Raw genomic sequence first — 144179 nt, 5'->3', positions numbered from 1 at the left:
CAAAACCCACAAGTACATATAAACACACACACACAGAGACATATACACACACAAAGACACAGACACACAGACACAGACACATACAGACACACACACACACACACACACACACACACACACACACACACACACACACACACACACTTTACTGTGGGGCTCCTAAATTTGAAAGACACTATTTTCTACTTGATCATTCAAAAGTATTCCAACAGGGCCAAGCAATACAGTCATTTTTCCTGCTCAGAGACAACTCTACATCTCTGCGGACCTTGGACCTTAGTCAGTGAGAAGATCCAGCAGCCACCTCGCATCACATCCCAGCTAGGCTTTGTCTGGACATCAAAGTAACAGTAATTTCCTTAAAAGGCCACAGAGGTCATGTGAGATATTTGGTTTTTGCTTCATAGCCTCATATTGAGTAAGACATATATGAAGGCAAACAAGGAAAATAAAAACTCCACAAGGCTGTAGCACACCCCACAAAAAGCCTACTATCCTAGTATCAGTGAGCCTGGCCACAGACCTATCTCAGAGATCCATCTTCCTTCCAGATCTAGTAGCAAAGACTTGTTTTCACTTGAGCCTACTCTCAGAAGTGTATGTATTATTGACAGTGGCAGAATTCACACTATTGACAGACTCTTTCAAGGCCTGGTCATCTTTCTGGAATAGGGGGGATAAGGACGAAGAGAAGGAGGAAAGGGAGAAGAGTGACAGATGTGAGTCGGCTCTACTGTTCTCCTCCCCTTCCTAGCCTCTGGCACATAGACCCCCTGTGGACTGTAGCTCAGCTTCCTTCGTAGCACAGGTATGCTTCTGAAAGGTCTCCCCTAAGTTGGTTTGGGATGCAAGAATGAAATGCTGAAACTGCTCACTCATGCCCATTTTTTGGTTGGTATAGGGCTTAGAAAGTGTGCTCAACTAAGAGTTAGAATGATTTCAACTATGGAGCTAAGTCACATTCTGGGTAGGACCCAATAAATGCTCTATAGAGTTTCCAGTGCTGTAGTTCAAGGTGGATTTCACCCACACCTAATGATGCATTATCAAGTAACTGCCTGCACATTGCATTATAACATACAGTAACTGCCTGCACGTAGCATTATAACATAATCCAGCCTAGATAGAAGCTAGTGAGATGGCCTCAGCCATACCAGATGTTACGTCAGGTCAAGAATTCTATACCATATGGGGCACAATTTCCCTACAAAGTGGCATCACCAGTAAGAGGTCCAATCACTGCTAAGTATGATTCTTGTTGCTGGACAAGTGTGCACTTGCTGGCCTATATAGTACATGACAAATGCCTTCAAATCCCTGAAAGTGGCACAACTAGGAAGGTCTCTTTTCACCACAACACAGGTATGAACTATTAGGACTGTTTCTAAGGAGGCCCAGACCCCCTGCCAGCCTCTGCATGAGCTTCTGCAGACTTTATGAAACACCTTGACATCACTTTATCAGAACAACTTGTTCTAAACTGCTCCAAACTGGGAGATGGCCAAAGAAACAGAAAACCCAAAGAACAATGTAATAAAGTTGAATTTCAGTCTAAATTCTTTTTTATACTTTTTAAAATTAGTGTACAATAAATACTTGTTCTAAAACAAAATAATAAAAGCAAACAAACAGAAATTCAACTATGTATAAAGTTAAACTTGCTATTTGCTTTTCTCCTCCTCTTCCCATCAGTCTCCCCCACCTTGGAACTAGCTATTATTTATTTGGTTCTTCTCCTTTCAATATGCTCCATGCATTCGTCAAACATGACACTCCATGCATATGAGTCTGTTTTTACACATCCAAGACTGATCTTCTGAAATGCACAAAGCTTTCTTCTTTTGATATAATGTGGCCACCTCTCCACACTCATATAGATGCATTTGCTTCAGTATCTTTGATTAATGCACATTATTCCATAACAAGAGGCACTATCACTTTCATAAGCAGTCTTCTGTTACTGGCATTTAGATCATTTTCACTTTTCACCACTATGAAAAACATTGCAATTAACATCTTTCCCATTTTTATAATATTGCAAAATTACTCTCTAAACAGATTGTAACAATTTACATTTCTTCATGACAAACAGTAGAAATCTTCCCCTTGCTTCTGGAAAGCCATCAATTGACTCCACTTGAAAAAATCCAAGAAGGGAAAGGTTGCCAAGGCAAGCTGCCCTGCCTCAGCTCTCCGTTCAGAAGGAGAGTGCCTTGGCTGAGAATGGGGCTCCTGGGCAAAGTCAAGCATTTATAAAGCCCTGGGTTGGATTGCTAGCCCTGCAAAAGCTGGATGCTGTGGTGCTCTCACACCTCCCCGTTCTGTTCTGGAACCTCAGAATCATGTCATCTTTTAAAGCAGGTCTGGACTTGACTACTCAGACTTATCATAGCCACCTGTGAAACTCTTGCTCTGCAGAGGAAGAAGCAGGCCCTACAGTACTATATGGAAGGTTGTGGTCCCCCCAGAAAGAGGGGAAGGAGTGGATCTGAATCCCCTCCCTATCTAACACTGCTTCTCCAGGAAGAAATGCTGATTGTTGCTGGCTATGCAATTTAGTTGGTAAATTGTTGGAGAGATTTAAGCCATTTATAAAAAAATGATTCTTTTCATCCAAAACAGGTGAATATGCATCAAATTGGCAGGTCCTGAATAATGGAGTTCTGGGTTGATAGCTCGACCCTCACATTGATAACAAAAACATTAAGCTTCTTAGGTCACCTATTTCTAGGCTAACATTGTGAACAGTGGGAGCTAAGGTGAGCTAATCTGTTCTTGTCACAGAAACTGTCCTATTAACAAGGAAAGTCACATTCCATTTCCATGTGCACTCTCCAGATGTCCAATACAGTCAGTGTTCCTCTGTAATAACATCAATCTTCTCTCGATCACCAGCTCCAGGGCACAACCACCTTGTAAGCTAGAGGACGAATGTCCTCTGTCATGCTGCTTCTGTGTCCTGGAATACATACAGCCCAGGCTTAAAGAGCATCATCAAACAAACCACTAACAGAATTGAAACAGGACAAGATTGAAAGCAACAAGTGTGGCTGGCTCCATGTAAAGGCCTAGAAACCTAGTAGATTCAGCCCTGCTTCTTAGAAACTGTACATGATGGTTCATCTTCATTGTTGACTGGACTAGATTCAGAATGACCTGGGAGACAAAGTCTGGGTGTGTCTGTGAAGGTGTTTCCAGGAAGGTATAACTAAGGATTGAAAGCTTACCATGAATGTGGACAGCACCATCCATATAGCTCACAATGAATAAAAAGGGGATGTGAGCTGAGCATCAGTGTCCTGCCCAGATTCCTGACAACGGCTGCAATGTGACCACCTGGCTCACAGCTCTGCCTTCCTACCCTGATAGCCTGTGTCCCTTCTTAAGCCAGGAACCAAGATAAGCCTTTCTTCCCTTAAGCCACTTCTGCCAGGTATTTGGTCACAGCAATGAGAAAACTGTATGGTACAACTGCAGATGCATACTTTTAGCTTTTTAAATACAATTTCTTCATCTTTAAAATGGCTTAGTGGGTAAGGAGATGGCTACTCAATATGAGACTGTAAGACTGAACTCCAACAACCACCTTCAAAGCCTGGTGTGGCTGTGCATGTTTGTAATGTCAACATTGGGGGTTTGGGAGGGAGGGTGGAGACAGGGGTTTGGTGGCTGCCAGCTTAGCTCCAAGTTTAGTCAGAGACCCTGTCTCAAGTGAATAGGGTGGAGCATGATATAGCATTAATTAATCTAATGAAAGGCTTATGCATTACAAGTGTAAGGATTAAAGAAAAGTGTGGTTGAGAGAGTATACAGTTCAATAGCTAATAAATAATAGAAGATTATATTTACTTTTAAGCAAAAATGTATGGAAAATAATTTTCCTCCCACGAAAGCTAGAATGTTGTAATTTGTTCTTTTCCTTGTTCCTGTAAAAATAAGGAAATCTGTGGGTATTACTAGAGCCTATCTCTGTTCTCATGCTGCCACCTGCTGGATGGCTATTTTAAGGGCCCCCCACTAAAATACGTGGGGCATTTCACTTCCTTGTTAATCCTCAGGACACTTGTACCTGTACCTTTCAGAAATGAACCCAAGGCACCCCCAGGCCTACCTTTAGCATTAGGACATGAAAATAGACATGGACTGTGCAACACTATATCTTAAAAGCTAAATGCATCCTATGTTGGCTCTTGCCCTATTGAATAAATCCTAATTGTTCACCAGTGTTAAACATCACATTTCACATAAAAAATACATTGAAAATATCTACAGACATGTTAACACATGACCAACATTCCTTTGTGACAACAATTGTCCAAAGCTGAGTGGCCAATACCCTTTAATGTGAGAGAGTGCCCCAGTTTTACACTCACTCAAAAGCACTGTATACAAACCTGTTCAAGAAACCATGTTGGGGTTTAGTAATCCACGTCATCCTCCAAATACCATAGAAAATCCATACCAGTGCAGAGTCTGTGTACACAGTAGGACAGCCAAATATAGTAAACTACATAAACTAAGGAGTAGTTATACACATTTGGGACTCTCAACTGCCTTTAAAGTATTCACCTTTATTTTACAGTGTGTGGATTACTTCTGGAGCTAATATTCATTATGAATTGGATGTGTTAGTCATTATATCTTGGTGACACAAAGGACAAAACAAATTATTGAACTGAAAATGTGGAAGCTGCACAAAAAGGGAACAAAAATATCTTTGAGGTCAAAATTTATGGTCAAAATACTTTTCTTTGTGCCGGGTACAAGCTAAGTGCTAGGTAATTACTCATTGTTATTATTACTTGAAGAGTTAACTGCCCAAAAATGACCTTTAAAATCCCATCTTTTAAGCAATATTGGAAATAGCAAAATTGGAACTTTTAAAATTTTTATGCTAATGACTAGAACCTTCTTTACAAAACCTTGGTCTAATGATTTCACCCAGGAGAATCCAGGCCTGAAAATAACAGTCAAAGTGAAACCTCACAATAGCAAAGGTCAGGCTAAAAATGAAAAAAATACTACTCATTGAATTTTTCAAAAATATTCACAGAAAAAATTACCTCACAAAAAATTGCACTTTAGTAATACAAAATCTTAAACTGGGAAAAATAAGATCATTTAAAGACATAACAGAAATTTGTTCAAGAAATTGTATCAGGTTTACTAATTAGCCCTTTGCTTCCAATATCACAGGAAATTTGCATCCCTTTCTGGCATGTGTCGTAGCAGATGTTTCTCCATACTTAGTATCCTACCTCATGTGCTTATATGCACATTGAGAAAGGCTTTTCTTTGTCTTGTAAATTTTTCACTGGGTGGGGGGCATCCACAAAGTGCTTGTCTCGGATGCTTGAGGACCTGAATTCATTTCCTGGTAACCTACATAAAAAGCCAGGCACAGTCGCATGCACCTGGAATCCCAGCAGTGGCAAAATCAGAGACAGGCAGAGCTCTGAAAGCTCACCGGCCAACTGGCTTCTTAGCTAGCGTTCCATGCCAGTGAGGGGAGCTGTCTCTAACAAAAGGTGGAAATGATACCCGAGGTTGTCCTCCATACACATGTGCACACACTACCAAATATGCACAAATACACATATGAAACCTAAGCGAATCATTTATAGTTCCTGACATCTTGTCTTTCTCACAGAACATCTCATAGAACCTCTGAACAAGAATGAATTCATTTGTATACCAGAAAGTCCACGAGGGGGGTTGCTGGGTTGAAGTAATCTTTCCATATCATCCATTTCTGTAAAATCTGGGCATGTGGAATCCTAAATTATCTTAAGAGTTTTAGATTTAGTTTTGCATCCATATTTAATTTTTTTGAGTGCATTCTTTTCCCACTGAACTAAACTACCAATTTTCTAATCTCCAATCTGATACTTAGCTAGAGTAATTCTGATATATTGTAACAGTCTTCTATAATATTTTTCCAGACTATCATTTGGGTGCTTAAAGTTCATTTTTTTAGAAACAATCATTTTACATATCAATCTCCTGTTCCCTCTCCCTCCCATCCTCCCATGACCCCTACCAAGGCTCCCAACCCACCCCCCAACCACTCCCCAAGGAAGGTGAGGCCTTCCATGCGGAATCATCAAAGTCTGTCACATCATTTGGGGGAGGGCCTAGGCCCTCCTCCGTGTATCTGGGCTGAAATAGTATTCCTCCACAGGGAATGTGCTCCCAAAGTCCATTTGTGCAGTAGGGATAAATACTGGTTCCACTGTTAGAGGTTCCATAGACTGCCCAGGCCTCCTAACTGGCAACCTCATTCAGAGGGTTTGGTTCGGTCCAATGCTGGTGCCCCAGCTTTATGACTGGGGTCTGTGTGCTCTCACTAGGTCAGGTCAGCTGGTTCTATAGGTTTCTCCAGCATGGTCTTGACTCTTTTGCTCATCCCAACTCCCTCTCTACAACTGGATTCCAAAGTTCATTTTATCAAATCACAAAGCCAGTGAGATTCTAGTAAGAATTGTATGAAATTTATATATTAATTTTCAAATATCTGTATCGGTATTAAAAGGTACAGTCACTCAATGGCAGGGAAGCCATAGCACAGTTCATGGTAGTAATGTATGTAGCTGGGACTTGTTCTGTGGTGTGGACCAGAAGACAGAAAGTTTGGTTGAAATGAAGGCTATCTATAGCTTATGAGGCTCACTCTCCTGAAACCTGAGACCTAATTCCTCCAGCTAGGTCTTACTCCCTAAAAGCTCCATAACCTTCCAAAGTGGCACCACCAGTAGGGACCAAATTTTCAAACACATGAGCAAAGAAATATCTTATATCCAAGCCAAAACATGACCCCAAAACATAGCATTGCAATTTGTTTATATCTTGTTTATACGTCCTTTGAAAAGACATAAGGCTGGAGAGATGGTCTGGTGTTTAAATGCCCAGCACCTGAGTGTGCTCGAAGAGAAGAACCCACTAGGCCTATAGAGACATACATGTAAGCAAAACACTCATACACATAAAATAAAATATATATTTTTTAAGAAGAATAACTTTGTCTTGAAAAATACATGAACATTTAATGCATTATTTGTAATACCTCTGTTGTCAAATTTCTTCTGATTTTGTTTGCTGCTGCTAAATGAATGCTCATTAATATCTCCATTTTCAGCTATTTGCTTTTCTAATAGATTTTTAAATTGCTAATTTTCATTCATTTACCCTCCATCTAGACACACAACCAAATTCTCTTACAACTCTAAAAGTTTCAGATACTCTCTCTCCCTCCCTCCATCCTTGAATTCATGATTCTCCTGATAGTCTCCCCATTGTGGGGGCTGATTACAGGCATACACCACCACACCCAAATAGGAGGTGTTGACCATAGATTCCCAGATTGTCTCTATACCTCTGTGTGTGTGTGTGTGTGTGTGTGTGTGTGTGTGTGTGTGTGTGTGTGTGTGTGGTGTTGAGATGGTTAGAAGTGATTATTTTTCTTAAAATTTTTTATTTATTTTACAGACCAACCAGTTTACCCTCCCTCCTCTCCTCCAGTTCCCTCCCCCCACCTCCCTTCTACACCCCATCCATTCCTCAGAAAGTGTAAGGCCTCTCGTGGGAAGTCAATAACACATGGCATATTAAGTTGAGGCAGGACCAAGCTCCTCCCCCCTGCAACAAAGCTAAGCAAGGCATCCCACGGGTCCCATGCAGGCTTCCCAGCTGTTGGTCTAGAGTCCATGAGCTCCCATGAGCTCTTCTCAGCTGTATCTGTGGTTTCCCTGTCATTACCTTAACCCACTTTGCTCATATAATCCCTCCTCCCTCTCTTTGACTGGACTCCAGGAGCTAGGCCCAGTGCTTGGCAGTAGATCTCTGCATCTGCCTCCATCAGTTACTGGATCTAGGTTCTATGATGACAATTAGGGTAGTTACCAGTCTGACTACAGGAGAAGGCCAGTTCAGGCACCCTCTCCACTACTGCTAGGAGTCTTAGCTGGGGTCATCCTTGTTGATACCTGGGAATTTCTCTGGCACTAGGTTTCTCCCTAACCCCATAATGGCCCCCTCTCAGGATATTTCTTTCATTGCTCTCACTCTCTATCCCTCCCCCAACCTGACCATACCAATCTCTCATGTTGGAATCCCCCAAACCCTCCCATCTACCACATGACCCCCAGTTTACCAAGGAGATCTTACCTATTTCCCCTTCCCAGGGTGATAGCATGCATCCCTCATAGGGTCCTCCTTGTTACCTAGCTTCTCTGGGGCTGTGGATTGTAGTCTGGTTATCCTTTGCCTCCTTACCGCTAATATACACTTATTAGTGAGAACATACCATGTTTATCTTTCTGGGTCTGAGTTACCTCACTCAGGATGATTTTTTTCTAGTTCTATTCACTTACCTGCAACTTTCATGATGTGGTTGTTTTTTTTTTACCACAGAGTAATACTCCATTGTGTAAATATACCACATTTTCTTTATCCATTCTTCAATTGAGGGGCATCTAGGTTGTTTCCAGTTTCTGGCTATCACAAATAATGTGGCTATGAACACAAATGAGCAAGTGTCCTTGTGGTATGTATAATTGAACATTCTTTGTGTATATGCCCTAGAGTAGTATCACTGGGTCTTGAGGTAGATTGATTCACAATTTTCTCAGAAACTGCCAAAGTGGCTATACAAGTTTGCACTCCCACCAGCAGTGGAAAACTGTTCCCCTTATTCCACACCGTCTCCCAAATAAGCTGTAATCAGTGTCTTTTATATTAGCCATTCTGAATGGTGTAAGGTGGTATCTCAGAATTGTTTTGAGTTGCATTTGCCTGATGACTACAGATGTTAAGCAATTCCTTAAATGTCTTTGGCCATTTAAGATTTCTCTATTTAGAACTGTACCCCATTTTTAATTGGATTATTTGGTATTTTGACATCTAGTTTGTTGAGTTCTTTTTATATTTTGGAGCTCAGCCCTCTTGGATGTGGGTTCAGTGAAAATCTCTTCCCATTCTGTAGGCTGCTATTTTGTCTTATTTACCATGCTGTTTGCCTTACAGAAACTTTTCACTTTAAAGAGATCCCATTTATCAACTTTTGATCTCAGTGTCTATGCTACTGGTGTTATATTTAGGAAGTGGTCTCCTGTGACAAAGAGTACAAGGCTACTTCCCACTTTCTCCTCTATCAGGTTCAGTATAACTGAATTTATTTTGAGGTCTTTGATCCACTTGGGCTTGAGTTTTGTGCATGACAATAGGTATGGATCTATTTGCATTCTTCTACATGTGGACATCCAGTTATACCAGCACCATTTGTTGAAGATGCTTTCTTTTTTTCCATTGTACAGTTTTGGCTTCCTTGTCAAAAATCACATGTTCATAGGTGTGTAGATTAATGCCAGGGTCTTCAATTTGATTCTGTTGATCCATGTGTCTGTTTTTATGCTAATACCGAGCTGTTTTTATTACTATAGCTCTGTAGTAGAGGCTGAAGTCAGGGATGGTGATGCCTCCAGAAGTTCCTTTATTATACAGGAGTGTTTTAGCTATCCTGGGTTTCTGTTTTTCCATATGAAGTTGAGTATTGTACTTTCAAGGTCTATGAAGATTTATGTTGGGATTTTAATGGGGATTGCATTAAATTTATAGATTGCTATTTGTTAAGATTACCATTTTTACTATGTTAATCCTACCTATCCATTAGCATGGGAGATCTTAATATTTTCTGATATCTTCTTCAAGTTCCTTCTTTAAAAACTTAAAAGTTCTTGTCACACAGGCCTTTCACTTGTTTAGTCAGAGTTACCCCAAGATATCTAATATTATTTGTGGCTATTGTAAAGGGTGTTATTTCTCTTATTTCTTTCTCAGCCTGTTTATCATTTGTATATAGAAGGGCTACTGGTTTTTTTACTTAATTTTGTATCCTGTCACATTACTGAAGGTATTTATCAGCTGTAGATGCTCCCTAGTAGAATTTTTGGGGTCACTTATGTATACTATCATATCACCTGAAAATAAAGTAAGTTTGACTTCTTCCTTTCCAATTTATATCCCCTTGATCTCCTTTTGTCATCTTATTGCTCTATCTAGAACTTCAAGTACCAGATTGAATAGATATGGAGATAGTGGTCAGCCTTATCTTGTGGTCAGCCTTATCGCTTTGAGGTTCTTCCATTTAATTTGATGTTGGCTGCCAGATTTCTGTATATTTCTATTATTATGTTTATGTATGTTCCTTGTATAACTGATCTCTCCAAGACCTTTATCATGAAAAGGTGATGGATTTTGTTGAAGGTTTTTCAGCATCTAATCAGATGATCATGTGGGTTTTTTCTTCCTGTTTGTTTATAAGATGGATTGCATTGGCAGATTTTCGTATGTTGAATCATTCCTGCATTTCTGGGATGAAGCCTATGTGATCATGGTAGATCATTCTTTTGATGTGTTCTTGGATTTGGTTTGCAAGTATTTTATTGAGCATTTTTTTCCATCAATGTTCATGAAGGAGACTGGTCTGTAATTCTCTTTCTTTATTGCATCTTTGTGTGGTTTGGGTATTGAGATAACTGTAGCCTCATAAAAAGAGTTTGGCAATGTTCCTTCTGCTTCTATTGTGTGGAACAATTTAAGGAGCATTGGAATTAACTCTTCTTTGAAATTCTGGTAGAATTTGGTGTTGAAACCATCTGGCCCTGGACATTTTTTTTTTTTTTTTTTTGGGATTGGGAGACTTTTAATGACTGCTTCTATTTCCTTGGGTGTTGTAGATCTATTTAAATTGTTTATCTGTGGGCTGAAGAGATGGTTCAGCAGTTAAGAGCACTGACTGGTTTTCCAGAGAACCAGGGTTCAGTTCCCAGAACCCGCATGGAAGCTTGCTGCCGTCTATAACTCCAGTTCCAGTTCCACTTTCACAGGGACATACATTCAGGCAAAACACCAATGCACATAAAATAAATTTTAAAAACTGTTTTTCTGGACTTGATTTAATTTTGGTATGTGATACCAATCCAGAAAATTGTCCATTTCTTTTATATTTTCCAATTTTGTGGAGTACAGATTTTGGAATGATTCTCTGGATTTCTTCAGTGTCTGTTGTTATGTCCCCCTTTTTGTTTCTGACTTTGTTAATTTGCATATCTCTCTCTTTCTCTCTCTCTCTCTCTCTCGGTATTTCTCTCTCTCTCTCTTTTGGTTAGTTTGGATAAAGGTTTGTCTATCCTGTTGATTTTTCTCAAAGAACCAACTATTTGTTTCACTGATTCTTTGTATTGTTTTCTTTGTTTCTATTTTATTAATTTCAGCCCTCAGTTTGACTTTTTCCTGTTGTCTACTCCTTCTGGGTGAGTTTGCTTCTTTTTGTTCTAGAGCTTTTAGGTGTGCTGTTAAGTTGCTACTGTGAGATTTCTCCAAATTCTTTATGTAGTGACTTCTAGCTTTAAGACATGGTGATTCCAATAAGATACAGGGGGTTATTCCAATGTTTTCATATCTATTGAGATTTGCTTTGTGACCAAGTATGTGGTCAATTTTAGAAAAGGTTACATGAGGTGCTGAGAAGTAGGTACATTCTTTCGTGTTTGGCTTTGTCATGGAATATCTTGTTTTCTCCATCTATGGTGATTTAAAGTTTTGTTGGGTATAATAGTCTGGGCTGGCACCCATGGTCTCTTAGTGTCTGCAAAATGTCTGTCCAGGATCTTCTGGCTTTAAGAGTCTCCATTAAGAAGTCAGGTGTTATTCTAATAGGTCTGCCTTTATATGTTAATTGGCCTTTTTTCCTTTGCAGCTCTTAATATTCTTTCTTTATTCTGTATACTTAGTGTTTTGATTACTATGTGGGGAGGAGACCTTCTTTTGGTTCAGCCTATTTCATGTTCTGTAAGCTTCTTGTATCTTCATAGGCATGTCCTTCTTTAAGTTAGGAAAGTTTTTTTCTATGATTTGTTGAATATATTTTCTGTGCATTTGAGCTGGTATTGTTCTCCCTTTTTTATCCCTATTATTCTTAGGTTTGGTCTTTTCATGGTGTCTCAGATTTTCTGAATGTTTTGTATTAAGAATTTGTTGGATTTAACATTTTCTTTGACTGATGAAACTATTTCTCTATCCTATCTTCAATGCCTGAAATTCTCTCTTCCATCTTTTGCATTCTGTTGGTGATGCTTGCAACTGTAGCTCCTGTTCATTTACCCAAATATTCCATTTTCAGAATTCTTTTGGTTTGTGTTTTCTTTGTTGACACTATTTCAATTTTCAAGTCTTGAACTGTTTGGGGTTTTTTTCCCCCTTGGCCTTCTTTAAGGGATTTATTGATTTCTTCTGGTTTTTGTCTTTTCCTTGATTACTTTAAAGGAATTTTCATTTCCTTGTTAAGGGACTCTATCATCTTCATAAAGTTATTTTTGAAAGGCTCTATATTTTTATTACTAGACAAACCATTCCCAACTTAAATATGACCAAGTTTCCAGGTTAAAAATGTTGAACTCCATCTGGTAGCATAGATTGCATTGACCATGATTCAGTATAAACTCTCAAGTCTTGCCATTGATTGTGCGAATCCTTACAGGCCCAGCTTGGTTCTCCTCCAGTGTCTTCTCTTGGAGTTGTACCTGATTTTGTTACCAGTTTTCATCTGAATCCACTGAGGAATAGGACCACTTTGCTTTTGTTTCTTGGCCAGGAATCATTTGATACTGAAAGTATTGTGAGAAGACATGGTGAGAAGCCAACTCAGGGGTATGATGCACGATGGCAGATGAAAGGAGAAGAGCTCATGAAGTTATTTTTAAGGTTGCTTTCTTCTGCTTCACCTGCATTGAGATGTGCAGGTCTTGCTACTGTAAAATGACTAGGGTCTCTTGGTGCCATATTGCTCTTTATATTGTTGTATTCTTATACTGCTATCTACCCATCTGGGTTTGGGATAATTATAGACACAGGTGTTGATTCTTGTGATGTGTTTGTTGAATGGGTCTTGTTCCTTTATTGTCTGCTTCCTTTATTGTCTTTTGGCCTAAATAGCCAAGGGTTCTTGTGATTGGCTGGTTGTGAGGTTGAGTAGGGTTGTCTCAGCTGAAGTTTGTGGAAGTTTGGGTGCCTAGATCCAGGGTATCTTCTAGTTCTTCTGTCTGGTGTTGACATTACTTGTGCTTATGGGGTCTGTTCTTCCAACTGGTGTGGGTTGTGCCTGTGCCTATAGAGTCTGTTATTCCTCCTGGTGTAAGATTTCCTGTGCCTTTTCTTCCAACTGGTATGGATGGTGTTTGTGCCTATAGGGTCTTTTGATGTTGCTGAAGAAGCCTGTTCACGGTAATGCTCTTCTTACCGTGCACGGTGTTTGTGCCTCTATGGGATGCTCTTTTTCCAATTGGTACAGGTGGTGCTTGTACCTATAGGGAATCTTCCTCCAATTGGTGCAGATGGTGTCTGTGCCTCCAAAAGCCACTGTTGACCACCTGCAGGGGCTCTGATTTCAATCGGTGCAAGTGGTACTTGTGCCACTAGGGACTCCTGATCTTGTGGGGGATGGTTGGCCAAGAGGTTCAATGAGTTTGGGGGGCAGACTGGGTCTTGTCTTGTAGGTTACAGAGATCCATGGGTGGTGGTGGTGGTGGTGGTGGTGGAATGGCCTGCCAGCAAGAGTCGTATCTGCTAAGTGGCTACTGGGTCTGAGATCTATTTTTCTTCTCTTTTATGAAACTTTTTATCAGTTTATTTCTTTTATTTGCATGACAATATAAATAGCAATGGCAAGAGTCAGCATTCCTGTCTAGTCTTGGTTTAAACTGAAATAGGTTTACTACATTACCATTTGAGATAATATGTGCTATTCACTTTGTCTTGTTGTTTCATTAGGAATAACCACTAAGTTTAATCAAATGTCTTTTTGATTTATATGTTTTCTCCTTCAGTGCATAGATTAATGACAGATTCCCACTATTAGCTTATATGAGCATCCATAGAAAGGCTACCCTTGTTTACCTACTTCCACAATGCACTGCTACAATCATCTGTTAGCATTGTGTTTAGGGAGTCTTCATCTATGTTCACATCTACTGTGTACTAGACTATTTTATGAACATTGGGACTGCTATTCTTAAACACAAATCTCCCTGGCCCTGTTGTCTCTTTAATCACAGCTTTGTAATCACATTTTAACATCCCAAAGTGCAACTGGTCCATTCACAGCTTCCACTTCAGCTTATCCTTTTAAGAGGGTTACAGTTTGCTAGGAAACCAACTGTTTTCCAATGTTTTTCCATAGAAATTTGATTAATGTTCCTTAAAATTGCTTTAACCTCTATCATTTCTGGAGTCACAGACTTTATTCTCATTTATCCTTTAATCCCAGAAGCAAAATTTGAACTTCAGTCTTTCCAGTTCCCAGTCTAGCTCTCATGCTGCTCCCATACTATAACCTCTGAGTGATTAAAGCTAAATTTGTAAATTATTTAGCTTGTGAATTTGGCTTGATTTAAAAAATTGATCAATTGAGGAAAATTAATTTTCATGTAATTAAAAGTATTCTAACTTTTATTTTAAAATAGCTGTCTTGGCATAAGTAGGATCAGCAATAATATATTCATGCTGAGCAAATCTTGAGGGAATTTGGACTGTCTTCATTTAACAGATAGATTTATTGCTCCCCTCATTCTAAAACTGTTTTTGACCAGCACCAATAACTTCTGAGAGAAAGAAAGAAAATCCTCTTTATTTGAGACTCTGAGCATTATTTAATTCTTGAAAATGGTATTCAAACTAGCATGAGATTTCACTGGGTTTAATAAAATACTACCTAATTAGGAAGAAGCGCTCCTAGTATCTCCAGAGATGTATTAATATCATTAAAAAGAACATATGCTTGGAAGTTGCATGTGCATTTATAATTTTGGTCCCTGCTGAATGTGAAACACTGTTTAATTAAGATTATTACTATCTTTAAACCATTTTCTCAAAGGAAATGTTCTTCATTCTAAGCTACGTATCTTCTCTGAAAAAAAAATACTTTAAAAGAAATCTTCAGACTGCACAAGTATATAGGTTCTGATTGTGTCCTAAGGAAGACTTCCTTTACTTCTTATTATACCTCTATGCTATGATATTGCACATATTCCCTTTTCTTTGTGAAAATTCTTTAACAATACTTCTTCACAAGTGAATTGGGTAAATACACCAATTTCCCAATAATTCAGACATTTAAAAAAAAAGAGGTGCTGGGGAGATGGTCTATCTGGTAAAGTGCTTACTGTTCAGGCATGAGGACCCCTAGTACACACATAAAAGCATGGTAGGTAACGTGTACTTGTGACCCCAGAAATGGGGTAAGAAGAGTGAGGGAAGGGACAGAGACATGAGGATTGCTGGAACTCACTGGCAAGGAAGCCTAGCCCAACTGATAAGTGCCAGATTCAATGAAAACTCTGTTTCAAAAACAGAAGGTGGAAAGCAATTGAGGAAGATACTCAGTGTTAACCTGGGTCCCTTGGCATGTGACCTCATTTAGAAATAGACAAGTTTCAGTTATAATTACTGAAGATACTGAGGATGAAGTCATATTGGAATAGGACTGGTGACCTTGTAAAAAGAAAAATTTGTGCCGACATGTGCATGAGGGAAATGTCAAATGACTGGTGTCACATACCAAGATGATGCAGCCAGATGCCAAAGATTGCCAGAGATGAGCAGCAGACCCTCACAAGAAAAGATAATGGCATGGAGAAGATGCTGTCTCCTTCAAATTTGAGGGACACTTTAAATCTAGATTTCTAGCTCCCAGAACTTCAGAACAATCAATTTTCATTACATTAGTCCAGCTTGTGGTACCCTGTTACCTGCCAAGCCAGCTGATATACTCACATCACAAAGTTAAAGGAATCTCCTCTAACCTTGGCTAATGTGGGAAATTACCAATATGGAGCCAGGTAAAAATACAAGGGAATTTAATAGGGAAAAGCCTTACTTACAGAGTAACCTAGCCAGCCAGCAGGCAGCAGTAAGTACACCAAGCTGAACATGAAAGCAGGCATGGCTACAACATCCCCTACACTTGGCCACATGGGCTGCTTAGCACAAAAGACAACAGGAGCTACCTGGACCCCACTGCTGCAACACCACATTCCAGCAGCCTCTTCCAGTGCTTCCTCCTGCCATCCTTCACTCCTCTTCCTCCATGTCATGAAAAGGTCAGTGCCTCAATGTTTACATTTAACGTTTTTTCCATTACTAGTAGTAACATTCTGAATAACTAGTTTTTATGAAGCACTTATAGACCCAACATCCTTTAAATAGCACCTGATTTAACATTCACAATCCCCTTGGAACAAAATGTTATTTTGTTACCCCATCTTACAGATGATAAAACTGTGGCTTAGCATGGTTAAGTAACTTGTGCACACAAAAAGGAAATAGCAAAGCCAGGAATCAAACTGGACCATTGGGTTCCAAGCACGAACTCACTTTTGTATTGCCTCTTACTATTTCTCCACAGACAATACACTCCCTTTGCCCCTCTGAAGTCTTACCAAGTTCCATTACTTTTCTCCTCAGTCCAAATGATACTGCAGACTCTGCCTCACAGCTATTTCCCCCCATAGCTCAACTCTGAACTTCTTCCCAAACATGGTGTTCGTCTGTCCAAAATGGAACTTCTTCCAAATATGCTTTGCCTCTGTGCTCCCAAGTGATTCCTCAGGCTACCTAGCCACCCATGCTTGGAAACTTCACACATTTATTCATTTCTGTCCCTTGTCCCTTTCTATGATCATTCATATTAATTCTATTCCAAGACATTTCTCTAGGTTTCCTTCTTGCCATTCTTCTTGGCTAAATGGTACTGATAGATACTGAGCATCCTGTCCTCCCTCTCATCCACTCTCAAAGTCCCCCCCCCAACACTATCTTCTCAGCTTGCTCAGGTTGGGTCCAGGGCCTTAGGGAGATAGCTATCATGAAGACCTGAACTTGATCCCCAGAACCCATGTGAAAAAGCAAAGTACATGCCATGTGCTTGTAATCCTAATGCTGGAAGGAAACAGGCAGATCCCTGGGGCTTTCTGGCCAACTAGATTAGCCTATTTGGTGAGCTTCAGACCAGTGAAAGATCCTTTCTCAATCTCCAACGTGTATGGCACTTGAGAAACAACACCTGAGGTGATTGTCTAGCCTCCATCCACATCTAGTCTCCTACACACACACACACACACACACACACACACACACACACACACACACACACACACACACACAGAAATAAAGACTTCAGTTCAAATTCCTTATACAGACAAAGATCTACCCCAGTCCATATATCAAACAAAACTTCCAGAAGTTCCGCATACAACAAGGCTTTCTCACTAACAGTTCCCAGGCCATACCTCCTGCATCTCTAATCCTTTCAAGCTTTGTTCAAAAGTTTCCCTCTAAAACTTTACCTCAGGTGTTGAGTGAATTATGGGTATCTCTCCACCCTGTGAACTTACTGCACATGATGGTCATGTGAGTCAGTGTGGTTCTTTGCACTGATTCAGTTGTTTGTCTGTATGTTTTATAATTCCCATGATTTGTCGAGGTCCTGCAACACTATGATTCACCTTGGCATTTACCAAAGCACTTAACACAGAATCTAGTGTGGGGCAGCTACTTCTGAGCTTAATTTTTAAAGGCTCTATTAATGTATTAGCCAATCTGACTGTCAAACTACTCAAAATTTACAGAGGTCAGAGCAACTAAACCTTTAAAGTACATTTGAATAACCAAACGGACCAGGTGACCTGGCTCACCCAGGTACCTTGAAGGTCTAGCCAAAGGTAGTCATTATACACTGCAATCCTGTGGGGAGAACTCTAGGCTAGGCCATCCCACTGGCACCAAACCCCATTTCTCATCTTTCCCACCACACCCTGGAAGATAAGGACATGCCATTATACTTCTTTATCGTACAGGCTACAAGATGCTAGCTAGGTAGAGGCCTGAACCTCTCTAGCATGATAAAAAGATAACTGGTGCCAAATTACTCCAAACTTGTCAGATTACATTTGCCTCGCTTGCTTGAGCTACTACTGTGCCCAGAGGCCACCATCAGGAGGCTCCAGTGTGTCCCTGAAATCTGGGTTCAGGGAAAGTTCAGAATCCTGTGAAAGACTTGAGGAAAACTCCAAAGTCTTAAATCATGAGAATATTGGCAATCCCCACTGATCCTTCATACAGAGAACAGCCAGAGGGGGGTCTGGGAACAAGTTGCTATCTTATCCCTGTATATTTGAGAGTCCTGGGGTAAGGATGGTGCCATTCTCAAGGCTTCTAGATGGCACAGAGAATAAACTAAAACAGAAGAACAAATGATTGAAAGCTGGAAGTTTGACTTTTTAACCCAATCTTTTTTTCCATTTTTTTATTTGAATTAGAAACAAGATTGTTTTACATGTCAATCCCGGTTCCCTCTCCCTCCCCTCCTCCCCTACCACCCCCACCCCACCCCTCCACCCCTGCAACTAAAACCCTACCACCTATCACATACCCTTTCTGCTCCCCAGGGAAGGTGAAACCTTCCATAGTGGGTCTTCATAGTCTGTCATATCCTTTGGGATAGGGCCTAGGCCCACCCCACCCCGCCCCCCCGTGTGTCTTGGCTCAGGGAGTATCCCTTTATGTGGAATGGGCTCCCAAAGTCCACACCTATGCTAGGGATAAGTACTGATCTACTACAGGAGGCCCCATGGATTTCTGAGGTCTCCTCACTGACACCCACGTTCCTGGGTCTGGATCAGTTCCATGCTGGTTTCCCAGCTATCATCAGTCTGGGGCCCAAGAACTCCCCATTGTTCAGGTCATCTGTTTCTGTGGGTTTCACCAGTCTGTTAACCTGATCTTCTTACTTCCCATTAAATAAAGCAAGTCTAGAAAGCAAGTCTAGAAATACATTATCTCCACCATCTACTACACAATGATAGTGCTATAGGCATTAAAATTGCTGGCAAAGTAGGTAGAATTTGTTAGGCACATGTATATACCTGTAAATATGTATATGAAGTATTTGACCTTCAAGCTGCCCAGTGATGAATTATGATTATTAGGAAACAAAGGTTCAGAAGAAATAGTAATATCCAAAGGCCACACAGCTTTGAAATGTCCGTCATTCTAAGACAACAAGGAGAGTAAGAGAATAGACAGTTTCAAGGGAAATGAGGTATTTATAGAGGCCCACGGGCAGCTGCACATTCCTGGATAATGAGACAAGAAACCAGTGGAGAAGCAAGCTGTACTGGGAGCCATATTAGGTGACTGACTCTATCTCATAAATGACTGGGAACTTTTTAAATATTTTAAGCAAGAGGTGTCACACAACACTTGTGTTTTAGAAATGGAAATATGATCTAGAGAGGGCACGGTCAAAAGTAGAGATGAGTCAGGAAACCGAGGAAGTTATGGAAGTGATGACAACGACCCTGTGCCATCTCATCTCTCTGATGAAAGAGAGAAAGTCGTGCAATACAGAGATACTCAGGAAATACTGAGCTGATAAAATCACCAGGTTCTATACAGTATAAGGCTTTTGCTGACCACATCTCCAGTCTCCTCCCATGCCTCAGCCTCCCATATACAATTGTTATGTTGGTGATTACATAGGTATGTCAAATAGTGCACAAAATGCAAGATGAACAAAGGCCTTCTAGTTTAGAAGTTTATCAAATAAATAAGAAAATGGAAAGCTAAGTGTTACTGACAATTAAAAGAAGGTGATGTAGCCAGAGTTTGGAATCGTGTAGAACTCAGTGATCTGGGAAGCTCTCTAGGGAGATGCCATTTGGACTTGTTGAAGCCACATAAAAAACAGGGACAGAAATAGCTCATTGAATTAGAATAACCCAAAGCTGACCAGAGAAGCCAGAACAAAAGAGCAAGGGAGAAAAAGTAAGGTCAGATAGAAGCAATGGACAGATCATTTATAATTTGTAAAGGTTAGAAATCTAGATTTTTCTGGGCAGCTGGTGGAAGAAGGAAGTGATTTCATCTGATTGATGTTGCTAAACATTTACTCAGCTGCTTCATGGGAAATACAGGCAAAACACATACGGAAGTCAGGAATTTTTTGTAGGTCTTCCATTAGGAAAAGGTAGCAGGGACTGGAAAGATGGCTTAGAGACTACGGGCACTTGCTGTTCTTTCAGAGGACTTAAATTTAATTCCTAACACCCACATCAGGCAGCTCATCTGTAATTCTAGCTCCTGGGGATCCAATGCCATCTTCTGGCCTCTGTAGGAACCAGCATACACATGGCATTCAATAACATAGACACACACATATACTCATAAATAAAAAACTACATATTTTAAAATTTTAAGTAGTAGCTTTGAGAAAAGGAACAGATTGGAGACCATTTTGCTAGAGTAAATGCAGAGGGTAAGCCAGAAAAGAATTAAGGGGTGACTACAATTGGAACTTGAATGATGAGGATGGGGAAGACAAAGGAATCAATAACTTTATTATAATGTCTCTTATCACACAAACCCAAGGCCTCAAAAGCTTCACAGCACTATGTTCAGACAAAGAGAGAACTCAGTGGACTCTCGGGGAGTTTGGATATTGTATTACTCATGCAATCCTTGGCAGTAGTCAGCCAGGAGAGTGGGTGCCAGCTGGTGCCTACAAGCAGCAGCAGCAGCAGCAGTATGTGTGCATATGCAGAACACAGTGCAATAGGCCCAGCGCTCAAGACTACTAACTCACTTCTAACAGGCATATGCCACTTGTCTGCCAGACTTTATCATCTTTGTCTCACTGTCTTCAAAGGAGAGACCCCATCACACATCAGCATTTACTCTTCCAACCTGCAGATTTCTGCAAGGACAAGGTTGCTATGACCACCTCAGGCATTGGAATATTTCCCTTGCTCCAGTTTCTGGTGCATATCCCTTAAGATGAGACACCAAACACATTGCAACCAGATATTGCAGGACCATATGACCCACAGCATAAGTAAAGCAAGGATAAGAGGTTATAGGGAGGGGTTGGGGAGATCGCTCAATTAGTAGAGTGCTTACCACTTAGAGTTTGATACTCAGCATCCACATGAAAAGCCAGGTATGGTGGCACATACTTGTAATTACAGGGAAAGCAAAGGCAGAAGGGTCCTTAAGACTCACCAGCCAGCTAGCCTACCTAAACCAGATAGCCCTCCATCCTATTGAGAGACCTAGCTCAAAAAAAACAAAACAAAACAAAACAAAACAAAACACCCACAAGGTGGAGCCAGCAGCATATCCCTTTAATCCCAGCATTTAGAGAGGAGAAGCAACTGGATTTCTATGAATCTGAGGACACCTTGGCCTATATAAGTGAGTTCTAGGCCAGCCAGGGCTACATACTGAGACCTTGTCTTACAAATAAATAAATAAAACCCCAGGGCCACAGTTTCTGAAGAAGAATGCCATTTCATCATATTGGCTGGATAAGTCACATCAGCAGCCCTTACAATCCCATTGTGGAATTCAGAATCTGGCAATCACTGACACTAACCATCTTCTAGAAGATAGAAGTTAACAGAATATCATCAATGTAATGGAATGTCTGAACAACCGTGGGTTTCATCCATTGTGCTAGGTCGGAAAACACTATAGTGGGGCTGTTCAAATACCCCTGAGCTAACATAGTAATAGTTCTCTGAGGCCTTCCCAAGTAGAGGGATTTTTGTTGTTGTTTTGGTTTTGGGGGGATTTGTTTTGTTTTTTAGCTGTTATATTAATGCTGAATAAAGCATGGATCAAATCCTGCACACAACAGTAATGCCCAGCTGTGTTCCTAAACCTTGAAACACCACAGCAATATCATGCACAGCCTGTTCATAGAAGGCACCACCTTATTTATTTCCCTATAATTCACTGTCATGCGTTAGGTCCCATCAGGTTGGTGGGCAGGCCATATAGTAAGAGGACTCTACAGCAACCTGACGAAGTTCACCTTGCCTACCTCATGGGCTCATGGGCTGTTTCAGTGATTTCTGAGTGCCTTTGTCTCAAAATGGACTGTGGCCACACATCTACCTTCAGGGGTGACAGTGCTACTTGAGGGTGTTTGGCATGACCCCCCAAGATATGTTTCCTAGCTGTAACATTTGGTTCACTAGTGTCTTAACTGAAATGTTGCCACAGTCCTTTATGAACACTCCCCAAAACAGGTGTCTAGCCCTGATATATTAGAGGAATAAGGCAACGCACTCCAGGTAGACTTTTGAGGGAAGATGTCACAGTCCAAAAAATGAGCACTCACCCTCTCATCTGGATGATTTGTCCACCATGGCCATCTGTTACTATTTAAAGGCCCTAACATGTCTGTGTCCCCATGTATAATTATATCTTCAGCCTCAGTGTCTACCAGCACAGCAACTGGGTGGACGCTATGGAGAACTATTCATATAGCCATCTGTACATAAGATCTCTGGTCCAGAAATGTGGCCTGAACCCCCAAATTTTGACCAGTTCCCTGTTCCTTGTTTCCCCAAAGCCAGGTGCCTATCAGACTGTCTATGTCAGTCTGCACGGGTGGCCTATAGGAAGCATTTTTTCTGTGGTATCCATCTGTAAGCTGGGCCTAGGTGTCTTTACTGAAACACACTAGGTGTCTGTTTCAGACTTTTAATAGCGGGCTTACCCCCTCCTTTGCTTTCCCTAGGATATGGCTTCCAAACTTTCATCAGTAAAGCATTTGGCTGGCTGGCTTTAGGGTACCTGCTCCTGTCTTTACTAATCAGTCCACATCTGCTTTGGGGGCCTTTCAACTGACTGTCTTTTATTGAATTCTGAGTTTAATGCACCTTGCCTTTGTCTCATTCTTTCTGTCTCCCCCAGATGTGCTACCATTTGACCTATTCTTTGTATTGTTATCCCCCTACAAGGGACACTGTGGAAGCCAGTGCTCCATAATAGGGGAGCTCTGGAGGAGCTGTAGACAAGACTGTGTCACTCATACACATCCCAAAGTCACTATCCAGGCCAGGAAAAGGCTGAATTAATAAGCATGTTTCATACCAAGTTCCCTCAAATATAACAGAAACTCCTCAATGATGTCCACACTCCCCTGGTTATAAGAGTATCTCCAGACCTGGACCAAGTAATCACCCATACTAGAAATGACAACTCATTTTGTCTGCAGCAGCCAAGTACAGCTGCTGCCATAGCATAGGATAAATTCTGATTGAAAGCTTTGCTTACTCTATCCCCCAATAACAGAATGTCATTGGCCTTGCATACCACAGTCTAAGTAGCCAGGAAGGCACACTCTCTGCTTCTGCCAGAACTTGTCTCTTATATACACACACTGCAGAAATGGGGGCATCCTGAAGTATGCCTGGTGCCACCATATTGTTCTGATCCACCTCTCTAGGTATTCTGGATCTTTCGCTTTCACACCATAATGGGCTGAGTCCAATGATTTCTCCCTCACCCCTTATCTAAATCTCGAATCACTCCAGCTCCCACACAGGGTTCCCACACCTGGAGAATCCCACTTCCCACTAGAAAACATAGTGTAGATCCTTAAATTTGGTGCTCTATGTCCTTGTAGTTTGGTGTAGTGACCAGCCTTAACCTTCAGGTGTGCATCTACTAGATGTAATTCTGTCTCAGCATCCTTCTTGTCAGACTGTGACAACCTGACATCCATTTCTGACTTTTGATGTTATCTGTTGGCTCATGAGTGAGAAGCTACTTCCTTGTCTGCACCCTCTCTGAGCCAGGACAACAGGGCTTTGCAACAGAGGCAGGTCCGTTTATAATTTCCCATCACTCATTTGTTTGCTATCTTCAATACACATCATAGGCTGGCCCAGGATTTGCCCCATGAACTCATGAACCCATGAACCCATGTCCACATGCAGTCCACTCACTGCAATCCTCTGTTACACTAGTCATCACACAAACCCAATGCCTCAAAAATCTCTGAGTATTCTTTTGAAATAAGAGCTCAATGGATAAGAACTTAAGAAAAACTCAAAGGACTGCCAGAAGCAGCAGTTTATACTGATGCAGAATAAAGAAACACATTGGTCTCCGTGCTCAGGGCTGTACTAACTGCCTGCTGCTGGGTACACGCAGCTCATCTACCTTATCTTCTGTCTCTGTTTCACCATCTACAAAGGAGGAAAATGGACAGGAACCTCCTCCCACATCAACACTCACTCTTCCAAACTGCTGACTCCCTGCAAGAACATGGGCACTCTGAAATGTTCCCCACACCTGTACAAGGGACTTTACCAACCAAACATGAGAATACAATTGTAGGATGTGGGAGTGACACTAAGGATAGAGAGGAGCATTTCACAATGTCCAGCCTATAGGTGGGATTCACAGCCAAAGAACCAGATAAGACTCTGTACATAAGAGAACTAATGACAGAGTTCTGAGACACACATTTGAAAGTCAGGAACAAAAAGAAACAAAACAGGAGAAGCTAGAGAAGGACTTTGACTTAGAGCTTCCATTTGGCAGAAGATGCAAGTCTGTGTGGCAAAATATCAGGTTCAGAGATCAATTGTGACAGATACATCTGACAGCTAACATCATAAAAGGGCAGATAATTGGCCACTGGGTTTCACAATGTGAAGGCCATTGACACATTTGATCTCAGGGCAATCAAGGGGACAAAGTTCAGTTACAGTAAGTTGAAGAGAGAAGTGAGATAAGGAAATGGCCAGTGTTAGACTCCCATTGCTGACAAAATACAACTTAAACAGTTGAAAGGGAGAAAAATACTTATTTTGTTCAATGTTTCAAAGCTTTTTTATCCATGGTCACTTAGTCCTTCTGCTTCTGAACCCATAGTAAAGCACAACATCATGGAAAAAGTACATAGCAGAAGAAACCTGCTCACAACATGCTCACATCATCAGGGAAACAGAGCAAGGAAAGTCCCTATATACTCTTCAAGGACATGCCCTCCCAGTGACCCAACTTCCCTCTACTAGGCCCCACCTCCTTACACTTCTACCATTCCCCAATAGCACCACAGGATTGTTACCAGACTTTTAACACAGAGACTTCTGGGGACACTCTAGATTCAACTATAGCAAGGCCTCAATATCCATAGGAAGAAAGTTCACATGCTAAAGATAAACACAAAGATACTTCCCCAACAATCAAGAAACCTCTCTCTAGGATCATCTTGTGTGTGTGTGTGTGTGTGTGTGTGTGTGTGTGTGTGTGTGTGTGTGTGTGTGTGCTCATATGCATACTCTCATGCAACTACGCATGTCTGTGTGTGAATGTGTATGTGTGTGCATGTGAGCAATACGCAAGACCACATCTCAAAAAAAAAAATGAAATAAAAGAGCTAGACTCACAGAAGCAGACAGTAAAATGGTGACTTCTAGGGGCTGGAGGAAGGTGACAAATTTTAAGTTTAGTTAATCTTGTATGATTAGTACACATTTTTCCTCTATCTGGTATCATGCAGGAATGGGAATCATCATATAAAGTCTCCATTATTGTCCTCTGTAAGACTCACAGTCTCTGAATTACTTTCAGAAGTGATGTGAGGTCCATTGCCAGCATCCAGCATGTTTCAAAATACATGCTCAGCCCCTTTAGCCATGACCTACTTTTTTCTTAAGATTTTATTTATTTATTTTGTATACAGTCTTTTGCCTGCATGCCAGGAGAGGGCACCAGATCTTATTCAAGGTGGTTGTGAGCCACCATGTGGTTGCCAGAAATTGAATTCAGGACCTCTGGAAGAATAGACAGTGCTCTTAACCACTGAGTCATCTTTCCAGCCCATGACCTACTTTTTCTAGGCAAACTTATACCCACTGGCTAATCATCCAAGCTTTCACAGCTTTCACATCCAAGCTTTGTACATGCTTTCTGTCTGTCTGACAGGTGTGTGTGTGTGTGTGTGTGTGTGTGTGTGTGTAAGAGGTAGCAGCAGTAGCTGGAGAACTAGAGAGATCTTATCTAGCTTCTTGGTTGCCTGGATGCCTGCATGCCTTAAGACTTTGTTGGAGGATCTAAAGTAGCTCTGAAAAAGATAGCTATATTCTTGAATCATTTGAGGATCTCTTTCCAACATCTGAAAACTTGCAGAAACAGGACTTCTCCACTTTCAACCCTGATGTGTTTAGAAATAGCTAGAAACAGAAAATTGTAAAATATAAAACAAGCTTTGACCTCTTTTCTTTCTTTATTTTTTCTTTTTCTTTTTTTGCTTCTGAGTTAAAAAAAAAAAAAAACTCTCATGATGATACTCAAATCTGCTGCCTACTTTTTCAGGCACTCACTGGACCTTAAGAAGCATTCCCCTCTCTAAGGCTCAGCACCCAAAACTCGTCTTGTGAGTTACATGTTTTCAATCTGAGCACTGATGGATGGAATGACAAAGGCAGCTCTTTCTGAGGACAGCTGTTTGTTCCCGGGACAGAAACTTCTAATATAAGGCTAACAATGGTCTCCTTGTGTATCCTTTCCTGATTCTGCAAGCTGCTGGGATCCCACCACCAGAGCTGTAGGCAGCAGTTTCCAGATCTCTTCTGCAATTATCCCTGAAGACACTGACTACCTGGCATGTCCTGTCTTCATCCACACAGATAAGCATCTATAAACACTCACATTGCTCCTTTGGCTTTAATTGGGTTTCACTTTTCTTGAAAGAAATAGGAAATGGGATTCCTGTAAAACATTGTGTGTGTCAGGGGTGGGAGTGGGTGATTACTGAGGACCAAAGCCAGGGTCTCCTGCATGCCAGGCATGCACTCTAACCAATGAACTACATCTCCAACACCTGTGAAATCTTTTATAATTTTGTCTGACAATGAATCTTGATGAAACTCAATGTGTTTCTCTTCTTTCCTTCCTTCTCATAATGGACAAAAACAAAGATAAAAGAAAAATAATAGGCCCAGATAAATACAATCTTTGTTGGTTTTGATTTTTTGTAGATCCTTTCTGTGGCTTTTAGTGTGTTTTAGAAATTTTATTGCTTTAATAAGACAAGAGATAGAAGAAAACCTTCAGATATTTTATAGAAATATGGGGTTTTCTAAATATATCACGTCTTCATGTTTTCCTATATAACTACAGCTATCTGTTGGTCATGTGGTTTTCTGGCTTTAGCCTTTCCTTTGTTGATGGCTTGCTCATGATTTTCTTTTGTTACCTATGTATTGTGGAAGATTGTTTTAGGATGTGTTACATTTGTTTATGCTGTGGAACATTTGTTTAATGATGCAAAGATGTGTTGTATTCTTTCATGGTGCATTTGTTTAACCCTGTGAAGCTGTTACTGTGCCTGTCTAAAACACCTAATTGGTCTAATAAAGATCTGAATGGCCAATAGCAAGGCAGGAGAAAGAACAGGTGGGGCTGGCAGGCAGAGAAAATAAATTGGAGAAATATGGGAAAAGAAGATCAGGATACAAGAAAATATCGAGGAGCAAGAAAAGATGGGGCCAGCCACACAGCCACAGAGCCAGACACAGAATAAGAAGAAAAGAAAAGATATACAGAAATAGAGAAAGGTAAAAGCCCAAAAGCAAAAGGTAGACAGGATAATTTAAGTTAGAAAAGCTGGCTATCCAGTTGCAGAGAAGAACAAGTGATGGGCAAAGGGGTCCAGACCAGGCTGGTGAAACCCACAGAAACAACTGACCTGAACAACAGGGAGCTCTTGGTCCCCAGACTGATAGCTGGGATACCAGCATGGGACTGATCCAGACCCCAGGAACGTGGGTTTCAGTGAGGAGACCTTGGAAATCTACAGAACCTCCTGTAGTAGTTCAGTACTTATCCCTAGCATAGGTGTGGACTTTGGGAGCCCAATCCACATAAAGGGATACTCCCCGAGCCAAGACACACTGGGGTGGGCCTAGGCCCTATCCCAAAGGATATGATAGACTCTGTTGACCCCCCCATGGAAGGCCTCACCCTCCCTGGGAAGCAAAAAGGATGTGTGATAGGTAGGGTACTAGTTGGGGGCTAGGAGTGGTAGGGGAGGAGGGAAGAGAGTGGGAACTGGGATTGTCATGTAAAACAATCTTGTTTCTAATTCAAATAAAAAAATAAAGAAAAAAAAGCTGGCCAGAAACAAGCCAAGCTAAGACTGGGCATTTATAAGTAAGAATACACCTCTATGTGTATTATTTGGGAGCTGGGTGGTGGACCCCACAAAAGGCAAAAGAATAAAGAGCCAAAAAGAAAAAAACCAACTATATCTATGGTCAGATCTTAAGGAATTCAATTGGAAAAAAATAGCTATACAGATCCTTGAAAAAAAATAAAGTACTACATAAGTAAGCATAGAATTAGGTCAGACCTGATAATTACATCTAAATGTAAACTTGTAATAATGTGTGTTGCTGTGTGTATATGATGTTTGTGAAAAGAGATAGGCATGTGGAGACCAAAGGACAGCTTTGCAGAGTCAGTTCTCTCCTTCCACCATGGGTTCTGAGGATGAAATTCAGGTCACCAGGCTTATATGGCAAGCTGCTTTTACCCACTGAACCATCTTGCTGGCCCAAATATTCTTTTCAGTAGGATTACACACAGGACAGTAATTTGGCTGCTGTGCAAGAAGACTGTTCCCCACATCCCTGTGTGTGAGAGTCCAGCGGTTACAGCAGTGGCCTGTGTGCTTTAGAAATGTCTCTTCTCTTAAGTTCCTGCTCCTCAAAGCACAGACTGACGTTTTATCTTTAAACAGAACACAAAATAGTTTGTTTTCAAAAAGTTAGTAACACTTTTAAGAAAAGATTATTTCTGTTATATAGATTTGATTAAGGTGCCATGTCATGTTTTAAGTAGGAAAACAGAAAAACCAAAGATGAATCTTCATCTGGGACCATGTACTAAGAAAGAAGAACTTTATTAAAACTACAGGTGCATCAAACCACCAAAAACTAGAGGTGCCATTTTACAATGGCAGCTATAGCCATCTAATTATGTACCATAAAAACCAACAAAACCCAGATCTGCTGGTAACTTACCAGCAAATAGCTACATAAGCTTTCCCTAAGAACTGTGTATTACCCATAGCAACAATTTACATTTGTATAGTTTTGTTTTTTATTTCAAAATGCTTTCACACACACCCATTGCAATAAGCAAAATGGGGTGTTATACAGTCTGCCAGATGTGGCTATAATGTAAATTGAGGTGAGGGAGGGAATGTCTGGCCCATTAGGCAGAGGATGTAGTCAGGATAACTCCATCTTTGGCACATTTCATTATATGAAGAGAAAGCCCAGACTATGCAGCAGGACTCCAATCAAAACAAAATCAAATGAAGCTGACAAAATCAATTAAAGGCAAGGCAGGAGAAACATATCAGGCATTTGAATCAAACTTTCTACCACTGGCCTCAACCGGGAAGGAATAAAAATAGAACTTCAGTCTGGATTCCACTGTTTAATTTCAACTGCTTTTCATTTTATCTTCTAATCTGGCACTCAGACTCATCACAGCTGGCACTATATACACTGAGCAAGACATGCAGAAAGGACATAGTAGAAAGAAGAGATAGAAAAGCCTTACCAGCAGAGCCACTGAGACATCTAGAACTTCTCCTTGCAAAGGTAAACAGAACTATCCCAGAAAAACAAACTGACCAATGGACCAACAGATCTGGAAAGTGAAGGAGCTAAACCAGCCTTCTTTTTTAGGTTCTTCCTTACTGCCTGCAACTTCTTACATTAGATGATTGTTTTTGCTGCTCTGAGAAGATGCCCAGCAGAAACAACCTAAGGCAGGAAGGATTTATTTTGGCTCATAGCTACAAAGCTGTCAGTCCATCATTTTGGGGAGGGCATGTTGGAGCCGACAGGAAGCATAGAAAGAGACCGGGACATGTGGGCAAAGGGGACAGGACATGAAATTCACAAGCCCTCCTCTAGGTAGGTCTTCTTAAAATTCTCACAACCTCTTTAAAGAACATGGTCAGCCAATAAAAACAAATGAACGCATTAAAGGAACACTTAACATCCTAATCACACTCACCCTAGTCCCCCTTATCCATTCACACTCCCCACCCCTCATTCATAGGCATTATAGATGCATAAGATCCTCAGTGTGAGCCAGTTGGAAGTCAGAATTTAATGCATAGAATTAGATGTCTGGATGTGACCTTAGAAATTTCCTACTAATTTTCCACTTTCTGCATCAATTATCCTACGATAACCCCCCTCCCCCCGCCACCTTGTGTGTACTCAAAGGAGATAGAAACTCTGACTCAACACCTCTGCTGATTATAAATCAAGCCCTCCCTCCTGGGCAGCTTCCTCCATTTCTGGATTGTTCTAATTATTAAAATGTTCTGTCATGCTAGCCAAAATTAGCCCCCTGTAGCTTCTCCTCTTGTGAGAAATATCAAACAAGCCTTTCTCCTGGCAGCCTTTCACTTTGTTTGAAGCCAGCTGTCGCCTCCCTACAGAGTACTATGTCCTTGCATTAAATATGCCCAACTGCTCAGATGACATGATTTATAGGCTCCTTGGTCATCCCCTCTTGAACACACTGCAGTCCCTCTTCAAAGGTGTCATCTAGACAAATGGACTAAAATGCTGCAGGAGCAGCCTAAACACAGAACGGAGGCCTCTGTCTACTGCAAAAAGAATCAAAGGAACCAAGAGCCACATCCACAAGAAAGACAGCCCTGTTGTTATCAAAGTGATGTTCTCCCCTGAAGAGGCAGAGAGAAGACCCATGCTTTCATTCTGTTATTCTGGAATTAAATTTCAAACACACTTGTGAGTATGCACGCATGTGCATGCACACATGAATGCACAGACACACACACAACACAGGCACATGGGAAGGTAGTGGAGGGAGTTGGCAAAGTGTACTTTTAAGAGAAAAATTAATAATATATATCCCTGAAAATGTCCACATGCAGGCTAGGGTGATCACTTAGTCATAAAGTACTTGCCTTGGCAATGAGGGCCTAAGTTTTATGCTCAGAGACCATGTAAAAGCTGGGTATAGTGGCTCATGCTTAGGATCCAGGGCTGGGGAAGACAGTAACAAGTAGATCTCTGGGGCTTGCTGGCCTGCCAGCCTTGCTGAATCAGAAAATCCCAGGTCCCAGTGAGAGGTCCTATCTCAAAAACAAGATGGATATCTCCCTAAGGAATAGCAACAGAGGTTAATCTGTGGCCTCCACATGAACACATGTGCCTACATGCCCACAGATTGGTGCACCTGCATACTCTCTCTCTCTCTCTCTCTCTCTCTCTCTCTCTCTCTTCATACGTACCAAGTCCACATACTATTTTTAACCCTTTGGCATAATAGGCCGATATCAGCCATTCATTTTAAAGGACCCCACTGGACACAAACTATTCTTGGGAAAGAGTATTAGGTACTTAATTACTTTCATTGCTATGATAAAACAAAAAACAAAATTGCCTTATAAAAACGAACAGCTTGTTTTGACTTACAGTTCCAGAGGGAGAGCCCATAATGGTGGTGGAGGACGCATGGCAGCTGATGTACAGAACAGGAAGCTGAGAGATCACATCTCAACCATACATGTGAAGCAGAGAGTGAGCTCAAAGTGGGGCAAAGCTATAAGTTCTCAAAACTCACCCTCACTGATATACTTACTCTGGCAAGACCATGCCGCCTAAAGATTCCATAACCTCCCCAATAGCACTTCCAACAGGGGACCAGCAATTCAAATATCTGAACCTATGGGGGACATTTCCTGTTCTAACTACCCATTCATTGTCCATGGTCATTTTATGATGTAAAATGCATTTAGTCAAACTTTTTAAGTCCTATTAACAGTCTCAACAGTGTTCAAAACGCCTAAGCCCAAGCAGGGAGATAGTGGCACACACCTTTAATCCCAGAGGTTGGGAAGTAGATGCAGATTGATCTCTGAGTTTGAGGCCAGCCTGGTCTACAGAGTGAGTTCCAGGACAGCCAAGGCTACATAGAAAAATGCTGTATCGAAAAACCAAAAAGTCCTAAGTACAAAGTCTCTTCTAAGACTTGAGGTAATCTATCTATCTATCTATCTATCTATCTATCTATCTATCTATCTATCTATCTATATCTATATCTATATCTATATCTATATCTATATCAAATATATCTATCTATATTTTTTCTATACAGCAACAAAACCCACTTCTCTGGTACCAATTTCTGTATTAGCTACTTTTTGTTTCTGTAATAAACAAAAGTGATTTAAGAAATAGTTTATGGGGACTGTAAAGATAGCTCAGTGGTTAAGAATGCTGGTTTCTCTTCCAGAGGTCCTAAGTTCAATTCCCAGCCACCAACCACATGGTGGATCACAACCATCTGTAATGAGATCTGCTGTCCTCTTCTGTCTTGCAGGCATACATGCAGGCAGAACACTATATACATAATAAGTAAATCTAAAAAAGAAACAGTTTATTTTGACTTACAGTTCCAAAGGGAGAATCTATGATGACAGAGAAGGTATGGCAACAAGCAGCCAGAGCAGGCAGCTGAGAGATCACATCTCAACCTCACACAGGAAGCAGAGAGCAAACAGGAAGTGAGGTGAGCCTATAAACCCTCAAAGCCCATCCTACAAGTGAGTACTTCCTCCAGCAAGGCTACATCTCCTAAAAGTTCTACAGTGTCCCCAAATGATGCTGCGCACTGGGGACCAAGTGTTCAAATACCTGAGCCTGTGGGGACATTGTTCATTCAAACAATTTTAGAAAGTGAGTCTAACCTAGCTCCAAACAGCTCAGCAACTCTATTCCCTGGGGGCCACAAGAACATTTCATACTCCAGCACTTCTATGTCCAGTAACCCCCCCCCCCATATTTCTTACCATGGTTCTCAAATCCCCATCCCATTTCCCTAGTCTGAAAGTTCTTCCAATTTCTCAGATCTACAGCTAACCCCTTTTGTGCCCAAGAATCCACTTTTACATACCCAGAATTCCTTCTTTTGATTTCTTCTTTCCAGCTCCCCAACAGGTCCTAGAGTAGACGATCTGGTCTACCAGAGAATCTCCAACATCTTGCATTAATTCACCTTGCCTCTATAACTCTTCTAGAGGACTAGCAGGTCTGTAGTCACCACCCTGTGACTGAGGATATACACACCAAGGCTGAGGATATAGCTCAGAACACTTGCTTACCATACACAAGGCCCTGTGTCCAATCCTATCACAAACAGGGATGATGAGATACACAGAGGCTGTTCATCTCCACCAGTAAGCCTTTCTTTCAATCTCAGAATCCAAGTTTTATAAGTCAGTGCTTTTTAGGTGACTGAGTGGAGGACTACAGGAAGCAAACTGATCCTGAGGTTATAGAAGAAATGTGGTGCCGGAAGGTATACCATCTGGATTCCTGGATCAGTGTCTTTAATGCCCAAACTGTCTATGCATAGTGTGTTAGTTAATTTTCTCACCACTGTGACAAAACCACTTAAGGAAGGAAGTATTCATTTTGTCTCAAAGCTTCAGAGGGTTTGGTCCATGGTATCGTAGCACCATTTTGCTTGAACAGATCATGGTGATCTGAGAATTTTTTACTCCACATCATACAGGAAACTGAGAAAAAAATATACAGGAAGGAGCCAGGAAAGGATACAGTCCTAAGATATGCCTACTGTTGTGGAATATTTGTTTACACTGTGTGAAGGTGTGTTATTGTGATTGGTTTAATAAAGAACTGACTGGCCAATAGCCAGGCAGGAGAGAATAGGTGGGACTTCCAGGGAAGAAAGGAACTTGGGAAAAATCTACACATGCAAGAGACACTACTAGCAAGATATAGAGCAAGTTGGAGGTATAGAATGGGAAAGCCATGTGGCAGGATGTAGATTAATAGAAATAGGTTAATTCAAGTTGTAAGAGCTAGTTGGAAACAAGCCTAAGTTAAAGCTCAAGCTTTCATAATTAATAATAGGTCTCCATGTCATTATTTGTGGGCTGGCAGTCCAAAGAAAGTCCAACGAGAAAGCCTACTATATTTGGCACCCAATATGGGGTACATAAATCCACGCAGGGCCTGAGAAAGCTGGAAAAAACATTTCTGAGCACAGAATCAGACACAGCTTCCTGGAAACCTGGGTCTTTGGGGTAGGCATCCTGTTCATGGCATAGAGAGAAACAGCTACTTTAAAAGGCCCTCCTGTGCATCCCAGCATTTGAGCAGCCAGTGCACTAGCATTCAGTGCCAGGCCCTAAGTGGCAGGTGGTCTAGCTGTTTAAGGCTTGGCTCACACAGTCAAAGAACACTGCAGGCATTTAGTAAAGCCAGGTCCAAACCAAACCAAACAAAACAAAACAAAAACACCTCTATACAGATACAATATGCTTTAAAATGTGCTTGGGTGGGTATAGACAGTCATAAAAATAAATAGCTTAAAAATAATAAAGTCTTTAAAGAAAGAGTAAAGTAATATAAGAAGAAGAAGCCACATATGCATAGGAAATACACATGACCATGCCTGATCCTGTATATTGCCTTGATGACTTTGAATTTTTCAAATGCTAATGAACTAAGAACAAATGCTGAGAGACACTGCACTTAAAAAAACTGAATTAAACCAGCCTATATATCTTAAAGATGTCTTAACTTTAAAATAGAGAAAGTCAAAAAATATGCTGCACTGGGGGAGAAGTTATGCTTTTGTTTCCACAGAAAACAAAAAAAGATACGGATTACTTCAAAATTAATAAAGACCAGATTTGGTCAGGGGAGAATTCCTAAAATCTTGGCTACAAGATGAGCAGTGGTGGTGCCCAACTTTAATCCCAGCACTCAGGAGGCAGAGGCAGGTGGATCTCTATGAGTTTGAGACCAACTTGGTCTCAAAAAGCTAGTTCCAGGATAGGCTCCAAAGCTATACAGAGAAATTCTGTCTCAAAAAAGACAAACAAATAAACAAAAAAACAAAAAAACAAAAAAAGAAATCTTGGCTACAGACATGAAGGAAAGAAGCCAAGAAAAACTACAAGACAGATGATGTGTGTGCTGATCCCTCTGCTATGGGAACAGCTCTGAGACTAGATGAGACATGATAAATCTTGTTAGTTACAGAATCCTCATGACTTATCATTACATGTCATCCTTTTATATGACATGGATGGAGATTTATATTACAGTTTGGTTATGCAGTCCAAATGAACTTATAAAGTTGACAGATATCTTTTATCTACTCAAACAGAAAACCATCTTTAGCTAATTTGTGCATATCACACATTCCATACTTGTGTTAATACAGATATGTATGCTACCTTTAAAAGTTTGTGTGTTTTCAGAAAAAAAAAAAAGGATCAGACACCAATGAAAACAACAAGTAGCCCAGGTGATCCAGTCTCACAGAGTGCCTCTGTTATAGTTCCTCAAATATCTACATCCAGGACAACTTCAAAGCTGCTAGCTGAGAGGGTCCAGCCTCACAGATTACTCTTGCTAGTACTGATGGGGGATGTCCTTCTGTATGCTGTGAATATGTGTTTCTCTTATTGATTGATGAATAAAGCTGTTCTGGCCAATGGACAGGCAGGATTTAGCCAGGCAGAAAATCCAACAGGGATAGAGAAAGGTAGGAGGTGGAGAAAAGGAGATGCCATAATTACAGATGTTTATAATCATTTAGGAGTTTGGTTGCAAGTTGTCATTGGTCATAGTCAGGGAGGAAACTAAGGAAAGGAGATTAGATTTAAGGAGGTCATTCTAAAAACACAAAAGGCAGGAATATAGGGATGACAGAAAAAAGGGCAGATTGTTTAATCTATTTTTAAACTAAAAAAGGCAACTACTAGTCTCAAATATTTTAAATTGGTACATTTTTGATACAAATTTGATACAAATTTAGGGTCATTTCGTTAGGATATAATATGTGTGTATACATGTTTCTACTCTTGTTTAAGGTATTTTTGTATATTGATACAAATTTATGGCTATTTTTGTTAGAACATACTGTATATATGTTTCTACTCTGGTTTAAGGTATTGTTTGCAGCTCATTTAAAAATATAATGTAAAGTTCTGGTCTTTAAAAGCTATTTAGGATAATAAGTAAATGCAGGTTAGTAGTTAGTCATCTATAACAATCAAACTCATAATTATGTTAGGTATGTTTTCAAGTTTATACAGAGATATATTTAGATAGATGGTCTTCAAACACTTCAGAGACCTATAGAATATGACATTTAAATACTTTAATAACATAAGGCCTTTCATGACAATGAGATATGTCTGCTTCTGGAAACACCAATCTACTTAAGAGAAGATGATATGCATCAAAGAACCTCCATATGGAGTTTGCTTTCATTATGCTAAATTTAGCCACCGGATAGGAAACTGCCTTTGCCTCAACTGCTGACAGTATGCTGTTCAAACTGGACAAGCAGGACACACACACACACACACAAAAAAAAAAAAAAAAAGGAAAACAACTGCTGAACTTTGCCAAGACAAGATAAGATAGCCCTTCAAAAATTACTACTTCACAAAAAATGTCTGTCAGACATTTTAGACCCTTAGACCAAAAGATGAATTCTCCACCTCCTAAAGGTTCCATAATCTCAAACAGTGCCACCAGCTGGGAACCAAGTGTTTAAATACAGGAGCCTATGGAAGATATGACACATTAAGGCTACAACAGTAGTTATTAACAACATGAAACAAAAAAACAAAACAAAAAAAACAGAATATTTTGCTGATTTGTGATTTTACAATTTGTAGCGTTCAAATTATTTCCAAAACTCATTCAATAGGGTTGGTTTAAATGAAAATACTTTAAAATATCTGTAATAGTGAGTAATAGCTCACAGAAGGGTTTATGATACTCTATTCCATACATGGATCCTTTGAGACACAGGCTTGAGGCCTTAGAAGTGGGGACAGCCATGGGACAGTTACCTTTTGCAGGGTAGAGTTTCTGGAGCTAGTTTGCACTCAGATGATGAAGTGTGCTGTGTTATTTGGGGAAGCTGACGTGCCATACACACATTCCAGATTTCATGCTCTGGCCTGGTGGACCTGAGTCATAGTGACTGATGGAAGAGAATGCTGACCTCAAGTTAAGGGCTATTAGGCTGAGTAACAGCTGTTATGTAGGCTTTGAGCATCTAACAGACACATCATTAGCTCCCAGCAAACATCCAACCTTTGGAGGTCATGGTTATGATTATAGATACTAAATAAATAAATACCATAAAACAGAGCAAATGGCCTTTCTATGGTCTATGGAAACATATTCTGTTAGTAGCTTAAGATTCTACTGAGCTTTTAGAAGCAAGTGCAGAAACCATTAGCTGTGGTGTTTCTAGTGCTGTGACAAAACACCATGACCATAAAACAGGTTTGTTTGACTTACACTTCCATGTTGCTGCTCATATTTAAGGAAGTCAGGACAGAAACTCAAACAGGGCAGGATCCTGGAGTCAGGAGCTCATGAAGAAGACATGGAAGGGTGCTGCTTACTGACTTGCTTTCCCTGGCTTACTCAGCATGCTTTCTTAAAGACCCAGAACCGCCAGCCCAGGGGTAACACTACACACCATGGACTTGGCCCTCCTCTATTGAATACTAATTGGAAAAATGCCTTACAACTGGATCTCGTGGAGGCATTTCCTCAACTGAGGCTCCTTCATAGCTGATGACTCTAGCTTTCATTAAACCCCCACACAAAACCAACCAGTACATTCAGCACACCTTACCATCAATTTTGCATTAAAATTTAACCACTCAGTCATGTTTAGGAGAAATTTTCATTATAATCCAGTATTTTCAGGCCCTCACAATTTAACTTGGTTCAACATTATCTTTTGGCAAATTAATTATTTTCACTTCAATCTCTTACTTGGGGAATATTTTAAAAACTCAGTCTTTAAAATTATTTAAATGTTAGGAAAGATAAAACTATCACTCACACGGCACTCTTTCTTATATGGAGAATACATTCAGTCTCTTATAGGAAAGCAACATTTTGGGTCAGTTTCCTGGTTCCTAAGTACCATGAGGTCCAGTGAAAATCATTCTAGACTTACAATATGTGAAAATGCTCCCAAAGTGGGTAACTTCCAGAATTGTTTTTTTTTTTTAATTTCTACTTTAGCTCTTATCCAGGTTGAGAGGAAAGGAGGAAGAGAGGAGAGAAATGTCAGAGAAGAGTTGACTGGCCAAATCAGGCAAGTACAGTAATAACAATTGAGGGGAAATGCAGGTTACAGCTATTTCCAAGCTCATTAGAAAATGGACCTGTGATGGCTTGAACTGAGGGAATGTAAGCCTGTGTTGTTTAAGTCACTCAGTCTGGGGTATTTGGCTAGCAGCATACACATCACACCAATATATTTGGACAAAACCTAGGTAGTCACAGCCAGGGGTTGGTGGCACATGCATCTAATCCCAGCACTCGGGAGGTAGAGACAGGCGGGATCTCTGTGAGTTCGAAGTCAGCATGGTCTACAGAGTAATACAGAGTAAGTTCCAGGACAGGCTCCAAAGCAATACAGAGAGACCCTGTCTCGGGGTAAAAAAAAAAAAAAAGAAAACAACACCTATGCAGTCACTTTTAATGCATGAGGGCTTAGAGTATAATTAATTATCAGGAAAACTGTGATGACATCAGCTTTCCATTTCCTTCCAAGTCTTCTCAACAGTAGAATCTAACTACTTGTACATATGTTTTCTTTTTGTTTTGTTTTAATTTTGGTTTTTTGTAGCTATGGTTTGGGGACAGAGTCTCACTATGTAGTCCTGGTTGGCTTGAGCACATTATGTAGATCAAGCTGGCCCCGAACTCAAAGAGATCTACTTGCCTCTGTGACGAATATTGGAATTAAAGGTATGCACCACCATTCCTGGCTTGCACATGTCTTCTAAGCCCCAAATAATAAAAATAAATAAGACTTTCAATATCACGCAATAAAGTCAAGTTTTCTTTAATAAATAGTATTTGAATCTAAATGTGCAACAATAGGAGACTAATAAATGTTGATGTTTTGTCTACATAACCATGAATTATTGTTTAGGGAAACCACAAAAAGTATTTGTGTTTTCTCAAATAACAAATTAAAGTGACAAAATGTAAAGAGTGATGTAAATTGGAAATCACTATAATAGATGGCCAGAATATGAAACACTTTCCTGATATTTTGTGAATGTTGTAAGATATTCTTCTTATAAATTTTTAAAATAAATTCAAAGCACCTTTGGATATCCTTAGTAGAGAGCTGTCTTTCACCAGATAACTGTATCTTTTATTTGTTATTAAAGATTCCAATTTGTATTAAAGTGTCATTTAACTTCTAGTACTGTCATTTTAAATATTCAAAGTCAAAAATGACTACATCAAACAAATGAAATGTTTCAATTTTGATTAAATCTGAAAGTTCTAATTTAACACATAACTACATATTGTTCACAAAGAGTATTGTGGCACCTGGGTATACTCATCTGTCTATAAACATCAAGGTTTGTATCAGAGGCTAGAGACGGCTCAGCAGTTAAGAGAGCTTGCTGCTCTAGCAGAGGGCCCTTCTTCAGATCCCAGCACCCATGTCACGTGGCTCACAATCCACCTGTAGCTACACTTCCAGAAGATCTAACCTCTCTGGGCTCCACCGGCACCTGCACTCACCCATGTGCACATACCCATTATTAAGAATGTTATAATACAGCTTTTTAAAAGTTAATATTATCTAATGTTTCAGGTGAAAATCAAATGATATCCTTAGAAAAAGAAAGATATTTGCCCCTCACCAAAGTTGGGTCTAGATGGTTAAGTGTGAGTGGGTAACATAGGCCTCGAGATGTTTATCACTCCCTTAAACTCTCAGCATTCACAAATCACTTCTAAGGTAGAGTTAAGGCATGGGCTTTTCATCCCAACTGTCCAAATTCGAATCTTTACGCCATCCCTACTAGCTTTCTGACCCTGTGTGTTAACTAAGAAGAGTTAGAATGCTATGGCAATACTGAAGCATGCAGGTTATATCCTATTCATGCTCATTTCCATCATGATGGGAGATGGAATTTTACTCCACATAGTTATTCAGGAATCCAGGGTGAGGGAGACTCTAGCATGTGGTGGCCATAGATACACTTCATCTGTTTTAAGCATCAGAGAAGCTCATAGTAGCAGTTAAATACTCCAGCAGAGAAGTGACCCACCACATAGAAATGGTCACATAAATCACTTCTACTCATACCTCGTTGTCCATCGATAATCACGAGGCCACCTCACCTAACTGTGAGAGGGTAGGAAAGTGAATCCCCCAGCATACCTGTGAGGAAGAGACACAGGGAAAGATGAGCAGCCTGAAGACATCTCAGAATCATGACTTCATCCTTGTGGCTCCATTGCTCTACCGGTAGAATGAAGATAATCATCGAAATTGTTTGCTGAAGTACCTATAAGTACCTGTTATTATGCAGGGAATATTTTGAACTCTACCAAGCAGTGGGCACAAAAAGGAAATGGCTCTCTCCACCCTAGAAGTCCACAAATAAGTATATAACATACATGGTTATGTATGTGATAATTCATCTGGAATATGAGTAATCTAACTTTGGGAAATGGTGCACATACTTTCTACTCAGTAATGTAGAGGGATAGCAGCATAGGAGCACAGAATCGGCTACGGGGGTGGTGGTTACTGGTTTGGCTCTACCACTTATTTGCTGTTACTTGGTGACTTAAGCCCTCCTAAGCCTTAGGTTATCACTTGCTGTAAGTCATGGAATTTAAAAACATCCACCTGGGATTAGTTCGATGAGAAACAGCATAACATGCAATGTCCAGTTCTACCAGTTGGAGCTATTATTTTAAATACATTCTTAAACATTCTAGACAGAAACATCACACTGACGAATATGCATGGAGATCCTGTAAGCCTCCCCATGATTAATGAGAAATAGAATTTAGCTAGCTTATCCCTATGGGGTTATTTCAGTTTAAAATGGAAAATAAAGAATAAAAACATGGCTGAAGAGATGGTTCAGTGTTTAAGAGCACTGCCCTTCCAGAGGACCTGTGTGTTGATTTCAGCACCCATGTTGGGTGGCTCACAACTGCCTGTAACTCTACATACAAGGGACCCAACACTTCTATACTCAAAAATACACACATACATGCAAACAAATAAAAAACTAAGTTATTAAGTAGGAAAAAAGAAAAGAAAATCTACATGGCCCAGAAAGATATATTTCTTGATCTAGTCTTCTTCTTTTTGTACAAGCTGTCTCACTAAAATCTTTACAATTTGCAACACCCCAACGGATATCTCCTTTTGACTTATCCTTACTCTAGTCCACTTCCATCTTCTTCCACCTTCCTGTACTGAGCCCCTAGGGAGGGCTTATCAGTCTGCTCCTAGCAGCTCCACACCTTGCTGCCTCCACACACCACATGGAATCTATAAAATGATCAAAAGAAGAGAATAAAAATGTTCAGTGTAAATCAATTGCTTGGTCTTTTAATTCACACTCTGAGTTTTCAAGCCACCTATCCCAATCCTTTGAATATTTGTCTTTGGTCAAGCATCTTTTGTGTTATCCATCTTTTCTTGTATGTGATTATTCAGAAGTGCAGCAGCATCAGGATGAGCTCCGACTTCTGCTGCAGGTTTGGAAGAAATTAAGGCCACAATATGATAGAGAGTTGGTATCTTCTTAAATGTGGATTTGTAATGGTCGTCCATATGCTTTTGTACTGTGTAATCTCTAATATCCTCTAGGCAATCCATTTTGATATATAGTGAAAACTTACAACATAGTAATAAGTTAACAGATTAACCGTTCAGTTGTACTTCCCAAGCCACCACCCTGCGTGTGGCATTGTAAACACCAGGAACCTAAGAGTATGAGAAGTTTGCTCCTAGGCCTTTTCCATCCAACCAGCTACTTGGTGAGCTACACAGAACTCAAGAAACAGGACTCATTCACTCCCTTGCTCTATCCCCAGATACCAAACACCACAGCATTCTATGTGTTGTTCTCATTGCAGTCCATGGACCCTGTCCTCCATGGCACAGTGCTGCCAACTCTGCCTCCAGAAGCTCATCTTTCCTTTTTCTATCCCATGCATGCCCACAGTCTCTCTTACTCCTCTCTCCCTGGCAGGCAATGTAGAGGACCCCACAAGCAAGCCCGTGTTCCTGACTGCGATGAAGCTGTGTCTTCTTCACTTGATAGCTAGGCCCCTCAAGCGCCCCAATTATCTTTTCTAAAGTATCTCTGCTTCCTTTCCTCCTATTATTGCAGCTGCACATTTCTTCTCTCTTTCTGTGAGAAGTAAAACTAAATGGTGTGTTGTGTGTGTGTGTGTGTGTGTGTGTGTGTGTGTGTGTGTGTGTGTGTGTGTGTGTTATATGGTAGCAATATCTAGTCCTGTTTCACACTATATCTTATGTGAACCCCAATTATTCCTTTTCATGAATTAATACTTCTTTGTGTAACATATTTTTATTTTAAAATTATTCTTTTTATTTATTTTACTTAAAATTAATATATGTTTGTATCTACCTCTGCGTGGTTATGTAGATGTGAGTGCAGTGCTCCGGGAAGCCAAGAGAAGGTATGAGAGCCCTTGGAGTTACAGATTGTTGTGAGCCACCAAAAATGAATGCTAGGATGTGAACCATGAAGCCATCACTTCAACCCCTAAAAATTATTCTTTGGACACAGTGAGATTGCTCAGTGGGTAAAGGAGCTTGGTGCAAGCCAGATGACCTAAGGTGGATTTTCATGTGCCTTTACTGTAGAAGCAGAAAACCAGCTTTCACAAACCGCCCCAGTCTGCCCTCCACATGTGCACTACAGCACTCATGAATGCACACAGGAGTGCGGAAACACACATACACACATAAGGAAGGAAGGGAGGGAGGAAGGGAGGGAGGGAGGGAGGGAGGGACGGAGGGAGGGAGGGAGGGAGGGAGGGACAAAGTGTATTCTTTCTTACGTGCTCATTCAACAGGTTTTTTTTTTTCCTGCTAATGCAGCAAAGGGGATGAATAAGGTCTTTCTCATATAATTTTCATTCTGTTGGGGCAAACAAACATTGAACAACAAATAGCATAGTTACTTGATTACAGTTGTGTTATGTGCTTAGAAGGAGAAAAACAGGTTCATAAGAGAGTATGCAACAAGTCATTTGACCTCATCTAAAGTGGGAGAAAGGCCTGCTTGAGGACACACAGACTGAGCTGAGAAGAAATCTGCTGGGAGGATGAGAACCAATATGTAGGAAGGAGTGGGGACCAGAGATGATAATGAGGGGTGGAAGTGGTGGAGGTGGTGATGAAAACAATCAAACTATAACTTCGGCATTTCTAAAAATGTCCTAATAGAACAATTATTCTGTAATTATTGTACTATAGTTCATATATACTATTTTAAAATAAAGAAAACTGTGGAAAGGAGATGGGTGGAGCAGGCCATTATTTTGTAATTACTGTACTATAGTTCATATATACTATTTTTTCTTTTTATTTTTTTAAATTTTTTATTAGTTTAAATTATGAACAAGCTTGCTTCACATGTCAATCCCTTCTCCCTCTCCCTCCCCTCCCCACCCCTCCCCCACCTACTCCCCACCTCACCCACCCTCCACTCCCCAAGGAGAGATCTGGCACTAGGGAGATTTCCAGAGACCTACAAGGATGACACGAACTGACAATCTAGGCAATGGTGGAGAGGATAACCTAAATGCCCTTCCCCTATAATGAGACTGATGACTACTTTATATGCCATATATACTATTTTAAAATAAAGAAAACTATGGAAAGGAGATGGGTGGAGCAGGGGCAAGTGCCATAGAAGAAACATCCCAGAAACAGAAACAACACGTGTAGAAGCTCTGGTGAAGGCAAAAGCTAGCTTCTCTGCAGAACTAAAGAATGGAGCTGTAATGTAAATATGAAGGAGATGGGTACCCTCAAGGAAGCCAAGAAACAGGGAGGGAACAGGTCACGCAAGACTTGTTGGCCATGCTAGAGGCTTTGCTCTTTAGCAGATGAGGCATAGAAATTTTTGAAAGCTGGTGATATAAGATGACTTATTGGAATTTAAAAGGCCCCCACCAGCTCAACTGTTCCAACATTTGGTCCCCAGGTGGTAGCACTGTTTTTGGGAGGTTGTGTAACTTTATGAGCGAGATTGGTGGAGGAAGTGGGTTGTTAGGGGCAAGCTTTGGGGTTGTATAGGGCAGCTCTGTTTCCTGTGCTCTGGCTACTTCCTGAGTGTAGATGTGACCATCTGCCTCATCCTCTGCTGCCATGTCTTTCCCATCATGGCAGATTGTATTCCTTCAAACTGTAAGCCCAAATAAGCCCTTCTCCCCCTTAAGAATTTATCACAGAATTAAGAAAGGTAACTAATACATGATTTTTCTGTATTTCCTTCCTTCTTTTTTTATACCTAAAAAAATGTATGTGTGTATGTCTTTATGAGGTTATTGCAGGTGCCTGAAGAGACCAGAGGTGTTGGGTTCCCAGGAGCTGGAATTACAAGTGTTTGTGAGCCACCCACTGTGGGTGCTGGACTCCAAAATTCAGCTTCTCTACAAGAATAGTAGGCACTCCAGTGGCTGAGCCATCTGTACAGCCCCAAATATTTTTCCTTATATAAAAAAAGGCATTTTAACTGCTATGTGGATAGTTATTAGAAGACAGGAAACCACTTAATCTTAATGAGAGATGATAGTAGGCTGGCCTAGCTTGTGCTGATAAAGCTGGAAAAAGTGGACTGTTCTAAGGTAAGTTTAGTAGGACAGATTGCCAAACTAAAGCTTGAAAAGTCAGTGTTATTTATATATGAATTTAAGGCTAAAAGGTGGAAATAACTGGTTAAACTCAAGAAATTCTCTAATTTAAATAAGTGACAGGATTATTTTCTTTGAAACAATGATATTTATGCAGAGACTAAACAGAATTGGGGAAAGGCCCATTTTATGTATAACTGTAACTATAGAATTCTAAGTTCTTGAAGCCTCACATTTTATATAAAATGCAACAATTGAGAAAATATACATTCACTTCATGCATATTTACATTGAACTTGAATACATGTCCTACATGTATTTATTATGATTATTCAAAGCATGCACTTCAGAACTATGGCATCTAACAGTGGTAGCAGAGGCATCTAATACCAGTTACTCAGGAGGCTGAGGCAAGAGTTAGAGGCTCACATGGGCTACAGAGCAAATTCAAGGTTAGTTTGGGCAATTTTAGAGAGATTCTGCCTCAAAATAAAAATAAATAACAGAGACAGAGCTGTAACTCAGCAATAGAGTGCACAAGGCACTGAGTTTAATCCTCATCCTCAGCAGCCCAAAAAGAGGGGGAGAGGGATGAAAAGGAAGGGAGGGAGGAAGGGAGGGAGGGAGAGAGGGAGGGAGGGAGGGAGAAAGGGAGAAAGGGAGAAAGGGAGAGAAAAAGAAAGACTATGATAAACTTGAGATCTTCAGGTCACATTTCTGTTAAATGCTGTGCCTGAAACTGGGCTATTCTCATCCTAGCTGGTTTGCTTGAGAAGTGAAGTGGTTAGAGCTTGTGTTTATATTATGTAAGCTTTGTGGCACCTGAGGATAAAATGTTGCTTTGTTCTTCCTCACTCCAAAAAAAAAGGGGAACTCAGAGCAACTGGACCCACTGGTTTCAAGTGAAGCCAACCACAGCACAGACAGCAGTTGGACTGAAAAATCCCTAGCTGTCTTCATTTCCTGCAGCCTTCTGGAGTCAGATTTGTTTCTGGCTCTGGAGAAGGTCTGAATATCGAGGATGGACTGTGGCCATCTGGTATTTTTGAGGAGGTGCCATTGGATCATGACGACAGCACTGGGCTAAGAGTCAGAAAACAGAGGAGTCCCACTGCAGTTCTAGCCTGGATTCCTGACTGTCTCCAGTTGGTTACTTGGTCTCTCTGGAATTGGCACTAGATTAAGTTCAGTGTCACCATAATGCTCACTCTGACTCAAAAGGAAAATATAGACTCCCACCTAATATTACACATGCAGTCTCTTTAATCAGTATGTGTTAAGAAATGAGAACTCACTATGTATCAATTATTATTGTAGGCATCAGGCACATGGCAGTAAACAAGAACATACAAAAATCCTCATGAAACTTACATATTCATGTCTGCAGTGGCCCCGTTTATATTTATAATATCTTAACAAGCATTTCAAGACTTTTGTTTATTTACCATTCAACTAAGCAAACAATTTTTCTTTTCAATACTACTCCCAAGTATTACCTTCTTCGTCCAGGAAGTCTTTCCTCTGAAGACTTCTGTATTTGGAGTAATAGCACTTATGTATGAATTGTATGTATATTTACATATTTACAGTATAAAAATAATTTTGATTGAGTGAATCTGTTGGTGTTGGACATTGCTATCAGAACATTAACTCCTTCAACAAATGACCATTTAGTGCTAGCATCTTTAGCACAGTGCTGGGTAGAGTAGTGGTCAGTAAATACATCCTTGCCAAGTGGATCTGTACTTCTGGAACACACTGTATCTGAAACTCAGGCCCTCACTGATTCGTGTAGGAAGAGCCCTCACAGCAAGATTCTGCCTACAGCTATCTGCCTCTTGGGATTTGGCCAGGTTTCCTTTGCTCTGATTGCCCTTTTCCTGTCCCTATGTTTCTCTCTTACCCAAGGCTCAGGCAGATTTCACCAATAGATTTCTGAGCACAGGGGCCTCCAAAGAGATCAAGTACATCAGCCAGGTGTTCTGGCACACACATTCAAGTAATTCCAGTACTTGAAGTCAGAAACAGGTGCATCTCTGCAACAGGCCAGCCAAGACTACATGGTGAAACTGTGTCACAAAACAGAAGTGACTGAGCACATCACAAGAAATACAGAAAATCCATTAAGGGGTAAGAAGATATTAGTGTACTTGGATTCTACTATACATACATACATACACACATATATACATACATACATATATACATACATAATTTATATATACATACTCACAAAACTTGTGCATGTTTATGTATATACAATACATAGATGCACCAGTATATACATGTATACAAATAAATACATATGTACCTATACACAGATCTGGATTCATTAAAATCTATGCATGCACATACTCTTAGACAAATGGGCATATATGCAAAAACACATACTTTCCTGTTTATAAATGTATGTGCATGTTCATATGTGTATACCTACATATGCATGCATACTTACATATACAAACATACATATGCACATACATACATATGCTCATATACTTATGTGTATTTGAATGCATACATATACACAAATATGCACACATACATATTTACTTTTTGTAAAAAAGAAGAAGCATTAAGAATTGCTGGCATGGATCAACACACTCACTTGGCACACCTATCTGGTGGCCTCTTGGCATGAACTGTACCCAGGTCCCGTGAGGAAAATAGAAAATGACTCTTCTTCAGCAAAAGAGTCACTGAGAGTTCAGTGAGGTAGATTTACAGATTACATTATCTGCTTTTTAACTAGTCTGCCCTCACAAATAAGAAAGCAAATTTTAAAGATTCTTACCTGGAGAACCAATTTGGACATAATTCCACCAGTGTCAAGGACTTATGTAGTGCTCAGTGGATGCCAGGCACTAAGTGCCCATCTCTCCCAGTTCACCATCATGAACACCACACTTTGATTCCTACTTAGCCTTGAGAAAAATGGAAAGCAATTTAAGTTAGTAGCAGAGCAGTGATTGCACTGCAATGGTCTGTCCTCACTCAGTGCCTGTCACCAACACACTCTGCTGCCTGTGAACAAGGAAACCAAAAAAATTATAACAAAATATTTCTCTTTCTTGGTTCACTGTCTTTCTCAGACATCTTAGGAAGCTAAGAAGCCAAAACTTGCGACATGTACTGAGTTAACAAACAAACCAACATTTATGGATATTTTCCCAAATACTCAACAGGTCAAATAAATTTGGAGACTGCTTCCCAAGACATGAACAGATAATTAATTTTCTGTGAAGGCTCAGCAATCTTATGCTCCAAAATTTTGTTGTCATTTCTTCCTGGGAAATGAGGGTCGGTGTGGTTAACAGTTTTATGATAAAATTGTCACTTTCCACTTGTAAACAATGTTAGAATTTCCTAAACTACTATGAAATATTTTTAAAACTACTCAAATAACCTATTCTAATCACCAAAAAGTGCCTAAGACTTCAACATGGCAGTGAAGACTTTGGATAACGTTTATGATCTACTTCTGAGGCTCTTCCAAGCAGCTCCCACCTCCAGGAATGGCTCTCATTGCCTATTTATAGGAGCTGTCAGCATTCAGGTTAATCTTGACCACTGCATCACACACATGACCTAGACTGAGTTACAGGTAAAGGAGCCCCCTTCTTTCATTAAAAAGTTCTACCGATCATTTGGGCCATGATCTGACAGATCCTGTTTCCCTATTCTCAGGATTCCATGTTCACACCCCACAACTATACCTTTTCATCTTGGTGATTTGTTTTAGTTACAAGTAGGGTTGTTGTTATGTGGCCATGTTAGTTATGCTCTGTCTGTGGAGGTTTGGCTATGAGGCTATGGTCTGTCTGTGGAAGCCTACAGACCAGGCTCTTCTCATCAAGTTGTGAGCCCTGATGCAGTTTTCCAGATTTACACATTGTCTAGTGCTAAGCCAGTGTGAGCTGCCTGAGTGTGGAGAACATTTTTAGTCACTAATCTCCCACAGACCTTGGTGGCATCCTCATCAGAAAACTATCAAAAGCCAAGCATGGTGGCACACACCTTTATCCCAGCACTCTGGAGCAGAGGCAGGTGGATCTCTGTGAGTTTGAGGCCAGCCTTGTCTACAAATCTACATAGAGAAATCCTGTCTCAAAAAAGAAAAAAAAAAGAAAAAGAAAAAGAAAAAAAAAAGAGAAAATTCTCAACAAATATCTGTTGAACTTTAGACACACAATTCTGATATCATTATTTTTCATCTTCTTTATTCAGTAATGCAGAAAAATACCAGTTCTCTACCTTTACACTTAAGCCTATATCAGAATGACCAATGCATGCCTTAATGCCTTAGAGATACTTAGTAGGAACCGACCATAATAAATGAATTGTGTTCCTTTCTCTCTCTCTCTCTCTCTCTCTCTCTCTCTCTCTCTCTCTCTCTCTCTCTCTGTGTGTGTGTGTGTGTGTGTGTCTGTCCCTCCCTCCTTCCCTCCCTCCCTCCATCTCTCCCTCTCTCTCTCTCCCTCTGATAGTGCCTCCTGTAAGCCTCATGGCTTCAAACTCACTCTCCAAGATTACAGGTGTGCACTGCAGTGCTGGGATTCATTCATGCTTGGTAGGCACTCTGCCTAGTGAACACTCAAGACACTCTACATTGCCTGAACTACTTTAAGATTAACCTTCCTTCAGAGACTGCAGAAGCCTCAGCCCTAAATAGGACATTGACATCTCACCTGCTCCCATGGCCTTTTGAAACTTCAAAGCTTAATCCCAGTGACACATCATCTAACAAGGTCACACCTCCTAATTCTTCCCAAACATTTCCACCAACTGGAAATCAAGTATTCATATACATGAGCCTATGGAGCCATTCTCATTCAAACTATTGTATTCCACTCCCTATCCCCATGGGCTCTTGGCTATATCATAATTCAAAATGTACTGAGTCCAACTTCAAAAGTCTCCATTGTCTTTCACAGTCTAAATACAATTTAAAAGTCCAGTCTTTCCTGAGACTCAAGGCAATCTCTTTGACTGTAACCCCCAGTAAAATCAAAAAGCAGGTGTAGAGCATGCTGTCCCAACTGTTCTGGGTTGTTATGTGCAGCTGCTGTGCTGTGTCCAGAAGCACTTTTTCCTTATAGCTCTCCACTGCCTGTGTCTCTTGTGACGCTCTACTCAGCCTTAGCTTAGGCTTGTCCCATTAATTCTTATAGCTTAAATTTACCCATTTATATTAATCTATGTTTTGTCTCATGTTTTGTTTTTCCTTTCATCTTGCACCTCCTGTTTCCTCTATGTCTACTGATGACTCTGTCTTTCTTCCTTGAGTACTCTCTGTCCCTGGAATTCCCATCCAACCCCTTCCTAACTATTGGCCATTCAGCTTTTTATTATACCAATCACTGAAATACATTTTCAGATAGTGTTTAAATACTCCACAGCAGTGCATCCCTGACTAAGAAACTCATTATATTATTATTTCATTAAATCAACTCTTATCAAGATGAAAGAATACAGAAAGGATTTCAAGAAAGAGGTCATTACTTGGAGATAACAGTGTAATCGTGAATGAAATAGAGGGCTATCTAGCCGGCACCACACTTCTAACATGGCTTCTACAGAAGCCAGCTCAGTAAAGTAATAGGAGTGGCATGCTTGAAACCGATTTGGAAACACATCCAGTTTGTCATTTGGTCCAAAATGATGTATGCACTAGCCAAGGAGACTATGGAGAGGCAAGTTGAGTTATTTGCCTTTAGAACAAGTTTACACTGGTATCAACATTTCAATAGTCAAGAGAATCTTTTTGTTTGGTTAGTTGGTTTTAGTTTTTTGAGACAGGATTTTTCTGTGTAACCCTAGCTGTCGTGGAACACACACACACTCTCTCTTTCTCTCTCTCTCTCTCTCTCTCCTCTCTCTCTCTCTCTCTCTCTCTCTCTCTCTCTCTCTCTCTCTCTCTCTCTCTCCAGACCAGGCTGTCAAAGAGAATCTTAATGAAGTATTTCTTAAAATTCCAAGATGAATGAATGTCTCAAAAGTTTAAATTTGGGGGCTGAGGAGATGGTTAAGAGCACTCACTACTCTTGCAGAGGACTCTGGTAACTCACAACTGTCCATAACACCAAGTTCCAGAGGGTCCAGTACCTCTTCCAACCTCTGTAAGCTGCACGAAGGCGGTGACCATATACTCAGATACACATAAAATAAAACATACTTTTAAAAACTGTTTAAACACTCTTCCCAAACTCATCATATGTACACTTAAACATGAAGACAGATTTTTTTCAACCTTTTTAGAAATCTGAGCAGTATATTTAATGTATTTTTAGCCTATCTGGATTTTTTGTTTTTAATTTTGTTGCATGTTTTAGGAGTAGGTATTTGACTGTTTTGGAAAAAGGTAGTTGACATTGAATCCACAACCCCCTGAATGCTAGGAAAGTTCTTTACCACTAAGTTATGACCACAGCCCAAGCCTGTTAAAACATAAAAATTCTGGTTGACATTAGGAAAGATGGAAAACTAGTAACTGAACTTCAACAAAACCCTTTGTGTGGCTGGAGGTTGGAGCAAATAAACGTGAGTATTGTATTAGTAAGAATAGTTGAAAATGTACTTCTTTAATTTAGGATCAAAATCTTTGTGCATTAGCTTTTCCAGCTTTCGACAGCTATTAAAACCAACTACAGAAATATCCTGAACACTGAATCAGATATTTTAATAAGTGTATCTTAAAGAATTAAAGCTTTTAAAACTATGAAATCTAGTCAGTCATAGTGAGGTCACTAAATATTTTCAGTGGAATTAATGGATTTTTTTATACCATTACTATTTAAAAACTCATTTATTTTAAATGTCTTTGCTATACTTTTTACATTTTACAGATATCTTACAATGCCATAACTATCAGAATTATAATAAAGCTTACATAATGTATGGAGAGCTTTTCAGGAAGTGGGGTATAATAGAAACAAGTTTGGAGAGCCAAGAACACAGGTAAGGGAGTTGGCGCTGTGGGTGTTGGTAACATGGCAGGATGGAATTAGCCCAGCAGGCAGGAAAATCGTGAGTTTGCTGGAAGTCTTCATGAATGACGCCTCGCTGGGTCTTCATAATGGAAGGAGTGGGATTATGGAAAATGACTAATGCAAAATTTGTTTAGTTTAACACATTGGTACTTACTGTCAGAAGAGATTAAAATTCTCAAAAAAGCATGTTCAAGAAAACTGCACAGGTTGAAACCCATTTCAGCTCTGCTCTCAGAGGCTCCCTCAGACTGACCCTGTAGGATGATGATAGCAAGTTACCCAAAAGGGTGCAGAGGAGGGCACCTCTCAGTGTGATGAGTCCTCTTTAGGGGACTGGGGGAGGGGGGCAGCTACTGACAGGCACCCTAAGGAGAGTGGGGCAGTAGGAGCTGAGTGGCTAGGGGCCAAGAAAACAGCCCTGACAAGAAGGGCTGGAGCCCTGAGGGCTAAGAACAGAAAGGTGACTTCTCTACAAGGCGCGTATCTACCAATAAGAGGTCAAAGGTACCTGACCAGGGCTGCAGTACCCGCGCTTGGGAAGAGGAAGAGTCGGACTCTCGGGTCAGAAAGGGGACTTTGAACTGGAGCCCGTCCATGACTCTGGGGCCTGGTCCCTCCATCTGCCAACAGAGGGAGCCGGAGGATGGAAGGACCGGACTCCCGGTTATGAAAAAGTGTTTGCACTGGCCCTCAACCAGCGTTGCGTACCCTAGGGCCGAGAAAGAGGTGAGAAGATTGCCAAGCTCGCGACGGCCGCCCGCGCACCTCAGGCGCCAGGCGCCCGGCTGCGCGCCCACCGCGCCGAATTCTCGCGAGAGCGGCAGCCGCCATTTTTCCATTGATTGCCGCGGGCCGGGGGAGGGGCGGCGGCGGCGGCGCCCTGGGTCGGTGTCTGCGCGCTGGTGTCTAAGGCCTGAGCTGAGGCCTCCGCGGTTGCCGGAGCTCAGGCGGCTGGGAGGATGACTGCCGCTGCCATTCTCTCCTGAGACACAGAGCCGCCGCCACCTCCATCCGTCCCCCGCAGGCAGGGCGGAGACGAGCGAGCGGTCGGAGTCTGAGCGATGGTGCCCGGCGAGGAGAACCAACTGGTCCCGAAGGAGGTGAGGGGCCGGCGGGCCAGTAGGCCCGAAGCCTGCGGACCTCTCGGAGTCGCGCAGGCCCAGGGCGGGAGGCTGGCAGGGAAGAGCAGGCGTGCGGCCCGGTGAACGGTGGGCGCGGCGGGCAGTTGAAGACCACGGGCTTCCCGGGCCACGTAGCTGGGGGAGACCCCAGACTGCGAACGCATCGAAGACTGAACCGGAGGAGTCGAGTCCTGCTCCGGGCGGGGGTTGGGGAGAGAAAGTGGCCTTTGGAGTCCAGACTTCACACGTCGACCGAGAGTTAGGGATCAATTCAAAGAAAACATTCTGGAACAGTTGCCCATGGGCAGGACGGGGTGACCGTGCTGCTTCTGGGGTTTGACAGTGTATAGCTTACAGGGCTTTTGAAATCTACACCCAAGTTGAGATCTGTGGAAGGAAGATTTAACTGTTAGAGAGTTTTGTTTTGTTTTTTTCAACTCCTGTTACTTCGTAGTACACTATTGGCCTGCCTAAATGGGCCTACCCAGGATCGTTGAAAAAGTATTGAAGGGAGGAGATAGCCGAGTTAATGTTACCATATGGAGAGATGAAATGTTGTTTTATTTGATTTTTTGATCGTTTTCTGGTGTTGCCAGTTTGGGTGACTTAAATTCTTAAAAGCGAGTGACATGAGACTCCCGGACTTCTTGGCTTCTCTTAAACAGTAAGTAGTAGAAGATTAAAGGTGGAATCATGCACTGGCCAGTGGATTTCGACATATTAATAGTCAGTTGGCTTTATAAATATCCCCAGCATTTTCAAACATGTATTTTTAACTGCTGATCGTCAGGCTTAATGCTTTGGATTTTTATGTCTCATATACCTTAAATAGATGCCAAGTGTTAAGTTGAAATTAGCAAGGTAGGATCTTGATATTTGTGTGTGATGGTTTCAGATTCCTAAATTTGTAGAGCTTTTTTGTATTGTAGCAATTCATTGCTACACAGACAACCCCTGGCACAATGCAAAAGTGACTTTATGTTTTGTACCTACCTAGTTAAATTTCCTGCTTTCATCAGATGGACAGTAAGTTGATTTGTAGGGTTTTGTTTTGTTCTTTGAGGTAGGATCTTACTATGAGCCTTGGCTGGGTTGGAACTCACCTTATATATAGGCAAGGCTGTCCTGAAACTCAGATTTGCCTGCCTCTGCCTCCTTAGTGCTAGGATTAAAGGTGTGTGCTACCAAGATCCGTGTTTTGTTGTTGTTTAAGGCTGAGTTATGTGTCAGTATTTATCTATCAAGTATCACTAACTCTGTATTGAAAGTAAATGTGAATTAGAGATCTTGCCTCAGAAACAGTTTCAATTACTAAGGGGTGGGAGGTGGGGGAACATGAGCCCTCCTTGAGTTTATTCAGGGGCTTTGTACTAAATAACAAGGAAGGAAGTAATGGGTTTTAAGAGAAAGGTAACCTTTGTTTCGTTTAGTGCTGGTTTCCATTATAAGAGACAAAATTAATCCTTGATTTCCAACTGTTAGAAAATAGAACATAGGTGAAACCCTGCATAAGATTATTTGGTTTGTATAACTTTTTGTTTTGTTTTGTTTTGTTTGTTTTTTCGAGACAGGGTTTTTCTGTGTAGCTTTGGAGCCTATCCTGGCACTCCTCTGGAGACCAGGCTGGCCTCGAACTCACAGAGATTCGCCTGCCTCTGCCTCCCGAGTGCTGGGATTAAAGGCATGTGCCACCAAAGCCTGGTTTGTATAACTCTTGATAGAGATACACACATATCCTACTTTGTCTTAAAAAACTGATATTGCAATGCTTGTTTTACCTCTTGGAAGTTTGAAATCTCCCTAATCTGATAAGCCTAACTTGTTTTCCTTCTGGATTTTATGCTTTATTTCCTGTTCCTTAGTTTTCAGTATTTTATCCATGATTCCTGCTTCCTGGGATCATGCACAGTTCTGCTCTTGAGATGCAAACTTTTGCTAGCCAGATAGTGTATTCTTATTTGAATGCTATACTCATTCTTCATCCGAGAGGTTGTTTCAACTTCTGTATTTGCTTCTGAATTACCATGACTGTGTTCCAAAAGGAAGCCAGTGGTCTCTTAATCCAAATACATGGGCTTTCTCCCTTTCTCTTCCTTGAATTTTTTGTATTATTAGATACTTTAAACAAAACAAACACCCTGTTTGCCCACCTTGCTCCTATTCATGCTTTTAACAATCAGTTTTATTGTCTTTGTTATTCAAATAGTAGTAGAATCATACAATGCTATAAATCTGAGGGAAAATCATGGTGATCGGCTCGAAATTTAAACTTCGATTTCCACAGGGGTGGAGAAGTACAGCTATCAGGTTGAAAGTGACTTATTCAAATAAGGACTCAATGGCAGGTAGAAGACTAGAGCTTGGGTCTTCTATCATTTCTTGCTTGTCCTCTTAAGTTTACTCCATGTTACCTTGGGGCAATAAGAGTTGTTTATCATTTTTCAGGTACTTGTATTTAGTGAGAAGAAATTGCAGAACTAAAAGCCTTCCTGCATCTATTCCAGTGGGCTATATTAACAATCCTAAAAGAATTTGTTTTGCTTCAGAGAAGTTCTGACCCTTATGAATGTGGCTTTTGAGTCCATGTGTGAATTCATACAGTTGTTAAGTGAGTTAAGATTATTTTGGTCTCTGAAACTCTGGGACAAATGTCCCTTAGAGAACTACTGGAGACGGCATCTTAGTGTACAGTGATTGACAAACTGTATCCTAGCTCCCATCCTGTTTTTGTTTGAGTTATTAGTGATTTTTAAATTGTTGAATTAAAAAAAATCAAAAGAATAGTTTTCTGTGATACATGAACATGGTTGGCATGGGGATTTCATTATGAGGACACAGCTTTCAGTAGTGGCAGCAGTGTTGAGTGGTTGCTGTATATGTAGGCTGTGTGCAGCTTGATATTCAAGGCTCAGTACACTTGCTTCTGGCCACAACCTGCCTTTTCCGAGCTTATCTCTCTTCCCATGGAACAAGTTTTTAATGTAGACAAACAGGTTTCTCTTCAGCTTGCTTTTTATTTCTATTTGTGCTGTCTCTCTTTCTTACTGACTTCACCTATTCAAAACCTCTGTACACAATCCATAAACTTCCTTTATTCTGAAAAGTCTTGAGCATTTTAATCTTAGGAATTTCTCCTTAGTAGGCTTCTGCACATGAGTAGAGATCACTTAGCAGTTCATAAAGAGTGCTTTGGAACATCTATTGTTGTCCCCACATTTTATGTTGTTCAGTGGAATTCCTTGACAGCAGAGGCAGCATATTTCTCCCTTTTTTTTAATTTTTTTTATTTATTTTATTTTATTTTTGTGTGTGTGTGTGTGTGTGTTACAAGTCTAGGGGAGTGTCTTTGCTGGAGTATAGATTAGTAAATATTCATTTGTATGGTTATAAGGATGTAAGGAGGCTTCAAATTCTAACTGGCTATCCTCCACTTGGAGGTTTTCCACAGTGTAATTGGCAAACTGTTTGCACATCCATGACTTATCTCCATAACATCTTTTTCTTAAAAGAGCTCTGTTATTTTAAGTTTTTGCATTGAGAGGAATCTGTATCTCCAGTGTCATCTTTTGCTAGTGGCCACTGGTCAACATTTCCATAGGAAGGTTTTTCTCATGGCTGAAATGAAGGAGGGGCAGAAGAACTCACCCCTTCTATCTGGAGTCTACATTCCTCAGCTCTTCCACTGCTTCTTGCTTGTTCATTTGAACATGATCCAGCATTTTAGTACCCTGAAAAGAGCAAAAGGAGAGGGTGGTGTTCATTGAGGAGAACTTCCCTGTTTTACTCTGCCATGTGTCTTAATTGTGGACTATTGATTTTGGTGTTGAGATTGCTTGCTTTTAGTATCTCTAGTTTTAATTATTGCCTGATGGTTGTTTCATTCCTTAAAAGGGGTTGGGACATAGCATGTATGAGTACTCTGCCATGTGGGAGAAAGTTAGAATAGACACCTCTAGTATCATACAGTATTAACAGTAAGGTACATATTTATTAATGTTTTGATGGATTTTGTGTTTTGAGACAGGGTCTCTAAATAGTCGTGACTGGCCTTTAGCTTACTACATAGACCAGGCTGGCCTTGAACTCATAGAACTCCTCCTGCCTCTGCCTCTGCCTCTGAGTGCTTGGATTAAAGGTGCCTATCAATACACCCTGCAGTAAAGTTTTAAAAATGATACTTTTAGCACATGGAACATATAAATATAGGGAAGAAGTGAAAAAATATGAGTAAATGTAAGTTGCATGCTTCAGTGATTTTTGTTGTTGTTGTTGTTTTCCGTGCTGTCACTATTCCTTACATTTAGTAATAACCAACGTTTATTGAGATACCAAATACTGTCATATATGCTTTGTGTATATTAATTCATTTAAGGGCAGCAGCTTCACAACTTATAGGAGAGATCTTCAATGACTGTTTCTCTGTTGTCTTATTTCTTGTAGAATAAATCTTTTCATCTCTATCTATTAAAGGCCATATCAAATGAATAGTCTTTTAATTTTATCTCTCTTGGTTAAACTACTTGGAATTGTTGCAGTGCCACATTCATTATTTTGTTGATTTTTTTTTTTTTTTAAATGGGGTTTGTCCGTGTAGCCCTGGCTGTCCTGCAACTCACTCTATAGACCAGGTTGGCCTCAAAGACTGGCCTGCCTCTGCCTTTTGAGTGGGGGAATTAAAGGTGTGTGCCACCACCCGGCTATTTTATTCATTCTTACAAAACATCGATTCTTGTCTGTGGGAGGCTTCTCAGAGAGTAACCATCACTGTCTTAACAGAAATATTAATAGAGATCTGGCACTTCCTGAAAATTATCATTTAGTGCAGTGAAAGGAAACCAAATGCAAACTATGTATAATTCCAATTCTGTTGAGAAAACAGTGGCATCTAGGTTCTATCCAGTGTAGGAGCAGGAGGGTTTTCTTCTGCATTGGTGGTTAGTAGTTTTGTATGTCTGAATGATTGAGCTGTCTGACTATAGCTTTGCATGTTTGTTATTTTTAGGTAGTTTTTTTATGTCATACTGATCATTGTTATTTATGTATCCTTGTTTTTATTTCTTCTGCCTTCCCGCTTGTATTTGAGTATTTGTCTTGAGTATGACTTCAGCTTTTGGTTGTGATTTACACATGTGTAGGCATCTCATCTAGTTTCTCTACTTGCAATTTATCTATTTATTTGCTCAAGCTAGAACATGGTTTTGATTTCCCCTTTCCCTTTTTTTCTCATGTGTAACTTTTCACTTAGACATTACAAAATGTCTCTTGTACCTTTACCATTTTGCATCTCTGAGTCTAATTATTTTATCACTCAAATGTCCTTCTGAGTGGTTGCTCTGCTTCCAGGCTGGCTAGCCCTAGCCATCCTCAGGATACCTTATTAAGCATCTGCTTACCTTTGGTAAGCAGATGACAGTTTACCTTAGTGCTTTAAAGTTTTACTTGCTACCTCTGATGGCATACAGATACTCAACTACATATTTTGAACTCGAGTTTTTAGTTTAGTTGTAGAGCCCCTCCTTTGCCTCCCAAGTGTTGACATTAAAGGTGTCCTCCACCGCAACCAGCTTGAGTCCCTATTTTTCAAATTTTTCTTATTTTTCTACATTATTAGTTTAGCCAAGTGGTCTTTAATGGATGCCAGGGGATGTGTTTGACAGTATTGGGTCATATAGAAAAGAGCAGGGATGTGATACTGGCACATAGTGGGTAGAAACCAAGTATTCTGCCAGAGGTCTTTCTAAGGCAGACTCCTTAACAAAGAACTGTAAATCAGGCAAGGTAGCACACTCCTTTAATCCCAGCACTCTGGGAAGCAGAATCAGGTGGATTTCTTTGAGTTCAAGGCCAGCTTGATCTATATAAAGGGTTCTAGAACAGCCAGGGGTACATGGAGAGACCTTGTCTTTGGGGGGGTAGGCCTGGGGCGCAGGGGTCAGAACGACACTGACTTGACTCCTTGTAGCTGTCAATAGGGCCACTGTTGAGAAGCCATATATTGTAAAGTTCCCTTGAGCGTAAACACTTCCTCTTATGTTCAAACCTATCATCTTTTGTTATTGTAAGAAGCTGTGCCTAGGGCCTTCTTACCTGCTCCAGATGAACCTGTTTATGATGCAGCTTCTCTGAGCTGGAGGCCAGCCTGGATTTACATAGACAACAAATTCCAAGTCAGCTTTGGAGACCCTTCCTCAAAAACAAACAAACTTTAGTAGAAGAAAGTTTCTCTAAGAAAGAAGAAGAAGAAAAAAAAATAGAAAGTAGTTGAAAGCAACTCCTCTCCACCACCACTCCACACACACACACACACACACACACACGCACGCACGCACGCACGCACGCACGCACGCACGCACGCACGCACGCACGCACGCACGCACTCTCTTAATTAGACCCAGGGCCTGCATAGTTAGAACTCAAGAGAGAACAGAAAAAATAAAGGAAATCAAAGAAATTAAAAGTTACTTAAGCAAAGTTAGCAGAACAGTGAGATAAATTACAAAGTAAGCAGGATAGCCAGAACCTAGCACTGCAGATAAAATAGACCTAAACTAAAGAGTGTAATATAGAAGAAGCTGTTATGTTCAATAGCATCACAAAAGTAAAGGAATGCCTTCTTCAAACTTCAGAAAAAAAGATTTTTTTCTGGTTCTGTCTCTGTAGAAATGCTGGTAGTTTTCTTATTTACATATTTATTTTTCTCTGAATTCATTTCTGTTTGCTTGTGTTGGATTTTCTTTTTCATTTAGATGTTGTCCTTTGAAGATCCTTGGGGGTCTATGCTAACATAAGAGTGGTCCTTAAGGAAGAATGGAAACACTGCCAGCTGGTGTTGATGCTTTCCCTTATGTTTTCCCTGTATGATGACTTGTGTGGATGATTTCCTAACAAAGTCCCATAAGCTGAGTGGTTTGTAAATAACAGAAATTTGCTTCTCAAAGTTTCAAGGGCAAGGAAGTCCATGATCAAGATTTTCCTTGTTCAAAACCAGGATCTCTTCCTGTGTCTTCCAGTGGAAGAGAGCGAGGCAAGTCTCTGGGACATCTTTTATAGAGATATTTTCTCTTTAACAAGGTCTGTGCCCCTGTGAGCTAATAAACTCCCAAAGGCCTCACCTCCAAACATACTGAGAATTAGGGCTTAGAGTATGCATTGGTAATTTGTGAGGGTGTGGGTGGAGTTCCATAGCATCTAGGAACACTGATATCAGTTTCTTTTGGGATAGGTGAGTTTGCCAAGAGGGGGCAAGTTTATGAATAGGTAATAGGGAGGTCACCGAAGTCTTACCACATAGTATACAGATGATATTTCATTCAGTTTCCCACTTTTTCAAAATGGTGCACACATCCTTTATATGTACTTGGTTATGCTTTTCAAGAGGTGTTCAGTCTTTGTCAGGAGGAGTTGAAAAGGAAAGGAACCTAGGGTTCAAATTGCTTCTTAGATGTCAGTCAGTTCTCATAGGGTATCTGAAATGGCCAGTTCCCAAGGCTCCTCTTTTTTAAAAAATGTCGTTATGGAAGAATTGTGGAAAGAATACAAAGTTCATGTGTACCTTTCCTCTAGCTTTTTAATCTTAGCATTTCCATGACTGTAAAACAGTTCTCAAGTCAGCCTTATTACAAATAAGTAACCACTGTATAGAAGTTACTCAGATTTTTTTTATATTTATTTGTTTGTTTATCTGTCTGTCTGTCTGTTTGTTTATTGAGGCAGGGTTTCTCTTTGTAGCCCTGGCTGTCCTGGAGCTTGATTTGTAAACCAGGCTGAACTCACTCTGCCTTTTGAGTGCTGGAATTAAAGGCATGAGCCCTCACTGCCCCACTAAGAAATTCAGATTTTTACTAACAGTTGTTTGTTTTGCTTACTAAACTGTTGCAGTTTGGACCAAGGGACTCTCTTTCTATTCGGTGTCCTTACTCTCTAAGTACTTTCTAATTCTCTGGTACCATACAATGCTGTTCCTGTTCATCTTACATCACCCCCACCCCCTACTCCCCCACCCGACCCCTGCCCCAGCCTTGGACTTCACCACTTCTTGAAGGACCTTACTTTGCTAAAATATAAATTAGCATGTATCCTAGATACCTGGCTTGCTGCTAAGCAGGTGTGCAGCAGTTTCTCAGTTGCCTGCCGTAGTCACTACCACTTGCCTTGCTTTCTAACTCCTAAACTTATGTTTCTGTTTCTTGTGGGTTTATGCTCTTGAATTTTTTTCTTTTCTCTTGTTTTAAATATAGTTGGAGAGACATGAAGTAATTGAATGCATCCAGTTTATACTCTTTAATCAGAAGTTCCTAACTTAGTGTTTGGTCCTTCAGACTATGTAGTTTTGTTTGAATCCCTTCCACTGTTCCCAGGTTCCCCGTGCATTTGTGTTACTCTGTGCCCAGTCCTGAGTGAATATTATGAAGCATTTCTTTTTGTTAGTCAGTTTTAAGGAACTTTAAATGGGTGAAATTGGATGTTTCACAAAAGTCAGTATTTTAAGTGTTTTCTGAGAATTCCTGATTCTTTTTTGTTTTAATTTTATTTTTTCCTCTTGGATTAGTGATGTAGTCTTGTGTCTAGATACTCTAATTAGGGGAGAAGACCGGATGGGAGGGGAGGGAGTTCAGATATTTCCAGATCAGTAGAGCTACATGGTTGCCACATTAGAAAGACAGATTCTGTTGAAAATAATTGCCAAAACCAACAAACAAAAAACAACATTAATATGGTTAGATACTAAGAAAAAACTAAATTTCCAAAAACTATCTTCCACTTAAAAAATTCCTTATTATTAAGGCTTTTCAGTCAGCGACCTAGGTGTCATGAAAAGAGGCATAGTTCTTCTATGAGGTTCATTACACAGTGGAGTGTTTGTGGGTTTTGGTGGATTAAACTCTGAGGCAGTTCTCTGTTGTAAAAAAAAAAAAAAAAATTACCATATCATTGATTAAATGATGTGATCGTTCTCATCAAGATTCTTTGGGGGGGAGGAGCGAGTATTTCTCTGTGTAGCCTTGACTGTCCTGGAACTCTGTCTGTAGACCAGGCTGGCCTCAAACTCATAGAGAGCCATCCACTGGCCTCTGCCTCCCAAGTGCCAGGATTAAAGGTGTATACCACCACCGCCCCTCATCAAGATTCTTAGATACTCCCTACCCCACCTGGCTGCCTGGTTTTCTATTGGCATAGTATAGAAGGGATGGCAAGTCCTACTCAACCAGCAAGATGGACTCTTCTTAATTACTGTATCTCAATATGATTGTGTTTTCCAACTCTAAAAGTCCCAGCATTGTATCTTTAAAATTTGAAATTGTGTACCTTTAGTGTAAATTGTTATTTGTGTTCATCCTTTTGTCCTCAGACAAAATTCTAAGACAGAATTCTAGTTCAAAATACCAATGACAAAATACCTTGGGCAAGTTACTTAAACTTCCGTAAGGACAAGAGTAATGACTGTTATCACCTCCATTCTTCCTTCCATGTACCAGCATCCTGTGCTGTGCATTGTGCAATAAATGTTTGTTGATTAGATTTAAAGGTAGAATTCTGATTACAACCCATCAGCTGCATATCTTTGTATCCATAGTGCTAATTTTACATAATTTTTAAATTTGACAGATTCTCTTATAAGATCAATTAAGACCTGTTTTATTGCTTCAGTTGAGAGTTGGAATGTGAAACAGAGTACAAATAGTGAAAATTAAAGAAAAGGTTTACTAAACTCTGAAATCCTGATATAATGTTGTCTGATATATTTAAGTAGTTGTTAAAATAATTTACATGATTAGCAGGTGCCTTAGTAACTTTTTTTATTGCCATGATAAAACACCATGTCCAAAACAACTTATAATAGAAGACATTTAATTTTGAGGCTCAGGGTTCAAGAGGGTAAAGAGTCCATATCCATCATGGTGAGAAGCATGGTAGCTGGAGCAGTAACTGAGAGCTTACATCTGATCCACAAGCAAGAAGCAGAGAGAGCTAACTAGGAATGGCGTGAGTTTTTTGAAACCTCAAAGCCCACTCCCAGTGACATACTTCCAGCAAGGTCACACTTCCTAATCCTTCCCAAACAATTCCACCAACTGGAGACCAGGTATTCAGACACATGAGCTTATAGAGGCCTTTTTCATTTAAACCACCACACAGGTTGTTTGCTTGTAAGGATTTGGTATGGAATGTCATTGCCAATCACAAACTGTGTTGAGAACTTCATGTTGATGCTCTGATCTTCTTTAACTCTGGGGTAGAGTTATTGACATGGACAGAAGACTATCAGTTGTGTTAGGTTTTAGATTTAGACTGGATACTTTTTCCTGATTGCTGTAAGGCCTATAGCCTCTCAGTTAGGGAACTGTGCCTTCTCTATTACATATAGTGTTTATTATAGAGAAAAATTAAATAAGGCTAGGTAATGTAACTTTCAAAAAAAGGCCAAGTGATATAATTAAGAAAAGATTTTAAGACTTTTTAGGAGAAACCTTTCTAAAGACAGTGACTCTGATAACCTTTGGTAAGATGATAGGTTTCCCTTTAGGAAAACCATGATTTCCCCCAGCTTCCATTGCTGAAACAGTATACCTGGTATAACAAAAGGAGGAAACATTTATTTTGGTTTATGGTCCCAGTTCATGGTTATCAGTGCCCATTGCTGTAGAGTCCTGTAGTGAGGAAGTGAAGAGCAGAGCCATTAATCTCATGACAACTGATAAGCAGAGAAAGTGAGAGAGTAACTAAGATTGGTTCTTCTAGAGCAGCAGGTCTCAGCCTATGGGTCACCTAAGACCATTGGAAAACACAGATATTTATGATTCATAACAGTAGCAAAATTACAGTTATGAAGTAGCAACGAAAACGATTTTACTGTTGGGGATGATCACAGCATGAACTGTATAAAAGGGTTGCAGCATTAGGAAGGTTGAGAACCACTGTTATAGAGTGTGTCTACATGATGGCATGCTGGGGTATGGCAGAAAATTGCACTGTGGTCAAGGCTTGAGCCAATTCAGTGTAGGTGCATAGTTAATCCTGGGCTGTGTCTAAAAGTTCCAGAGGCTTTGTATATCTAGAAAAATTTTACATTTTTATTGTGTAGATATCAGGGGTCAAGAAATGTTTGTTTTTGTTTATTTTCTAGAAGTTTACAAAATGCCTTGATTTTTTTTCTACAGTTTAGTTAGTGAAACTTGCTTATGGGATCAATTTTTACCTAAATATTTTGTATGTCAATCACAACAATGTTAAAATTTGCACATAAATGAAAATGAGAGGATACTTATTGATAATGTCTCACCTGTTTTCGTTTTCATTTGAAATAAGTTAGATACTTTTTTGTTTCTTAATGAAATGTTTCCCAAAATAGTGCATTTTAGTATATTTCTACATGTGAGTTTATTTGCTAGAATGTCCTTGGACATAATTACTTGATGACTATAGATAATACACACTTTTTAGCATCTTGAGTAGGCTCCCCAGGTAGGTCTCCCTTGTCTCTAGAAAATGCTACCAGCTGCAGTCTGGTGGTGGGGATATGTCCAGATCTGTTTGTGAAATCGTCAGCAATTTCTCACCTACTGCTGTAAGGAAGTTTTGTCGTGTCCTAAAAATAGCTTCTGATTTTCACTGTGAGCCACATACAGACCAGGATGGTATGGTTCTTTCTTAACCTTCTGTGTTGGAACGTGATGGTGAATGTTTCTGTGTTTCTGTTTCCTGGGTGCTCTCCTTGAATCTCTTTGTGAGCCTTGGGCTTAATAAGAGCCCTGATAAATAAGATAGGGAGTTTGGGGCTGGAGATGTGGCTCAGAGTTAGGAGCAGGTACTGTTCTTTCAGAGGATTTGAGTTCTGTTCCTAGCACCCATACACTTCCAGCTCCAAGAGATCCAACACCCCAATATAGAGTACTCCCTATTAATTCTGTTATTCACTTCTTTCTGGACTAGAGAGTGACTTTAGTGTGGCAACAGCAGGGTGATTACTGGGAACCCTCACAGGAATGTTTTTAATTGGGGATGGATGAATTATTCCTAAGGATGTCTCAGAAAACATTAGAACCTTAGGAAAGTTCTCTCCTATTTAGGCTGCTGTCTCAGCCGGACACTAGCTAGCTGCCTCCAATCTGGTTGCTTCTCATAGGCTTTGCTGTTTGGAATCACACAATATGTGAAGCTTTGGAGGGTGATCTGTTGTTGCTTGTCTCAGTTTGTTGTTGCTGTTGTTGTTCCCAAATACTACAGTTTGTTTATCTTTTTACCAGCTAATAGACATTTGGGTTATTTCTGTGTTGTCATGGTTGTTTTGTTTTGGCTTTTTGAGACAAGATCTCACTTTATAGCCTTTGCTGACCTGGAACTTATTATGTAGACCATGCTGGCCTTGAATTTACAGAGATCTGCCTTCCTTGCCTCCCCCAGAGTACTGGGATTATGGATGTGCACCACCATACCAGCCAAGCAGTTACGGTTTTGACGATTTGGAATAAAACTTCCACATTGTGATCTAGGGGATGGGGAAATGAGGTTGACTAGGACATATTTTTTGTATGGAAAGTTTCTGTTAACTTTGTAAGAAACTGCCAAACCCATCTGAAATGCATGTACCATATTGCTAGTCAAGGAAGTACAAGAGTCCCAGATACTCAGCCTACTTTTGCTAATTGGCCTTGTTGTTTGTTGCTTGTTTTGTTAAGTTCATACTTTAACTCTTAGTATGAAGTAGTGTCTGTATGATTTGATTTTTATCTCTCTAATGGTGAATGACACAATGCAACTTTGCCTGAGCTTGATTTGGTTTCCTAGTAAACCTAATTCTACATACTTTGTGTAGGCAATGTGCTTGATAATAACAGGAGAGAGGGGAACAAGAGAATATTCTTAAGAAGTCAGTGTAATTTGTTGATGGCACTAGTATAATTTTACTAGGAAGTCAGTGGGGGTGGAGGCATTTTTGTTCTTTGGTGATTGGCTGTGGTTGTGTGGACATTAAAAATTTCCTCTTTAGCCGGGCGTTGGTGTTGCAAGCCTTTAATCCCAGCACTCAGGAGGCAGAGGCAGGCAGATCTCTGTGAGTTCTAGGCCAGCCTGGTCTCCAGAGCGAGTGCCAGGATAGGCTCCAAAGCTACACAAGAGAAACCCTGTCTCAAAAAAACAAAAAAACAAAACAAAAAAAAAATTTCCTCTTTAGTGGAGACTGCTCCTTTCTAGATCTGTTGTGAGTTTTTAGTCTGCACTCACACAGGATAACTGAGCCATAATCCCAGGGATTGTACCACCATCGTTCCTCTATACTCCCTCCCTGCCTGCCTGCCTGCCTTTTTTCTTTTCTTTTCTCTTCTCTTTTTTTTTTTTTTTTTTGTTTTGGTTTATGTGTAAAATTTTTACTTGTTTGATTTGAAAGTATCAAATATTTTAAAGATTAGAGTATTGTGTGTGGCTTGAATGCTGTCTTTAGCCACTCTTTAAATAAATGGTGTTTTATTTTGTTTTTACTTGAAGAGGCTTCTTTTGAGCAATTTCTTTTAGTAAAGTATATCTAGGCATCTTAGAAGCTGGGGTTTTTCATAAACCTCCATTAGGGTGTCCTTGGTTCCTTCCTGTATTTTCCTACATACCAGCTACAAATTGCTTGTATTCCCAGTGTTAATATCTGTTAATATTCTATGATCTTATTTGTGTTAGCTTCTTTTGATTTCCTTTTTTGCTTCTTGCATGTATTTTCTGTAGGTATATTGTTCTTTTTGCTTGCTCACACTAAAAATCTTTTTTGTTTGTTTGTTTATTTTTTGAGACAAGTATTCTCTGTGTAACAGCTCAGGCTGTCCTGGAACTAGCTCTAGACCAGACTGACCTCGAACTACAGCGATCCACCTGCCTCTGCCTCCCAAGTGCTGGGATTAAAGGCATATACCACCACCAGACAAAATACATATTTCTACACATTTTCCTAGATCATTTTCATGGGCTCTGATCCCTAAGAAAATTGCTTTTGTTCCCTTATCTTTATTTTTTTTAATCTCATGGCTGAGAAATTTCCAGATCTATAGACAGGTTTGTTTTTGTTTTATTTTATGTTTGTCAGTTATATTTGCCGAGATTTTTTTTTCTTAAGATTTAAATTATAAAATAAATACATTTACAGTGCCGAAAATACATAGCTTGGTTTCATATTTTAATGGTACCTACTCCTAATTAGTTTATCCATCTAATCACATTTGGGATGTCCAATGTTTTTGCTGTTTTAAGCAAATAGCAAAATAGCAAATAGCATTTCTTTGTGAGCTATCCTTTTCTAAGGAGCTGTTCTTGTCCTCTGCTGGGTACTTGCTGGCTATAGCTCAGGAAGCAGGCTTTTTAGTTTCACTTTTGTGAACATTCTTTCCCAAGTCTTCCTAACTTTTTGCCCTTTCTGATTTATTAACTCTACACATCTTCAATTTTAATTAACTTAATGTTCATTTTTGAAATTTAACGTAAGTAAAATTCTTCCAAGCTTAAGATTTTAAAGATATTCTGTAAAATTTCTTAAAGGATGTATAACTTTGGCATTGCTATTTAGGTCTTTAATGTACCTGGAATGGGTTTGTTTTCATGTAGAACATAAGATAGTCTTTAAATTTTGATATATTTTCCCCTTCTATGAACAACTACTTATATTGGAACCATTTACTAAAAAGGCCGTGGTTGGTCTGAAACTCTATGTAGACCAATGGCTTAGAATTTAGGGATCAACCTGCCTCAGCTTCCCCCAGGTATTAGGATTAAAGGCATGTACACACATGGCTAAAAAGTTTATCTTTTACCTACCAAATTCCCAGGTATATTTGGTTCTAGAGAGGCTGTAGAATCAGCTCTTATACTTGGGTCTCCCATCTATTGAGTAAATTTAAAATTTAAAAAATAATTTTTTTTGAGTCAGGCTGGCCTGGAACTCATTATGTAAATTAGACTTGCTTTGAACTTGCTATCATTTGCATCGGTTAAATTTACTTGATTTTGTATTTCATTCCTTATAAAGAACTTTCTGGCCAAGATTAAGTAGTAACAATTCTAATGAAACATTAGGGGCTTTTTTGTTGTTGTTGCTAAGTATGTGTGTGTGTGGGGGGTCTTGTCTATTTTGTCTTGTCTCAAAGTAGATTATTAGAAATGAAGATAGTAGGGGGAAGTATTCACTGCTGATCAGGTGGCTACAAAACTGTGGAGAAGTTTGAGAGGAAAGAGGAGGGATAGCAAGATTATAATGGTAAAATGGTGAGAGATGAGCTGTTCTGAGGATCTTTAGCTGTGTAACCACTGTCCTCAAACTAGTTCTCACAGAGTAACAGCCCAGGCAAGAGAGGTGGCACTAACTTACTTTTCTGCTGTGTGGCATCAGCCAGGGAAGGATAGGGCTGGAAACATCTGGAGGAGTTCTCGGACTGTGTGATATATTGATGCTGGTTCTCAGCTGAGATCTCACTGGGGCTGTGAGTAAGTAGTATGTCTATACATGGCCTTTCCATGTGACTGCTTAGCTTCCTTCCATCCTGAAAGCTGCTTTATAAGGGCATGTATCTGAGATGGAGCAGGTCCTTTCTAACCCAGCCTTGGAAGTCATGCTGTTTAGCATGGGAGTCACCAAGGCCCACCTCAAAAGGATGTGACATTAGATTCCTACTTTTTGCTAAGAGTGATGTCAAAGAATTGGGTGCACATGTTTTGAAACTGCCATAATGAAACTTGAGCCAAAGAGGTAAGGCTAACTAGGAAAAAGCATTCTGGGTACCATGAACAGAAATGATAAGACTGGGAGTGTCAGATACATGACTGCTTAGGTTTGTTAATGGCCTGCTTCTCATTGAATAATAAATCCTCCAGGGGATAAGAGCTTTGTTCACAGTTACATCCTAGGCAACTAAAGCAGCTGTAACAGTTGATTGTAGGGTAGTATTATTTTGTGAACGATATAGCCAACATTCTGTGCCAAACTAGTTTTTAAACTTACTGTTCTGGCACAGGAAAGTAAAGACAAGAAGCAGGATTCAAACTGTGCCAAACAGAATGATACTTTTGGTTAGAAACTCAGTCACTGTAAAATAGAATAGGTTTTGGTAGGACATATATTGAATTGTTAATGATTGCTATTTTAGAATTGCTATTTTTCTTTTTAAACTTTGTCTCCAGTAGCCCAGGCTGCCCTTGAACACATTATGTAGCTAAGGAGACTATGAACTTCTGATCCTCTGCTGCACCCCCAACCCTGGAGTCACTGTTTGAAAAATAATTACTGCTATTAGAATTATATTTTTATTGTAAAGGCAAAATGACCTTTAATTCAGTATGTTCTCCTTACTAAGGAAAGGACGGGGCAAGAGATAAATGTGTATAGAAGAAGCATGGGTAATGTAGACTCAGGGTTTCCAGAAATTGCTTATTGATAATTGGTAACTTTTATTTCTTTTTTCATACAAATATGTATCTATTTTCTTAGTTGTTAAAAAATAGTTAACTATAGTAAGAAGCTTATCTTAAATGTGCCAGTTTCCATGTCAGCCTTTTAGAAAGACTGATATCAGCATTAAAATTGCAATATCAATTATGAATGAATCCTAGATGGTATATAATATTTTAATTATATGTATTTTACCATAGAATATCTTTTGCTTTCATTTCACTCATGCCTTTATTTTATGGAAATAATTCATTTTGTTCTTATATGCCATAGGATGTGTTTTGGAGATGCAGACAAAGTATCTTTGATGAAATGAAGAAGAAATTTTTACAGGTAGCCTGCTGGTGTCACTGATTTAGTGTGATTGTCAGCAGAGCAGTAACAGCATGCTTGTGTTTTATTTCATTTTGTTTTTTTTTTTAAATAACAAAGCATGTCTTAAATTTTCTGCTTGTTTGGCTATTTTATTCCTTTCCAGTTTTAGTAGCAGAGAAGTCATCTTAAATGAATTTCATTTCTGGGCAGTCCTTTGTAACCAGTGAATAAGGAAGGAAGGACTGAAAGAAAACACTAGAGTCTTTCATTTCACATTTGGATGTAGAATTTGCTTGTTGTTACAGATATATTTATTTTCTGCACTATTAGTAGTATGAGGGATTGAATAACTTGCAAAGTTACTGCCTAGAAATTTTTGATAACATTTATTTGTTTGGGAGGGGAGCGCTTGCTACACCTGCATGCAAAGGTCAAAGGACAACTTGTCAGGGAAGTCCATTCTCTGCTTCCATCATGTGGATTCCAGGAATTAATTTCAGGTCTTTAGCTTGACAGCAAGTGTCTTTACACACTGAGCCATCTTGCAGGCCCTCTACCTAAAAATCTTTTTGAAAAATTAGATACAAATGTTAGCTTCTTGAGCGCCTGTGTTCCTAATAAGCCCAGACTTCCCTGTGCATACCACTCCAACCTTTCTTTCATACTTCACTTTCCTCAGATTCTTCTAGATATTCCTTGAGTTTCTTCTTAATGTTTTCCATGTGTCTCAAGTGTTGCAAGAGACTACTTAGAAAAAGATGACACAGATAAGTTGAGTAGGTTAGAGCTTTGGATAGAATGTAAAGAGAATCTTAAAAAGAATATCATCTTTTAAATGTAACTTAGGATTTCCATCAGTCGGCAGACCAAGAATTATTACTTAAAATTGAACAATATAAACGGGGCTGAGAAATTACATAGATTTCAGTTAGCAAAAATATTTAGACTCAATTCTCTTTTATAATCTGTAACAATGTAGTTGTTATCAACAGTGAGTAGCCACAGAAAAGACCCAACACTGTATTTCTTACCTCATAGTAGCTTCTATACCCAGAAGTAGAGAAATGGACTGTGCATGCCAGCCTGAAGAGAAAATGGGTTGACTATTGAATGTGGAAGTAAAGAAGATCCTTCACAATGTTTTAATTCTTTTATTTCTCCAGAAAAATCAAAATTTTAATTTTATTATTACATTTAAGGACTGAACATAAGTATTCAACTAAATACCTTTGTGTTTTTAAATACGAAGTATCTAAGAACTTTTGTTGATTGTGTTTTGTATTATTTTTGAGGTACTGGGGATTGAATCTAGGGCCTCGTGTCTCACACCTACCTGGCAAGCCTGCTACTAAGCTGTGTCCCCGCCTAGCCCCTTTTTAAATTTTTTATTCTGAGTCAGTCTGTCTAAGTTGCCTGACAGGCCTTGAACTTAGAATCTTTGCACCTTGGCCTCTTGAGTTGCTGGAATTAAGAACTATAGGCCCTAGCCCAGCTTAGGAACTATTTTTTTGTTGTTATTGTTGTTTTTACAAGGTTTACACCTGTAACCTTGAAGTTCTATTGTTAAGAATGTCAAAAAAAGGGATGAGATGAGATTATTTGAGAGAATTATACACTCAGAGTGTACTTAGGATTGCCCATGTCAGCCACTTCTATATTCTCTTAGTAGCGGAGCTGTCTTTGGAAGAAATTGCTATTTCCTCTGCAATTATCCTAACTTACTTTTTGCCCCAATATTCTATCCTGATTTTTACTTTTTGAGGGTTTCTTTCCAGATGTGCTGGGAAATCTGTGCAGTGAGTTTAGATACAAGCAACAGGCTTCCAATGCACTTCTTAGGATGACTAAGTATGTGTGTAAAATAAGTAAATTTGATTGTGACTGTACCTTCCTTGTTCTTGGGTAGGCTTTCTATGTAAGGAACTTTGTCCTTTCAAAACCTCATTCTAAGTGCATTTGTCTTCCTAAATGGAACCTTCTGTAGGCTTTTAAACTGTAGCTTTTTCTCACCGTAAATTCTTAGAACTCTTTGGACTAAAGATTTTAGCTCCCTCCCTTAAAGCATAATCTATGCTCAGGTGTTCTCCCACTCCCACCCCACTCCATCCACCATCTTTCTATACTAGTTTGCATGTGCCTGACATCTTACCTTGTTCTTGTTATCTGTTGCTGGTAGCAGCCTACCTTAACATTTGGTGGCTTAAACAGAACAGTTCGTTTATTTACTCAGGATTCTGTGGGATGAAGTTTGAGCAAGGGCTCAGCTATTGAGCTCTGTTCTTTGAAGCATCGTGACTTGGCTCCATTCATCTGGTAGTTGGCTTTGGATGGAATGTCCAAGAATGTTTTCGTATATCACACACCCAGCTCAGTGCTTCCACTCAGAGACTGCTTTTGCCTGTGTAGACTGCTAGGGCTTCCACACAGTGTGCTGATGCCAGGGTAATTGGATCTCTTACATTGGGACTGGTTTATAAAAGGAGAAGTTCTAAGATGCATAGTGGAGGCTGCTGGTTTCTTACAGCCCAGCTTTAAATGGCACAAGTGGCACACATTCTGGTGGTCCTAAACATGGTTACATAGCCAACTCAAATTCATGAGAAAGGGGGAAAATGGAAAAAGAATAGCAAAGAGTTAGCATTTTGTAATTCACCTGAAGATAATACTAATTTTTTCCTTTGGACATAAGTACCACCATTCTAAAGTAGCTATTCCAATTGTCTCAAATCTATATATTTTTACATTTAAATGTTTTAAGAAACAAATTTATGTTGTAGAGGGGTTTTGCTCTTAAAGCTATTTATTATAAAATTGCAATATCTTGTTTATGATACCTTCCAATGCAGAATTTTTTTTTTTACCAGTTCTCAAATTTGAGGTGAGGAAAGGAAAACATTTCTACAGAAATTCCAGAATTAGATGAAATGTATGGTAGATAGCCGGCTACATGTTAGAACTATTATAAGGGAAATAAAGAACAAACCAGATAATTAGGCGTAAATAAAGTAATGGTTTACAAAGGGCTAGTCTAGACTTTTAAAGAACATTGTATTTGCTTAAACTATACTAGAATTGAATTCGAGAGTAAAATATGATGGGTCTAGGAATTGTAGAAAACAGAATGGTACAAAACTTTATCACATAGCTGTTTTTAAGTTTGTGGGCTGGGGTTGTAGCTCAGTAGTCTTGCCTAGTATGCCCCAGTGCTCTGGCTCAATCCTCAAAACTTATACCTCACCCCCCCCCCAAAAAAAAAAGCATAGTCAAGTCTGGACTAGGAATTAGTAAAATGGATAAATTTTATTTCTAAAATAAAGTTAATAATCCATGCATTAAATAATACTTTTTAGATGGAAATATAAAAAGAAAAAGAATTGCATGATGTATTTATAAATCAAAATAGCATGTCTACTCTGATTTAGTATCTTTGTCTGAGAAGCTGCGTGTGTGCATAGGAAAAATATTTATTTATTTATTTATTCATCTATTTATTTTATTTAAAGACGGAGTTCAGCTCTGGCTGGTATGGAACTCACTGTGTAGACCAGGCTGGCCTTAGACTCAAAGAGATCTGCCTGCCTCTTTCTATTGATTTGCTAGGATTAAAGGCATGCATCATCATGCCCAGCCTCTTACTGTTTTTTAAAGGGCAGCTAATTGTGTGGATTAAAAAACCTTGGGAATCTGTGAGGTCTCTTGTAGTGGATCAGTACTTACGCTGCCATAGGAATGGACTTTAGGAGCCCATCCCACATGGAGGGATACTCCCTGAGCCTAGACACAAGGGGGTTGGCCTAGGCCCTATCCCAAAGAATATACAGACTTTGAAGACCCCCCTATGGAAAGCCTCACCCTCCCTGGGGAGCAGAAAGGGAGGGTATGGGGTAGGTAGGCCCTTAGTTGGGGGGGCAGGGGAGGAGAGGAGGGAGAAGGACCTGGGATTGACATGTAAAATAATTTTTTTCTAATAAAAAAAGGAGAAAAAAATAATTATCACCATTAAAGGAAGTAAAAGGAACATACAGTATTAAATTTTGTGTTTACTATAGCACAGTGCTCTTCACATAGGTTCTATTGTGGTAACTTCCCTGTGTGTTCCGGTGGGAGGAAAAGAATCTAGAGTTCTTGTACTTTACTCTCACTCATTTTGAGGAAGTTGGCAGCTGGGGATACATAGCACTGTGATATTGCCATAATTGTCGTATATTACTTTGCAGCATTTTTCATATCCAGATTCTTCTAAGGTGTGTTAAAATTATTAAAGCAAATATTTGCTGGGCGTGGTGGGACATGCCTTTAATACCAACACGTGGAAGGATGACTCAGGAAAGTTCAAGGCCAGCCTGGTCTGAGATATGCTTCCAGACCCTGTCTCAAACCAAATAAAAAATGTAAACCAAGCCCCCTCCCAAAAAAAGATGTTTAGTAGTTGAATTTGAGTCTACCTTTTACTGCAGATCAGATTTTTATTTATTTATTTTTATTTTCTGTGCTTTGGTGTTTTGCCTCCATGTATGTCTGTGTTAAGTTGTTGGATCCCCTGGATTGTCACAAACAGTTGTGAGCTGCCATGTGGGTGCTAGGAATTGAACCTGGGTCCTCCGGAAGAGCAGTCAGTGCTCTTAACCACTGAGCTATTTCTCCAGCCCCCCCCACCCCCTTTTAAGGTCTGGTTTATGATTCTTAATTTTGATTTCAAGTGTATAATATAATCTATTCTGTGTGTTAATGTCTACCTTAAATACACAGTTGAAGGCTTTTCTTCCTTTTCAGGGGTACATTAATAATGCCCTCTTTTACAGTTAGTTTTTATAGAGAGGGTATTTCTCATTTTCATTTTTAAGTATGTTTTTAGTAATTAAATTTTTTATTTGTCTGAAATGTAGTGCTAGCTGATCTGTTTTAAATGTTGCACTTTTATAGGAATGTGTTTCTGTTCCAAACTAATAGTTTCAGCCTTAGTTTACACAATCCCTTACAAGTCCAAAATTGACATTGCAGAAACAAATTACAATGATTTTACTTCACATCACCTGATAAAAACCTGTGGCTGTCCTGTTGTCAGTATTAGTTGGTGATACTAATTCTTATTTTAAAGTGGGTGATATGGACATAAAGGTTGAAGTTGATCCTGTTAAAGATGAAGAAGAAATTCTTGAAACTAGGACTATAACTAAGTAGTAGAATATTGACTAGCATATAAGACTCTAAATTCAATTCCCAGTACCAAAAAGTAGGGAGAGGTGAGAAAGGGAAAAGAGAGGATGGGACAAGAAGGGGAGAGGAGGAGACAAGATAATGGGTAGAGCACCAGAGTGTGAAGATTACATTTCTGAATATCCTTTCATGGGATGACCAAAGGTCCTCCGGGGAAAGCAAGTGTGTCCTTGCCAGAGCTAGTATTAAAAATACTGTTTTGGATTGAAGGAATATGAGATAGGAAGATATAAACTACTCAGGAAGCTGTCGCCCTAATTTTGATTGGAAAGGAACAGATCAACAAGGGATACCTAAAAGTAGACTAGATACAGTTTGGTACTAGTGACAGGTAAAGAGGAGAGCTGAAACTGGAAGACTGTTAGCGTGGCTCTGGTTTCAAAAGCTTGGTAGGTGTAGGTGGCTCTTGTTGAGGTGGCTATTGGGTGAGGAAGAGAAAGGAATTTCTTCCACTCAAGCACCCAGTGTGTTCAGATACAATTGATGGGACTGCTAACTCCATGGGGAATGGAAGAGAAAAACCAGTATTTTCAAGAGCATAAGGGAGATAGGGCATATTTTTGGTTTTGTTTTATCTTGAGAAAGATATTTTTTTTAAAAATTTTGTCTTGACAATTACTGGTAGAAGGAAAGAAAACTTATAATAAAAGGAAGGAGAATTTATAGTCCAATTTCCAGATTGATAGTTGAAAAGACTTGGTAATGACACATTTTTAAAGATCAAACTTGGTAATTTAAAAAATTATGTTTTTCCTGCATGTATGTTTATGCACTTGCCTGGTGCACAGGGAGGCCAGAAAAGAGCACTGGGTCTCCCGGAGTTGAGTTTCAGGTGTTTGTGAACTGCTCTTCCACAGGATCCCAAACTTGAGTCCTGTAGAACAGTAAACTTTCTTAATTTCTGAGCCATTGCTCCAGCCCTAAACTTTGTCATTTTTAATGTAAGTTTTTTCATGGCTTCTTGACTTAATTGCTTTATAACCATAAAAGGTAAAAGCAGATATCTACGAGAATAACTACTTTTCCAAAGCAAGCATGGTACTTATGTTTGACGTGATCTATTAGGGTATGTTTCATACAGAGTAAAACAGAACAGAGGATATACTGTCTTATGGTTTTTGTTTTTTTTTTTTTTTTTTTTTTACAGTGGTCATAATATTTTATAGTTAACTATAGTTGTGTTTTCCTTTAAGAATAATAATTGAAAATAATATTTTTTTTAAATTTCAGATAGAAAATGCTGCTGAAGAACCAAGAGTCTTATGTATAATACAAGATACTACTAACTCAAAGACAGTGAATGAACGGATCACTTTAAATTTACCAGCATCTACCCCAGTCAGAAAGCTCTTTGAAGATGTGGCCAACAAAGTAGGCTACGTAAATGGAACCTTTGATTTGGCATGGGGAAATGGAGTCAATACTGCTGATACGGTAAACCCTCAGATTTAAAACATCTGCTTAAGCTGCTAATAATAATGTCATAGTTATGATTACTACAGTTGTTAGTGGTGATTAAGTGAAAGCCTGGACATTACATTGCCATTTATATGGTTATCAAAAGTATAGTGGCTGAGTGTGATGCAGTGACTGGTCCCTCTTCCCTGTGGAATCAACAGTGTCCTGAAGTTTGCATAATATCAGGTCACCAGTTTTATATTCATAAAACGGTGGCTTTTATGCATATCAAGTAAAGAAAATTTTCCATGTTTACTGAGATAATTCATTTTATGTTTTTAATAAAAATTATTAATAAGATCACTTATTTCCTTTTATTTGTGTACCTATGTATATTGTTCTATGTACATCTTATTCTATGTACATATATAGTGTGTAATTCTTGATTTTAACTCTTAAGCTCAAAAGTGTTTCTAATGTATGCAGTCTCAGGTGTGGACATTTTTACATCTCAGACTGTCTCTGCTTGCTTCCTTTGTGATCTGTTTCTACTTCTTTATTTATTGTATTGCCTCATTTCTTTCATACTATAGCATCTCCTCAAAGGTTGGGTGATTCTTGTTTTGCTCATCTTTATATTCAAGAATCTCTATAGAGGCTCTGTAGGTTGAATTTACAGTATTCCATTTCCATTTTCTTATGGAAGGGATGGAGCATGCTGATGTCAGCCCCATCTGACCATGGGGTTGAGAGGTGACCAGCAGCTCCCTTGCATGGCTCTGCTCTGCCCATGATTTGCTTTGGCAGGGAGAGAATAAGTTCCATTGCCTACTGTTTTGTCTGAAGAGGGAAAGGAGAGGCTGCCCTGACAGAATACCTTTTCCTGTTTGTTCACCTTGGTTCCCTGGCCTCAGCTCTTGACCTTTGCCTAGTATATCCTACCGCGTTTATGTCTTTTCTTCCACAGCAGTCTCCTATAGGCATTTTGAACTCTAGACACTTGGAGCTCTGGGTTTCCTCTAGATTTGTTTTTCCATAAATCATAACTATTTTCTATTTTTTAATTTTTTTCTTTTTGTTTTGTTTTGTTTTGTGAGACAGGGTTTCTCCATGTAGCTTTGGAGCCTATCCTGGCACTCGCTCTGGAGACCAGGCTGGCCTCAAACTCACAGAGATCTGCCTGCCTCTGCCTCCCGAGTGCTGGGATTAAAGATGTGCGCCACCAATGCCCGGCTATTTTTTTAATTTCTAAGAATTTCTGTTATATTCATGATACTCTTTTCCTGTGCTGTTGCCAGATTTTTCTTTAAAAATTTTTGTTGGCATTCATGGGGTTTGGAGAATTAATTTGGTTGACACATAATCATTACTATCTGATCTAATTCTATATTTATTTTTACTACACTAGTAAATGAGTTAGGTAAAGATTATTGAAGAAATGATCATTTCCATACCAAAACCCCATAGGCCCTTTAGTCCTGACAGTAAAGTGGAAATGGATAGCATTTCCTAGTTCAGCCTTCTCCTCAAAGGGTTATATTAGTGGACACATGCAAACACAATTATGCTGTATAATTATTTTGTGACTTGGGGTGAGAGTGTGAGACAAGGTCTCACTCTGTAGCCCCAGTAGGATTTAAACTTGGCTGTGATCCTCCTGCTTCAGCCTCTCAAGTGCTGGGATTACAGGTCCAAGATAACCATGCCTACTTTGGTTTGGGTATTCAGTATGTTGCTCTCTGGGAATTCTTATACTCAATTGGATTTGATGAGCATTAGCCATAAAATCAGTCCCTTAGCCTTTTCTTTGTTCAGGGTTTTAGATGTTTGAGAATGTGAGCCTCTGGGATGCCCATAGCATATACACTATTAATTGGGTTCATGATGGATGAGTTCATTCAGAACCTAGCTGAAAAGAAATTTAGCCAAGTCATTACTGGGAAAAAAAAAATACTGTTTTCATGAAAATATGTATGCATTTGGTGTTTTATTATCACAATTAATTTTTCTTATAGTCTTAACATTTTTGTACCCATAGGTACCACTGGATCACACCAATGACAAGTCTCTTCTTGAGGCTAATTTTGAGCCAGGAAAGAAGAACTTTCTGCATTTGACAGATAAAGATGGTGAACAGCCTCAGATGATGTTGGTAAGCTATTTAGAAAGACTTAATATCCACAATTTTGTGCACTGAGAATGTGGTTTTCTAGATGAAGAAGAGATGTACAATTGAGTTCTTTCCCTTTGTGTTGATTTGTTATGTGAGGGCATGGGTGCATCAGGTATCCACAGCACCATTATGTTTTGTCTGTTGCCACATTGGGACTGTTGCTATACAAGGGTCGGAAAGGCCCAGGTTAGAGTACCACAAAGGCCTGCATTTCCATGGCCTTCCCTTTGGTTCGTTATAAAACTCATCAGCTCTTTTGTTACTTGAGGGGAGACATTTCCATTCTCACTCCCTGATGCACCCCCACCCTCATCTTTTTGGGGTTGACTTAAATGTCAGTTAGATGCTTTATTTATTCACCTCAATTCAGACTTACTTGAACAGGCATTTCTGTCCAGTCTAGTGGCTTTACGGATTGGCCCACTGACTCCCAATTGGAAGAACATTTTCCCAGAGTTTTGACTTTTGAAGAGGTGTACATATATGTTATGAATACTATACATTCAATATACTATTTCTTTTACTAAAAACTATGGTGGGTACTGGAGAGATGGCTCAGCAATTAAGAGCACTGGGTGCTCTTGTAGAAGATCCAGGTTCCCTTCCTACCTAGCAGCCACATGGCAGCTCACAACTATCACTCTAGTCCCAGGGAATCCAGTGCCCTCTTCTGGCCTTCTCAGGCACTGCATGCATGTAGTGCCCAGACGTATATGCAGGTATACTCATACACATAAAATTTAAAAATAAAATAAAATCATTAAAAAAACCATTTTGGTAAGTAAATCTTGTTTGATGGTTACAAATTCCAGAGGATGTAGATTTTTTCAAAAAGTTAAGAAAACCTGATCTGATTTGCCTGTTTTACAGACTGAATAAACTAAGGCTCAGAGAATATAGACTTTTTCATTAAAATAGGCCACTGGTATGAAAACTTGCTTGGGTCAAAACTTCTGTTTGATGGCCTTCAGTTAGAAATCTGTTGTGAATAAAGACATCCCTCTGAGAAGGAGATGGTAATAAGCAGTGTGTCTATGCCGAAACAGCACTCAAGTGTGCCACTTGAGCACATTGACATCACAGGGTTTTGATTGATCTTGGGTGACTCTAAAATCATAATTAGCTATTCTTGTAGAACTCTGGATTCACAGTTTAAGAGTTGTGGTTTCAGTTGCTTAGTCACTGTTCTTGCTCTGTCTTAATTGCTTATGCCCTTTAATCCTTTTCAACATAATACATATTAACAGGAAGTTTCTCATCAGATAACGTGAGCAACTCTCCTAAGCCAGAAGTTCTTCAGTGTCCCTCACCTAATGGGCCTAACTTATGATGTAAAGTGAATATTCAGGTGCCACTCAGGACTTTATAGTGGTACATCTCATTTCCTCATGTAAATAAAGCATTTGAAGGAGGAATTTTTGAAAATCTATGATGTTACTTGAAAAGGGTCAGGAGCATTGTCTGGTGCTCTAAGTGAGACATCTTTCAAAGCTGCCTGCAGGAAGGCACATACTCCTTGGGTGTCTGATCAGTCACAGCATGATTTAACTTTTTCTCACTGTTGCTAGTCAGTAAATCCTGGTTATGCTGCATTTTAGGACGACACCAGTAATGTGGACGACAGCATGCATGACAGGTTTATAGGTCCACTTCCAAGAGAAGGTTCTGTGGCCTCTACCAGTGATTATGTCAGCCAAAGCTACTCCTACTCATCAATTTTGAACAAGTCGGAAACTGGTAAGACTTATTTATTGTTGTATTCCATAAAAATCATAATCTTGGCAAGTTCAGGCCTAATTGAATTTCTTCATTTCATCAGTACAAAACTGAGACCTAGAACAAGATGACAGGCCAACAGCAGCAGAGTCAGTACTGCTGGGGCTGTGTGCTGTTCCTCCCCTCACTCCTTGCTATCTTTACTGTATTGTCACTACTCTTATTTATCCACAAACTAAAAGATACTGGAGAAAATTATTTTGGTAATGTTACCTCTAGAATGCAATCTGATATTTTAGAAGTCAGCTTCTCTGGAAATGAAATCTTTTCTCCCTTTAGATTAAGATGGACTATGAGGAATGTGCTTTCATGAAGCAGGCAGAACATATTAATTTTATTGGGTCTGCTGTATCTGTCAATTTAATTGTTATGTTTCAAATAAATTAGATCATTTTAAAAATTCTGTCAGGGCACAAGGGAGAGCACATCGACCCCAGATGCTATCTGGGAGGCCAGTACAAGACTGAGCCAGCCCCCTGAACATGGATGCCAATAAGGAGGCCTCTGCACTCCAGGGAGCCTCTGGTGGTGGATAAGCATTTTTCCCTGGTGTAAGAAGGGACTTTGAGAGCCCATCCCATGTGAAGGGATGCACTCTGGCCCTGGACACATGGGGAAGGGCCCTGGCCCAGCACAGGAAGATTTGGTGGACTTTGCAGAGCCCCTGTTGAGGGCCCTACCCTGCCTGGGGAGTGGTGGGTGGATGGGGTGGATGGGGTGGGGGGTAGGTTGGGAGTCGGGGAGGAGGGATGGGGGTGAGGGGAGGGAGAGGGAGAAGGGACTTACATGTGAAACAAGTCTGTTCCCTAACTTGAATTAATAAAAAGAAAGGAAGAAAGAAAGAAAGAAAGAAAGAAAGAAAGAAAGAAAGAAAGAAAGAAAGAAAGAAAGAAAGAAATTCTATCAGGGCTAGATAGATGGCTTAGTGGTTGAGAGTATTTGCTCTAGAAGAGGACCTAGGTTTAGTTACCAGCACCCACATGGGGGCTCAAAACCATCTGTAGCACCATCCAGAAGATCTGATGCCCTCAACTGACCTCCATAGGCACACATCTGGTACGAATACATACATGCACATAGAGACAAAACATACATATACATAAAAAAGAAATAATTTTTTTAAAAAATCTGTTAGCTTTTTTCTGAATATGATTAAACCTAGATTATAGTTTTCTTCTATTGTTTATTGTAATGTGAATAGGTGTTTGACTGTCATGTGTGCATCATGTGTGTTGCATTACCTGCTAAGGTCAGAAGAGGGTGTCTGATCCCTGGGACTAGAGTTACAAACAGTTGTGAGCTGCCACATAGCTCCTCAAGAAGAACAGCCAGTGCTCTTAATCACTGAGCCCTCTTTCCAGCCCTAGGTTATTAAAATTTTATTTCAATTTACTAGGCTAGCTTTATATGAAGGTTTCATTCATGTGTATGTGTAAGATTGGTTAATTATCTTATAATATATTCTAGATACTTGTCATATATTTCATACACCTCACCTTTTCTAGTATTTTTCATGTTGAAAGAAATAGAAACAAGTACAGAGAAGTCTTTTGTGCAGCTAGTTAATGTTAAGATGGCTTTAGAATCTTTCCTTTTAAATACCTATCTTAAATAACAAGAAAGCAATAGAGTTATATTCCAGGCTTTGTTTTATTATGATCTGTAATATTACATTTATTATATTTTGTAATTAGAACTTAGAATGATTTTCTCATAGCTAATCATTATGAAGTTTGTTTGCTCTGGTAATGCAATATCTATAGTGTTTTGTTTATAACTTCTGTTAGTGGATATTGGCTGCATACCACCTAGGATAAAAGAAAATGTAGAATCATTTCAAATTATAGAACATAGTAAAGCTACCTGTAAGTCACAAGAATTTATGTCTTCAATAGTCATGTAGAGGTGATTGTTTAAAATATAAATTTTCAAAATGCTATCGTAACTGCTCTGAATCAGGCTGGAAACCTTTTCATTTTGCTTTAAATAAGTACTGCATGAATTGTTCTGAGATTGGCTGGGAAACTTTGAGAAAGTTTCAGATTTAACAAATCTGGAACAAGATTCTTGAATTAATTTGCTCACCGGGAGTCTATGGCTCACGTCTTTAATCCCAGCACTCTGGAGGCAGAGGCAGGCAGATCTCTCTGAGTTTGAGGCCAGCCTGGTCTACAGAGCGAGTGCCAGGAAAAAAAGAACAAGATTCTTGAATTAATTTGCTATTCATTCTGACAACTGACTCAGCCCTTTATATGAGACATTTATAGAATGTTTTGTATTAAGTCCAACTTCCTATCCGATCAATTCACTGGGCTTAAGATAATGATTTTTAGAAGTGTTTGTTACTTCTTTATGCAAATAAGGCATGCCATTTGTCACACTGTACAATTAAGAATCACTGACAGTACTTCATATTGTAGCTACTTTTAGTTATATTGTTCATTTTAATCTTTCCTCTTTAAGAATATGGATAATGGGGACTGGATATTGTAAAGTACTTGCTGAATAAGCATGAGGGCCTGAGGTAACACCCTGTGTTATTATTTCTTGACACAATTTGATTCACAGGGCTGGTGACGGGCAATGTGTTATATATAAAGTGAAAATGCTTAGACATTTTCATCTTAATTTATATTTAGGGGATAAGATTATCTGCACTCCAATGAGGCATACTGTAGTAACTGTATTACTCTTGATATCTTCTTAAATACCATGTAATATCCATTTATATCTTGGTAACAAAATATCTTGACTTTCTCTGAGAAACAAAGTTCACCTGAGAAACAAAGTTCACTATAATAAATACTTCAGAAGAGAACTTTCTTAGGTGGCATTGAAATGGTCTCCAACTAAGCAATCTTGTCCACTGTTAGGTATTTTGTTTTGTTTTTAATGGAGAGAAACTCAAAGCAATTTCACTAAAATCAGGAACAAGACAAGGCCATCCACTTTCTCCATATCTATTCAATATGGTACTTTAAGTTCTAGCTACAGTAATAATGCAACTAAAGGAAATCAAGGGGATACAATTTGGAAAGGAAGAAGTCAAACTATTGGTAATCACAGATAATATGATAGTATACATAAGTGATCCCAAAAATTCTATAAGGGAACTCCTAACAATTGATAAACACCTTCAGTGAAGTGCTAGATACAAGATTAACTCAAAAAAAAAAAAAAATCAGTAGCCCTCCTTTATACAAATGACAAATGGGCTGAGAAAAAAAAAATCAGGGAAACGGTACCCTTCACAACAGCCACAGATAATATAAAATATCTTGGGGTAACTCTAACCAAACAAGGGGAAGACTTGTATGTAACACAAAAAATAAAAGACCCGGGAACTGATATTGGGGTTCAAGTTTCAAGCTGAAGATCAGAAAAACAAAACAGCTGGTCACTAGCTCTTACTCTACCTCAGACTGAAAGTGGATCCTGGCTTCACCAAACCTCAGCCTCTCCATCGCTGTGACTGGAGAATCCTGAGACTTCAGTGTCTTCATATCCTCAGTGTGGCTGGAGAATGAATGCCTGATACTGACTACTGAAGACCCTGCCCATATCTTTTATACCCCTCTAGTGCTGGGAATAAAGTGTGTAATCCCATGTGCTAAGATCATCTTTGTGTGAGCTTTTTCTCTTTAAGACTGGATCAATCTTGTATTGATCTGGGTGGCCTTGGACTCACAGAGATCCATCTACCTCTTAATCCTGAGTCCTAGGATTAAAGATACATACCATCTCCTAGCTTCTGGCTGTTGGTAGGAAAGGTGTGTACCTGATTTCTATGGCTTGTAGCTGACTTTGCTTTCTGAATCCTCAGACAAGCTTTAATCAATCATAAATAATATATCACCATACTTGTATAACAATAACTTCAAGTCTTTAAAGAAAGAAATTTGAAGAAGATATCAGAAGATGGGAAGATATCCCATAATCGTGGATTGGTGGGATTAACCTAGTAAAAAATGGCCATTTTACCAAAAACAATCTATAGATTCAGTGCAGTCCCCATCAAAATTCCAACACAATCATTAACAGACCTTGAAAGACAATACTCAACTTCATATGGAAGTACAGAAAACCCAGAATAACTAAGAATAATAAAAGAACTTCCAGCGGTATCACCATCCCTAATTTCAAGCTCTACTACAAAGATATATTAATAAAACTATGGTATTGGCATAAAGACAGACAGGCTGATCAATGGAATTGAATCGAAGACCCAGATGTAAATCTACACACCTTTGGACACCGATTTTTGATAAAGAAGCCAGAAATATACAATGGAAAAAAGGAAAGCAACTTCAATAAATGGTGCTGGTCTAAGTGGATGTTGGCATGTAGAAGAATGCAAATAGATCCCTATTTGTCACCTTGCACAAAATTTAAGTCCAAGTGGATCAAAGACCTCAATGTAAAACCAGATACACTGAACCTGACAGAATAGAGTGTGGAATAGCCTTGAACACATTGGCACAGGAGATAACTACCTGAGCATAACACCCATAGTACAGGCACTAGGATCAACAATTAATAAATGGAACTTCATGAAACTGAAAAGCTTCTGTAAGGCAAAAGACACTGACAATATGACTAAACAGTAGCGTACAAAATGGGAATAGATTTGTAACAACTCCACATGTGACAGAGGGCTAATAACCAAATTATATAAAGAACTCAAGAAACTAGACATTAACAAACCAAATAATCCAATTTAAAAAAAATGGGTACAAATCTAAACAGAATTCTCAATGGAAGACTCTCAATTGGCTAAGAAACACTTAAAAGAAATGTTCAAAGCCAGGCGTTGGTGACGCATGCCTTTAATCCCAGCACTCCAGAGGCAGAGGCAGGCGGATCTCTGTGAGTTCGAGGCCAGCCTGGTCTACAGAGCGAGTGCCAGGATAGGCTCCAAAGCTACACAGAGAAACCCTGAAACCCTGTCTCGAAACCCACCCCCAAAAAAGTTCAACATCCTTAGCTGTCAAGGAAATGTAAATCAAAACAACTCTGAGATTCTATCTTATACCTGTCAAAATGGCTAAAATCAAAGACACAAGCTCATGCTGGTGAGGATATGGAGCAAGGGAAACATTTCTCTAATGCTGGTGAGGGTGCAATATGTATAGCCACGTTGGATCAATATGGCAGTTTCTCAGAAAATTGGGAATTTATCAATATTCTCAAGATTCAGATATACCACTCCTGGGCATATACCCAAATGACATGCCATCCTACCACAAGGATACTTGCCTAATTATGTTTGTAGCTTTACTCATAATAGTCAGAAACAGGAAACAACCTATATGTCCCTTAACTGAAAAATGGTGTCTTAGTTAGGGTTTCTGTTGCTGTGAAGCAACACCATGACAATGGCAACTCTAATAAAGGAAGACATTTAATGGAAGCTGACTTACAGTTTCAGAGGTGTAGTCCATTATCTTCATGGTGAGAAGCATGGTGGTAAGCAGGCAGACATGGTCCTGGAGAAGGAGCTGATAGTTCTGCATCTTGATCCACAGTCAGCAGAAGACTACATCCCATCCTGGGCATAGCTTGAGCATGTGAGACGTCAAAGCCTACCCTCACAGTGACCCACTTCCTCCAACAAGACCTCGCCTACTCCACCAAGGCCAGCCATCTCTCTCTCTCTCTCTTTCTCTCTCTTTCTCTCTCTCTCTCTCTTCCTAGACTGGGTTTCTCTGTGTAGCTTTGGAGCCTATCCTGGCACTTGCTCTGGAGATCAGGCTGGCCTCGAACTCACAGAAATCTGCCTGCCTCTGCCTCCCAAGTGGTGGGATTAAAGGCGTGCACCACCAACGCCAGGCTTTTTAAAAATGTGTAGCCCAGGCTGGCCTCAAACTTGTGATCCTCCAGCCTCTGCCTCCTTCAGCAAATCCTACCAGCGTGTGCCACCACAACCGGCCCATATCTCTTAATAGTGCCACTCCCTGTGGTCCACACATTCAAACACATGAGTCTGTTGGGGCCATACCTATTCAAGCTACCACATTCCACTCCCTGGCTCCCATAGGATTGTAGCCATAATATAATACAAAATGCATTTAGTCCAACTTCTATCATAGTCTCAACAGTGTTTAAAAGTTCAAAGTCTCTTCTGAGATTCATGCAGTTTCTTATCTGTAATCCCCTATAAAATCAAAATAAAAAAACAGATCACATCCTTTCAATATGGAGGAAAGGGAGGATAGTGAAAAAATACTGGATCAAAGCAAGACTGAAAACCAGCTAGAAAAACTCCAATTTCTGTATCTCCATGTTTGTTAGCAAAATGCTCTTCAGATCTCCAACTCCTTTCATGTTGGTTGACTGCAACACATTTCTTTGTCTTAAGCTGGTTCCACTCCCTGTTAACAGCTCTCCTTGGCAGGTCCCACAACTCTGGAATCTCCAACATTTTGCGGTATCCAAGGTAATCCAGGTTTCACCTTTACAGCTCACACAATTGCCTCTCTGGGCCTCCATGAAGGGACACCCCCTGATACACACCTAGCCTCAGTGTCTTTCCTTAGTCATGAAGAGAGACTACTTAATCCCTTTCTTATATCCTTGACTCCAAGGCCAGAACCATGTGGCTGAAGCTACCAAGTTCTGCTGCTTGCTGGGGCTGGAACATATTCCCCCTCATTGAATTACATCTTTACCAGCTTCCTGGTTTTGGTGATTACCTTCAACTGCCTAAGCTTGGTTGTGCTGGCACTCTCTCTGTAGACCAAGCTGGCCTCAAAGTCATAGATTCACCAGTCTCTGCCTTCTGAGTGCTTGGATTAAAGGTGTGCACTACCACACCTAGTCCTAAGCTTTTCTTTAATTCCTTTTTACTTTTCTTTAATTCCTTTTCACAAGTTGGAAGCTTAGCTAACTGCGGTCTTGCCCTGAGGCCATAACTTCCTTTATTCTATCCTTGAACACAAGACTTAGCTCCATTCTATTTCCTGGTGCCCTTTTTCTCATCAAATTGTACATCCTGTATTTTTCTTTGCTTGGCTTGCTCCCTTTTATTATAGAGCTGTATAAGAGTGACCACTAATAACAATACAATATAGTCAACACTAGACTTTTAAGATTTCCTCTGCCAATGCAACTAATACAGAAACTCTTCAATTTAGCCTCAGGCAGACTTTTCAGACAAGGGCAAAAAGTAGCCATATCCTTTGCCAAAATATCACAGAACAATCTTGAGGCCACATAATAACATTAGTGTCCTCTGAGACTTCTTGAGCCAGGTCCCCACAGTTCAGATCACCCTCAGTACCACTGTCTTACATGCTTCTACTAGTGTGGCCCATTAAACCCCACTTAAAAAGTGTTCAACTGCTTTTCTAATCCAAGCTACCCAAGTCCACATTTCCTTCAAATAAAAGCATAGACAGATCTATCAAAGCAATACCCCAGTCCCTAGTGCCAGCTTCTGTCTTAGATCTTCTATTGCTATCAAAAGACACTGTGACCATAGCAACTCTTAGAAAAGAAAACATTTAATGGAGGCTGGCTTATAGTTTCAGAGGTTTGGTCCGTTATCTTCATCGAGAGAAGCATGGCGGTATGCAGGCAGACAGGGTACTGGAGAAGGAGCTGAGAGTTCTACATCTTAATCCATAGTCAGCAGAAGACTATGTACCACACTGGGCATGGCTTGAGCATATGAAACCTCAAAGCCCACCCCCAGAGTGACACACTTCCTCCAACAAGGGTACACCTCCTAATAATGCCACTCCCTATGGCCCAAGCATTCAGGCATAAAAGTCTGTGAAGGCCATACCTATTCAAACCACCATAAATAAAGGAAATGTATTACATTTACCCAATTGAGTATTACTCAGCTTTGAAATTTAAAACATCATGAAATTGCAGACAAATGAATGGAACTAGAAAAAAAAAATCATCCTTAGTGAGGTAACACAGACCCAGAAAAACAAACATGGCATGAACTCACTACATTAAATGGGTATTAGCTCTAAAGTAAAAGATAATTCTTCCCTATGGTGGGATGCCATGCTCAACCTTAATGCAATGGGGAGGGAGTTAATTCTGCCTCAACTTAATGGGCCAGGCTTTCTTGATGCCCCGAGGGAGCCCTTACCCTTTGGGAGGAGTGGATGGGCAGAGAAGTGGGAGGGAGACCTGTGATTGGAATGTAAGATGAAATTCAAACAAATAAATAAATGGTAATCATGCTACAATTTATAGACCCCAGAAAAGCTAAGAAACAAGGATGGCTTGGGGGAGGGGAGATACATGGTTCTTGCTGGGAAGGGGAAATAGAATAGATTTTGTGGGTGGACTGGGGGCAGGTAGGGATATGAACAGGAGGGATCAAGGGGGGGGATGGAGGGAGAGAGTACTGAGAGAGACAACTGGAATTGGAATTTGGGACGAACTAGAAACAGTGCAGTGGAAACTCCGTGGGTTTTATAAGGGTGATCCTAGTGAATACTCCTAGTAATAGGAGATATAGAGCCTGAACTGGCCATCCTCGGTAACCAGGAAAGGGTTCGTGGAGGAACTGGGACACCAATTCAGCTACAAAACCTTCTACCTACAATTTGTCCTCCCTGCAAGATGTTCTGAGGTAAAAGTGATGCAAAAGTTTTAGAAGTAGCCAACTCATGACTGGTCTAACTTAAGACCCATACCATGAAGAGGGAACCCACACCTGACACTGCTTGGAGGGCCAGGAACCAGAGGCTGGATAGGCCAGAGTCCTAGGATAGAACCAAACATGACTAGAAAAAAAAAGGAAATGAAATTACTCCTAATGATTCCTTAGTCCTTGACCCAAGCCCAGAATAATTGTCATCAAAGAGGCTTCATCCAGCAACTGGTAGTAGCTGATACAGAGACCCACTTCTTGGGAAATCCTACAGAAGAGGGGAAGGAAGGATTGTAGGAGCCAGAGGGGTTAAGGACACCACAAGAACATGCCCCACAGGATCAATTAAGACTCGTAGGGGCTCACAGAAACTGAAGCAACAATCAGGGAGCTTTTATGGATCTGACCTAGGTCCTCTGCATATATGTAATGGTTGTGTGGCTTGGTATTCTTATGGAACTCCTAAAAGTGAAAGGAGGTGCTGTCTCTTACTCTTTTGCCTGCTTTTGGGACCCTTTTCCTCCTACTGAGTTTCCTTGCCCAGTGTTGGTATGAGGGTGTGTAGCTTAGTGTAGCTTGTTATGCCATGTTTGCTTGGTATCTCTGAAAGACCTTCTCTTTTCTGAAGGGAAATGAAGAAGGAGTGGATCTGGGAAAGAGGAGAACTGGAGCAGAGGAAGAAGGGGAAACTCTGGTTGGGATGTAATACATGAAAGAAGAATAAATTTTTTAAAAATTTTTATTCACTCAAAAAAAAAAACAAATAAATTCCAACTGAACATTGTTGTTCTCTGCTATGTATTGTTTTCTTTTCTTGGTAGTGTTTTTGCCTGAGTGCTGATTTGTTTGTATTTGTGTTTTCTCTTTAAAGGTTATGTGGGATTAGTAAACCAGGCGATGACATGCTATCTGAATAGCCTTTTGCAAACACTTTTTATGACTCCTGAATTTAGGAATGCATTATATAAGTGAGTATTTGAAAAAATATTCTATAAATAAAAGTATAGCTTTTAAATAATAAAATTGAAATTACTTTATTAGACTGACTTGTAACATTTGGGGTATTTCTTACTTTATAAGCTGTCTTCTTGAATATTACATAATGAACAAAAATCTTCTAGAAGACTGACATATGGAAGCCACGAAGAGGGAGAATTAGAAATGACTGGATAGAAAAGAATCAAACTGCCGGGCATGGTGGCGCACGCCTTTAATCCCAGCACTGAGGAGGCAGAGGCAGGCGGATCTCTGTGAGTTCGAGGCCAGCCTGGTCTCCAGAGCAAGTGCCAGGATAGGCTCCAAAGCTACACAGAGAAACACTGTCTCAAAAAAAAAAAAAAAAAATCAAACTGATGAATGTCCTCATTCATATCTTTACTGCTTTTATAGGGGAAGGCATGTCTGATTTTGAGAGAATCCAGACATATCATCTGTACATTCATTTTCTTCCCCCTTTTAATTTAAGAATTCGGTATTATTTTTTTAAACTTATAAGCTCTTTAACTAAATTACACCATAGCTTGTTTGTTTAAATGTATATGCATGTTTCTAAGTCTACATCAGATACTTTAAAATGCTTTATGGAAGTACTTGCCATTTCTCATGTCTAGTAAACTCCAAACTCAGCCATTAATTTTTATTATTTTCTTATAATACAGTTCATGGTACTTTTGCTTAGCATACTTAAGGTATGTGTTCATTACATTTTTTTGGTTTTGGTTGGTTAGTTGGTTAGTTGGCTTTTTTGTTTTTGTTTTGTTTTGAGACAGGGTCTCACCATGTTACTTTGGCTGTCCTAGAACTCACTGTGTAGACCAGGCTGGCGTCAAACTTAAAGAAATCCTCCTGACTCTGCTTCCCATGTGCTGGAAGCCCTCCCAACAATTTAGATTATTAAAGTATGAGTAAACTGATTTTTTTTATCCTGTTCTTTTAAGTGGCACCTTTGAAATGATATAAGTATATATTTAAATTCTTTACAAAGTTGTAATATTATTTTTTATCCTGTTCCTTTTGAGAGGCACCTTTGAAATAAGTATGCATTTAAATTCTTTATAAAGTTGTAATGTTATTGGTTGTATTGCTCACTCATGCTCTCACCACTACTCATTTGTAATCTTATTCTCTGAATTTGCTTGTAGAAGCGGAAATGTTTTCATTCATTATTATTTGTTGCCTGGTAATAATTATATTCTAGGCTCTTGGGAGGATAGACAAGTTTTCAAGTCATTTACTTGTTTTCAAGTAATTTGCAGATCTGTCTATAATAACCATCTGTGTGTTGTGTAATAATTTAAGTAATATTTAGGGTCAGCTAAATGCCCCAAGAGCTGAAAACAGAGGGACATTAATGAAACATGGAGAAATAAATGGCTTAGTGAAATGGATAGGGCTTGAAAGAGGTCATGAAGTAGGTGTGTTTTGGCCAGGTTGACAAGAAAGAGGACATAGTAGACAAGGAAACTTTTTAGAAGTAATAATAAATAGTACTTAATGCTCCCAAAATAATGTGTCAGGACTATTGGAAGCACTTTTATATACGTACCCAGTTCTCACAGTAGCTGTGAATTATCTGCTTTTTCTTATTCCTATTTTGTAAAAGCAATTCCTAAAAATACAGATACTGCTGAGGCCACACTTTAGATGCTGGGACCCAATCTCTGTTGTTCTTGTATTGTAACTGATAGCAGTGAATGGAGTGGGTTCCAGAGACCCCTCGATAAGCACAACTGTCAGCATACTGGACTGTGAGGTTAAATGATGGGCCAGAGCCTGCTGGAAAGGTTTAAGTAGTCCAAGATAATTACATGCTGCAGCAATTTTGCCTTGAGATATGCATCCCAGGTGCTTGTTTTATTGTGGGTTCTAATACTCTGAAGGTAACTTGCAAGTTTACAGCTCTGTAGAGTACCCAAGGGCTCTGTCGTTTGACACTGGCTGCATTCCTTGAGTTCTATTAGACACAGAGTTCACAGTGTTAATAAGATGAAGTCCTTCTTTCAGAGCTTCCATCAAGAACCTGTATAAATAAATTCATTTTACAAGCCCGGTATATGTCAAGAAGGTAATAAAGCAATGTAGAAGAGAGTAACTTCAGGAAGGATTAGGCTGGGTTACAGTTTTAGACATCGAGGAAGGGAAACACCCACAAGAGCAGCTTTCATGGGTGCCAGTGAAGGTTAAGGTACAGGTTCAAAGAGGAGGACCGGATCCTTATTGAACTGTAGATGAAAGCCTGAGAACACTGATGTCTGAGTATAGACCTAGGGGCCCTGCACTGGACTGCATGGAGCAGCACCACAATGAAGGATGAAGTTGCACATTCATCCCTTGAGTTGTGGCCTACATAGACTTCATTGGTGACTTGAAGGCTTGTAATACATTATATGAATGTTAGGAAAGCTTATGTAGTGCAGTTTGAAAGAGTGATCCTTGGGAGGGTCTGTCATTAAACCAAGCCTGGATGCTTAAGGTCAGAATGGAGAATATGGATAGTAGTGGTACTTGTGAATGAAAAATGAGATGACATACTAGCAACTTTTTTTATAGTAGTGAAAGAAAGAAAAGAATTGAATGTGCCAACAAAGTGTCTAACTGTAGGTCAGAGAAAATGCAAGTCCCAACAATATTTACAACCTCTTAAGGTTGTAATAGAATTTGAGAGCCTGTAATGTCAATTCTAAGAACCTTCCAAGAAGATAACTAACAGGAGAGCTGGTGGGTGAATATGGGGTGGGGGTAAAGCACAGGTGATCTCAGAGATGGAGTAGAGAAGAAAAGTAGTTTAGAGGCTGAAAGACTTTCCCATAGGTAAGGGGGCAGGGCCACAGAAGTGCAACCTTTCAGTCCTAAGATAAGAAAAATATTGAACACTTAACAGAGAGATGTAATCAGAACCATTTGTAAACTACAGCATAGGAGAAGTAATAGTCAAGCCTCCTTTTGAATCTAAAAAGTTGAGAGCAGAAGAGTAATCTTAACATTGCCAGTTTGAGAAAGGACATCATCAATAGTGTCCTTATTATTTGGGGCTCAGCATTGTGTTTTATTAAATACAGTGTCACCTTAAAAATTCCTGAGTGTATTAACTAACTGTGGTTGCCCAGTCTTTTCTCTGCCATGTGATACTAAGTTTTTCATCTGGGGAATTCACTTGCTGAGGGAGTCCCTGTAGCTAGGGCTAGGTGATTGCTTATAAGTATGTAAGAATAAAAGTTCTACTAGAATTATATACTTAAGTAGCTTTTAAAGGTGTTTTTTGGCTGAATATTTGAAACATTCAAAAATTAGGAAATAGTATCATGAATCCATCTGCTCTCAGCTTTGAATGGCACTAATTTAATTGGCAATCTAGTCTTTCTATATCAGCAGTTCTCAGCCTGTGGGTTGTGACCCCTTTAGGTGTCAAATGACCTTTTCACAGGGGTTGCATATCAGATATTTATGATTCATAACAGTAGCAAAATTACAGTTATGAAGTAGCAATGAAAATAATTTTATGATTGTGTATCACCACACATGAGGTCAGAATGAGGTATTAAAGGGTTGCAGCATTAGGAGGATTGAGAATTGATGGTATATATGTAAACTTCTATACCAGTGATTTGGCAGGCATGCTCCATTTCATTTGTGATATAATGGCTAGTGTTACAGTTGGCCTGTGATCACCATGTAACTTTTTGAACCATTTGTCTAGTCAGATCCAAAAAAACTCATACTTTATAATTGATCAATATGATTCTTAATTAATTTTAAGCTGATTTTAACACCTGTTCTCCTTTGTAATTCCCTGAAAAATGTATATATTGAAAGCTGGTGTTATTTGTCTTATGTTTTTTCCCAGTTTAGTTTTTAATGTTTTATAGTTGAATACTCTGCATTTTTTGTGAATTATTTATTAGGACAAAGTTTAGTCAGATTCAGATTTGACATTTACATGTACGAGAGCTTTGCCTTTTATTCTCCAGACTGGAACCACCCTGTGCTTCTTGTTTAGTTTTTGAGTTTATAAATTAGAGAAAGACTGATTACATAGTACTAGTTTTTGTTAATATCCAAGCTTTGTGTATTGCCTAGAATTAAGATTTTATATAATGATTTTGGTATTAATTATGTTTTAAAGAGTGAAATCATTTTATGTAGTTGACATGATCTCATCTGCCTAGGTGGGAATTTGAAGAATCTGAAGAAGATCCTGTGACAAGCATCCCATACCAGCTGCAAAGGCTTTTTGTTTTGTTACAAACCAGCAAAAAGAGAGCGATTGAGACCACAGACGTTACAAGGAGCTTTGGATGGGATAGCAGTGAGGGTAATAACTCTCTTAATGATAACGGTTTCTAGTGTTCAAAGGCTCCTGGACCTTGGAGTCACATATCTGCAGCACATCAACAACTTAATGGTCTTTACCTAAAACATCTTTTTTTTTTTTTTTTTTTTTTTTGGTTTTTCAAGACAGGGTTTCTCTGTGTAGCTTTGGAGCCTATCCTGGCACTCGCTCTGTAGACCAGGCTGGCCTCGAACTCACAGAGATCCCCCTGCCTCTGCCTCCCGAGTGCTGGGATTAAAGGCGTGTGCCACCAACACCTGGCTTTTTTGTTGTTGTTGTTGTTTTTGCTTTTCGAGATAGGGTTTCTCTGTGTAGCTTTGGAGCCTATCCACATCTTGCTTTTTGCTTGAATGTTAATTTATTTTTAATTATATAAGCTCTAAGAGATAAATTTTAACCAATTAAGATTCTTGTACAGTTTAGTATGTTCTATTTTTTGTTTGTTTGTTTTGAAGCAAGGTTTCTCTGTGTAATAGCCTTGGCTATCCTGGAACTCTCTTTGTAGACCAGGCTGGCCTCAAGTTCATAGAGATCTGCCTGCCTCTGCTTCCTGAATGCTGAGATGAAAGGCATATGCCACCACTTTCCCAGCTTGGTATTTTATACTTTTAATGAGCTTTTTAAAAAGTTATAGGTTTTTTTCTTAGTTTTTTTTTTCTAACATATTTCTTTTATTTTTTTTTCAGCATCATAAAACAGATACCGAAAAAAATACTAGAAAGGGGCAACTTTTTTTTTTTTTACTTTGTAACTTTTAAAATACTCTCTTCTTTTGATAATGTAATTACATCATTTCTCTGTTCTTTTTCCCCACTCTAAACCTTCCCATATACCTTTCCTTGCTCTCTTTAAAATTTGTGACCTTTTTTTTTTCATTAATTGATAAAACAAACATGTAGCCATTAGAACTGGGCTCCATACTCTGCATTTTGGTTGGTTGTGGTTTTCTGTCTGATGCAGAGAGGAATGTCCTTAACACCTTAGGGTGTCTAGCATATTTCTTTATAATGAAAACTAACAAATATTCCAGCACCAGAAAGCTACTCCACAACACTGGTTTGATTATTATTCTCTGACTGTCCTTTCATGGCTGTAATATGTCTTCCTGTATTCTTAAGAAGCTTTCAGTTGTTAAAGTAGACTTGTCCATGTTGCTATTTTGTGTTGAAACAGTAATGCCATGTTTTATTTTGCTGTTTGATACTATTTTTAATTAAGTTTTATATTAACATAGCTTGGCAACAGCACGATGTACAAGAACTATGTCGCGTTATGTTTGATGCTTTGGAACAGAAATGGAAGCAAACAGAACAGGTAACTTCTCTCTCTCAAGCTGAGGGGACTATGTGTTAAGACAGTTGGGATCTTAAAATGACTTATTCTTTTGGAATTTTTTGAGACTCGATTATCAGTCTGCTACATTTGGAAATGAAATTACTAGACTCCCACCTGCTGTTAACTGAGTACTAAGCTCTTCATTAAACTACCCCAGACCTCAGCTTCCTCATTGTCCTAGTAGGGTTTCTGTTGCTGAGATGGAACACCATAACCAAAAGCAACTTGGGGAGCAAAGCATTTATTTGGCTTACACTTCCACATTGTATTCTATCACTGAAGGAAGTCAGGAACTGATGCAGATGCCATGAAGAAGTGCTGCTCTCCTTGGCTTGCTCAGCCTGCTTTCTTATAGAACCCAGGAACACCAGACCAAGGGTGATACCACCCACAATGAGCTGGGCCCTCCCAAATCAGTCACTAATTAAGAAAATACATTAGGCTTGCCTGCAGCTTAGAGGCATTTTCTCAAGTGAGGCTCTCCCCTCTCTGATAACTCCCTTGTGTCAAGTTGACATAAAACTAGCCAGCACATTAATCATCAAAATAAAAACTGGTCTATATGAGCAAGGTCTTTTTCCACTCAATACATCTATTGTTTGGGGGGAATAAATCTGCATGTTTTCATTTTTTTTAATAAGTGATGATTTGTACCACATTATAAAGTGTATTCATCAAGCTTTGTCTTCATTTTGACCAGTCAAGTGTAGTCATGTGCTTTGACATTTAGGTCTTTAACTCACCAAGAGGCTTGTCTCTATGGGATTCAGTGTGGATGAGAGTATAGACTGGGATGAAAGAGAAAGAGGTCCTAAGGTAGCACAAGGACATGATTGGAATGATGTGGTGGCTTGGAAAAGAATCTTTTATACAGTAGGTAGGCATCCATTTGTACATTATGAAATCAGGTTTAAAATCATTTCAAAAGGTGAATAGAAAAGCATAAGAGAATTAATAAATATGAAGAACTGTTTTGTAACAATGTTTACATTCACAGATTAATTATTTTTGTGTGTGGGGGGAGATACCAGATTTCTACTATTTTAGGACACTGGTTTTGAACCATTTTGAAAAGTCCTAGATGCAGAATATCTGAGAGGGCAGGAAAATGAACATGTGTCCATCAAATCAGTTGTATTAGAGTAGGCATTGGTGGATCAGTCTGAAGGTGTATAGATCCACCCTGGACATTTCAGCAGATGTGAATTTATGAGGAAGAAAACTGTTAGTGTGTTTTCTCCTAGTCTTATTTTTTATTTGAGAAATGATTAAAAAACTGTTTAAACTCCTGGTGATTTCTCTGCATAACCTATGGGACTTGAATGGTTTTATATAGATGGTATTAGGGGCTGTTTCTTCTTCATAGGTTGGAAGTTACCCTTCCTCCTTGTTCACATCCCTCTCTGTGAGTCAGCACTTCATTAAGATCAGCTGGGGCATTCCTACTGACTTCCTAAAATTTGGTACAAGAATGTTCAGCAAGACATTCATATGTAACATTCATAAGTAATGAAGGGCTGTTACTTAGGGAATTACCTGCCTACACTGTGTTGGAAGAGCCCTAATTGACTGTTTGGGAACTAGGTGAGAGGTGCATTCTTTTAGATGAAGATATTTTGAGGGAGATTAATTTTGAGATATTGTTTGAATCCTTATATCTTAAATTCTTTGCATTGTTTTATGTTTATTATTTAAATTTTCATTTGCCCAAATTAGCAGTGGAATTTTATAAATAAGAATATACTGTGAGGCTAGTGATATTTGTGTAAAGTAGTCAAAGCATAGCAGTTCTTAGCTTTGTAACAACACTCCTGAAATGTGAATTAGGATACATACAGTCTAAGGAAAAAAGAATATAGAGTACATTGATAAATGACATCATCACCATCTATTTTACTAGCTGTATTAGTTTGGATTATTGAAACAGTTATTTATATACATTCAGTTTTAAACTAATGATAATCTAATTTTTTTCAGGTGATTTTTTTTTTCAAGTGTCAACTTTTGTTTCCTAAAATTTTAGATATATCTTAGTTGGCTTTCTAAAACTCTAGTACTAAAAATCAATGTCATTTTGTGTTTCTTCTGATAAGTATTGATTGCATTAGATATAACTTAAAATTGCTTATAAGGAACATGTTTTAAAATGTGAATGTTATTTTTAGGCTGATCTTATAAATGAGCTGTATCAAGGCAAGCTGAAAGACTACGTGAGGTGTCTGGAATGCGGTTATGAGGGCTGGAGAATTGACACATACCTTGATATTCCACTGGTCATCCGACCTTATGGGTCCAGCCAAGCATTTGCTAGTGTGGTATGTACCTTCCAGCTGACTGCTTGGTATTTTTACAGAGTACACAGTAGCACAGTAGTATATTGTGTTGTTAGTTGATTCTGCACTTTACATAGCAAAATTTAGAAGAGTTTTAACCCTTTAGTGAACCCTGATGGTGCATATAGAAGAGGAAGAATGAATAGAAGGAATATAGGTGTCTTCCCCTATAGGTGATAGAATTAGTTTGCCTATATTTTTTTTTTGCCCTTATTTTTTTTTAAATCCTCTATTTTACAAGTGGTATTTTAGCTTCATTTGTGGGAGGAGCATAGAAAAGTCGTTTGTTCTATATATTTTTTAAATTGGGAAAATAACCTGTAGATGATAAAGGCCTTTTTTGTTTTTTGTTTTTGTTTTTTAAAAATCAGCCCTATTCTGAGTACTTAGCTACAAAGTACAGTGATTTGAGGCTGTAATCTCAGAGCTCACTAGGCTGAGGCAGGATGATCATAAGTATTTGTGTTACTGGCTTGGACACATAGAAGACCCTCTATTTCCCTCCATGCCCCTTGAAATAAACCAAGCATTTTATAAGCACAGGTAACTTGAAAGTCAGAGAGATAATGTCCTATTGTATATGTGGTAAGTTTCTAATTGGGAGCTTGCCTAAAGTTTTCCCATCTCTCTCTTCTTGGCATCCATGTTTTAATCACTGTATTGTTTTTCTTGTTTTTATTGATATATATGTGTATTTACTTTGACAAAAGAAAGTCATGGAAAGAGCTGTTGCTGCTTAAAATTAGTGATCAAAAATGTTTATTCCGTGATTTTACATGCCAAGGGAGCCTTTAGTTATTAATAAGTTAGATTTTGAGACTGGGTCTCATATAACCCAGGCTGTCTTTGAACTCACTGTATAACCAGAGATGACCCAGATTTTTTTTTTTTTTTTTTAATTTTTTAAAGCCATCTGTCAGTGAACATGAAGTTCATTGATTTGGCTAATCTAGCTGCTAACAATCTTAACCAATCTGTCCTTCTTCAGGGCTGGCATATAAGTATGTACCACTACAGCCAGCATTCACCTGTATGCTGGGTACCCAAATCAGGCTCTCTCACTTACCTGGCAAACACTTAATTGACAAAGTTGTCAATCCATCCAAAAACATCTTTAAAAAGCAGAATTTTGTCATTTTATTGCTCAAGGCTGCTCCTTGTAATTATTGTTTTTAAAACTATCTCTTTTTTCCTTAAAACTATCTTTTGTTCTTAAATAGTACCACTAATATTATGGTTTAGCCTTTATCCTTGTAAGTTAGTTGAATCTTTTCAGTTATTTTTCTAAGATGTATTTTATTAGTGTGTATGTATCTGTGTACCTAAGGAAGCCCCTGAGTGCAGTAAGGCTGTCAGCTGCCCATCATGGGTGCTGGGAACTGAACTTGGGTCTTCTGCAACATCAATATGTGCTTTTTACCTCTAACCATCTCTCTAGCAACAAGTTCTTTAGCTTTTATATTGCACTAGGAAATAATAAGTTTTGGAGTCAGTGGGATCAAAACAAGCATACAGGTCAAAGACCTTTTTTCTGGATAGTGTAAGATCAGTCTCCTTTGTACCACTGTGTTAACAGTCTGCTTCCTGGTGATATTTGAAAATAATTGTTAAATTTTTACTCGTATTGCCATTCTAGGTGTATTGAGTTGTCCTTGACTTGTTACATTATCTTATTTTTCCAGTGTTAACTCTACTTTGACAATTCAAGGTAAAAGTGACATACTGAAAAAAAAAGTGAAAAATTAATAAAATTTGCATTTTAGTGACTAATTTTTATCTGATTTTCAAATACTAACATTTCTCTGGTAAATATAAACTGAGGAAATAGAAGTCCCAGGTGATAGTAATGATTTTATTTTTCTTTTTTATCTGCTTAATGTGTTTCTTGTAATAGATGTTTTTGGTCTAACTTGGATGTTGAGGGAGCGAAGTTGTGTGTACAGCAGACAGGACCGCTTAGCTAAATCTCCTCCCCATTGTTTATTCACCTGCTGATTTACTGCCATTTCTATGAATGTATTAGAGTCAGAGTTACTTGGAGGATACTTTAGGAGAAGTAACCAGTGACACATTTCTAAATACAGTTTTCCAAAGATAGGATAGTACCCTCATTGAAATATGGGGAAGGTTGGTTCAGTAGGAAGTAGAAGTTCAGCTATGAACCAGGATGAGAGCAACTTTTTCACAACATTTACTAATGGGGCTTACAGAAGAACTCAGAACATTGTAGAATTTGCTGGAATGTACTGTGGAAAAATACAGCAGGTGAAATGACCCAAGATAGGGCTTTTAAAGCATATACTGTCTTCAGAAATCTTAAAGTGACTTTTTATTATTTTCTGATTACAGAACCTAGAAATTATATTTCCTAAGCCACAGCATCTAAATCTATGTAACTGTTAGTCATTATATATTTTGTTAATTCATATGTTTTTAAAGAAATTTGGTATAATATGGTTTGTAAAAATTGAGTCAAAAAATCATTAATCTTATAATTAATTATACTTAAAATTTGGGCTTAATTTTAATTCACTCTTAATCTGTTCTTGTATCATTATTAGTGGACTCTGTTATTTTTGTTTTAGTGGATATTTACAGATAACACACACCAATCTACACCTTACAAATACATGTGTAATTGCAACATTGATGATTATGTGCTCTGTTTATTGTGTGTTCTATTGTCTAAGCCACAAAATTAAGAATATATTAGATAGGTAAACCTGGAGTTTTTTAGACAAGTATATGAAGTTCTATTAAAATTTCAGTATTTTCCTTCAATCTAAAATGTGTGGTATTAGTAATTAAATATTTTCATATTTAAACTGAGAATAATATTTAAGGTTAAAACATGAATAAGCAGTTATCCAATTTTAACATTTGCAGTTACCTTTTTAATCTTAGGATTAAACATGCTTGCAGACATAGTAATGAATGCTAAGAGCTCTTACAATTAAAGAAAGGTCTTTTATCATACATTATGAAACTATCTTTTATTATTATCGCATATACTACATGTCTCATCTTTATTGTATTAGTAGCAGCCAGTGTTCAAGTACTTTTCGGCTCTGCAGCTTGTAGGCTGAGTTCAGCACTCATTCTGACAAGACTCAGTAGATCTTTTTGGAAGACAAATTTGATTAAATAAACTTTGGAAGCAGAAATTTCTGTAGCAGAGAAATTTGTTATGGTGTCTTATTTGTATTTCTTTCTCTGTGGCACAGTTGCTAATATTTCGGGTTACATGAGGATTCTGAGGACAGTGTGAAAGATGTGTACTAAATTAAGGTGTAAGACAAGTGTGGATAAATATGATAGGTTTTCTTTCCTTGCCAAGGCTTCTAAATTATGTTTGATGTTTGAAGCAAAATCACCTTGCTGTCCAATGGGATTTTCAGTGTAGGTAGAAGGAATATTTAACATAATTTTACTGTAAATGGAAGAGGGCATAAAAACGTAGGGGAGGTTGGGTTATTAGAAGTGATAAAAGGATGATGTTGATAGAACTGGTAACTGGGGCAATGATCAAAAAAGTAAAAGGACTCAGACACACTTTGAGTAATTCTGCAGAATTTTTTTAAGTGTTTAAGAAACGCTTATAAGGCACAAAGTAAATAGGAATGAAATTTGAAAATACTGTAAATCTGAAAATACTGTGGCCACCTGGATTACACATAAATTGTGTACATATACCAACTTAGAAGGGGTTTTTAAAAACACATTTTAATAATATGCTGGCCACAAGTAATTATATGCATGCATATGTGATTTGACAGTGAGAAAATAGTGATGTGTCATGGAAATATTCATAAGAAGAAATTGGGAATGGCTGTGCATTAGGTAGAGAAGGAAGATTTTAGAATATTTCCATACCATCAAGACAATACTAAATGTATATACACTGACTAACAGCTGCAAAGTCCATGAAGAAATGGCATTCTTTAGAAAAGGCATATGAAAACATTTGCAGTTATAGTTGGAGATTTCAGTACCCCATTCTTTTGCCAATTGATAGGTAAAAACAACTATACAGAAATGGCACATAGAAGAAATGGCACCAGCACCATCATATCATACCCCAGCCAGCTGCAGAGTACACATTTAAATACCCACAAAATATAGTCCAGATAGGCCAAAGCTTGGGCTGTGAAAATACTCTTAAAATTTTTAAATCACAGTATGTGATTTCCAACCACAGTGAAGATGGCATAAATGCCACTAGCAGAAACAAAACAAAATAACCAAATGTTTGGGATACCATGTGAAAGAGATGAAGAGAGTAAAAGCTGAAAGAACGTTTGTACATCATGTACCTGGACAAAGGAATACCTAGAACATGTGAAGAATTTCTAAGGCATCAGTTTTGGGAGTTTTGTTTTGTTTTTAATTTCACAGTCTACTTAGAAAATTAGCACACAACATCACCAGCATTTCATCAGAGTGGACATTCAGAAAAAAACACAAACAACAACAAAAAACAGCATCTAAATAACCATAAGTCAAGTAGAAGATATCAATAGGAATTTTAAGAACTCATAACTGAATGAAAATGAAATTATAACATCAAATTTGACACACAGCTAACATAATTTTGAAAGTAAAACTTACAACATTGAATGGTTCGTTTAAAAAATAAAAATAATCCTAAGGATTCACCTATCCTGGAAAAAGGAAAGCAAAAGAAAAACTCAGGGAAGGCAATTATATAATAATATATATTATGTAATAATATAATAATACTTTCTACAAAGAACTGAGATCAGTGAAGAAAGTGGAGGAGTAGAAGTTGTCAATAAAGCACTTTGTTAGTTAAAAAAAAAAAAGTTTTAAAACCTTGATAGCAAGACTAACAGAAAAAGCCGACAAAAATTGTCAGCATTGGCATGAAAAAGAGGTCACTCACCAATTACAAGAACAAAATATTCAATGTAATCTCTTTTAAAAAAATCCTTCCAAGGTTCCTTCCTTATCCAGATTGTCTAAGCAAAGATATTTGTTGTTAGTACTGTGTTCAGTGTGGCCCAGTGGGAGGAACAAGGACTAAGCTGACCTCCCTGGTTTTTTTTTTTTTTTTTTAGATTTATTTATTATTATGTATAAAATATTCTGCCTGCATATATGCCTGCTGGCCAGAAGAGGGCACTAGGTCTCATTACAGATGGTTGTGAGCCACCATGTGGTTGCTGGGACTTCTGAAGAGTAGTTAGTAGTAGTTAGTACACTTAACCTGTGAGCCATCTCTCCAGCCCACCCCCCACTTCTGTTTTTAATATACATGGTTGTATAGAAAATCCTAAGGCAGGTTTAAAACAAGCAGACAATAAAGCAAGCTAGAGTGACTTTACAAAACTATAAGATAAATGCTCAGAAGTCATTGTATTTCAGGGTACTAGCAATGGATATGTGAAAATGTTGCTGGTATAAATGTAAACATTACAGGTTATCTTTATGAAAATGAATATGTAATTGCCACAAATCCCAGTAATTGTATTCTGGACCATTTATCCAAAAGAAGTAAATTCATGTTCATATAGAAATATATGCATTAATATTGGTTGCATTTTTATTGTTAATATTTAAAAGCTGAAGTAAGCTGAGATGTACTATAACAAGTAAATGATTATACAAATTGCTGTATATATTTATAAGCTGTAGATATTGATGAGTCATGAAAAGGATCAGATCACTGATTTGAATGAATATGCAGGAAATGATGCTGTATGGAAGAAAGCCAGTTGCAAAAGTTGGCTTTCTGTCTGATTTCATTTACATAAACTTGGTCATGTAAATGTCTTTTATGGCTACATTTTAAAATTACACCACTGATTCATCATTACTAGACTTAAATGAATTTGGTCAGTTCCTGTCTATATAAAAATGATCTAATGAATTTACTGTCCTGTGGGATATAGGACTCAACACAGATGATAAATATGCATAGAACTTAATACATAAACTGGGGCCAACATTGAAACAGGACTGTTTGAGTGAGGAAGACAGATCATATTAGTGTGCTTGTCACCATTATGATGTTCTGTAGTTTACAAAAGATCACCCTTGGGAAACAGGGCAACTTATACAGAGTATCTTTAGGTAATATTAATTCTTGCAAGTATGTGTGAATTTATAATTCTTAGAAATGAACATGAATGAATGAACAAATGAACAGCTTAGGTTAAGGTATCTAGAGTTCTTTTCCTAACTCAGGGCAAATTATCTCAGGGAGATGTTTGAATATTACCATCTTTAAAGAAACATGTTAGTTTGCTGCTGTGTCACCAGCAAGAATTACTCACTGCATCTGTCATGCAGGAGTTAGTGCTCAGTGCTTTGTTCCAGTTTGTAGTTATTGTTTAGTGTAGAAAATAATAATTTCAAAACTTGTTCCCCTATTCTAAACAAAGCAAATGTTAGTGAAGAAAAAAATACATCTGTGGAGAATACAGTTAGGCTGATAGTCAGAGGATTGGGGTGGTACTGTTTCTTCTGCTTGTAGTTGTGCCTAGATTATATGCATTGCTATAAAATTGTGATCTGGCTTTTTATTTGCTGAACTAAAATGTAAAAATTCTCCTTATTCTACTTTGAATTCTGAAAAGTACAGTCTGCAACTGTATGTGCAGTTAAATTGTTCATAGTATATGAGGGAGAGAATGGCCTATAAAAGCAAAGTGTGTCACCCTAAACAGTCACAATTTGGAGCTAATTTAGAAGCATAATTTGTTAACAGATTAACATACAAAACTATAGTTTACAGAAAGCAGTCATGTTCTGTTTTTTGTGCTAACAGCAGCACAGTGTTAACATTTTGTTCCCTTTTCATAGCCCAGGCAGGACCTACTGCTTTTTGATCCCTAAAATACAGTACAGTGCTGATTTTAGTTACTACCTCACAGTGAGTGCAGATCCTCTTTAACCATGTTAGCCTGTCACTTACATGATTTATCAAATGGATTGATGAGTTGAACCTAATCTTTCTAACTAGCTGATTTAATTTTAAGATTACCTTGTTGATACACCATTATAAAGCTCATGATATATTAATTCATCTTTATCTTGTTTCTGGACTATCTCTACATATCCTTCAATGCCCAAACACTGGGTATAATAAAAGTAAAATCTATGTAACACAGTGTCTACACTGCTGGCAGATGGAGATTAATACACTATTTGCAAGTAGCAAACTAGATATGAAGCTTAAACAGATTTTCCTTTGCTGCTGCTAGCCTGTGTGTCTGAAGCATGTAATTGGGGTATGTAAGAAACGAGAATATAAAGAGGAGAAGCACACTCAGAAAATACACATGCCCAGTGAGTGAGCATAGACTGGGGCTTGGTAATCTATGGTGCTAACTGTAGGGAAAGGGTTTTGTAATCCTCAGGATTAGGAATAGCAGCCTTGGAAGTGAATAAAGAAAACTGATGCTTCAGGATCAGCAGTGTGAAGAAAACAAGAAACAAAGGAAGATGCTGCCTACAAAAATGGAAGGAGACCATACTCTCCCTTGATTCTGTCCAAGAAGCAGATCTTTACTAATCTGATAAGGAAAGTGTGCTCAAACTAAACCATGCTGTACCTAAAAGATCAGGAAGACCAGATTTTGGCTTCTCCTGTTATAAAGCCCTAAGTATTTTGTAGTGCCTGCCCCCCTCCCTCCTGTCCAATGCTGATGAGCTCAGGTTGCCTGATGTTCTCTATTCAAGACTCACTCCACACACTACCCACAGTACAAGCTTGTAGAAGAAAATCTCCATCCTCTCAGTACCTTACAGTGAGGGAAGAAATGTCAGTAGTAGCAAACCATGACAGTTCTTAAACCAGCAACACAAAACCTAGGATCTCCACTGTCAGGAAAACTGAATTCATCAAACTCAAAAAAAAAAAAATGTATACGAAATGAAAACTAGATCAGAATGATCAAGAATGGATGAAATTCTTTGGGCAGTTAAAAACAAAAAATGAGAGATAAAGAAGTAAAAAAGATCTTTGGGGAAGCGATTAGAAGAGCTGTGGGAAGGTGCTCCAGTGTCAGAATGTAAAGAAAAATGTGCATCGAACTGACAGCTAAATATACAAGCCAGAAAAAAATGTTCAGGAAATCAAAACAATGGTGAGTCTCCCTTTGAAGTACTTCCACGTGAGTCAGAAAGGTATTTTAATGAATTCTCAAATATCATAAGGATAAGTTGTACTATCCTCACCCCTCCAAAGAATAGATTGTGCTGGCAGAGTAACAATCTCAAGAAACTTCAACAATGGTACAAACCAGTATTAGATATCCAAGCCAAGTTTCTCTTCAGTTATGACAGCAATGAAAAGGCAAAGTTGAACAGTCAGGTTCGTTGGATACCCTGTTCATGAACAGAGCCTAATCCAACCACAAGACAGGACAAAACAAAGTGGGAGTATGAGTTGAACAGTGGCATATGTTACCTGTGCTTAAAGTACAAAGAATACCCACTGTACAACCAAGGAAAGGGAGAGGGCCAAAGTAAGATCACAGGTTATTATGATGGGGAATAACAACTAAAGGAAATAGTAAGCAATGCAGTTGTATGGTAGGGATCAAGATAAAGTGAAGCATGTCATTCATATCAAACATGGATTCAAATAGGCATGTGTTGCCTGTTGAAGACTTCTAAGATAATCCAGAGACTGCTAGTGAATACTCAAACCAGAGCTAGAATGTTGATAAGACCTGGGATTTTAACATGTTTTCCATGAACCTTGCTTGTGGCTTCAAGGGGAAGATACAGACTCTTTAGTGGAGAAATGACTAGGCAATATAGAAGTTAAGGATTGCACACAGCCTGTGACCATGATGCCCTTTTTTTACTAGTAAAAAAAAGATTACTAGTAATCTACTAGTAAGTGATGTGGGAAATGATGATTCTGAACATAGAGAACATCAGACAACCCAGGCTGCAGAATGTGTCATGAGATAGTTGTCTCTGAATGAAGGCGGCTCTGTGGGTTAAAGAGATCTTAACACACAGCCTAGTGTATTCTTTGACTCTGGGCACATTCTAGTAATTGCTAAGATTGGAACTTGAACTGCCAAAATTATACTTTTTATGTACAGAATTCCCACTCAAGTATTAAGATGTAAAATATGCTATGTGAAATTAAACTCATGGTTTGGGAAAAGTGCATAATACCAGAGACAGCAAAACAGCTTTTTTTTTTTTAATTAAGCTTAATTTTATAGAACCATCTGTTGAAACAGATGTGTTGATGCATGCCTTTTATCCTAGCACTTACAAATCAGAGGCCAGCCTGGTTATATAAGCTCCCAAACAGCCATTTAGTAAAGAGATCCTGTCTCAAAAAAATCTCTGCTATGAACTGTCAGACAGAGACCAAGACACAGTTTAATAAATTCTAAAATTTTAAAGTTGTTTAATGTTGTTCCCTCTTATTTAATTTTTTTTTTCATTTTTTTGAGGCAGGGTTTCATTGTGTAGCCTTGGCTGTCCTGGACCTAGCTCTGTAGATCAGGCTGGCCTTGAACTCAAGGAGATCCGCCTGCTTCTGTCTCCTGAATGCTGGGATCAAAGGCGTGTACCACCACCACCAGCAACTGTAATTTTGTTTTAAGTTTCTTTCTCTTCTTTGTTTTAAAAGGAATTTTTTTCTTCCTAGAATATGCTTCTAATATGTTTTCTTAGTGTGTCCTTGCCTGTGATCGCCAGTGAAACTTTTGGTTGTATATTAAAAAAAGCCTTGCTACTATTTGGTACTTCCGTGTGGGATGAGGAAGAGTAGGAGATAAGATGAGTTTTTAAGCACTTGGTTATCTTGTCAGTCTCTTATTTTGCTTCAAAGTAAGCTGTGTCAAATGGTATGTGGAGAGTTGTTCTGTGAGCCTCAGAAACCATTTTTACAATTAAGTCCATTTAGCAAGTTTGAACTTCTTTATCTTTGGGGAACAATGTGTTATTTCAACAGAAATACAATTGAAGGTGCTTTGCCTTAGTGATTCCTTATCCTTTTCTTGGTATGTAATGTGTTGTCAGTAGTTGTGCTTGGAGTATGTGTGCAGAAAAGATACCATCAGGTGAAATTTGAGACCATGCACCCATCTTAGTTTGTTACATTGAGTATTTTTACTTGAATTGCTAGTGATTAAAGTTTTTATATCTACCAGCCTTTTGTCTTTGTTGAGTTTCTTGCTTCTGTCTTAAGACTGTACTGAGAAGAGAAAAGCATATTGCTCCCCTGTGTGAAAGTCCAAGAACCTGCATGCCTTTGACAGCAAGAGCAATAACACATGGCAATGAGAGGTGTCAGTTATAAGTAGTGCAGGCTGACATGACTGTAGTGTTAAGGATGACTGTGTGAGTTTTAAAGATGGATCATGTGAGGAGAGTTGTAAGTGCCTATAAAGAAGTTAAACTGATAAAGACATGTCTCTAAGATGCATGCAAGTGCTTCCTAAATATCAGGACTTTACTTTCTATATCATTCAGTCAAACATCACAATGTAAAAGCCAGTGAGAAATTAGGCATGCAATATGACCAAAGCAATTTTTATGAAGAATGAAGTAAAATAATTTTAATATAACTTTTACTGATGATTATAACATTCTGCTGTTAATTTTATTGCATTTTAAGATTAGTTTTCTAACCATTCCATTCATAACAGTTTTGGTGATTCAATGTTTCATACTTAAGGCTTTGATATATATCATTCCAATCCCTCCTCTCACTCCCCTCCTCCTCCCATCTGCTCCACAGAGAGGGTAAGACCTCCCATAGGAAGTCTACTAAGTCTGTCCCATCATCTAGTTGAGGCAAGACCAAGGCAGTTCTCCATCCCCAACCCCTGTATCTAGGCTAGGCAAGGCATCTCTCTATATAGAATGGGCTCCACTAAATCAGTTTGTGCATTAGTGTTAGATCTTGAATCCACTGCCAGTGGCCTCATATATTGTCCCAGTCACACCATTGTCAGCTGTATTAAGGGAGTCTAGTTTGGTTTTATGCAGGTTCTCCATTTGTCAGACCTGAGTCAGTGATCTCTCACTAGCTTGGGTCAGCTAAATATTTTTTAAGTAATTGTTTTAAGTAATTATGGGACAATTACTCTTTTTCTAACTAGGAAGAAGCATTGCATGCTTTTATTCAGCCAGAGATCTTGGATGGCCCAAATCAATATTTTTGTGAACGTTGTAAGAAGAAGTGTGATGCTCGTAAGGTAAGAGGCATATAAATATTATTATGTAATTGTCTGAGATGATTTTGGTATCCAATCCATTTGCACCCCTAACCACACATTTCTTTTAGGGCCTTCGGTTTTTGCATTTCCCCTACCTGCTGACCTTACAATTGAAAAGATTTGATTTTGATTATACAACCATGCATAGAATTAAACTGAACGATCGAATGTCATTTCCAGAGGAGTTGGATATGAGCACATTTATTGATATTGAAGATGAGGTAATTACTTCATACATTTTTGTGTTTACTTTTCATTATACAGGTTTTGTTTTAATTTTTTAATGTTTTTTTATGTATATGGGTGTTTTTCCTCGATGTATGTCACATGTGTCCAGTGCCCTCGTAGACCAGAAAAGGGTGTTGTAACCTTTGAAACTAGAGGTAGAGGCAGTTGTGAGTCATGGTGTAAAGGCTGGGAATCAAAGTGGTGCCCTCACTTTCCAATGGTGTATTGCATGAGAATACTATTGCTTTTCCTAACATTTCAAGTATTGCTGTTTGGTTTGAATAGTATAAGCTCTTCAAGAGACAAAAGGTTTTTACCTTTGGAATTCTCTCTTGAATTTGGCTAGTAATCTTGCTTCATAATTTCTTTCTTACTGAAACTGTGTGCTGTAGCTGGATTTCTGATCGTTACTACACATGAAGCAAACATATGTGAGTGTGTGAACAAAATAGCATATAACCTTAATGTCTTGTATTTGCCCTAATACCCTTTTCAAGAATTAAAGTACTTGGCTACTCCAACATAGGTTTGGTAGCTCTTAAATTAACTAAATTAGAAAGCCAAACATACAAGATGTTTTGTATATTTCCCTTTTTAAATTGGTGTTTTCTTTTAACTTGAAACTTTAAATAGTTTAAACATGGGATTATGATGAAAACAGGAAAGACTCATCAATTTCTTTCTGTTCTTCAGGAAGGATAGTTGTTATAGGGTGATAAACCCATGCTGCTTCTAAGAGCTTTGTGTGTTTGTTTGCTTTTCTGATTACAACTGCTTACCAGTTGTAAACTCTATGTTCTTCCAGGAGCTCACATTTGTAAATGGTCATTACAAGTTTCATTAAGTATTTGTCTTAGTTAGGGTTACTATTACTGTGATAAAGCACCAAAAGCAAGTTTGGAAGGAAAGGCTTTATTTGGCTTATACTTTGACATCACTGTTGATCGATGAAGTCAGAACAGGAACTCAATCAGGGCAGGAACCTGGAGGCAGAAGCTGATGCAGAGACCATGGAGGGGTGCAACTTACTGGCTTGCTCCCCATGGCTGTTCAACCTGCTTTCTTATAGAACCCAGGTCTACCAGCCTAGGTGTGACCCCACCCATTTTGGTTCTGCCCCTCCTACATCAATTATTAATTACAAAAATGCCCTACTTGGGGCTGGAGAGATGACTCAGTGGTTTAGAGCACTGACTGCTCTTCCATAGGACTTGAGTTCAGTTCCCAGCACCCACATAGCAGCTAACAACTGTCTGTAACTACAAGTCTGACACCTTCACATAGACATACATGCCCACAAAACACCAATGCAAATAAAATAAAAATAAATTATTTTAAGAAGGAAAGAAAGAAAGAAAATGCCCTACAGGCTTACCTGCAGCATGATCTTATGGAGGCATTTTCTCAGTTGAGGTTCCCTCCTCTCAAATGACTACAGTATGTGTCATGTTGACATAAAACTAGCCAGCACAATATTTGTGTGACTGTGTTGAAAACAGTGAGTTTATTCAGCAAGAAAACAGATCTTTTTTTCCTGCATCTCATCTGTGATGTGCCAGTCTTGGTTGGGGGTTGATTCTAGTCTTTGTGCCATGTGGCTTTCATATGTGTTCATGTTAACTGCTTCACTCACTCTCCACCCTGTCCCTGCAGCACCCTTTATTTAGTGCTAGTAAGCCCCAGAGATAATATGCCTTGATACTTGGTAGCATCCTAGGTAAATCACCAAACTCTGACCCTCATTTTCCTACGTAACTATTGTAAGAAGCTGCTATAGTTGCAATAGATGTTCACTGCGTGATAACTACAACGAGTGAACATTTGCAGAGAACTAATAGAGTAGCAGTTCAGGTTGGATGTGCACACCTGTAAAGAGAGAGATGGAGAAGGAATAACAAAATTGAATTGTGCTTAACAGTTAGGAAATTACCCAGAGTCTGTTACACTTCAATGGTGATATGTTCTTCATCAAATTCCTGCTTAGCTGAAAATCTGATCAGTGTTCTGTATATTCCTGACATATTTGTTGGAAAGGGAAACCTATCCAAGGGATAGGGAATGCAGATTTTCTTCACTTGCCTGCTGTTTGCTTGGAGTTTGGGAGCTCCCCCACCTCTTGGTTTTGTTTTTGTTTTTGAGACAGTCCTGGCTGGCCTGCAAATAGCAGTCCTTATTGTCTCTGTATCCCAAATGTTGGGATTATAAGCGTATTCGCAGTTCAAGAGGTGATGTTCACCTTCATTTTGTCTCGAATCAGACTTCCTTGAAGGAAGAAGATTGTACTGCATACTAGATGCTGTAGTTACAAAAAAGCTGTTGACAACAACAAAAATTATTCTTTCTGTGTATTACTTGGTTTCAAGAACTTAAATGCAATGCTTTATGCACATTGAGGGCTTCTATCTTAGAGAAATCTTAACCTATGTCAATAAAACATTGTAGGTATGTGTGTGAAATGTTAAAGGAAAGGAGAGGAGAGTGTTGCTTGGAGTTTCTAACAAGTATAAGTTAAGTCTGGGTAGCTGTGAATTGAAAGCAGTCAAGCATGGAAGTATGACATCCCTGCCCTGAGTACACCAGACTATAAAGTTCTTGTGGACAGATAGATGACTAAGTTCTCTTTCTATTTTGACCGCTTATATAGTGATTAAAGAGAACATTTTGTTGGGATTGGAAACAGAAGCTGTAGTTTGGAGCTTAGGGTAGTTGCTAAGGTAGTAGTCACAAATGCTGCTGCAGAAAAAATAATAATTTTGTACCTAACATCTGAGTTTAAGAGAAAATGGATATACTTAAAATAAATGTTTCTCTTAGTCAGAACATGTTAAACTATTTCAACATGGTAGAAGATATAGGTAAAAGTTTGACTGTCTTTTTCTTTATTTGTCATAAGATTTTAAGATAATTGTGTCTTATTAGAAATCTCCTCAAACTGAAAGTTGCACTGATAGTGGAGCAGAAAATGAAGGCAGTTGCCACAGTGACCAGATGAGCAATGATTTCTCCACGGATGATGCTGTTGATGAAGGGATATGCCTCGAGAGCAGTAGTGGGACTGAGAAGATTTCAAAACCTGGCCTGGAAAAGGTACCTTTTATGAAGTTTATTGGTATTAGGTACTAAGCATGCTAAGCAAGTGACCCATCAGAGAGCTATACCCCCAGTTCCCTGCAGGGACTATAGTAATTTCTGAACTTCTGTATTATTTTGTGCTTCATTTTTTAAAATGAAGACTTTCAAAAAATTTGTGACGGTTGTGATCTTAATTATATTTTGGGAAGCACTACTTGCAGATGGGGTGCTAATTCCTAGGAGACTATACTGTGTTGAAAGTTAGATTGTGTTAGAATGGGTGCTACCTCTGCCCTTAGTGTTTATCAAATCCAAATCCTTTGTCTTCACTGAGTTTGCTCATAGAAAATGAGTGTTGGACTTGATTTGTTGCATTTTCAAAATTCTGACAATGGTGCATTTCTGAAAGAGTTCATAATCATGGTTATCTATAGCTTGCAACTTCAGAATTTTCCAGAAACATAATTGTAGGGGATACTAATTTAAGTTAAACTTTAAAATGTTACTACTAACCAATTGAAATCATAGCTGGAATCTCAGCACTTAGGTAGCAGAGGCAGGAGGATCTCTGTGAATAACCAGTTCCAACCAGCAAGGGCTACAGAGTGAGCCATGTTTTAAAAAAAATAGTTTTCTCAGCACAAATTCTAGATTGTGGGTAAATTTTGAAACCTACCTATGATTTACTTTGATTAATCTTAGTTTTGGCAATAAAATTTTAACTACACAAGTTTTCAGAATTTATTCTAAAAGTTTCACTTTGTAATAATTATACTCAGTTTAATGTTATTTAAGACAAACTGAAATGTGCTGGAACTTGATTTTGGAAGGTTCAGGCACTCTTTCAGCAAAGAATAAAGAGGAAAGGACAATGGAAGTATGCTTACCTAGCTAGCATTCACAAGGTCCTGGATTTGTTCCTTAGTGCTACAAAAACAAAAGAGGAGAACTCCTGCAGAAAAGTGAATGAGATCTAACAGGCCTGTACAATAGTGCACACCTGTGATTCCACAATATAGAACAAAAGACAGAGAATTGAATGCAAATTTGAGTCTAGCATGGTCTAACATAGCTTGTTCCAGTCCAGAGAGGGTTGCAAAGCAAGATCCTCTGTCAAAACAAACTTTAATAAAAACCTTGCTTACCCATTGGGAGAATCAACTTAGGATAATGGTCTTTTTGTGTTGTAACCTTTCCTGGAGACTCTATATTCCTTTTTAAAATTATTTTATTTTATGTGTATGGGTGTTTTGCCTGCATGTCTGTACACCATTTGTGTACCTGGTACCCTCAGAGGCTAGAAGAGGATGTCTAGAATTGCAAGTGATTGTGAGTGCTAGGAACTGAACCCCGGTCCTCTGGAAAAGCAGCCAATGCTCTTAATCACTGAGCCATCTCTCCAGCCTTGGGAACTCTATTTTTATTCACTCCAGGTAGAGATGGCGATGACAGACCAGAGAAAGGGTTCCTTCCAAGTCCAGCTTGGTGAACCAGTGAGTTTATTGGACTTCTTTAATGGAGCATGATGACTCTTAGGCAGCTCTATCACCAAAAAGCCCACTCCAAGCATGGGTAACTACTTATAAGAGTCTCCCTTTGAAGCACCTTGTTACTACTGCTTATATAACCTGAGCCTCTTAGTTGATAAAATTCCTATGTTTTTAGGTGGTTGTGGAGTTTAAGATTATATATATATATATATATATATATATATATATATATATATATATATGTTAATATATATATATTAAATGTATGTATGTGTGTGTGCCTTGTGCATACCTGGTACCTGTAGAGCCCAGAAAAGGTTGGTTGTGAGCTATAATGTGGGTGCTGGGAACCAAACCTAGATCTCCTCTGCAAGAGCAGCAAGTGCCCTTTAACCTCTGAACTGTCTGTCTCTCCAGCCCCCTTGTGGATTTCATATAAGCCTTCTGTGCTGTTACATCTTCCTCTCTATTATGTTTGGAGTTTTTTGTTTGGTTGGTTGGTTGGTTGGTTGGTTGGTTGGTTGGTTTGGTTTTTTCAAGACAGTGTTTCTTTGTGTAACAGTCCTGCCTGTCCTGGAACTCGCTTTGTAGACCAGGCTGGCCTTGAACTCACAGAGATCTGCCCACCTCTGCCTCCTAAGTGCTGGAATTAAAGGCATGCGCCACCACTGCCTGACCTGTTTAGGGTTTTTGAAAGAGTCTCACTTTATAGACCAGACTGGCCCCAAACTTACTTTATATCCCAAACTGACCTTAGATTCACAGCTGTTGTCCGTCTTTAGCCTCTCAAGTGCTAAGATTACAGGCCTAAACTACTATGTTTGGCTGCCCCCTGTTAGTTTTGGAGATGAAAATACTGGTAGCCAGGATCTCTAGTATTGCTAATTGTTTTAGGGGCATTAAGTACCAAGGCTTCTAATGGAAAAAGTAATTCAAGCTAGTGTCCTGGCGCATGACTTGTAAATTCTAGCTCTTAGAATGCTGGTCTAGGAGAGTCATAAGTTTGGGGCCTACCTTAGGCAACATAATAGATTCAAAACCACCTGGGCAACTTAGACCCTATCTCAAAATGAAAAATAACAAAGAGGAGCAGGCATATAGCCAGGTACTGGAGCACTTTCCTAATATCTATGAGTTCACTATCCACTACCAACAAAAGAACAAAGAAAAAGATACAAAAAAGGGTGTGTGTGTGTGTGTGTGTGTGTGTGTGTATTTTGAGACAATGTCTCATCTGTGAAGCTGTGGTTGTCCTATGTTTTTACTCTGTGAACCAGGCTGGCTTTAAACTCAGAGTTCTGTCTGCCTCTGCCTCCCAGGTGCTGTAATTTAAAATGTAAGCCACCATTCTTGGCTTTGATTCATTATAGATATAAATAATAAATACCACATTAATATGTTACTTATCAAAAACTGCATGAATACATTACAAGATACTTCAAATTACTGTCAGAAATAGAACTTTATTTAAAGATAAAAGCAATGTGTTGATAATTTCTTGATCTTGACTATGCAAATTAAAACAGCCTTCTCTTTAGTACCTACTTCAAAATTTCAGACTATTTTTTCATGAATAATCAAGTATATGTTTATAGACATATATCGTTCCAAAGATCACAAGACAGCATAAAAAAAAATAGGAAGAAATATACTGGATGAAACCTGTTGCATGCTAAGTTTCTTGGTGACTTGCTATTTTAACGTTACCTAAGGGGCAAGTTATGTTACCATAGGATAGTGGTCACATTACTTAACTCTGCATCCATAGGAAATAAGGGGTTTCAAATAAGAGTTTTGTAGTCTTCTCTTCCAACCTTCTTTTTCTTCTCTCCTTAGAACTCCCTGATGTATGAGCTTTTCTCAGTGATGGTGCATTCAGGGAGTGCTGCTGGAGGTCACTATTACGCTTGCATAAAGTCGTTCAGTGATGAGCAGTGGTACAGTTTCAATGACCAGCATGTGAGCAGGGTAAGACTCCTGGAGTGGAGAAGTTCCCCAGTTTGCAGGGTGTTTATTCAGAGCTGACATGTCTATGATATCCCCATCAAACCAGTCTTTCATTGTTAGCAGTGTCTTTGTTCTGCTTTGTTAGAACTTGTAACCTTTCCTCTAGCCCATACCCTTTTATATACTCCTGGTGAATGATGTGGGACTAGGATCCGTTGAGCCTGACTCACCAGAGCAACCACTGGTAAACTGAATTATCTGTGTAGTGCTTGTTGAAAATGTCACAACGCATCTAATTCAGAGACTACAAAATTGGATTAGAGTTGGAGTTTGTGGTTCACCAGCAGTTTCTAGCACTGGGGAGGCTGAGACAGGGGATTGCCCAGAGTTCAAGCTCAGCCCAGGCTACAGATTAAGAACCTGTTTCAAGGGGGGAAAAAAGAGAAACAAACAAACAAAAAACAAAACAACACAAAAAAAGAAAACCTAGAATATTGGGTTACATATTTACATGTGACATTAATGTAATGGTGTCATTGGTTTTTACAAAAGAGTAACGTTACAACTTTTAGATAACACAAGAAGACATTAAGAAGACACACGGTGGGTCTTCAGGAAGCAGAGGCTACTACTCCAGTGCTTTTGCAAGGTAAGCAATAGCATGTTGATGCACTGGAGTGAGTTGTAAAGCCTTACTTATGGGTCAGCAGAATACAAGCCTTAGCATCTGTTCGTAAGTGCTGGCTGATGTGTTCCCACTTTAACAGCTGAGGTGTAGCACCGACCATCTGGCCTACAAAGACTGAGACTTTTTTTCTGCTTGGCTCTTTCTAGCAAAGCAGTTTGCCCAGTCCTGACTTAGCTGTAGTAGGCATTGAGGTGCACAGCCTTCTTGACAACTTCACTGTGTTACCAAAAGGAGATGTTTTAACCTTTTCATAAGTGCACCATTAACAGCAAGGAGGAATTTCCCTTTCTTTCTGGAATGCTTTACTTTTAATATATATGTGAATGATGGTATGATTTTCTGATTATTTGAAAGAAAAAAACCTAGTATTTCAAATAAAGATTTGATGCTTATAAATAGAATCTACCATCTATTTGAAGAACCTGTTAATCTTTTTTATATTTCTCCTAGCTCAACAAATGCATATATGCTGATATACAGACTGAAGGATCCAACAAGAAATGCAAGTATGTTAGCCCATCATAAAGTCATTTCCTTGGCACATCTTGCAAACCTTGATAGCTGCTTTTAGGTGATAGAACAGTTAATATCTAGGACTTTTTATGCCAGGGAGAAGGAATTATTAACACTGTCATGAAGTAATACTAAGGGATTAAAACAAACATTTGACAATCTGTAGAGCTGGGCACAGTGATATGTGCTTGCAACTCTTGATACTTGTAGGCTGAGTGAGGCAAGAGGATTACAAGTCTGAGGCCTACTGATAATTTAGCAGGACTTTGTCTGAAGATAGTAATTTTAAAAGACCTGAGACCACAGCTCTTGATTGGCATTCACAATTCCCAGAGTTCTGATAATCAGCACTATGCAGTCACACACACAAGCAGGCATTCACTCACACACAAGCACACCCACACACGGGTTAGAATACTTTTTAATACACTTTGTCTTCATTAAATGAATTAGGTGTACTTTAAGATTGTATCCTATGCAGCACTCACAGCTCACCTACTGCATGTCCTAGAGCAAATCACTTGACCTTTCTGAGTCTTTGCAGATGTATAGACTGGAAATAATAATACTTTATAGAGTTGGTATACATGAATGAAACAACACTTTAGAGCCTTGCAGCATAGCTAGTATGCGGTGAAAGCTCAAATTAGCTACTGCTTGTTTCAGTTTCAAGCTTTTTGAGTTTGTTAATATTTACATAGTTTGAGAGAGGACTCCAGATGACCTTAAGTACTTCAGAAATATCTTAATATAGAGAATTAAGTATCTCTGTTTATTTGGTTAAAGATCTGATAAATTTTTGTGAATCTAATACAAATCTTTTATTATATTTTAATTTTACTAAGAATCTCAGGCGGCCAGCAATATGGCTCAACTGGTAAAAGACACTTGCTGCCAAACCTGATGGCCTGATTTCAAAGCTGCTCTCTAACCTCCCAGAAATAATCTTGAGTATAAAGTGTGTTTGTCCTTTTTATTTTTATTTTTTATTGTTATTACTTTAAAATCTTTAGTTCTTAGGGTTTTTTTTCTTAACTAATTCTTACTGATTCATAATATTGGAAACGTTAGTGTATGTTTGACTAGAGATGCATACACAGATGATGGGTTTGCTCATATTCTTTTATTAATTTAAAAAAGTAATCACTAGTTTTGATCTCCACATTTATTTTTAGGAGCTGGTGTACTTACTCTTAGTATATCTTTTTCAACTATTATATTTTTTGTGAACAAAAGTTATTTTTGGACACAGTCAATACAAGGTTTAGAACATAGCCATCAGGGCTGAGCATTGGTGGTGCATGCCTTTAATCCCAGCACTCAGGAGGCAGAGACAGGTGGATCTCTGTGAGTTCGAGGCCAGCCTGGTCTCCAGAGCGAGTGCCCAGATAGGCTCCAAAGCTACACCGAGAAACCCTGTCTCGAAAAACCAAAAAAAAAACATAGCCATCATTTCAACAGATGTATATTTCAAGACCTTTAGATTGACTAGAGACAAAGCCAGGTTTGTAATCCATGTACCCTGTGTGCCTTGCTATAGACAGCACAGTGCTTCAGCCCTTGGCTAACTCCCCAACTCTACTTCTGTGGTAAACATGACTCGGGGGAGTGGGGGCAGATGGCTATATTATCTGGTTGAAAATGCTTTTTAGCTAGTTGATTGCAGGAAGATGTCCTGTACAGTTAACTAGAGAAGTTTTTTTGTTTGTTTAGACTAGAACTGAGATTCCACTTTTACTCTTTACAGGTTCTATTGATACTTATTGCTCTCCTTAAAGGCAAACATTCATTGGCTTTGTTCAAGTGTCTCAATTTCATATTATTTCTTACATGCTTTTAAGTTTCTTATATGCTTATAAGCTCCACATATAACTGTGGAGCTACCAGTTTTGTGCCTCTGCCTTCTTTGGTTAGAAGGCAGCTAAAGGCTGCATTGAAGAGGAAGAGAAGGTAGCCTTTTGCAGTATATTCTAGGCAATAACTAAGGCCAGGCACTTTTCAGCCAAAGTCCGGAGAAGTAAAGTTGCCTAAGGCCAAAAGGTTCCATGGTGATAGCACAATTTGAAATAAAAAGTGATTTTATTTTAAGTTTCCAAGGCTTTTTTTAAATTCTGAAATCTCTTTGAATTCTAGGATTTGAGCCATTTACTAAGTCTGAATATGGTTACACTATCAATACCTCTTCACTAATGCTTGGAAGAAGCTTCTGTTTTGCAATGGAAGAAGAATACATTTCCATAGCAGTGCAGTAGAACAGAGAGTACAAGAAACTGCTCTAAATGACACTCTTTTATGTTCCTAGAATTTCTAGAAGTGGACGAGTACCCAGAACACATTAAGAACCTGGTGCAGAAAGAGAGAGAATTGGAAGAACAGGAAAAGAGGCAACGAGAAATTGAACGCAACACATGCAAGGTACGATTCCATGATTGTGGTTGACAAATGCTGTTCAAGTTTGCTCTTCTGACTGCTGTCATTCTCATGGCAACCCAGATTTGGTTCTGCAGACCATTATGCCCATGTGGTCATTAGGCAGTGTGGCTTTACCATAAGGGTGAGCTAATTTGGTACTGAAGCATGGTGGTATATAACATGGTGCTCAGTGCTTGTGTAGCCGTGTGAGGCAGGCATTCCCATATCCTGAGGAAGGAAGGACTGGGAAATGCACAGAAGTGAAGGCCACACTTCAGTTATTCTCCCACTGCCCTCATTGTTCTCCCTTTAAAAATCCTTAAACAGACCTGAGTGGTGGCCCATGCCTTTAATCCCAGCACTTGGGAGGCAGAATCTCTGTGAGTTCAAGGTCAGCTTGTTCTACAGCATGAGTTCCAGGACAACCAGGTCTACACAGAGAAACCTTGTCTTGAAAAACCATAAGAAAGAATAGTCCCCAACCATGTATTTTAATTACATTGCTTTGACAATGACAAAAAGTTCTATCTTCTGCCAGGTGTGATAGAACATGCCTTAATCCAAGCACTTGGGAGGCAGAAGCATAGGCAGGCGGATCTTTGTGAGTTCCAGGCCAGCCTGCTCTACAGAGCATGTTCCAGGACAGCCAGGGCTGTTATACAAAGAAACCCTGGGGGTTGCCATCTGCCAAAGAATTCAGCTGTGACACTTGACCTAGTGAGATGATGGTGCTATTTTCTGTTTTGTAGATAAAATTATTCTGTTTACATCCTGTGAAACAAGTAATGATGGAAAATAAGTTGGAGGTTCATAAGGATAAGACTTTAAAGGAAGCAGTGGAAATGGCTTATAAGGTATGTCTTATGTACAGTTGGATTTTAATTTTGATAGCACCCAAGTTTTATAGTTGAGATAGACAGATGATCTAATACTTGAATGGATTTGATAGCCTGTACTCACCTCCCGTCCATCAGCATCTTCATCTGAAAACCAGTTAACCTTTCTGAATCCTGGAATTAGAATTAGAAACACATTTATTTGTGCTTTCTGTATGAGCCATTAGAGGCCTCAGAGGGAAGACATGGTCTTGGCCTCATAGAATTTATAATCCATTAGGAAAAAATTTTTCTTTGATGATTTGCAATTATTTTGCTTAGATTTCATAAAGTAAATCAATAGTATATTGATATAATTATCCTGCAATAGTAACCATGATAAAGACACAAGTATGTCACCCAGTGTTGGTGGCGCACGCCTTTAATCCCAGTACTCAGGAGGCAGAGGCAGGTGGATCTCTGTGAGTTCGAGGCCAACCTGGTCTCCACAGCGAGTGCCAGGATAGGCTCCAAAGCTACACAAAGAAACACTGTCTCGAAAAACCAAAAGAGAAAAAAAAAAGACACAACTATGTCATTGTATAGTGTTATTTTAGGAATAATCAAAGGTGGTCAATAAATATATTTAAGCTAGGCTTAATGGTAGATGTTCATACACTGTAATCTCAGCATTTGAGAGGTTGAGGCTAAGATAAAGTTTTCAAAATCATTCTCTTCTGCATAGTGAATTCAGTGTCAGCCTGGGTTACATGTGGGTCTTTCTCAAAATTAAAGATATCGTGTTACTCTGATAAAAATCACAAGTATATAGATTTCATTGTTTATAAGGATATCTTATAAACTCAGTAGGAGTACTGCACACAAAACTAAAGCACTGTGTTTGTCTTGTCCGGGATCGTGTTTTGTTAGATGATGGACTTAGAAGAGGTGATTCCACTAGACTGTTGTCGCCTAGTAAAGTATGATGAGTTTCATGATTACCTGGAACGATCATATGAGGGAGAAGAAGATACACCAATGGGGCTGCTTCTGGGAGGAGTCAAGTCCACATACATGTTTGATCTGCTGTTGGAGACTAGAAAGCCCGATCAAGTTTTCCAGTCTTATAAACCTGGAGGTAAACAATTTTATACTCTCTTGAGTTACAGTGGGCTTTAAATTACTGTGATCAAATGTTTTGTTCATAGAAGTGAATGATTAAATTTTTTTATATGTTCTTAAAGTGTACATAATTTTGACAGTCTGAGAAGTAGTCAGCAATGAGTTTGAAGTTAAGTTCTGGCTTATGCTGGGCTTGCTGGCATATGCTATGACTCCAGCAGTGGGGAGACTAAGATGGGCACATCACAAGTTCAAGTGGGCACATTTGCTATACCATGTCTATACACAGAATTTAAATAATGAACAACAGCAACAAGAAACACTTCTCAGTCTTCAGTAGGGTTTCTTTCTCTAATGTGGAGTGTTAAATGATGTAATGTCTGCCCGATGATGTGAATGTAGTTATTGGTATCTGTGTTGACATCTTTCCCTCTCCTCTTTCCCTCCTTCCCTCTCCTACTCATTATGGAAGCCATACATTTCCTTGCTTTGTATGTCTCTGCCATCTAAAGTGTATTTGTCATTTAAGTGAACAATGTAAGGGGAAATTTGAGATTGATGGTAAAGCAAAATAACTCCTAAATGTAATTCTTGATGGCTATTTCTATTTCAGATGACTAAAATTTAGTTGTAAATATGATCTAAAAACAAAAGAGAAATGATATATCAGACCAGTTTGTGTGTGGAATTTTCCATGGGATTTGAAGTATGTTGTTGAGAGCAACAAGGTCATGAATGGCTTAATGGAGGTTGTTTATAAGCAGTCAGTATTTACTTATTTTGTAGTCTCTACATTCATGTATGCTTTCAGTACTGTGATTCTCTTTCTATTTGAATCTTTTTACATACGTATTTTTACATTTGATCCTAAAAAGACCAAGAAGCAAATGGATTGTATTCTTAATATGCTTAATAAATTTGAAGGTGGTGTTATATTTTAAAAGGAAATAAAACATTTTTAAAATTATATTTGGATTTGTATTTAGAACAGTGCATAAGTCAACAATAATGCTTTTTAATGAACATTAGATGTAATATGAACCTACTATATTGAATAATAAGAGCATACTCTCTTTGCCATCTATTAGAAACATATTTGCAATTCACTGCTCATGTAAAATACAGTTTAGAAAAAAATAACCTTCAACTACATTTTTATGTTTTCCAATGCAATAGAAGTGATGGTGAAAGTGCATGTTGTTGATCTGAAGGCAGAGACTGTCGCTGCTCCTATAACAGTCCGTGCTTACTTAAATCAGACAGTTACGGAGTTCAAACAGCTGATCTCAAAGGTAAGTAAGTGGTAAAATTAGATCATGAATATTTTTGAGTTTTTGCTGTGTGGATGGCTCAGTGTGGCAGTTTGAAATTATAGATTCTACTCTAAAAGGGGCCATATTCATAGGCAGAACACAACTGAAGTAGAAAAGGAGACACTTCCGGTAGAAGAAACAGACTGATCAACTTTGGAGCATGGGGCAATAGCACTGACCCAGACTGTAGTTTGAGCTGGGTGAAACACATGCTAGGGATTTGAATTCACTTTATGTCTTAGTTAGGGTTTCTACTCCTATGAAGAGACGCCATGACCATGGCAACTGTTATAAAGAAAACATTTAATTGGGTGGTTTATAGTTCAGGGTCATTATCATCATGGTGGGACATGGTGGCATGCAAGCAGACATGATTCTAGAGAGATAGTTGAGAGTTCTACATCTTACACAGGCTACAGGAAGTGATCTGCCTTACTGGGTGTGGCTTGAATATATATATATATATATATATATGATTGAGACCTCAAGCCCGCCTCCACAGTGACACTTTCTCCTAACAAGGCCACACCTATTCTCACAAGGCCACTTCTTATAGTGCCATTCCCTTTGGGGGCCATTTTCTTTTAAACCACTACAGTTTGAAAGAAACTTCTTGTTTCACAGAAGGCTATGAACACTAACTGGGCTCTCATTGGTGCAGCAGTAAGTAGATCCTGTTTTCTATTTAAATGTTGTAGTGATGCATCAGATCTGTGCTACAGAATGGGAAGTCCACTGACAATAAACTGAGATTCAAGGCACATGAAGGCTGAGTTTGGGGTGGCACTGCTCAGAACATTCTGGTACAGGTATATGGCCAAAGCTGGGGGACAGTGAAGTGTAAGAGTGCCTATGTGAACAGACACTGCCAGGCTTGAGGTTGCTGTGTTTCAAAGAAAAACAGAAGCACAGTGAGTTGTTTGTTTTTATTACTTTATTTTATTTTGTAGACAGGGTCTCACTGTGTATTCCTGGCTGGCCTGGAACTCACTATGTAAACCAGGCTAGTCTTGAATTCATAAACCCCTTCCTGCCTCCACCTCCTGGGTGTGCACAACCATACCCAGTCCTTAATATTTTTATTACATTTGTTTATTTTGTGGTATGTGCGCATGAACTCAGGCTTAGTGACAAGTGACTTTACCTGCTGAGCCATCTCGGTGCTGAATGAAAGGTGGTGATATATTAATAACAGCAGTGAAATAGGGAAGCAGACATGACAGGATGGTGGGTGATTAAATAGTGGCTCAGAACATAGGCCTCTTCTGAAGGATTGAGTAGATGTGAGATGATGAAACCATTTGGATCTCTTTGGACAAATGAACTGGACCATGTGTGTCAAGTGACTTCTTTTTCAAGGGTCCCATACTGTGTACCTTGAGCAAACAAACAGGTAGAGTTTTTGCAGGCTTCCTTACTGTCCAGTGAATGCAAGTTAAAAAAAAAAAAAATGTTTGAATGAAGTACAGTTTTCAGCCATCTGTCTTCTCTTACAGCTCTATGTCTGGGGATTTAATGACCATTAGTAAATAAGTGTTCTGGTTGTGAGGGGTTTTGTCAGTTCTGTCATGTTTTTGTGAGTGTCACTGTGTTAAGCAGTACCAGCTAAGAGACTGCAATCACTGTTAGCAGTTACATCAGTAGACAAATCATACTGTGCTATCCTTCCTACCTGATGGCCAACTTGTTCACATGTGATACCGGGTGATCATATATGGCTCTATACATTTAAAATAAATGCCACCTGCAAACGGTTTCAGTCCATTGCAGAATATAAGCCCTGAGATTGAATTTTTTAAAAAGAGGACACACAATATGTTAGCCTACTCTTTGATAAAGCTAATAATAACCTCATTGGGGAAAGGTTTAGAAAACAGTAGTAGTCAGAATTTTGTCATAAACAAAAACCTTTCAAGTTAGAAAGTGTTACTTTGTTCCAGTTTACAGCCTAAGTGATAGGGAGTTGACTAAGAATTTTTCCTGAGTCACCAGAAATTGTTAAATCTCTACTTAAAAGTATCTTTCTCTGGCACTTCTTTTGAGGTTTGAGGGTTGGTACTAGTATTGGTACCTAGGGCCCTGCTCTCATCAGCTTTGAGGAACTCAGCAGTTTTCTCTTCTGTGTGTCTAAAGCAAGCCAGAATTCCTTTGGGTAGCACATTCTGTATTGACCTTTTGTTGCAGGCCACACACTTACCTTCAGAATCCATGCGGATAGTGCTGGAACGCTGCTACAATGACCTGCGTCTTCTCAGCGTGCCCAGCAAGACCCTGAAGGCTGAGGGCTTCTTTAGAAGTAACAAGGTAAGCCTTTAGCTTTTCATTGTGTTTTCTTTGCTGGTAACAAATGGAGTAAAGTTGAGTAGTGTAAGCCTGGCTGCAAGCAACCATCACTGTCCTCATCTGTCTGTAGCCTTCTAATGCACCCAGCCTCCCCAGATTTTCTTCCTTTGTTATACAGTGAGTCTTCTTTCTCTGCCTGACTCAGCTTTGTTGCTGCTCCTTTTACCTGTGCCCTGTGCCTTCTACCTGAGAGTACGTTTTCCTGTTTCCCTGGCCTCCTTCAGTTTTCAAGCTCTGGATTTGTCCTGACCTTCCAAGCTTTTGTGACAGTGACTGTCTTCCTAATTTCCTTCCTTGAGATCCCTGGTAAGACAGTTCTTCATACCAAGTTAGAGTTGTGCCTTCTGAGACTCTCCCACCCTTGTCCCCTTTGCCTGCTCACATCTCTGTTGGGGAGGAAACAAGTTATCAAGCTTCTTTTAGGACTTGCCATCTTTTTTTATTGTTTGTTTGTTTGTTTTTGTTGTTTGTTTTTTGAGACAGGGCTTCTCTGTGAGCTTTGGAGCCTATCCTGGAACTTGCCCTGAAGGCCAGGCTGGCCTGGAACTCACAGAGATCCGCCTGCCTCTGCCTCCCAAGTGCTGGGATTAAAGGCATGTGCCACCAACGCCCGGCTAGGACTTGCCATCTTGAGTGCCAACATTACCATGGCTTGTCCCGTGTCATGCGTATCCAGCCTTTTCTTTGTTTGCTTCCTTCTGCTCAGTACATTCACCAGTCTTTTTTTTTTCCCCCAGATTTTTTTTAATTTGAATTAGAAACAAGATTGTTTTACATGACAATCCTAGTTCCCTTCTCCCTCCTGTCCTCCCCTACCACCATCACCCCCAACTAAAACCCTACCTATCACATATCCTTTCTGCTCCCCCTGGATGGTGAAGCCTTCCGTACAGTGTCATCAGAGTCTATGATATCCTTTGGGATAGGTCCTAGGCCCACCCCCATGTGTTTTGGCTCAGGGAGTATCCTTCTATGTGAAATGGGCTCCCAAAGTCCACACATATTGCTAAGGATAAGTACTGAACTACTACAGCAGGTTCCATAGATTTCCAAGGTTTCCTCACTGAAACCCATGTTCCTGGGGTCTAGATCAGTCCCTTGCTGCCCATTGTTCAGGTCAGCCATTTCTGTGGGTTTCACCAGCCTGATCTGGACCCCTTTGCTCTTCACTTGTCCTTCTCTGCATCTGGATTCCAGTTCAGTTCAGTGATTAGTTGTGGGTGTCTGCTTCTACTTCCACCAGCTGCTGGATGGGGGCATGTTTGTCTTTTTGTGATTGGGTTACCTAGCTCAGAATGGTTTCTTCCAGTTCATCCATTTTCCTGCAGATTTCAAGATTCCATTTTTTTTTCCGCTGAGTAGTACTCCATTGTGTAAATGTACCACATTTTCTCTATCCATTCTTCAGTTGAGGGACATCTGGGCTGCTTCCAGTTTCTGGCTATTACAAATAGTGCTGCTATGAACATCGATGAACAGATGTCCTTGTTGTATGAATGTGCTTCTTTTGGGTATATGCCTAAGAGTGGAATTGCTGGATCTTGTGGTAGACTGATTCCCATTTTCTTGAGGAGTCGCCATACTGATTTCCAAAGTGGTTGTACAAGTTCATTTGCCAGTCTTGGTGCATCTTTACTTACTACACTTAATCTTTTTAATATCATTTGATTAATTCTGTATTTTCTGCGTGTGTGTGTGTGTGTGTGTGTGTGTGTGTGTGTGTGTGTGTGTGTGTGTGTGTGTTATTAAAATGTAGTCTATGGGCTAGCAAGAGCACTCATCAGGTACAAGATGCTTGTGGCCAAACCTGACAAACTAAATTTGATCCCATGGACACATATGGCAGAAAGAGAGAATAACTACCTCAAATTTTTCTGTGAACTCTACAAATGTGCTACACACCCACAAACCATGTACACACTCGTGTATGCACAACAAATTTTTTAAAATATGATTTAATTTTTTTAATGTTTAAACTATAATAATGCCAATTTAGGGTAAAGAGTTCCAGAGCAATTCTTTCTTCCCCATTCTTTCCCTTGTGTGGTTAACTAATAGTCTTCCCCCCCCAAGAGATTATTTTTTATTAGTTCAAATTAGAAACAAGACTGCTTCACATGTCAATCCCTTCACCCTCTCTCTCCCCTCCTCTCCCACCAACCCCCCACCTCATCCAGCCTCTGCTCCCCAGGGAGGGTAATAAGACTCTCCATGGGGGTTCCCCAAAGTCTGCCATATCATCCTGGGTAGGGCCTAGGCCCTCCCCCATGTGTCCAGGCTGAGAAAGCATTCCTCCATGTGGGATGGGCTCCTGAAGTCCCTTCTTACGCCAGGGGTAAATACTGATTCACTACCAGGGGCTCCATAGAGTGCCGAGGCCTCCTCATTGATATCCACATTCAGGGGTCTGGATCAGTCCCCTGCTAGCCTCCCAGACATCAATCTGGGGTCCATGCGCTCACCCTTGTTGAAGTCAACTGTCTCCGTGGGATTCACCAGCCTGGTCCTGACCTCTTTAGTCTTCACTCCTCCCTCTCTGCAACTGGAAGGTCGATTTGGAAGAAGAATAGAGGAGAGCAGGATGAGAGATACCATAACAGAGGGAGCCATTATAGGTTCAAGGAGAGATCTGGCACTAGGGAGATTCCCAGAGATCTACAAGAATGACACCAACTGACAATCTAGGCAATGGTGGAGAGGCTACCCTAAATACCCTTCCCCTATAATGTGACTGATGACTGCCTTATATGCCATCCTAGAGCCCTCATCCAGTGGCTGATGGAAGCAGAGGCAGACACCCACAGCTGAACTCTAATAGTCTTAATGTGTAACGTTTATTAAATAGTAATAGGTTTATCTTTTTATGCAAAACCTAACATACTGTTAATTATCGCCAAATCTATAGTTAATTTTTCCTATGTTTTGTTATTTTGGAGACAGGATTATGTATTTGCCTTAGCTGGCCTTGAACTCATTACATATACCAAGCAGACATCCTGCCTCTGTCCTACAAGTACTGAGATTGAGTGTATACTACCATGCCCGGTCACATTTATGTAAATGTCACAAATTTTATAGCATACTGTGTACTGGCTTGTATTGATGTGATCTTATAAAGAATAAGAATGCCACTAACATTGTATGGAGTGTAAAACTCTCACTCACTGTTTAGGTATTTGTTGAAAGCTCTGAGACCCTGGATCACCAGGCAGCCTTCACAGACTCCCACTTATGGAAACTTCTGGATCGACATGCAAATACAATCCGATTATTTGTTTTGCTGCCTGAACAATCACCGGGATCATATTCCAAAAGGACAGCCTACCAGAAAGCTGGAGGTGATTCTAGTAATGTGGATGATGATTGTGAAAGAGTCAAAGGACCTTCAGGCAACTTAAAGTCTGTGGATGCTATTCTAGAAGAAAGCACTGAAAAACTCAAAAGCTTATCACTGCAGCAGCAGCAGGATGGAGACAATGGAGACAGCAGCAAAAGCACTGAGACAAGTGACTTTGAGAATATTGAGTCCCCTCTCAATGAGAGGGGCTCTTCCACCTCTGTGGATAATCGAGAACTTGAACAGCACATTCAGACTTCTGACCCAGAAAACTTTCAGTCTGAAGAACGCTCAGACTCAGATGTGAATAATGACCGGAGTACCAGTTCAGTCGACAGTGATATTCTTAGCTCCAGTCACAGCAGCGACACTTTGTGCAACGCAGACAGCGCTCAGATTCCTCTGGCCAATGGACTTGATTCGCACAGTATCACAAGTAGTAGAAGAACTAAGGCAAATGAAGGGAAAAAGGAGACATGGGACACAGCTGAAGAAGACTCTGGGACTGACAGTGAATATGACGAGAGTGGCAAGAGCAGGGGGGAAATGCAGTACATGTACTTCAAAGCTGACCCCTACGCCGCAGATGAAGGCTCTGGGGAAGGACACAAATGTATGTACTTGAGAGGAAAACTCTTTGAAATGGTACCAGTGTGTTTCTCACTTAAATTTTGATTAGGATTGCATTGCTTCGCTCTAAGAGGGCTTTATGGTAACTTTATGGACGGGGATAATTGAGTTTTCTTTCATTTGCAGTGCAGTACTTTAGCCAGTGATTGTTTCTAGTTAAGTAGAAAAGTAACCAGTATCAGGAAAGTCTATGGTAAGAATGCCAAGGAATACTTGAAAGGTAATATACACCCTCACCCATAAAAAAACCAGATACTTTAAATACTTTATTTTTGTTTGAGAAGTTTATATTTGCCAATTAATGTATTTTGATAAAATCTACCCCCTCTTCTCTCTCCTCAATTCATTCTCTATTCCTCACTACCACCACTTTTCCCTCCCAGCTTCATGTGCTGTATGTAAGCCCATTGAATCCACTTAATGCTGTCTATATATGCATAGTAATAGGGCCATCTACTGGAGCATGCCTAGCCTCTCAGAGGCCACATCCCAGCAGACATCAGTTGCCAGAAGCTTCTCAACTAGATTGATACTCTGAACCCTACCCATCTATGTTGGGATTTTGGCTGTCTTGATTTTGTGCATGTAGTCACAACCACTTTATGTGTGCAGCAGCCTTGTCACATCTGGCAAATGCTATTTGGCTATAGACATCTACTACCTCTCTGGCTCTTAAAATTTTAACACCCCCTTTTCTGAAGTGTTCCTGAGCCTTGGAGGGTGTGTGTATGATATAGCTGTGCCATTTAAGACTGGGTGCTCCATAGCACCAAGTCTTATTCTCAAACACTGACTAGTTGATAATCTATTATTTGTCATCTACTGCAAAAAGAGGCTTCTCTGATGAGGGTTGAGAGATGTACTATTCTATAACATAATGTTGTAAGTACTTAAGGGGCAGTTTATGTCCATTTAGCAGAGTAATAGTACTAAGCTCTCCCTTAAGGCCTGTGACCTAGCTAGCCACTGGGTTTTGGCCCTGTTAATGGTACCAAACATGAGTCCTGTCTTGTGAGCAGGCCTTAAGTCCATTCAGAAAGTGGCTAGTTATTAACATATATGGTACCATTGCAGCAGTAAGCAATTCTTGCCAGGCCTGTCCTTATTTGATCTCTACAGATTCATAGCTAGGGAAGACAAGTGGTTATTTTTCAACCCCAGTAGCATGCTTAGAACCTTCCAGCATTTGAAAGTTAGCCAACAGAGATGAAAATTTAAGTTCAGTACCAGCTTGATTTCTCCATGTCCTATGACTCAAAATATATGGTGTCTTCAGCACTAGGGTCTTACTATTAAGTTATAACCAAGAACAGTGGCAATAGGCAATAGGCAATTGTTTGGATGGCTTCAAAAAATTGTTACTCAGTTTTCAGGGGAAAAAAATTTTTTTTTACACCTCTTTTCTATATCCCAAAGCAAACAACTCCTTTCCCGCATTCTTTAAAAATCCATATTCAGTGGCAAAAGAAAGGGGGTTTGAGAGTGAGGCTTCAGTTATTCCTAGGTCTTTTTTATTTTTATTCTGTGTGCTGCTAGGGGTAGAACTTGGTGCTTTACCACTGAGCCACATCCCAACCCCTTTAATTGGTTAGTTTAATTTTGTTAATTTGATAGTAGGCAAGATATAAACTAAAGTTCTGAATGTTACAGATCTCAAAAGAAAAAAGAGATTTGTCAGCGTGAGCATTTGAGACAGGCAGTAATAGCAGACATACCCACACTGTAGAACTGTATAAGTTGTAAGAAGAACTTCTGGAAAGGACTTTTACATAACCACAGGTTAGAACTAGCCAGAAGTTAACCAGAAAGCCAGAGTCAAGATAGATTTCTTTGGCCAGGTGGTGGTGGCACTCACCTTTAATCCATGCCCTTGGGAGGCAGAGGCAGGCAAATCTCTGAGTTCAAGAACAGCCAGGGCTACACAGAGAAGCCCTGTCTGGGAAAGAAAGAAAGAAGGAAGGAAAGAAACCTATACATTTTTTTCCCCAAGTATGAAAAGGAAGTAGTAGCTTTCTGAAAAGTTAAAAACTTACTAGCATTACTCTTTAACAAAACATGTAGTAACCTGGCTTGGTGAAATGTGCCTTTAATCCCATCACTGAGGGGCAGAGGCAGGAGGATCTCTGCGAGTTCTAGGCCACCCTTGGATACATAGTGGGACTCTGTCTCAAAAAACATAAAGAAAGCATAGATTAATACTCCCCTTTGTGTTTTTAGTTTTCAGAATGCTCATTTCTCAAAGTGTCTCTGAATACTAAAGCAGATCCTGGTATCCTCCATTATCGTATTAGAGAACTGAAGCTCACAGAGGATGGAGGCATGGCAAAAAGAACATCCATATATAACATCTGTATAGTGAGCAGCAGGACTGCCACAGCATATAAGACTTCTTTTTTTTTTTAGATTTATTTATGATGAATACAGTATTCTGCCTGCATGCCAGAGAGGGTGCCAGATCTCATTACAGATAGTTGTGAGCCACCATGTGGTTGCTGGGAATTGAACTCAGGTCCTCTAGGAGAGTAATAAGTGCTCTTAACCTCTAAGCCATCTTTCAAGCCGCCCCCTCCTTTTTTTGATTTTTTGTTTTGTTTTGTTTTGTTTGTTTTTCGAGACAGGGTTTCTCTGTGTAGCTTTGGAGCCTATCCTGGCACTCGCTCTGGAGACCAGGCTGGCCTCGAACTCACAGAGATTTGCCTGCCTCTGCCTCCCGAGTGCTGGGATTAAAGGCATGCGTCACCAGCGCCCGGCTTGATTTTTTCTTTTTTTTTTTTTTAATTTTATTTTTACTTATGGGGTGAGGGGTGCGGTCCTGAGGAGGCCAGAGAGGAAATCAGATCACTTGGAACTAGAATTGCAAGTGGCTGTGACCTGCCCTGCATGGGTGTTGGGAACTGAACTTTGGTCTACTGCAAGAATGCCAGGCACTCTTAACTGCTGAACCAACTTTCCAGTCCCTGCGAGGGTGCTAATTGAATGTGCATGTTTCCTTTATCCTTGGAAGAGAACCCCTAGGTTTCAGGTCCTATATAGCTATTAGAAGTAGAAATGAGACACAGCCTGTCAGTAGAATTTGCCTTGCAATCATGAAAACCTACATTCAGTACCTAAAACCCATGTAAAAACAAACAGGTGTGGTGCCACACACTTGGACTTGTAGTCCCAGCTCTGAAGGCAGAAATAAACAGATCCCTAGGGCTCTCAGGCCAGACAGACCAACTACTTGGCAAGCTCCAGGCCAATGAGAAGCTCTGTCTCAAAAAACAAGGTAGACAGCCCCAAACGAGCAGTACCTGAGAGTACTCTCTGGCCTCCATAAGCTGGCAGCATGCATGTGCATGCAGATTTGCACACATGTGTACACAAAGAGGAGAGTTGGCCCAGTGAGATAGCACATCAGATAAACATACTTCCTGCTAAGCCTTCATGACCTAGGTTTGATCCCCAGAGTCCACATGGTGGAAGGAAAGAACCAACTCCTGCAAGTTGTACTCTGACTTCCACATGCCCTCTGTGTTCCCCTACACATACAGAGACAAGTTAATAAATGTGAAAAAATGCTCTCTGAAAAGAAAGAAATGACTTGCAGACTGAAAGGTCTTCCTTTTAAATGAAAGTAAAGAAACCATTAATAAAAGTGCATAGTAACTACTGAGTTCTAACTAACACCAGAATCCTTTGAATATATATATATATATATATATTATATATATATATATATATAATAAATGTAGGTTGCATTTCAAACCAGGGGCTACCTCAAAAGGTTCATTAGTGTGCATGATTTTATGGAGTCCGCTCAGCAGCCATGTAAAGCCTCTGTTTTCCCTGGTAAAATACCTGGTTCAAACAGGTTCATTTGTCTGTGGTCATATTCCTAGTGAGTTATGCTGCTAGGATTCTACTCTGGCATTCTGATAATAAGCCACCACCTAGATGCCACTGTCACTTTTCCTGACAAGAAAACTAGCAAATAGCAACTCATTGACTACAGTCAGCCAATAAAGGTGCTGAGAAAGAGAGCTACTCTCTGGAGGAAGAGCTTGGAGGTTTCTGGTTGACAGAGAGCAATAATTAAAATCAATTAGCTAGTAGCCTCTACATCAGCATGAATCCAGCAGGAACACTTGGGAGTTAAAATCTAAAGTCTTGTTTCTCTGTTTAAAGAGTTAATAAACACTTTAAAAGATAGGCTTCCAGCCAGTTTAATCTTTCTGGAAATGTGTAGTAGGCTAGCCTTACTGCTCACTGAAATAATAGACAGGACTGTGAGGAGAAACCACTATTCCCATCTGTTTAGGCTACTAGAGACCATACAGAAGGCTTGTTTGTAATTGATCTTGATATTTAGAAAAGGCTTGGAGATGGAGGAAGGGATGTTGCCCAGCAGCCAGGTTTACCTACTGTCCCTGCTCATAGGACCCTGTGGCAGAACTGAAGCTCAGATTGGACCCCTGCCTACAAGCCCTCAACTTTTGATTTCCAGTCACTTTCCATTACACACCTCCTTCAGAATCGTCAATGTCTTGTTGAACAGTGCAAATGTAAACTTGTTTGCCATATGATTAACATTTGGGAACATTCCTTTAAAGCTTAGAAGTTAGGGTTCTAAGCAATTCAAAAGAAAAAAAAAAGCCTCCTCAACTGTTGCATAGTAAACCAAGCTCAAGCTCATCCCTGTCCATATTTTCTCCTAGTTTACACTCCTTACATCCACTGATAATCTGTTTCATAACCAGGCGTGTAGTCTGTGGAAGATTAATTCGCTTGAAAAACATGCCCAGACTGTTTCATCCACCCAGGAGTTGAACTCACCTGAGAATGTAAACCAGAAGTTTTTATGGCCTTTTGTAAAGTTGAAAAGAAAGAGGGACCTACTGACAAGATAGCCCCGTTGAGGAACAGCCTGGAAGCATAGCTGCTCTTGGTTTTGGTACTTACCTTATTATACAAGAAAAAGAATTAGGCCTGCAACCACATTTGCTAGAATGTGAAGGCTAAGATAACTAGATGCATTGCACAAGTGACTAATAAGGGACAGGAGACTGAACTGGGTAGGTATTAGGAAGTAATATAGAAAAATAGCTTATTGGCCAGGTGTGGTGGTGCACACCTTTAGTCCCAGCATGGAAATAGAGGCAGGTGGATCTCTGAGTTCTAAACCAGCCAGAGCTACATAGTGAGACCTGTCTCAAAAAAAGAAAAAAAAAATAGTGTATGAGAGGTAATCTTGTCATGATGCCAAGAGAGTTTCAGTTTACGCCTTGGGGAAGTAAGAACAATGGATCATTTACATACAATCCTGCTATAGTTCAACCACATGATAAACATGCATCTCGGTATGCTAGTCCAACTTTTTTCCCTAGTAGAAATCGCAGAATTATTATTTCAGATGATATTGCTGCCAGATTTTAAGACAGCTGCTATAAATCTGGCACTGTTCTAAAAGCTTCATAAATGTGTGAGCTCATTGAATTCAAGCACAGCACTGTGACACTATGCTTTCACCTCCATTTTCCCTATACAAAAACAGGGACATGAAAGCCAGTTGTACTCTGTATCTCCTAAATAGTAAGCAGAGGAGGCAATGGTATGACCCAACCACATGGCCAGAACTAGTACTGTGCAAAACTAGAAACGTTTGTGTTTTAAGAGACTCCCTAGAGCAGCAGTTCTCAACCTATGGGTTGTGACCCTTTTGAGTGAGGGCCACCTAAAACAATGGAAAACATAGATATTTACATTACGATTAATGTACAGTTACATTAAAGTTACATAAAGTACATAAAGTTACAGTTATGAAGTAGCAATGAAAATTTTATGGTTGGGGGTCACCACGGTATGAGGAACTGTATTAAAGGGGCACAGCATTAGGAAGGTTGAGAATCACTGGCCTAGAGGTTTCGTAGATTACACCTATCGAGTCTTCAGTCTCCCCTATATTTTTTTATATTTTGTCTTTTTCTTTTTTTAATTGGTGTTATTACCTAAAAATATAGCCAAAATAAGAGATACTTTTTCTTATTGACAGTATAATAAGAAATGTGGTCTGTTTTACAGAACTCAAAGACTGTGTTCACATTTTTGTTCTTGTTTTGTTTGGTTTTTATACTTAGGGTTGATGGTGCATGTTGATAAGAGAATCACCCTGGCAGCTTTCAAACAGCATTTAGAGCCATTTGTTGGAGTCCTCTCTTCTAACTTCAAGGTTTTTCGAGTGTACACCAGCAACCAAGAGTTTGAGAGCGTCCGACTGAATGAGACCCTTTCATCATTTTCAGATGACACTAAGGTTGACTATGATAATCCTTATAGAATTAGTCCATTTTAAGTAATATGTTTGAGAGCAGCTTGCAGTCCTTCCAATGAAGGTGAAGTAGGTAGCTGGAAGCTACTGGGTGTTTATGTTGTTCTTTGCTTGTTCACCCTCCAGGCATGGTTAAGTGTTAACTGTGTCAGTTACAGTTCTTGTGGTGGCTTGTGGTGGGAGTCAGAGGTGAAGGTGTACCTGCTCCCCAGGAGCCCATGAGATAGGGGATTGGGCAACCAGAAGCTAACAACAAAGTAAGCCTGGACTGCACTACTGAGACAGTTCATCTAAAAGAATGTTCTTGATTCATAGATCACAATCCGACTGGGGAGAGCACTGAAGAAGGGAGAGTACAGAGTTAAAGTGTGCCAGCTCTTAGTCAACGAGCAAGAGGTGAGTAACACCAGACAGCAGGAGAGTACCAACACCTACGGGTAGGCATAGATGGCTTCTAGTTGTCTCTTCTCTTCAGTGGTATTCAGTTTTGCTATGATAGTACACAAGTGACCTATATCCAGTGAGGTCAGATTGACAAAACAGGCATGGTGTATTGTCACACTTCGGAGTAAGCAGGAGTTTCCCACCACTGAAAAGGAGACAGATGTGTTTATGGTTGCCTTCTGGGAAGGATGGTACTGTGATACAAGAGGATGGCTGCTGACCTATGGAGGTACCTTCTTTATCCAAGGTCATCATAGTTTTAGAGCCATTCCTTAGTGTGTTGTATGACATTGGTTCCTGCAAAGACTTATTTAAACCCCATCGGTTAGCTCTGTGGTGTAAGTCCTGTCTAGTATTCCCAATCTGTAGATGAAGAACCTGGCACAGAGAAGCTAGCTAACTTGCTTAAGGTCACAGTTTGAATGCTGTATAGACTCTCAGCAGGCTGGTTTAGGAAGTAATCAGAATATTTCAGTTTATTAAGACTTAGGCCTAATTACCCAAAGGAGGAGAAATTTTACAAGATGCTCATGCATATCATATAGTGATCGAGACAAACCTGAAAGCTGTGAACTTTTTATAAAATGCCTTCATTAATTGAGCAATGTTTTATCAATCATCTATCATTCTATTTTCATTCATATGCTTCTTCGAGTCCTTTGTTGTGTTCGAGATTGAATGCACATTCCTTCATTGAAATCCCTAGAACTGTGCCTCTTTCAAAATTGTCAGTTTTATGACAAAAAACAGAAATTTGAGTGCATCATCATAGTTAATCATCAAGATAACTCTGAAAGGAAGCTACTGTCCCCAATTTACAAGTGAGAAAACTGAGGCATAGGCTATTAAGCAAGGCTCCTTAGAACTGCTGAGCCTGTATGTTCTGGACCTAACGTTGAGAGCAAGGAGACAGATTCTCAAACTCTGTCCAGCCCTTCTTTGACATGCTGCCCAGAACAAATAAAATGTCTTCTTAACCATTGCTTCACTGGGACATACAAGCCCTAATCATGTGTTTATATTCCTAGCCATGCAAGTTTCTGTTAGACGCTGTGTTTGCTAAAGGCATGACTGTGCGGCAATCAAAAGAGGAACTGATTCCTCAACTCAGGGAGCAGTGTGGCTTAGACCTCAGCATTGACAGGTAAGTGACGCCCCAGTGCTGGCTCCTTTCACTCTGCTGTGCCTTTCCTCTGGAATGTGGATTAGGACTAGTCAGCAGAAGTGCTAGACTTTTTGAATTTCCCAGAATGTCGTGTACTAGAGTCTTCTACATCACCCCTGAATTTTAATGGATAACCATTTATTTTGTACTTTAAATACAGTTCATTTTTGGTGTCTAATCAGTGTAAATTTTTGAATTAAATATTTCAAATTATAGCAGTTTTAAGTATATTATTGCATTTTTAGGTTTCGTCTAAGGAAGAAAACGTGGAAGAACCCTGGCACTGTCTTTTTGGATTATCATATTTATGAAGAAGATATTAATATTTCCAGCAACTGGGAAGTTTTCTTGGAAGTTCTTGATGGTATTATCATTGTTTTTCTGAGAAATACGTATCAATTAGACCATAGAGCTGATAGAAACCTAATCCCAGATTGAGTTGTGAGAAGTGCGCTGTGTAGTACGGTATTGTTGTCCTTGTCAGCATCAGGCTGTGACTTTGAAGACTGTTAAAAAATTCTTGCTCCATCCCTGAGATTCTTCTTTCTTCCCCCACCCCTAGCATAGGTGCTTACATTATTTATAGAAGATATCTCTCATCTTTTGCCTTCTAATATTTATTCTTTTCTCTCTTTCTCATACATAAAAATTACAAATTAAAAGTTTGATATGTTTTTGGTTCGTTATGCAGAAAGTTCTGTTAGTATTTTCTTAGGCATGCTTGATTTTCTTTATCATTGTCCCATATCTGATGTTGAGAGTATCTACTGGAAATATGTCAAAGATGTTGAAAACAGCTGTGTTAGTGACCTGGGATACTGTTGTTTCAGAGTGCTTACCATCAGGACAGCTTAATGGCAAAAGCTCCCTCTTTACTGAGGTCAAGGCATTAGTTGATTTGTTTCTTTTTTTCTTGATCTTACTGGGGAGGTGTATCTTCCATGCCACTCCCCTAGCTTCCAGAGCTCGGTGGTCTACCTTTGGCTTACAGATAGGCACTGTACATGATGGTCTCTATGTGAGCTTGTCTATACCCAAACGTCCCCATTTTTAGAACACACTAGTCATTTTAGTTGAGGTCCAACCACTTATTTTAATTTGATTCCATAACTGTAATATTGTTAGAATACATTCTGAGTTATTTTGGGACTTGGACTCCATGTCTGTTGGAGCAATCAGCTGAGCCCATGCAGTGACCTGAAGCAACACTTGTGTCCACAACAATTTCCACTTTCACTTTTAGCACTGGAACGTACTAAATTCTCTTCTGAGAAGAGTAGTGGGGGAAAGTTGGCTTCAGGAAGGTCACACTGAGGTGAACAGTTAGCTTTGTCTTATGTGTTTTGGTGCCACTTTTGTCTACAACCTAGATAAAAGGATCATAGTTCTTAAGAGAGTTCAGTAGCCCTTCTTACTAGCTGTTTCTAATCTAAATCAGCTTCACTTTAACTCAGTAAACTTCCAATTTCTTGGCAACTGGGGAGGCAAAGAACTACCAGAGCACCAGACACATGCTGCATGCCCGTGTTCTTGAATGACTGAGGACTTGAGAGAATAGTAGCCTTGTCTGAGCAGACTGAGACAGGATCGTGAAGGTCACATAAATAGGCCAGTGCCACAGAAAGTGGTACTAGGTAGTTAGTGGATGCCATCATTGTATCATGTCAGCATACATGATATATTTAACATCTATTTAACATCGAAATAGGTGGATAAGAAATGAATCATGTGATTAAATCCCAGCAACATTTATTCAGTCATAATTTACCAGCTGCTGCTGGTCTCTGGTGCTATAAACATGAATAAGCTAGAGATTGCCCACCACATGCACAGTCTGGGAGGAGGAATGGAGCAGCAGGTGTATCACTCTTAAGTTGCTAGTTGCTGAGACTAGTTAACCACAGTAGAAATTGTGTGTATGTCTACCAGAGAGGTAAGTGACAGGTGAGCTGAATTTTGATGAGACACTGAGTTCTGGATTCAATGAAAGAGGGATTGATTATAGTTTGGGTGAATAAAGAGGATAGAATAAAGGTGGCTTGTTGGTAGTTTTGATTGGAGTCCAGCTACTGTCACTGGAGGAGATTAAAGACCTTAAGGAAGAGTAACTGGAAAAGCAGTGTGAGACAGGAGTTAGGAGGAAGCAATGTCGGTTAGGAACACTGATAGACAGGTGGTAGCTGAGAGTGGAGGGTTGTGTGTACACCTTTTTAAAAAAAGAACAGGAGCTGGAGGCATGGCTCAGCAGCTAAGTGTGCTTGCTGCTTTTGCAGAGACACGAGTTCTATTCCCTGCACCCACATGGCACCTCTCAATCATTCATAACTCCAGTTCCAGGGAATATAATGTTCTCTTCTGACCTCCAAGGGCAGCAGACATGCATATAGGCAGATATACATATAGACAGAAATACATATAGGCAAAATATACATGGATAATGCATATAGGCAAAACACACGTACATACTAAATAAATGCATAATTTTTTAAAAGGGGCTAGAGTTGGCTCAGTGGCTAAAAGATCTTGCTGCTATTTCAGAGGACTTGTGTGTGATTCCCAGCACCCACATCAGGCAGCTTACTACCTTTTGCAACTTCAGCCTCTCAGGATCTGGCACCTTCTGGCCTCCATCATGGGCACCTGCACTCACATACACATATCCATACAGAGACACATATATAAAATCTTTAAAAAAAAAAAAAGTAGACCTTTGTGTTTAGTTAGGAGCTACAGGAAAAGTAAGATTATAAATAAAAAATAGAATTCTGAGTATAATCCTGCATTTCCTTAGGTGTTGAGAAGATGAAGTCCATGTCACAGCTTGCCATTTTATCAAAACGGTGGAGGCCTTCAGAGATGAAGTTGGATCCCTTCCAGGAACTTGTGTTAGAGAGCAATAGTGTTGATGAACTGCGAGAGAAGGTAAGTTCATTTGAACAAAAGTAGCTAATAATGTTTTCCTATGTTGTGTAGGAAATGAGTACCAGCCTCTGTTGTCAGGAGTCTTTCTTGGTCTCTGTCATACCTTGTACCACTAGGGTCCCTTAGGGCTAGCTCCTTATGTTTTGAAATTACTTTGTTTTCATTTTTCTAGAGGAGGACCTTCACTTTTCACTACTTGGTCAATTTTGTCCTAAGTTTTTAAGATTAGTTAGAAGTTACCAAACTACTGTATAGCTAAATGAACAAAGCAAAGAAAATGGAATGGAGATCCTAGGCCATACTACTCTGAACATACCTGGTAGCATCTGGTCACAGAAGCTAAACAGACTTGGCCATGGTTGGTATTTAAAGGGGAGAATTTAATAAAGTGAAGATGCGCCTTTGTATTTTATAGTGATTCAGGTGTCTAGGAGAAGGAGGAATTGCCCTCTCCATCAGTGGTACTACTTCAGTGGGCATTTTGTAAAACATTTCATGTCCATGGTACATGTCTGCAGTCCCCACACTTGGGACGTAACTCAGTTGCGGTTGCCTGGCATGTGCAAGGCCCCGAGTTTATAATCCCCAAATACTTATAAGTACATTATATTTACAGAAGATGTAAAGGAAAAGGACAAGTGTGCTTCCTTACTGATCATAGTGCTAAAAGGCAGATAAGAAAGGCATACTGCACAAAAGCGTAAATGCTCTGTATGACCCCAAATAATTGGTTGATTTGTTTTATTTTAGTCAGAGTCTCATTCTGTAGACCTGACTGACCTTAAACTTACAGAGCTCTCCCACCTGTGTCTCCCAGCACTGAGATCACAGGCGAGCACCACACTCACTAATGCCCCTAGTGTAAATGCAACCACTGTCTAACAAAGAACTTATTCTTTGGTGGGCAAAGAATAACATCCTTTTTGAGCTCTTCTCACAGTGAAGATTTAGAAAATCAAAATAAATACCTAGACTTGTCCAGCTTTGGGGCTGAGGGGCAAGATTGTATCCCTCTGATAGGTTTTCAGAGTGGTAGGTGTTGTCAAGGTGCTGTCAGCACTTCAGATGAGTAGAGTTCCACATCCAGCAATGCGATCAGAAGTTGCTCTGGATTCTCTTTCTGTATTGGTTGTGTGATATAAGTGTAGAGATAGCTCAGAATAGAACTTTATACTTTTAGAAATCTGTGGATTTGATATGTGTAGAGTTGAGTCTGGAAGAAGTATGCTAGCATTTTCCAGGACATGGGATTTGTATCATGGGCAAAGAAGCAGATTTGCTATCTGTTTCTAATTTTTTAAAATCAAATATATTAGTTTTTAAATCCAGCTAATTTGATAAAAGATAAAATAACTTCTGAAGATAAATCATTTTAAAATAAACTTACATATGACTTTTCTTTTCTAGCTGAGTGAAATCAGTGGGATTCCTTTGGAGGATATTGAATTTGCCAAGGTAAAGCCTGAGAACATTTGCATCCCAGTGTTGGTGTACTGCAGATGTGGTTTATGGTGTGACTCATTCAGTTATTGTTTTTCTCCTTAGGGTAGGGGAACCTTCCCCTGTGATATTTCTGTCCTTGATATCCATCAAGATTTGGACTGGAATCCTAAGGTCTCTACCCTGAATGTTTGGCCTCTTTATATCTGTGATGATGGTGCCGTCATATTTTATAGGTAAATGATTTTGCTGCTATGTAAATGATTTTTGTTTCTGCTAATGCTGACGTACTTGTGTTGTACCTTTACAGTGGTTTTGACATAGCACCACTGAGCAGTAAAAATACAGTGAGTGCTGCACATCACAGCTTGAGGTTTAGACTACCTTAGTTAAAATACTACCACACACCTGTGACCCCAGCAACAGAGAAGTAAATACAGGAGAGTAAGGAATCAGAGACAGTTTCTGCTAAATAATGGTTTTGAGACCAGCCTTGGCTATATGATCCCCTACCTTAAAACTCTCCCCTAAAAATAACAATAAGAAGTGAGGGAGGGCAAACAAGATGACCTGAGGCACTTGCCACCAAATGTGATAACATGGGAATGCAGTCCTTACATGATGGAAGGAGAGAACTGATTCTCCCAAATTGTCCTCTGATCTCAATATACATGTCGTGACACAGATATGCCCCTTCACAATAGCACACAACAAATAAATACAAAAAAGAAACCATTGGTGAAATTAATTATAATTGCAAAAAAATTTATTTAAGCCAGTACATACAAAATGTTACTATAGATGTCACTGACATTTTGGGGTAGCTTACATTCTTTCATTTATAGATGTCTAAGAGATACTGTGTATCACACTCACAGCATGGCTCAGTGTGGACAAGACATGCTTCAGGTGCTCTCTAGCTACCATGTTGACAGCACACATACAAAGGAAAACAGTCTTTGGAACCTGGAGGTCAAATCTAACTTTTGTTTTCCTAGCTCTTACCTGTAAAATGGTGACCATGCTGTCTTTGCTGAGAATCTAAGCTACTTCATAGAGCTATCATCTGTTATAAGTAGATGTTCAGTAACACAGATTGTATTAGAGATGATTTTGTGACATTTTAAGAAATGAGTTCTGTGCACATGTGATTTACATTGGCAATCTAGTACATCCTGGTGTATGAGAGCAAGAAGAGGAACACGGTAGCATTGGGATGTAAGTGAATAGGGTAAGTGACCAACTGGTCTAATGCATTTGTGTTTTACATAAAGGGATAGAACAGAAGAAGTAATGGAGTTGACAGAGGAACAAAGAAATGAACTGATGAAAAAGGAAAGCAGCCGACTGCAGAAGACTGGACATCGTGTAACATACTCCCCTCGCAAAGAAAAAGCACTCAAGATCTACCTGGATGGGGCGCCAAATAAAGATGTGGCTCAAGACTGACTGCCAGTGTAGCCTTTTCCCTGAGGGTTGGTTTAAGTAGATGGTTCACTACTTCTGGGTAGTGCCATTTTAGCCGGACATGGTTGGGGTAATCCCATGACACCAGCACTGATTGGACCGCCCTTCACCAATCAGAAGCTCAGTGCCCAGTGGGCCACTGTCTTGACTTGGAATCATGTTGTGCACTATGGTCATATGTACTGTAAAGCCAAGGATGTGCAAAGAGAAACGAGCAAAGCCTGCTACTATGAAAGGGGAGGGGGACGAGTAGATTCATTGATTTCGGACAAATGTGCACATAGCCGCTAGTAAAACTAGCCTAAAACAGGATGCTCATAGCTTATTAATAAAAGCTGTGCAAAGGCCATGAATGAATGAATCTTCTGTTTATTTCATTGATACACACATTACCTCATTGACAGTTCTGAAGCAAATGCAACTGTGTTGACTCTTGAAAGCAGCAAAGAGGAGTTGAAGGAGTTCTTAGAACCTGCATAGCCTACAGAGGAATTAGGAAGGTGTGTTTTTATTTTGTTTTATTTGTTATAAAGTATTAAGAACTTTAGTGATACAGCCCAATCAATATCTGTTTCCCTTAGGCCACTCCCAGTAGGTGCACTATGGCTGCTGCAGGTTTGTGATTAGAACCAACTGTACTTAAGCTATGGATGTAGAAAGTGTCTCACTCCTTCACTCAGCATGTAAATAAAGGGGTCCTGTTGAGTTCTCTTGGCTGCAGCTCTGCTGTTTGCCATGGTTCTTTGCCTCTCATTAGTCATGTACATTTGTGTACACTGAAGCTCAGCAGTCTACCCATGTACTCCTCAGTGAGACTCCATAGGATGTATTTGCTCGTTAATAAGGGTTCTCTGTTCAGTAGCTTCAGTCTTTTCTTTGTACATTTATTTTCAATGAATTGCTTCAAGTTTGAGTCTTCTAGAATGCTTGTAAAGTCCCATTTTAATTTTTAAGAGTCAATTTGTAGTTCTGTAGTGTAACTTTGGGGAACCATCTGCCCATAATATGGAATAAAGTTTCTCGGGGGCCTTGGTGTAGACTTGGTGCCACATGATTCATTGCAGAGCGTGCTAGAGTCAGCAGGCGTCTGCTCTGCTAAATACAACTTCAGAGAACACAATTCTACATAAACTTTGAAATACTATCTAATTTATAAAAGTCAATAAAAAGGTTTTGGTAAAACTTTTTCATGCAAGATGCTGTTTACAACAATGAACATGCCAATAAAACATTTGTTCATGTTGCTGTGTAATTTTGGTCATTAAACTTCTGGGGGCATGAATCTGAGTACAGAATGAATTTGTTGTCTTTAAATGTGGCACTTTGTTACCTGTATGACTGAGTATCTCATTCTCTGATGAAGTGTATTTATAGTAAAGTTATTCAGGAAATCCTGGCTATTTCAGAATCAGATTTTTACTCTTTTTCTTCCTAAGAAATACTTAATGACAATATTAGCAAGTGTTGACTAGTTTCAGTATAATTAAGATATTCCATAATATCTTAAAAGTCTCTTGGGTCTGGTCCAGGACTGGTTACTCGGGACTTGGGTGTCAATCTCCTCCCCAAGACTGGCTTTCTAACAAATAGAAGAAGTCGATAGAGTGGGCTTGCTTGCCATTCCT

At 39.3% G+C, this 144179-nt stretch overlaps 1 protein-coding gene and 1 pseudogene across 3 annotated transcripts; one reads left to right on the top strand and one right to left on the bottom strand.

The window, feature by feature from the left end:
- Positions 1-12499: 12499 nt before the first annotated feature.
- On the bottom strand, positions 12500-12698 carry LOC100766325 (annotated as a pseudogene).
- A 39853-nt stretch (positions 12699-52551) lies between these two features.
- On the top strand, positions 52552-143806 carry Usp47 (ubiquitin specific peptidase 47). 3 transcript variants are annotated; one of them, XM_027410093.2, is made up of 29 exons: positions 52552-52749; positions 75950-76153; positions 78156-78269; positions 79889-80027; positions 89555-89651; positions 93849-93994; positions 95247-95326; positions 97513-97662; positions 108783-108878; positions 108968-109120; positions 112047-112214; positions 113633-113692; positions 115526-115657; positions 116209-116285; positions 116775-116830; positions 119140-119252; positions 119999-120103; positions 120995-121202; positions 122363-122478; positions 124684-124803; positions 128015-128792; positions 134926-135101; positions 135432-135512; positions 136589-136704; positions 136971-137089; positions 139517-139647; positions 141055-141102; positions 141193-141323; positions 142362-143797. In XM_027410093.2, exons 1-29 carry the CDS (start codon positions 52711-52713, stop codon positions 142534-142536), a joined length of 4128 nt encoding a protein of 1375 aa, XP_027265894.1. In that variant the 5' UTR covers positions 52552-52710; the 3' UTR covers positions 142537-143797. The 3 variants fall into 3 exon arrangements, with proteins under 3 accessions (XP_027265894.1, XP_035298179.1, XP_035298180.1); XM_035442288.1 differs by lacking the exon at positions 52552-52749 and adding an exon at positions 69485-69520 and having other exon boundaries at positions 142362-143806; XM_035442289.1 differs by lacking the exons at positions 52552-52749; positions 113633-113692 and adding an exon at positions 69485-69520 and having other exon boundaries at positions 142362-143806.
- Positions 143807-144179: the final 373 nt, after the last annotated feature.

The sequence above is a fragment of the Cricetulus griseus genome, chromosome 3 (genome assembly GCF_003668045.3).
Source record: "Cricetulus griseus strain 17A/GY chromosome 3, alternate assembly CriGri-PICRH-1.0, whole genome shotgun sequence".
In the NCBI taxonomy this organism is placed as follows: domain Eukaryota; kingdom Metazoa; phylum Chordata; class Mammalia; order Rodentia; family Cricetidae; genus Cricetulus; species Cricetulus griseus.
The sequence above is the reverse complement of the archived record's forward strand: the minus strand, read 5'-3'. Positions and strand labels throughout refer to the sequence as shown.

Coding starts and splice junctions, on each gene's coding strand:
- Usp47 (XM_027410093.2), top strand. CDS start 52,711: ATGGTGCCCGGCGAGGAGAACCAACTGGTCCCGAAGGAG. Junction 78,270..79,888: donor AACAGCCTCAGATGATGTTG/GTAAGCTATTTA, acceptor GCTGCATTTTAG/GACGACACCAGTAATGTGGA. Junction 121,203..122,362: donor CCAGTCTTATAAACCTGGAG/GTAAACAATTTT, acceptor CCAATGCAATAG/AAGTGATGGTGAAAGTGCAT.